Source organism: Macrotis lagotis, chromosome 1, assembly GCF_037893015.1.
Source record: "Macrotis lagotis isolate mMagLag1 chromosome 1, bilby.v1.9.chrom.fasta, whole genome shotgun sequence".
Taxonomy (NCBI): domain Eukaryota; kingdom Metazoa; phylum Chordata; class Mammalia; order Peramelemorphia; family Peramelidae; genus Macrotis; species Macrotis lagotis.
This window is the reverse complement of record NC_133658.1, coordinates 458,363,707-458,491,076: the sequence shown is the minus strand read 5'-3', so window position 1 is coordinate 458,491,076 and position 127,370 is coordinate 458,363,707. Positions and strand designations below refer to the sequence as shown.

The following is a 127,370-nucleotide window of genomic DNA, read 5'->3' as shown; positions in this document are numbered from 1 at the left end:
CTCATTCCTGAAAAAACTCGAATCTCTCTCCCCTCCCCCCTCTCCCTTATCTATCCATACATCCATCTATCTATATCAATCGATTTTATTTTATTTTTAATTTATGAAATTAAGTAGCACAGTATTTTCATAACATAGTAGAATAAACAAAGATGAATACAAATTAAACTGCAAATCTATTATATACAGCTATTTCTCTCAATGCATCTCTCTAATGACATTAATATTTTTAACTTCTGTATCATAGACTGACTTACACTGAATCTGACCATTCAGTAAAACCTCCAGATCTTTTTCAGACAATCATTCATCCATAACCTTTTAATTAAGAAGTGGATTTTTTTAATCCAAGTGTTAAGATTTTACATTTATCCCTATTTCATTTCATCTTATTATCCTTATAATGCAGAGTGTCAAGATCTTTTTAGATTCTGAATTAATCAACCAGTGGGTCCATCATCACTCTCAGCTCTGGATCATCTTCAAAATTTAAGATTGTTCTATCTATTCATTTATCCACATCATGGATAAAACTGTTAAATGGAACAAAGTTAAATATAGGTCCCCAGAGTACTCTAATGGAGGTATTCTGCCAATTTGCTATTGAACCATTAACCATTACTCTGAGAGTGGTCATCTAAATATCTGGTCCATATCTCTCCACATTCTCCACAAAAAAAAAGCATGAGATATTTTATCATATGCTTTACCAAATTCTAGGTAAAGTATCTAAAGAATTACCCTTTTTAAACCAGTTTAATAACATGGTCAAAAAAAAGGGATTAAGTTTAGTCTGATATATGTCCTTCATGAAGTCATGTTGACTCTGTATTCACTGCTTCTCTTTTTAGATGCTTACAAACCAACTCTATGATGATCTATTCTAGAATTTTCTGAAGAATCAAAGTAAAGTCTATAGTTTGCATATATATAGTTTGCAGAACCTTCTCCAATCTTGTGGTTTATCTCTCATCTTCCCAAATGTTTCTGACAGTAGATTTCTAATAGTAAACAGATGAACCAGTTTGGGGTACTTAAGAATAGTTCATCTAGAAGATGAGTTCAATTAGATTTACTTTTTGTTGTTTAGTCATTTTTCAGTCATGTCTGACTTTTCATGACAACATTTAGAGTTTTTCTTGGCAAAGAGATTGACAAGATTTACAGATCTTTCTCAGGGTGACACAGCTAGCAAGTATCTGAAACCAGATTTGAACTCAAGATGAGTCTTCCTGAATCAAAGTCTGGCACTCTGTCCACTCTATAGGGTCATTTCTGTTACTCGTGTGAGTGAGTTCAGGAACACAAAAGGAAAAAAAAATATATATATATATATATATATATATATATATATATATATATAGGTCAATATTAACTAAAGAAAAGAGAGAAGTAATATTTTCATGGGACATAATGATTAATGATCAATGTTGATCTACATTGGTAAATGGAGTTTCTTCAGAAATGAAATCATTGGCCCAAAAAAGCAATATGACAGATTTCAGACAGAAGGAATCAGATAAGAAAATATATTACAATTTTGACAGAGTAGGTATAGCAGTGGAGAATTCAAACTATCTAGGATTCTGTTGGAGTTCTCTAAATGTCTTTGATCCAGTGACATTGGACTTCTGTTCTTTCATTAAATAAGATACTCATTTCTCAACATTAGGTAATTTTTTCCCTGGTTGTCCCCTAGGCCTGGTGCACTCTCCTTCAATTTTGCCTACCAACCTCCCTGATTTTGTGTAAGTCCCAACTGAAACCTATCTTTTACTGGGAGCCTTTGTCAACTCCTCTTAATTCTAGCACATTCCCTCTGTTAATTATTTCCTATTTATCCTGTATGTAACTTGCTTTATATGTATTAGTTTATGTGTTGTCTCTCTGATTACATTGTAAGCTTCTTGAGGACAAGGATTGTCTTTTTTTTTTTGCAAGGCAAACAGGGTTAAGTGGCTTTCCCAAGGCCACACAGCTAGGTAATTATTAAGTGTCTGAGCCTGGATTTGAACCCAGGTACTCCTGACTCCAGGGCCGGTGCTTTATCCACTATGCCACCTAGCTGCCTCCAAGGATTGTCTTTTGCTTCTTTTTGTATCCCCAGTACTGAGCACTGTATCTGGTAAATAATAGGCACTTAATTAATATCACAAAATGAGGCTTATTGATTGGTTGATTGAAATACAAAGAACAGTTGATTAATTATTTGCTTGCTTTAATGATGATTTCATACTTCATAGAAAAAAAGAAACTAATGGTTTGAGCCTGATTCTAATAGAAACAATTAAAAGCAGAAATAATGGAAATCATAGTGGAAAAATTCTATCATAGAGTTCATGATGGAAAAGGAGAAGAAAGTGATAAGTAGTTTGAAATTCATACCAGATTTTTAGAAAGTACCTGTCAACTCAAGATAAGTAGTAATCAACTGTCAATTATTATATAGGAAGCATCTGGCCCAGGTGAGATGGTTAAGTTCTCAAGAGTAAAATAATAAAGATACAAATATATTTCTAATGAGAAGAAAAAGAAGATACTACCTAAATGTGGATTCACTAAGATTTTTAAAAGACATGTATAAAAGATTCAGGCAGTAAGGGGTGTATCGGTAATATTTAACAACCAGGTCCTCTGTGGGGAAAATATACAGGACGAATTTTGAATTTTAATCTATATTATTAATTTTTTTATCACTTTCTTAAGTCTGAACGATCAACAAAACAATAAATCAAGCCCTGATTTGTAGCATTTGCTTTTGGCAATTGCCAAGTGTTAATGCTTACATTTTAACAATCTTCTTGAGAACCAGTTCAAGCTGGTCCCAAAAACACCTCCACAGGCAATGGAATATAACTGAGGATTAATAATAAGAATAGAAAAGCCCTGTGAAAATAGTATTAGAACTCTAAAACCTAGAAGCAGCTGAGCTCATCATAATGATAAAGCATAAAAGGATGTTTTTGAGTTGTTAGGCCATGAAGAGAATCAAAGGAGGAATAGGACCACTGGTCAAGGTGACTGAGATGGTAACAGAGTTTAAAATCCTCTACTGGAAAATATCTTAGAGGTCAACTAGTCCAAATTCTTCATAGGGAACCTAGGCCCCTGGAAATTAAGTGACTTGTGCAACATCACACAGGAAATAACATCAGAGGAAGGATTTGAATCTCAATCAACAGACTTCAGACTTTTACTATATCTGGATGAAAAGACTGAACGGAATTACTCAACTCAAACTTTGCTTTATTTTATATACCAAAGAGAATATTTTGTCTGATAAGAAAAGAACAAAAATAACATAGCAGATAAACAAGGTGGTAAGAGAATAACTAGTTGGCCAAATACTGATAAATTATACCAGAATATCAAAAATTAGTAGATATGATTGCTGAGTTTCTGATGGTGATCTTACAAAAAAGCATAGAGAAGTTTAAAAGAAAACTGAGAGACTAGCAATGTTATGGACCTAGAAAATCAAAATGTTCTTTTCCAAAAAAAATTCTTCAAGCTACTATTTCAGGCAAAATTATAGAAGACTTTTTTTAAACAAATAGTTTGTAAATATTTAAAAAGGGGGACAAGAATTAAGAGAAATTAGCATGGGTTCAAGAACTTGGTTTCCTTTTCTTCAGGATTACTAAACTAAATGTTACAAAAGATCACATATTTACAGTCATAGTTTGTTGTCAAAAATAATAATAAAATGAATCCCTAGAGCACAAAGTTCATACTCTGAGTGAGGAAATTATTTTTTTTAACTGTGAAGACTTATTAGAAAAAAAATATTTCACTAAGCAACAGGAAGAGTAACAATGTGAACTTTGGTGCTTGATACTTTTCCAAATGCTTTTAATATCCATTTTCTTGTTATTCATTAGATATCTCTAGGGTTCCACCTTGAGGGTCAAGAAGGAAGACTTCACTGAAAACTTTATGAAAGGATAGGGTGAACACTTCTCAGGGCCCCTACAGCTCTGAGGAATACATAGGGGCTGTTTTATCTGAAATTTAAAGACTCAGAGATTTATGTTACATCCAAAAAACAAAAATCATTGACATAGGATTAAAACTCCCATTGCCTGACTTCTGGTTCACTGTGTTTTCATCCAACAAGAATTTATTAAGCTATATACTACTATATGCTACTCATCTCTGCCTGCCCCAAAAAGAAAGTATCCCCACTCTCAAGAACCTTATCTCTTTTTTAGAGCAGAATCCCCTTCAAAAGGGACTTAGCCAGTTCCTGAAAGTTCATTTCATCAAAAGGCAGTCTGAAATCCAGACTTCTTATAATTGTGTCTGAACAAATATGTAATTAAGAAGCATAGGGCCATAGAGCTCTAAAAGAGCTTAGATATCATCTAACCTAGCCCCCTCCTCCATTTTACACATGAGAAAAAGGAGGCTCACAGAAGGGAAGGGATTTACTCAAAGGAACCTAGCTAATAGGTGACAAATGGAATATGAAATCACAATTCTACCAACTCCCACTCCAGTCTTTTTCTCTAGATCTAGGGAAAGGGGGAAGGGTAGAGGGGGGTCCAGAGACCCCATGGGTAAATTTCATCTGATTCATGAACATGGAGTAAAAATAAATTACATCTTTATTTGAACATTCTAAATCTTTTAATGTATTTTAAAATGTTGCTCTTAAAAATTTGTCTGGGACCCTTTGACCCAGCAATACCAATACTGGGTCTATACCCTGAAGAGATGAGGAAAAAGGGTAAAAACATTACTTGTACAAAAATATTATAGCAGCCCTGTTTGTGGTGGCAAAGAATTGGAAATCCAGTAAATGTCCTTCAATTGGGGAATCGCTTAGCAAACTGTGCTATATGTATGTCATGGAATACTATTGTTCTATTAGAAACCAGGAGAGATGGGATTTCAGGGAAACCTGGAGGGATTTGCATGAACTGATGCTGAGTGAGATAAGCAGAACCAGAAAAACACTGTACACCCTAACAGCAACATGGGAGTGATGTTCAACCTTGAAGGACTTGCTCATTCCATCAGGGCAACAATCGGGAAAAATTTGGGGCTGTCTGCAAAGGAGAGTACTATCTGTATCCAGATAAGGAGCTGTGGAGTTTGAACAAAGTACAAGGACTATTCCTTTTAATTTGGAAAAAAAAAAACCAGATATCTTATTGTCTGATCTTGTTACCTCTTAGACTTCTCTTTAAGGATATGATTTCTCTCTCATCACACCCAATTTGGATCAAGGTACAACATGGAAACAAAGTAAAGACTGACAGAGTGCTCTCTGTGGAGGGGAGTGGGGAGGGAAGCAAGATTGGGGGGAAAATGTAAAACTCAAATAACATCTTTAATAAAAATAAATTTAAATTAAAAAAAATTTGTCAGGGGTGGGGGGCAAAGCCAAGATGGCAACAAGAGAGGATACACTCTTAGGTGCTCTCTCTCAAAACTTATAAAATAAGGACGCTAACTAAATTTGCGAGAGACAGAACACACAGAGGGATCTAGTGAGGCAATTCTCCAGCCCAAGGTAACCTGGAAAAGAGAGGAAGGGCTCTGCACCATAGGGTTGGAGGGGTAGCCCAACAGAGTGAAGGAACTTCAGCTTCCCAAAGACAGCCCCAGGGTGCAGAGAGCCAGGCCCACAGCAGTGAGGGAAGTTTCCTGACCTACACCCCAGGGAGCATGAAGCACAACTTGAGGGATCAGTGGGGACCTCTACCAGGGTGAGCACATGAAGCCCAGCCCTCAGGGCACACAGCAAGCAGCATGGCATGGCAGCCCAGATCCAGGAACAGGAAGCAGAAGCCAGAGCCCCCAGGGCATAAGTGCTGAGCCCAGGGAGAGGAGTGGAGAGAGACTGCAGAGCTCTGTCCTCTGTCCCTGGAACAGGACTCTGGGGTTCTGAACACATTCAGATCCTGATTGCAGTCTAGGCCCCCATAGAACAGCAGGGCCCCCCTCACCTCAGGAGGTGGGCAGAGTGGTGCACTTGTGGCCATTCAGAGACCAGGAGGGAAGACAGAGTCTCACACATGGAGATCCTTGTGGGTGGTGTGTCTGACTAATACTCAAAAGCTCAGGAAGCACCACAAAATCAGACACAGGCTGGAGAAATGAGTAAGCAGAGAAAAAGGAGGAAATCCATTGAGAAATACTTCACCTGTGATCCCAAGAAGGATCAAAACACTCAATCCAAAGATGAGGAAATACAAGCTCCTAAATCTAAAGACTCCAAGAAAAATAGAAATTGGGCTCAGGCTATGACAGAGATCAAAAAAGACTTTGAAAATCAAGTGAGGGAGATAGAAGAAAAACTGGGAAAAGAAATGAGAGAAATACAGGAAAAACATGAAAATGAAGTCAGCAGCTTAGTCAAGGAGATCCAAAAAAAAAAATGCTGAAGAAAAAAAACTGTTAAAACCCAGCATAGGTCAAATGTATAAAAAGCAGAATTGGAGGGGCGGCTAGGTGGTGTAGTGGATGAAGCACCGGCCCTGGAGTGAGGAGTACCTGGGTTCAAGTCCAGTCTCAGACACTTAATAATTACCTAGCTGTGTGGCCTTGAGCAAACCACTTAACCCCATTTGCCTTGCAACCCCCCCCCCCAAAAAAAGTAGAATTGGCCAGATGGAAAAAGAGTTAAGAAAGCTCTCTGAGGAAAACAAATCCTTCGGACAAAGAATAGAACTCAGAGGGATTGATGAATTTATGAGAAATGAGGATACAATACTTCAAAACCAAAAGAATGAAAAATTAGAAGAAAATGTGAAACATCTCATTGAAAAAACAACTGATATGGAAAACAGATTTAGGAAAGATAATCTAAAAATTATTGGAATACCTGAAAGTCATGATCACGAAAAGAGCCTTGACATCATTTTCAAAAAATTACTACAGGAAAATTGCCCTGATGTCCTAGAAACAGAGGGCAAAATAGAAATGGAGAGAATCCACCAATATCCATGAGAAAGAGATCCAAAAAAAAAAATAACCCCCAAAAATATTATAGCCAAGTTCCAGAACTCCCAAGTCAAAGAGAAAATATTACAAGCAGCCAGGACACAATTCAAATATCGTGGAGCTGCAGTCAGGTTCACACAGGACTTAGCAGCAACTGCATTAAAAGTTCATAGGGCTTGGAATATAATATTCCGGAAGGCAAAAGAGCTTAGAATGTAACTGAGAATCTACTACCCAGCAAAACTGAACATCTTCTTCCAGGGGAAAAAGATGGACTTTCAATGAACCAGGGGAATTTCAAATGTTCCTGTTGGAATGATCAGAGCTAAACAGAAAGTGTGATCTTCAAATACAGGACTCAGGTGAAGCATAGACAATGGAGGAGAAAGGGAAAATATGAGGGACTTAATGATGATGAACTACACCTGTATAGAAAAATGATACTGAAAATACTCATATGAACCTTCTCATTTAATAGAGCAGGTAGAAGGAGCTTTTATAGATGAAGTACAGGAGAAAGCTGAATTTGAAGATAAAATATGGTGTAAAAATGGAGTCAATAGATAAAAGGGAAATGTAATGGGAGAAAGAAAAAGGAGAGGAGGAATAGGCTAAGATATTTCATATTACAATGAGCTATTGCAATGATATGGAAGGGGAGAAGGCAAGGGGAAATGAAGGAATCTTCACTCCCATCAAAGGTGGCTAGGAAAGGAAACAGCATATATATATATATATATACATATATATATATATATTCAATGGGGTATAGACATTGGGACTAAGAAGAAGAGAAGGGGGACAGGGGGAAGGGGGAAGGATGTGAGTGATGGAGGAGAAGATGCCCCATGGGGAGAGTGGTCAGATATAAGACATTTTCTTTTTTTACTTCTTTCAAGGGGCTGGGATTGGATGGCCTGTCCAGGACCATAGGGCCAGATGGATGTTGGGCCTAAGGGGTGGTATGTGGGCTCCGGGCCTCTTGGCCCCAGGGCCAGGGATATGTCTTCTGTGCCACTCAGCTACCCTACAGCAGAGACAAAGTGAAAGGAGAGAGAAAATATAGTACATGGTAGTGAAGTATGAATGGAGGGAGTTGTGATCAGCAATGGCAATGGTGGAAAAATATCGAAGTAATTTTTGTGATGAACTTATCATAAAGAATGTGATCCATTTGCATCAGAGCTGGTGGTGTTGGAACAAAGACTGAAGCACATTTATTATTATTATTATTATTATTATTATTATTATTATTATTATTATTATTATTAGGGGGGGGTTGCAGGGCAAATGGGCCTGGGAGACCTGCCTGGGGCCACACAGCTGGCTGATTGTTGGGTGTCTGAGGCCAGATTTGGACCTGGGTGCTTCTGGCTCAAGGGCCAGTGCTCTGTCCACCACCCAGCCACCCCTACTATTATTATTATTATTATTTTATTTTATTTTGGGTCTTTTTTTTTTTTTGGTTTTTACAGGGCAATGGGGTTGGGATGGCTTGCATGGGGTCACACAGCTGGGTGATTATTGGGTGTATGGGGCCAGATTTGGACTTAGGTACTCCGAGCTCCAGGGCCACTGCACCACCTGGCCATACCTACTATTATTATTATTATTATTATTATTATTATTATTATTATTATTATTATTATTAATCTTAATTTTAATTTTTTTCTCTCCCCTTTACTTTATCACTCATGCAGGTCTATATCTTTTCAGGGGGAGGGGTATTATATTTACTCTTAAACAAGAATATTTTAGTAATGTATAAAAAAACAATACTTGTACAAAATAAAAATAAATAAATAGGGGCAGCTAGGTGGCATAGTAGATAAAGCACCGGCCTTGGAGTCAGGAGTACCTGGGTTCAAATCTGGCCTCAGACACTTAATTTTTACCTAGCTGTGTGGCCTTGGGCAAGCCACTTAACCCCATTTGCCTTGCAAAAACCTTAAAAAAAAGAAAAGAAAAAAAGAATAAATAAATGGAAAAAAGGAAATAGAAAAAAAGTTTGTAGGCTTCACCAGACTGTTAAAGGGACACAAAAAAAATTCTCTTCAAGAACATAATGTACATATAGATATTAATACTTCAAAATATCTGTAATTTCATCAATTTGATGAGATGCATCAACACTGTTCACAACTTCTCTATACTTTGGTGGATGGTTTTATATACATACACATGTATCATTATGGATGGAAAAAAATCATCTTTTAATGAGTTTCTGGTGAAAGATGTATTATCACCAAGATAACAGACACACAGCATGTCACTCTGGTCTATAAGTAAAGAATTTCCAACTCAGCATAACCTTCAAGAGCTTTCTGTGGTGTCACATCAAAGGAAGGGTTTAATCTGGTGAACAGGTTTTTAGTATATAGTACCTTGCCTCTCTCACAGGTTTTGAATGAAAAAATCATAGTGAAATGTTGAATGTGGGAGCATGTTTGAGTGGATCTTTTCTCAAATGCATTTCTGGGGGGGGGGGGGTGGAACAAGGGTGATAGTCCAGGTATTCTCCAATGTGCATGCCACAGGGGCAGTCCTCAAGAGTGGCTAAAAGCACTCACAGAGCATGAGTGGCATTATACATTCTATGCCTTCTCTTGCATCAAAGGGTGTGACCAAAACGTCCAAAGTGGCTTAGGAAATAGAGATCCCAAAGAGCTAACACAGAATGGAGAACACCCCCACACACACAGTACAAAATAGTTTCAAAAAAAGTGTAACATCTCTCCATATCAGAGGTTCCCTACTTCATTACTGTACCAGATAACCCAAGAAAGTATTTAAGGAGAAAATATGCTACGCTTCCCTTTTAAAAAATTAAAATGGACTTCTGGCCAAGATGATGGAGAGAAGACAGGCAGTTCTAAAGTCTCCTGATCTTTCCCCATCTATCATATGAAACAAACCTCTTAACAGAAATATGACCCACAAAAACCAGAAAGAAAAGCCAGGAGACAGAACATCTACCTCAGGATTTGTCTCCCTCAGTGGCATTGTACGAATTTGGAAGGGTGAGTCTGGGCTAGGAGGGTGGATCAGCCCCAGATTAGCCAGACAGGCAGCTGAATTGGAGCCAGGGAGTGTGGGGGCCAGAGAGCCGGACCAGCTGGATCTGCAGTGGGGCTGGACAGCAGAGACTTGAGTCAACTAGGAAGCAGAGGCGCGCTGACCTTCTAGAGTGTGCCAACAAGGCTGGGGGCAGAGTTCTAGTGCAGGAGAGCTGTGGACACCATCCCTGGGCTCCTCTCGTCTGAGGAACTTTGAGTCCAAGCCTCCATTACTGCTGAGGCCTCTTCCCAAAGCAAACAATAGTAGACTACTTCTGGCTCAGGCACAGGTGCTTAAGCAGAAGAACCAGCCCAGTTGACAATAGGGAGAGGAATGACCTCACCCCAGGGCAAAGTCCACCATTGATGGAAGGCTAAAGGATTCATTAGCTCCAACTCCTCCCTTCAAGCTAACGGAGAAGGCCTCAATCCAAGTCACAGACACTCCAGAGAAAGCAAGCAGCACCTCCTACTGGCCAGCCAGAGAAATTGCAGTCAGTGAGTAAAGCCTCTAGTGATCCCAAGCCCCTGTGAACCAGCCCCCCCCAACTCAAGGTCTTAGCAAAATGAAGAGGGGTCAGTGGAAAGGTGGGTCCATAGAAAAATTCTTGGAAGGAAAAGACCCTAACTCAGAAAGACCTAGAACCTCTGAGGAGAATATGATCTGGTCTTCAGCACAGAAAGACTTCCTTGAAGAAATTAAAAGGAGTTTAAATATGAAGTGGAAAATTTGAGAGAGACAATTAAAACCTTGCAACAAAAAAACAAATCCTTAGAATGTACAACTGGATAAATACAAAATAAGAATAAATCTCTCAGATCATCAACTGGACAAAAATACAAAAAGAAAATAATTCTCTCAAAACCTCAATTGAGCAAATGGAAAGTTCTTTCAAAAGTAGAATTGACCAATTAGAAAAGGAGTTCCAAAAGGTTAATGAAGAAAACTCCTCTCTAAAAAAAAAGAATGGAGTCTGCAGAAACTAATGACTCCATAAGACAGCAAGAGCCAGTTAAACAAAACCAAAAAATAGAAAAAATAGAAGAAAATGTAAAATACCTCATCAGTAAAACCACTGACCTCAAGGATAGGTTGAGCAGGGGCAACCTAAAAATTATATGACTTCCTGAAAACAGTGAAGAGAAAAAAAAAATCCTGGACTTAATATTACAGGATCTAGTGATGGAAAACTGCCCTGATATCATGGAATCAGAGGGCAAAGTAGTTATTGAAAGAATACATCGATCCCCTCCAGAAAAACATCCTAAAATGAAAACATCAAGGAATGTTGTGGCCAAATTCCAGAACTATCATATAAGAGAAAATCCTGCAAGTAGCCAGAAAGAAACAATTTAAATATCAAGGAGCCACGGTAAGGATTATGCAGGACTTGGCTGTATCAATATTAGGCAATGGAAGGGCCTGGAAGGAGATATTTAAAAGAGCAAGGGAGCTTGGAATGCAGCCAAGAATCCACTATCCCACAAAGCTGAGCCTTTTCTTCCAGGAAAAAAGATGGACGTTTAAAGAAATGGAAGAATTCCAAAAATCCTGATGAAAAGACGAAAGCTAAATAGAGAATTTGGACATCAAACAGGAGGTTTAAGAGACACATGAAAAGGTAAAAAAAATAAAGGGGGTGGGAAGTAAAAGAAAAAATAACTGCTATCCAATAAGTTGAAACTGGCTATATCCCAGCATGGGGAAAAAGATTCTCATAAATCTTGAGAATTGTAACTCTAACAGAGAGAATGTACCTAGCCAGAAATGATGGACATTCATGACCTCTCCATGAGACTGCTATCTAATGGGATGTAACTGGCTTTAACCCCACTTGGGAGAAAGACTCTAATACTCTCAAGAATTTTAACTCTATTAGATAGAATGTACTTAGCTAGAAGAGACAGATACTCACAATTTTCTATGACTCAGATAGAATGTTCTAAAAAACACTACCTCCCCTTTAAAAAAAAGGTGGACAGGAAGGAGATGGAAGGAGGGAGGGGATTGAATGGGGTAAATCTCATTACACTAAGAGGTAAAAAAAAATACCTATGGTAATAGAGGGGAAGAAGGGAGGAGATGAGAAACACCTGAATCTTCTTCTCATCAGACTTGGCTTAAAGTCAACTGACACATACTTAGTTAACTTAAAAAACATCTAACCGATAACTAGGGCTTCCAGCCAAGATGGCAGAGAGAAGACAGGCACAGTTCTAAAGTCTCCTGATCTTTTCCATCTATCACATGAAACAAACCTCTTAAAAGAAATCCAACCCACAAAACCCAGAGAGAAAAGCCAGGAGAAAGAACATCTACATCAGGCTGAGTACCAGCAGGTGAGTCTGGGCTCAGAGGGAGGATCAGCCCCAGATCAGCCAGATTAAGAGCTGAATTGGATCAGGGAGTCTGACTGCTGGAGAGCTGGACATGCTGGATCAGCGGTGGGGCTAGATGGCAGGGGCTTGAGTCAACTAGGGAGCAGAGGCTCTGGTGTTGGTGCTGTCCCCCGGGAGCTTGTGGACAGGGCTGGGGGCAGAGTTCCAGAGGAGGAGAGCTGGGGACACCATCCTTGGGCCCCTCTGGACTGAGGAACTAAAGAGTCCCATTACAGTTCAGACTTCTTCCCAGAATAAACAAAAGCAAACTACTTCTGCCTCAGGCCCAGGTGTGTGAGCAGAAGAACCAGCCCAGCTGAGGAATGATCACAGGCCAGGGTAAAGCCCACCATTGATTGAAGGCAAAAGAATTCAATAGCTCCAACTCCCCCCTTCAAGCAAAGGGAGAAGGCCTCCATCAAGGTCACAGACACTCCAGAGAAAGCAACCAACAGCTCCTACTGGCCAGCCAGACAAACTGCACTCAGTGAATAAAGCCTTTAGCTATCCTAAGCCTCTGTGAACCAACCCCTCCCCAACTCAAGGTGTTAACAAAATGAAGAAGGGTCAGAGGAAAGGAGGATCCATAGAAAAATTGTTGGAAGGGAAAGACCCTAATTCAGAAAGAGCTGAAACCTCTGAGGACAATATAATCTGGTCTTCAGCACAGAAAGACTTCCTTGAAGAAATAAGAAAGGAGTTCAAAAATCAACTGGAAAATTTGGGGGGAGACAATTAATACTTGCAACAAGAAAACAAAACCTTAGAAAGTACAATTGGAGAAATACAAAAGGAGAATAAATCTCTCAGATCATCAATTGGACAAATACAAAATGAGAATCATTCTCTCAGATCATCAATTGGGCAAATACAAAAAGAAAATGATTCTCTCAAAACTTCAATTGGTCAAATAGAAAGCTCTTTCAAAAATAGAATCGACCAATTAGAAAAGGAGTTCCAAAAGGTTAATGAAGAAAACTCCTCTCTAAAAAAAAAGAATGGAGTCTACAGAATCTAATGACTCCATGAGACAGCAAGAGTCAGTTAAACAAAATAAAAAAATAGAAAAAAATAAAATAAAATGTAAAATACCTCATCAACAAAACCACCGACCTCGAAAATTGATCGAGAAGGGGCAACCTGAAAATTATAGGACTTACTCAAATCATTGAAGAGGAAAAAAACCTTGACTTAATATTACAGGATCTAGTGATGGAAAACTGCCCTGATATCATGGAATCAGAGGGCAAAGTAGTTGTTGAAAGAGTACATCAAACCCCACCAGAAAAAGATCCTAAAATGAAAACACCAAGGAATGTTGTGGCCAAATTCCAGAACTATCCAATAAAAGAGAAAATCCTGCTAGGAGCCAGAAAGAAACCATTTAAATATCAAGGAGACACAGTAAGGATCATGTAGGACCTGGCTGCATCAACATTAAGGGATCAGAGGGCCTGGAATGAGATATTTCGAAGAGCAAGGGAATTTGGAATGCAGTCAAGAATCTACTTTCCCGCAAAGCTGAGCCTTTTCTTTCAGGGAAAAAGATGGACATTTAAAGAAATGGAAGAATTCCAAAAATTTCTGATGAAAAGACCAGAGCTAAACAGAAAATTTGGACATCAAACAGGAGGTTCAAGAGACACATGAAAAGGCAAAAAAAAAAACCCCAAAAAAACAAGGGGGCAGTAAAAGGGGAAAAAATGCTATCAGGTAAATTGAAACTGGCTATATCCCAGAATGGGGGAAAAGATTCTCATAAATCTTGAGAATTGTAACTCTAACAGAGAGAATATACCTAGCCAGAAATGCAGTACATTCATGACCTATTCATGAGACTGCCATCTAAAGAGATGTAACTTGGGAGAAAGACTCTAACAACTCTCAGGAATTTTGACTCTATTCAATAGAATATACTGAACTAGAAGAGACAGACACTCAGAATTTTCTATGACAGATAGAATTATCTAAAAAACACTGCCTCCTTAAAAAGGGGGACAGGAAAGAGATGGGAGGATGGAGGGGATTGAATGGGCTAAATCTCATTACACTGAGAGGTACAAAAACCCTATGGTAATAGAGGGGAAGAAAGGAGCAGATGAGAAACACCTGAATCTTCTTCTCATCAGACTGGGCTTAAAGTCAACCTATACATACTCAGTTAACTTATAAAACATTTAACCTTTCAAGTATTAAAAGGGAAAAGGGGGAGGGGGATGGAGAAAGGGAAGAGGAGTGGGGGGGAAAGGGGAAATAACATAAGGAAGGGAAGGGAAAAGGGAAAAAGGGAAAGGGGAAAGAAACAGGAGGGTGTGATATAGGAGAGCAAACACACTGCAAGGGGTGGTATTCAGAAACAAAATACTGGGGAATAAAGGGGAGGAAAGGGGGGAAATACAAAGAGAGGGAAGATAGCATGGAGGGCAATAAAGAATTAGTAATCATAACTTTGAATGTGAATGGGATGAACTCTCCCTTAAAACATAAGCAAATAGCAGAGTGGATTAAAAATCAGAATCCTACAATACGCTGCTTACAAGAAACTCATCTGAAGCAGAGAGATACATATTGAGTAAAGGTAAAAGGTTGGAGCAAAATATATTTTGCTTCAGCTGAAGTAAAAAAAGCAGGGGTAACAATCCTTATCTCAGACAAAGCAGGAGCAAAAAAAGATAGCATTAAAACAGATAAGGAAGGAAACTTTATCCACCTAAAAGGTACCATAGACAATAAAGTCATTTCAATACTGAATATATATGCACCCAGTGGGACAGCACCCAAATTCTTAGAGGAGAAGCTGAAAGAACTACAGGAAGACATAGACAGCAAAACTCTACTAATGGGAGATCTCAACATCCCACTATCAGATCTAGATAAATCGAATCATAAAACAAGCAAGAAAGAAAATAGGGAGGTAAATAGATTGTTAGAAAAATTAGATATGGTAGACTTATGGAGGAAACTGAACGGGGATAGAAGGATAGAAGGGAATATACCTTTTTCTCTGCAGTACATGGAACTTATACAAAAATTGACCATGTACTAGGACATAAAAACCTAATAATCAACTGCAGAAAGGCAGAAATAGTGAATACATCTTTCTCAGATCACAATGCAATAAAAGGCATATTCAATATTGGGCCAAGGAAATATAGACCCAGAAAAAATTGGAAACTGAATAAACTCATTTTAAAAAAATGAGTGGACCAAAAAACAAATTATAGAAAGAATTAACCATTTTATCCTAGATAATGATAATAATGAAACAAAATACCAAAACTTATGGGATTCATTCAAAGCAACTCTCAGGGGATATATTATGTCTCTAAATGCTTACATGAATAAATTGGAGAAAGAGGAAATCAATGAACTAAACATGCAACATGCAACTAAAAATATTAGAGAAAGAACAAATCAAAAATCCCCAATTAAATACCAAATTAGAAATTCAAAAGTTAAAGGAGAAATCAATAAAAGCGAAAGCAAAAAAACTATTGAATTAATAAATAAAACCAAAAGTTGGTATTATGAAAAAAACCAATAAAATTGATAAACCACTGGTCAATTTGATTTAAAAAAAAGAAAGAAGAAAATCAAATTGCTAGTATCATAAATGAAAAAGGTGAACTCAACACCAATGAGGAGGAAATTAAAGTAATAATTCAAACTATTTCACCCAACTCTATGCCAATAAATTTAATAATCTAAGTGAAATGGATGAGTAGTTACAAAAATATAAATTGCCCAGGTTAAATAAAGAGGAGTTTAAATACCTAAACAACCCTATCTCAGAAAAAAGAAATTCAACAAGCCATCATTGAACTCCCTAAGAAAAAATCTCCAGGGCCTGATGGATTCACAAATGAATTCTACCAAACATTTAAGGAACAATTGGTTCCAATACTATATAAACTCTTTGGTAAAATGGAGAAAGATAGAACTCTGTCTAACTCTTTCTATGTAACCAATATGGTGCTGTTACCTAAACCAGGAAGAGTTACAACAGAGAAAGAAAATTATAGACCTATCTCCCTGATGAATATAGATGCAAAGATCTTAAATAAAATCTTAGCAAAATGATTACAACAAGTTATCCCTAGGATAATACATTATGATCAAGTAGGATTTATCCCAGAAATGCAGGGTTGGTTCAATATTAGGAAAACTGTTAGTATACTCAATTATATCAATAACAAACCTATCAGAAATTATGTGATCATATCAATAGATGCTGAAAAAGCAAAAAAAAAAAAAGATACAGCAGAAGAGCTAGAAAGAGAAAACCCATTCAAAGTAACCTCAGACAATATAAAATACCTGGGAGTCTATTTGCCAAGAAAGACTCAGAAACTTTTTTGAAAACAATTATAAAACACTTCCCACACAAATTAAATCAGATTTAAATAACTAGGCATATATCAACTGCTCATGGATAGGGAGAGCTAATATAATAAAAATGACAATTCTACCAAAACTAAAACTACCTGTCAAAAACTACCTACCAATCAAAATTCTAAAAACTTACTTTAATGAGTTAGAAAAATTGTAAATAAATTCATATGGAGAAATAAAAAGTCAAGAATTTCCAGGAACTTAATAAAAAAAGTGCAAAAAAAGGGGGCTTAGCCCTACCTCATCTAAAATTTTATTATAAAGCATCAGTCATCAAAACTGTTTAGTATGGGCTAAGAAAAGTGGTGGACCAGTGAAATAGACTAGGTGGAAAAGCAGGAGACGATTATAGTAATCTGATGTTTGATAAACCCAAAGACTCCAGCTATTGGGATAAAAACTCCCTCTGATAAAAACTGCTGGGATAATTGGAAGTTAGTATGGAAGAAACTAAGATTAGACCAACACCTCACACCCTTTACCAAGATAAGATCCAAATGGTTACAGGACTTAGACATAAAAAACAATACTTTAAGCAAATTAGAAGATGAAGGACTAGTTTACCTGTCAGATCTATGGAAAGGGGAGCAGTTTATGAGTAAGGAAGAGTTGGAAAACATCACCAAAAACCAACTAGATGATTTCTATTACAATAAATTAACAAGCTTTTGCACAGATAAAACCACTTTAACCAAGATCAAAAGAAATGTAGTAAATTGGGAAACAATCTTTACAACTAATGTTTCTGACAAAGGACTCATTTCTAAAATATACAGAGAACTGAGTCATATTTTTAAAACAAAAAGCCATTCCCCAAATGACAAATGGTCAAAGGATATGCAAAGGCAATTCACAGCAAAGCAATCCATAGCCATAAGAAAAATTGCTCTAAATCATTATTAGAGAAATGCAAATTAACATTTCTTTGAGGTACCATCTCACACCTCTCAGAATGGCCAATATGACCAGAAAGGATAATGATAATTGTTGGTATTCTTGTGGGAAATCTGGGACACTATTACACTGTTGGTGGAGCTGTGAACTCATTCAACCTTTCTGTAGAGAAATTTGGAACTACACCCAAAAGGCAACAAAAAATGACCCAGTAATACCACTACTGGGTCTATACCCTAAAGAGATGATGAAAAAAGGGTAAAAACATCACTTGTACTAAAATATTTATAGCAGCCCTATTTGTGGTGACAAAGAATTGGAAATCCAGTAAATGTCCTTCAATTGGGGAATGGCTTAGCAAACTGGTATATGTATGTCATGGAACACTATTGTTCTATTAGAAACCAGGAGGGACGGGAATTCAGGGAAGCCTGGAGGGATTTGCATCAACTGATGCTGAGTGAGATGAGCAGAACCAGAAAAACACTGTACACCCTAACAGCAACATGGGAGTGATGTTCAACCTTGAGGGACTCACTCATTCCATCAGTGCAACAATCAGGAACAATTTTGGGCTATCTGAAAAGGAGAGTGCTAGCTGTATTCAGATAAAGAGCCATGGAGTTTGAACAAAGTTCAAGGACTATTCCCTTTAATTTAGGGGAAAAAACATATATCTTATTGTCTGATCTTGTTACCTCTTAGACTTCTTGTGTCTTCCTTAAGGATATGATTTCTCTCTCATCACACTCAATTTGGATCAATGTACAACATGGAAAAAAAGTAAAGACTGACAGATTGCTTTCTGGGGGGGGGGGAGACGTAAGATCAGGGTGAAAATTGTAAAACTCAAATAATATCTTTAATCAAAAAAAGAAAAAATTAAAATGCTGCTATTTCAAATTGTATGGAATATTAGAGAGGAGAAAAAAGAAAAGAGAGGACTGAAGGCCTCTTGGAGTTTGGCCAGAAGTTTTTAACTCTTCTGGCTACTAAGTTATTCTAATATAGTACCAAGGTATCTCTTCTCTCACACAAGTACCCCAGAACAGCCAGTGCATAGTGAAGATATAACAGCCAGTACATAGTGAAGATATTCTGTGAGTTCATATTGTCTTAAAACCATAAGTCACAAAATTCTACCAATATTTGCTTTTTCTCTAATTATCCAGAAAGTAGAATTAATTCAAACAAAAAACATTTCATGAATTAACATAGTAAAGAAGTCACCACTGAGCATTCATCCCATAAACATGGGGTATATTCTCCCACAAATACTTTCACTCTCAGAGGACAAAGTGGGAATATTTAGAGATCACAAACTAAGCGCACACATTAGGGACTACTGCCCCAAATCCCACTCACAACAACAGGCCATTTTTTTTTTACTGTAGAGTGTGGTTGTTAAATATTTGCCAGCACACTCTTATATTAACTCATTAAACATTTCTTGAGTATAGCAAGAATGCAATAGAAAATTCAGGGAATAGAGACATCACAAAGCCAAAGGGCTGATAATTGTTGAAAAAGAATAGTAAGAATAATGGTGTTATTATTATTATTGATATAGTGCTTTAAGATTTGCAAAATGTCTTACATTCATTATCTCCTCTGAACTGCACAATTACTCTGGTCTGAACACCATTAGCCTTTAGAAAAGGTATTTCCTAAGAATGTATACTGAGAACAGTGGTTTCAAAAGCATTCCCAGGTGGCTAGGTGGCCCAGTGGATGGGCGGCTACATGGCACAGTGGATAGAGCACCAGCCCTGGAATCAGGAGTACCTGAGTTCAAATCTGGCCTCAGACACTTAATAATTACCTAGCTGTGTGGCCTTGGGCAAGCCACTTAACCCATTGCCTAGCAAAAAAAATAAAAAGCATTCCCCCATAACTAGGGGTTATACTCTTGCTTCACATACACAAGGTCTGGGGACCAAGTGTCCTAATAACTGAATTCTGAGTCCTGGAACTGCCCCTAATCTTCCAAACCTGGGTAAGTCACTTCCCTTTTCTGATTTGCAGTTTTCTCCTTTATGAAATCTCAGTATAGGGCCATTTGGGCCTAAGGAAGCAGGGAAAATGTTTAAAGATATTTAAAGGGAGGCAGACAAGGCAGCATAGTGACATGTCCATCCTAAAAGTGCCCTAGGTTAGGTGTCATTATAGTTGAATTCTAGTTCTGGAACTGCCACTAGCCTATCATGCAGCCTTGGGCAAGTGACTTCCCTTTTCTTAGCTTCAGTTTTCTCCTCAATGAAATCAAACAATAAACAAAACAGATCAAAGATTCTTCTAGCTCCATGACCCTCTGAGAACACAGAACTTCTGGGCAACATATTCTACAATGTGTTGTCTATTTTTTTCTTTTTGGTCTGTTCATTTCTGACCTACTCAGCCTGCTTAGAAATACTAACGAAAATAAATTGCTAAAGAAAACAGGCTTCTTTTCTCTGATTTAGGTGATTCTGTCTGACATCAGCAAATCTGGATTTTGAGACTTTTCAACATTCAGCACAGAGGGGAGGAGTAATCTGTCAGTTGTAGGCTAGACTTAAGAGTGTAATCATACTGCCCCCTCCTGGAAAATACATGGTAATAAAAACTAAAATTGAAACTATGACCTCAGAAGTCACATTTGTTTACTTTAAAGATCAGCTAAACCTACCATTTTATTTTTCAGAGGGAGAAAAACTGAGGATCAAAGAAGAGAAGCCACAGAGCAAGTAAGTAGCAGAGTTGAAACTAGAACTCTTACAGTGGGGTTTTTGTCATTACTGTTCAGTAATTTTTCGGATGTATCCTACTCTTCCTGATCCCATTTGGGATTTCTTGGCAAAGATACTGAAGTGATTTGTCATTTCCTTCTCCAGCTCATTTTATTGATGAGGAAACTGAAGTAAACAGGGTTAAGCTAACAAATCTGATTGAATTCAGGAAGATGAGTCTTCCTGATTCCAGGACACCTGCATCACCTAGTTGCCCCAGAGTGTATTTAGGATTTGATTTCAAAGAGTTACTATTATAATGACCTGTCATTTTACTGTTTTGGAGCATAATTTTCCTGTGTGTAAGATGAGTGGGGCATCTAGGTAGCTCAGTGGATAAAGTGCCAGGCCTGGAATCAGGAAGACTCTTCTAAATAAAGTTTAAATTAGGCCTCACACACTTAGCTGTGTGATTCTGGGCAAGTCACTTAACCGTATTTGCCTCAGTTCATTCATCTGTAAAATAAACTGAAGCAGGAAATGACAAACCAATCAAAATCTTTGCCACAAAAAACCCCCAAATGAATTCACAAAGAGTCAGAAACAACTGAAATAACTGAATATCAATGATAAAGTTCCCCTTTATATGTAGTTTGTAAGGAGTATTTGCCTTGGAATAGAATATTTGGCTTCAGATATCTCTGATGCTTAATGTTCACTAACTATATGAACTTGATTCTTTCGAAGGTCCCTTTTAGCTCTAAATCCTCTCGTCCTTTGTAGACTTCTATCCAATGCATTGTTCACTCTCCAATCTAAATCATGAAGGTGCTGATAATTTTTAAATTTTTTTTAATATTTTACTTATTTAAGGCAAGGGGGAGGTTAAGTGACTTTGCCCAAGGCACACAGCTAAGCAATTATTTGCCTGAGGCTGGATTTGAACTTAGGTCCTCCTAACTGCAGAACCATAACTCTATCCAATTTTAACTCATACTAGACACACATGCAAATTACTGTATGGAAAACATAGAAATTAGTCAGAGTCTTACAGTGGGAAAGCAACATGGTATGGTGAAGTATCTGTCCTAGAGTAGAGGACTTGGCTTCAACTCCTCCAATGTGCTCACACATCTCCTTGAACCCGTTTTCTCATCTATAAAATGAGGAGGTTGGTCTAGGTTTTCTGACCTAGATAGGTCAGATTACACTTTAGAAAAATCATTTCAACAACTGAATGGAAGATGGATTCAAAGGCTAAGATCTAAAGCTGAAAGACCAAATAGAAGTTTATTGCCAAAAAAAAAAATACTAAGATCCCTTCCAACTCCAAAACTAGATCTAAAGTACTTACTGTCTAATTGGGAATATAAGACTAGAACATGGAAAGTTTTTCCCAAACCAATTCAATCCCATGAACAGTTTGGGATTTTTTTTTTAGGTTTTTGCAAGGCAAATGGGGTTAAGTGGCTTGCCCAAGGCCACACAGCTAGGTAATTGTTAAGTGTCTGAGACTGGATTTGAACCCAGGTACTCCTGACTCCAGGGCCGGTGCTCTATCCACCATCCCACCTAGCCGCCCCCCATGAACAGTTCTTAATTAATTACTATACAGGGCAGCTGGGGATATAAAAACCATAATGGACCAATACTATGCTTTTGAAATTCCCTCAAACTATAGCACCCATGGTAGTGCATTTCTATCTCCTTTCTCCTAGTGGGTTCTCTCATGGGATGCTGAAGCCCTTTCGCATGGGCATGGGGAAATCTTCCTGTTGTCATTGGTCCTCTTCAAGAATGAAGGACAAACAACAATACTTACATTGTCTTTAAAAACATGGTAACTGGAGCAGCTAGGTGGTGCAGTAGATAGAGCACCGGCCCTGGAGTCAGGAGTACCTGGGTTCAAATCCAGTCTCAGACACTTAATAATTACCTAGCTGTGTGGCCTTGGGCAAGCCACTTAACCCCATTTGCCTTGCAAAAAAAAAAAACCAAACCTAAAAAAAACCATGTTAACTACAGGTATGTGTGTATGTGTATATTTAATGGAAATGTAGAAATGTAGTGGATGAATCCACTAAAAAGGAGAAAGAAAGATGTATTTTACACTGAGGTAGTTTGCCAGAGTTCTATCTCCGGTCCAGAGATCAATAAATAATATTTTGCTACAATTTTTCAAAGCAAAGAAAGATAATAATAGCAGTTAATCCATCTAGTAATGCATCAGTGGTAGGTTGAAAGACCAAATAGAAGTGGTTGAAAGACTTTGCTTCCCACCTTACACCACCACTACACCACTACTACTACACAAGGAAGCTATGCATTTCTGCCTATCTCTTGAGCGAAATATAAATTGACAGATTAAACCCAGTTTAATTTAGTACATGGCAGATAAAACAATGAATTTTCACAGCCTAGCCATTTTAATTTAATCAAGATAAAAAAAATTCAAGGACAAGGAGCTCTCAGAATAAATCATTTAACAAAACAATAAATCTGGTAATTAAAAAGTCAATCCACAATAATGATTTTGATGTTTTGAAAACTAATTATAAATGAAATCTCCTTCTAATGTTGTGGCAGATAGCTAGTTCTAAAATTCATCATGGAACAGAAATCATCAAGAAAAATTTTTAAAGTTCATTCATCTGATGTTATTAGTACATTACCTATTCAACTTTTTTTCACATGGTCACTCTCCACAGAACTCTCCTGTATATTGTGCTATTACTATGGAAAAGTAATTAAAAATTTCCTCTAAAACACATAGGGAAGACCTGAAATATGTTAGTAAGGTAGTTCGGAGGATAAGGAACACCTATGAGAGGTTAGAAGACTTGCTGTTGGTGAGCAACTGTGCTTTCTCCCAAAATGAATCTGGGACTTGCTTACTGAGGTAGGGAAGTAGGGAGAAAAGTTCCTTCTTCCTTCCTAAAGAGAGGAAACAAAAACAGTGTTTCACAATATTCATTAGCACAGTCAGATGTGGAATTTTCAAAGAAAAAAAAAAGAATGCTTGTTTTCCTTCCCTCCACCCCAAGCAATGTTATACCTCCAAGATTTTAAAAGTCAATCAATCAGTCAAATAGTATTTATTAAGTTCTGTGTTCCATTTACAAAAAAAGCAAAAACAGCCCCTAACTTCAAAGAATTCACCTTCTAATGGAAGGTAATCTCAAAGGGAAAGCCATAGGAGTTTAAGAGACAGCAAAAGTTGGGATTTGAAATATCTTAAAGGGGGGCAGCTAGGTGGCACAGTGGATGAAGCACCGGCCCTGGAGTCAGGAGTACCTGAGTTCAAATCTGATCTCAGACAGTTACTAATTACCTAGCTGTGTGGCCTTGGGCAAGCCACTTAACCCCATTTGCCTTACCAAAAAAAAAAAAAACCCTAAAAAAAAATATCTTAAAGGAAGCCAGAGAAACTAAATGACAAAGGCAAGTTGGCAAAGCATTCCAAATATGGAGGTTTACTACTACAAAGAGACAGCAATAGACAATGGAGTCTGTTGTTGGGCAGTGAGGCTGAGTGACTTCCCCAAAGTCACACAGCTAGAAAGTATTAAGTGTCTGAGGTCAAATTTGAACTTAGGCCCTCCTAACTTTGGGGCTGGTGCTCTATCCACTGCACCACCTAGCTGTCCCCTACAATGAAGTTTTGTAAGAGAGAAACAATGAGTAAGATTATAGAGTGCATGAAGGTGAATAAAGTGTAAAACACTGGAAAGGTAAGGAAAGGGTATGAAGATTATGAAGAACTCTGAATGCCAGGGAATTTTATATTTGATCCAGGAGTCAATAGAGAGTCACTGATTAGGAAAGTGAGAGGGCAGACTAAATTTTAGGGAAATCACTTGGTAAGTGAGTGAAGATGGAAATGGAGAGGAATGAGATTTGAGGCTGGAAGATCAAGCAGAAATTCATTGGAATAATGAAGATGAGAGGTAAGGAGGTCCTGAAAGAGAGCTATGATAGAGAAAAGAGGGCATATATGAAAGATGTTATAAAAGTAGAGATGACAAGATTTGGAAACATTGAATGCATGGTTAAGTTTGAGAAGTCAAAGATATCACTGAGGCTGTAAACCCCAGGGGCCTGGGATGATGGCAATGCCCTTTATAGCTAGGAAGAGTTTGTACATACTGAGTTTGAGATGCATTAAATTAAGATAAAATTAAGATGGGATATCCAATTGAAAACAATGTAGGACTGCAGTACAGAAAAGAACATAGCTATATACAATAAACAAATGGTTTATAAACAACTGGGAAGCATCTGCATGGAAATAATAATTGAATTCATGTGAGGTGTTGCAATCACCAAATGATGTAACATAAAGGAAAAAGAGAAGAGACTCCAGAGCAGAGGCTTGGAAGATACTCTTGGTTATCAAGATGAAGAACAAGCAAAAAAGACTAATATAGAGCAAAGAAGAGGAGAACCAGAGAGAGAGAGAGAGAAGGGTCATGAAAACCTAGAGGAGAGTAACCAGAAGATGTCAGTTGTATAAAATGCTGCAGAAAGGTCAAGGATTAGGATTAAGAAAATCAATTAAGAAATTCTATAGGTGGGGCAGAGCCAAGATGGCAGTGTGGAGGCAGGAATTCCCACAAGCTCTTCCCCAGAACACTCCAATTACCTTAAAATTATGACTCCAACCAAATTCTAGAGTGGTAGAATCCACAGAAAGAGTGAGCAAAACAATTTCCTGGCCCTAAACAACTTGGAATATTCACGCAAAGATCTATTCCACCAGGGTTGGAAAGAACTGCAGTGAAGCCCAGGTAAACTAGCTCCAGCCTTCTAGGAACAGCACATGGGACGCCTGGATCCCTGGGGGTGCCTGGGTCTGTGGCAGCAGAAGTGGTTTCCAAACGTCTTAGTGCAAGGATAGTCAAGAAGAACTTGGGAAGATCAGCAGGAAAACTCTGCTGTACCAGAGTGAGCTAGGAGCCCAGGTCAGTGTAGGCCTCAGCAACCCCTTCTTGGGAAGCGTGCACAGCCACCCAGAAGCTGCTTCCAGGACACTCAACCCACAGATGATAAGGAGGTGAGGAGAGACTGCAGAGGTCTCTCTGTTCTCCCTGGGGCAGTACTCTGCTGCTTTGCCCACACTCAGATCCAGGTTGCAGTCTGGGACCCCATACAGCCATAGTGGAGTAGGGACCCTCCTCATGGCTTCAGAACAAAGGGGAGGGCCTGTGGTCATCCATAGACCAGAGCACAGGCAGAGAGGAGTCAGTCTCTCATAAGATCCTGAAGGAATTGAGGTACCTTCAAAAGCTTTGGAAGTGGGGCGGCTAGGTGGCGCAGTGAATAAAGCACCGGCCCTGGAGTCAGGAGTACCTGGGTTCAAATCTGGTCTCAGACACTTAATAATTACCTAGCTGTGTGGGCTTGGGCAAGCCACTTAACCCCATTTGCCTTACAAAAACCTAAAAAAAAAAAAAAGCTTTGAAGTACATTAAAATCAGGTCATAGGCTAGGGAAATGAGCAAACAACAGAAGAAAAAGAATCTGACCACAGAAAATTACTTTGATCTTATAGAGGATCAAAACATATACTCAGAAGATGACAAAGGCTTGTATCCCAAGCCTCCAAGAAAAATAGGAATGGATCTCAGGCTATAGAAGAGCTCAAAAAAAAAAACTTTAAAAGACAAGTAAAGGAGTTAGAGGAAAAACTGATTAGAGAAATGAGAACACTGCAGGAAAATCATGAAAACCAAGTCAGCAGCTTGGTGAAGGAGATACAAAAATACTGAAGAAAATAACATGTCAAAAATTAGTTTAGGTCAAATGAAAAGGCAGTCCAGAAGGTCAATAAGGAGAAGAATACCTTTAAAAAGCCAAACTGGCCAGATGGAAAAGGAGATAAGAAAGCTCTCTAAGAAAATAATTCCTTCAAATGTAGAATGGAGCTAAGGGAAGCTGATGACGTTGTTGTGAGAAATCAAGAAACAATAAAACAAAACCAAAAGAATGAAAAACTGAAAGAAAATGTGAACTATCTCACTGGAAAAACAAGTGGCCTGGAAAACAGATCCAGGAGAGATAATTTTAAAATTATTGGTCAACATGAAAGTCATGACCAGGAAAATAGCCTAGACTTCATTTAAAAAAAAATTCTCGGGGCGGCTAGGTGGCACAGTGGATAGAGCACCGGCCCTGGAGTCAGGAGTACCTGGGTTCAAATCTGGCCTCAGACACTTAATAATTACCTAGCTGTATGGCTTTGGGCAAGCCACTTAACCCATTTGTCTTGCAAAATCCTAAAAAAAAAATTCTCCAGGAAAATTGTCATGATATCCTAGAAACAGAGGGTAAAACAGAAACTGAGGGACTCCACAAATCACCTCCTGAGATTCCAAAATAAAAACTCTCAGGAACATTACAGCCAAATTCCAGAACTGCCTCAAAGTCAAAGAGAAAATATTACAAGTAGCAGGAAAGAAACAATTCAATTATTGTGGCACTATAGTCAGGATTATACAGGATTTAGCAGCATCTACATTATGGGCTCATAGGGCTTGGAACATGATATTCCAGAAGGCAAAAGAGCTTGGATTGCAACCAAGAATCAACGACCCAACAAAACTGAATATCCTCTTTCAGGGGAAAAAGATATACATTCAATGAAATAAGGGACTTTTAAACTTTCCTGTTGAAACGATCAGAGCTGAACAGGACTCAGATGAAGTATAGAGAGGGTAGAAGAGAAGGGCAAGTTGTGAGGGATTTAATTCCTGCAAGGGAAGAAGATAGTGAGAACTCATATGAACCTCTTCATTTATTAGAGAAGTTAGAAAGAGCATGTCAATAAGGCACAGTAAGGAACTGAATATAAAGGTATAATATATTATAAAGATGGAGTCAATGGATGGAAAAGGAATGTACTGGGAAAAGGGGAAACAAGAGGAAGAATGGACTAAGATATTTCATATAAAAGAATCAAGAAAAGCTGTTAAAATGGAGTGGAAGGGGTGAAGGGGAGAGGAAATGAGTGAGCCTTCGTTCTCATCAGAAGTGGCTCAAAGAGGAAATAGCATACACACTCAGTTGAGTATAGAAATCTATCTTACCCTAGAAGATATAAGAGAGGAAAGGGATGGGAGAAAGATAACAGGGGGAGGGGAGGAGAGTTCAGGTGATAGAAGAGAGAGAGGATGATGGAAGAGAGTAGTCAGATACAACACACTTTTGAAGAGGGCCAGGATGAAAGAGAGAAGATAATAAATGGGATTGGGAAGGAACTGAAGGGAGGGAAATATAGTTAACAATAGCAACTTTGGGAAAAAATGTTGAAGCAACTTCTCTGATGGACTTAGGAAAAAAGAATGTGACCCATCCTAGAGACAGAGCCAATGGTGTCTGAACACAGAATGAAGTAACACTTTTTTTTCTCTCACTTTATTTCTCCTGATGTTTTTCCATTTTATGGGGGTGGGGAGGAGGGATTATGCTTACTTTTACAAGACTATTGTAATGTGAAAATAAATAAAAAATTTTTTAAAAAAGAAATTCCATAAACTGGCTCACATATAAACTAAAGTAGATCTAGGGACTGTTCTTAAATCAGTCAAACAAAAAAGCCCTTATATTATATAGAAAGTAGTGTACCTGGCATCAGTAAATCCTGAGCTCGCCCAAGTTAATGCATTCAGCTTTGGCATGACATCCAGGAGCTGAGCCAGGAGAATGTGGGTAACAACTAACTTTCCAAAAAGATATTCCAAACGTTCAATTCGTATGGTTAACGTTTTATCAATCACTTTCTTAAATTTAGCAATCAACAAAGAAATAAACCAAGCCCTAATATGTAGCACTTACAGATTTCTGAGATATAAATGCTTACATGGAAATTTAAAAATTGGATCTCTGGTTAGCTGGTTCCAGCACAATCTTGAACTAATTTATACTGAAAGTGAATTTAGGTGAGTGAATAAATGAATGAGTCAGTGAGTGAGTGATTATCTAACCCAACCATTCATTAAATCAATGAGGCCTAATACAGGCATCTTCCACCTGATTTGCCACTGAATACTTAGCTTTCTTTCATTCCCCCTCTAATTCCTACAACTTCTTAGTTTTTGAACAATGAAAATAAATGAGATTAAATTAAATCTCACTTCCAGCTCTGATCCTTGCCTACAAATAGCCTGCAAAAAAGAATACACCACACATGCCTTTTATATCTCCCTAATTGACTCACAAACTACACTCAACAAAGTGGTTTTTTTCACTTTTTCACCCCTCCTCAAATCCCCCACAGTTCTTCCTTCCAGCTGAAAATCTTGACCCATATTTCACTGAAATATATTGATGCCCTTTGCCTACAGCTCCCTCCTCATCTCAAATTACTAAAATGCCTTCTTGTACTTTTCTCCTGTCTTAAATGACTCTTCTTGACAAGACTAACCCCTCTGCATGTCCAAGTAATCCTATTTCATCCTGTCTTCTCCATTCACTGCATCCATTACCCCTACTCTATCTTTAATCTCTCCCAAATATGCCCATCTCTTTAACATCCTTAAAAACCCCTCAACTGGTCCATCCTTTGTTGCAATCATCCTGTACCTCTTCTCTCTTATGTTTAAACCTCTTGAAAAGTTGTCTGCAATTGATGATGCAATTTCCTTTCCTCTCATTCACTTTTTTTTTAACTGTGCAGTCTGGCTTCCAATGTCATCACTTAACTGAAACTGCTCTCTCCGGTTACCAATAATCCCTTAACTGTCAAATTTTTTCCTCCAAATAATTTTGTTAAGGTCAGCAGGTTATTAATAAAAGGATGGTCAGTTGGTCATCCCTCTTCGACCAAAGACCACTAATAGCAGGCAGGCTTGGGGAGGTATCACAGTTTATATGCCCTTTGAAGAGATCTGAGGGACACCTAATCATCTCTGATTGATTAACTAAATGGGAAGTGAGCTATCTTGGGATCCAAGCTTTAAGTCACTTAAATCTTGGTCAAAGAGACATCAATTTCCATTTTGCCTGTCTTGATAGTAAGGAAAATCAACATTTTTCCAGGATCTGGCTGAGCAAACACAATGAGCAGGAATATATACCAATTAGCCAAAATTTTGTAATTTCTTTTACTGCCTATTTAGATCTTGGCCTGGATATTTACGTGAGATTTCCCATACTAGTAGATTTTAGGATGAGGAAACAAGGGGAAAAACCTTGGTCCTAATACAATAATTACTTATTAAACATTAAAAATATTCATTTCTCACATTTCCCCATTTGATTCTATTTAAGAAACAAAATATCCTCAATGGGTAAGATGAGGGGATTGCCAAATCTAATGAACTCTTCAACTTTCTTGACCTGTCTGAAGGTTTTGACACTCCTGACCACCCTCTTCTCCTTGATATTTCCTTTCACTCTGGGTTTTTGTGACATAGTTCTCTCTTACTTTTCTTCCTGCCTAATTGCTCCTTCCTAGCTTTGCTGTATCATTGTCCAGGTCATCTCTGTTCCCCAGGGTTCTGTCCCAGATCCTATTATATTTTTTCCCTCCCTCCAGTGATCTTCACCCAGATGATTTACATCCTATGATCTTTAGCCTCCTTTTGATTCCTTAAAATCAGATTCATCACCTTGTTTTCAACTTCACCCTCTCCCTTAATCAGCATGTTCAGTTACTTTAAAAGTCTAGCCCTCTTTCATTATGTATTCAACTAAGTTACACTTTAGTTCAAGCACTTATCTTTCTCCTGGACATAATAGCCTGCTGGCTGTCCTAATTTCTTCTCTCTTCAATCTACCAGTGATTTTCATAAGGCACAAGTTACTTCCCTTCTTAAACCTGAGTGACTCACTTATTAAGTTTAGGATCAAATCCTATTTCCTCTTTATCTCATCCTCTTTAGATTTCTAATTTTTAATTGTATATGTTGCAATGCATGTTATTTAGTACATGCATTATAAATTTACATACCACTTTAATAGCATCCTGATAGAAAGATATGCTTGGGGAAGCTTCCTTTTCAGACAAAGATTTTTTATTAGATTTTTAAGCCTCATAGAAAATACTTTTTTAAAAATCAGCTGCTGTTCTGGAACCTAGAAATCATCTGGTCTTCACAAAAATCTTAGGGGATAGATGCTATTATCCCTATTTCACAGTTCAGGAAACTCAGGCAGAAATTATATGACTTTACATGGCTATTACCTAAGGCTGAATTTGATCACATGGCTATTATCTAAGGCTGAATTTGAACTCAGGACTTCTTGACTCCAGGGCTAGTGCTCTATTCATCTTGCTGTCTCTGTCCAAAATTTTCTTTTCAATTTCTTAACCAATTCACTTATTTAAATTGCTTCTCTTTTGAAGACTGCCTTTGATCAAAAGCAATGACGAAAAGAGTCTCATTCATACCCACATAAATTATCAGCAATGGGTCACAAAGTTTTAAGAGGTTTTCTGTAACCCCCTGGATATATAGCCCTGGAAGATACAAATTATTATCAGACTCACTGAAGCCCTTGACAATCTGCTATTCTATTGAATCTGCTCTCAAAGGTTGCCAAAGATCTTGTAGTCATTAAATCCTTATTTTCTACACTATTAAACACTGTACTTTTTATGTTCTCCTTTCATTTCCATTACACAACTCTGTGTGCATACATTTAAATCTTTGCAGGGTGAGATCCATCTTCCTCTGTTCTAAGTGTGAATGTCCTTCACTGTGCAAATCTTTTTTTCCCTTCCTTATATTCTCTCCTTTGGTGATATCATCTGTTTCCCTGGGTTAAATTATCACTTGTAAGCAGAAGATTCTCAGATTAATATATTTATTCTTTATTTTTACTTAAGGCAATGGAGTTTTTTAAGTGACCTGCCCAAGGTCACACAGCTAAGCAATTATTAAGTGTCTAAGGATGCATTTGAACTCAGGTCCTCCTGACTACAGGACCAGTACTTTCTCCACTATGCCACCTAGCTGCCCCTAATATACCCATTCTCAATCTTGAATTCACCTTGAATTTTCTATGCTTAACTGAACTCTTTATCTCCAGGAGCCTACTGAATAGATCACTCTGGATGTCCCTCCAGCAACTCAAATTGAAATGTCTCAAAATGATTCATCTCCCCTAAACCCCCATCTCCTAGTTTCCCATGTTTCCCAGTTTTTTTTTATTTTATTTTTTGATGCTACCATTACCCTCAGTCACCAAGATTCACATCACAGTCATCCTTTGGCTCTACTTTCTCCATCACCTCTTGGATACAATAAATTGCCTAAGCCTGTCACGTCGACTTCCATCAATTCACTTCCTTCTATTTATAATAGCACTACCCTAGTTCCTACCTCTGACTGTGTGAAGGTGGCTCAGTGGATAGGATTCCAAGCCTAAAAAGAAGATTCATCTTCCCGAGTTCAATTCTGGTCTCAGACATTTACATGCACATCATTTAACCCTATTTGTCTGTTTCCTCATCTATAAAATGAGCTGGAGAAGGAAATGGCAAATCACTCCAGTATCTTTTCCAAGAAAACCCCAAGTGGAATCACCAAAAGTTGGCCTTGACTGAAACAACTGAATGACAACAAAGTTCTTGCTCTACCGCTTACACTAAAATAGCATTTCCTGCCTCCAGTCCCTCCCAACCCCTATTCTAATCTATCCATTACACAGGTATCATGATCATCCTCCTTTAAGCCTTCAAGAGCTCATATTGCCTCCAGAATAACAAGCATAATGGGACTTTTAAGGCCCTCCATAAATCTATCTGCTTCCAACTTCTTTTCAGCTTTCTTCCACATTACTCCCTAAACTTCCACATTAGCATTTCCCTTTAGTCACAATACTTTCTCAACTCCCTGAAATCTCAAGGAATCTTTCTGTGGCTGAAAATCCACTCTTTCCCCAACCTTTCTGAATCCTCCTCTTTACAGTTTTGTTCATTTAATCTATCCTGCCATTCCACACATACTCTTCTACACTCCTCAAATCTTCCTAGAGTACTTTGTCTGCCTACCCTTTGTTCCCAATTGCTCCCTGACTTGCATTATACTATAGCAATAATGTAAAGGATGTTTTTAGTAGTAATATTCATCTTCCCAGCTTGAAACTGGAGAGGCAGTATTTCCAGCCTCTTCTAACCATTCGCACACTCCTCTCCCTCATACAGTTAGCTCATATTCTTCCAACCAGGGATTTCCTTCATTGGTCCTCTGGATCTAGAACCAAAATTGAACTGAGAAGCTAGCAATTTGCATCTTTTCCTAAAGAGATTTCAACATCCCTTAGTGAAACAATAGTTGCTTTCTTTTAAACTTGCTATCTGGACAAAGACTGTGCATCTCATATCTGAGCTAGGGATCATCTTGGTTTTAGGGATGGCTTCTTTTCTAATCATGTCCCAGCAAGGAACCAGGACAGTCTGAGTCCAGAGTAGTAAACAGAAGGAAGGCTGGGGGGGGGGGGGATGAGAACAGGAGGGGCCTGGAGTCAGATGAGTACTTTGAGGTCAAGAAGTAAAAAATTATTAAGGCAGAAGGCGGCAGAAAGTTGCAGTCTGGAGAAAGGGGGCAGCTTGAGGATTCAGGAGCCAAGTGGCAGTACTCTGAGGCTGGTAGGGCCCTGAACACAGGAGGCAAGTATGAGATAAGGATGGGGAGACTGAAATTGTGAAAGAAAAAAGAGCCATGGAGTCACCTAGCTTAAAACTTGTCACAGATGATTCCTAAAGGGGTTCATTAAATTAAGCAGAATACCAGCACAAGTACAAGAGTGCCTTTCCTGCTTTTATCCAAAGTCCACCTTCACATATCATGAAAAAATAGCAACACTGCCTGTACAGAAAGTTTAAAACCAATAATAATTGTCTTACTAAGGAATTTTGAAGTTTCTTTAGGAAACAATACAGATAATTCTCAACTTGTAACCAACCACCTTCTTTTGATCTATGATTAACTTTCCACAAAAAAGGGGAAGGGGGGAGATACAAAATACAAAATTGTAACAAAAATTAGAATTTTATTTGCACTGTTGATACATCATGCCTCTCAGCACCACTGTCTAATGATTTTCAGCACTTCCTCTGATATCTGCTTCACTTTCAGCTGGACAATTGTTTTTTTTTTTCCTTAGGTCTTCTTTGTAAGCCTTCTCAAGTAGGCACCTGGTCTGGGCCTGCAAATAAGGACAGAGGAGGAACTGGAAAGGGGAGGAATAATGACTTATATGGTCAAGACAGATATGAGTGTTCATTTCTATCTTAAGAACTGTCATTAATTTAGATAATATACAGAATAGACCAGAAGACTTATATACCACAATATATATAGTACATATTTTACTCCATGTAATGGTCTAGTAGAAATGCATATTTTTTGATTGCATCAACAACAAAGATTAATCAAGTAGCTGCAGAGTGCTTCTTTTCATGTTTCTCTATTCTTCCTTTCTTCCCATCTCACCCCACTTCAGGGATGCTTATTGACTATCTGGTACTGTTCATCTAGTGAAACTTGTAAATCCTGCTTAGAACTTTTTGCTTTCCCTTTAATTTATATTTGGCTCAGGTATCATATGTGTTCCTGGTTTGAAAGAAAGGAACCTGAGAAGTCAAGCAGGAATGGTCCCCTACTTAGTGCTAAAGAAAACTATTAAGTTGAGAAGCAGAAATTCCTACATTAATTTATAGCCACTTCCCTATATTCCATAAAGAACCAAATCAGAGTCTGAAGCAACAGCAACAAACTCATTTAGCAGGCAGAATACCTGTTATTATTAGAAAGAATAAAATACTCTCTAACATCCAGTCTGAAGCCAAATCACTGAGTTGTTCTTCAGATTATCTGAGACACTATGACTAATAATATTTATGAGTTTAACTTACTTGTTAGCACACTTTATAGTTTGGTTAACAGTAAAGTGTTCTATAAAGTTCTCTGATCTAGTTATGTGTAACTAAGCTTTTACTTCCTAACAGCAACTTAAAAATATGCTGAAATGCTACACATGATACAAGTTACTGTGACATCATATTTATAGTCTTACTATTTATTTAAAAAAATTCAAAATATTAAATGATTCAAATATGGTAAAAATTACTGCAAGAAAATAGTTCTGATATAATGACATTTGTGCTTCACTTTCTCAGTATTAAGAGAGTAAAGTGTTAAACTGAAGGAAATAAGCTGAACTATTTTATCTGAGTAGATAAGAAAGCCCATCTATTTGATTATTCCCACGCTTAACAAATTCAAATTATATCTGAGGACATCCTCCCTCCAAAAGAAAAAAAAAACAACATACGATTCTGTTGTCACCTTTAGTTCAAATCACTTCTCTATGAGGTGATCAATTTTGATCATTATTAAAAGGTGTGCAAAAAGAAAATCAGTCATTTGCTGTATCTGAACGAATAAGATAAAACACTAAAAAAAAAAGGGCAGTATACCCACAAAAATCTAATTGACTTAATTTAGGTATAAATTGAATATGGTGGATAGATGTAATCCAGTAATAGAGGCCTCAAAAATTCATCCCAACTACCTCCCATGTTAATTTTATTATAAAAAATAACCACAAAATGATTTCAACATTTTTCAGGGCAATCCCTTCCTTGCTGCTGAGCTAACAACCTTGGAACCCTAAAGAAGCCAATGAGTTTAATCATTTGGTAACCCATATATTTTATATTTGGCCCAAAACTTCTAATTCTAGATTTAATTCAATAACACAAAGGATAAATTACATTTCCTTAACACTTATAAAAAGAAATTACAATTATAAAGTCTGTGATGCCAGAAATTTCAATCTTGGTATATCATCAACTGGTAATATTGGCCTATTAAGAGTCCCAATGTCTAAGCATACTGCAGAAGTCCTCTAAGAAATATCTAAAGTACTTTTCTGAAGAAGAGTTCTATTTAAATGCAAAGCATTCTACCAATTATGTTCATTTATATTAGCTTGATAACACAAAGAAATTTGGGCTTAAAAACAAAAATATCAATTTGGCTACTAAGAGACTGCTACACTGAGGCCAGACTATTTAAAATTTATATAAATATTTTCAGGGACTTAAAAACTAGCTTCACTGACACTTTCAGAAGATACAAGATGAAGAAATCTGAAAAAAAAACAGGGTACAAAAAATATTTAGCTCTACATTTTCAGTATCAGATTAGAATTCAGCTGAATTCAGCTAATTCACCAACTATCTATAGCAAAGATCTGCATAATAGGATATAAAAAGTGAGACAAAGAAACTGACTAAATAAGTAACCTCAGATCACAGTACTTTCAAAAAATATAATCATTAGTAATCTTCAGAGAAGGCATTGCCTCATTAACATTCTGATCTAGTCGATGATATTCCACAGTTTTGGAGCAAAGACCATCACGCCATTTTCTGCTCTGAACCATTAGGAAGATCTGAAATAAAGCAAAATTGTTTGAATAAGCAGATGATTAAATAAATAGCAGAAAGTAGAGCTCTGAATTAACAAAAACTCTGTCCCCCAATAATATACTTTCAGTTTTTTTAAATATTAAAATATGTTATTTGATATTTAAATCTGACCTTAAAATTGTTTTTATAAATGAAAACATACTACACAGTAGTAAATAATCAGAAACAAAACTTGAAATCTTTCTGCTCTACAGCTAAAAAAATTATATTTTCTAAAACTATTTTAAATTTAAAAGTTAGTTCTTATTTTAACAAACTAAAACACTAATTACATGAAACATTCAGGAAAAAACAGGCATCATGGGCGGCTAGGTGGCACAGTGGATAGAACACCGGCCCTGGAGTCAGGAATACCTGAGTTCAAATCCAGCCTCAGACACTTAATAATTACCTAGATGTGTGGCCATGGGCAAGCCACACAACCCCTTGCAAAAACTAAAAAAACAAACAAACAAAAAAACAGACATCATTTGCCTTTCTTCAGTGCTTTCTTAATTAACTAGTACACTGGAAGTTGGGGAATTTTCTTTTGTCCTCTGTTCCTTTCATCTCACCCCCTAAACAGGTACAGTATGTAGGAATGAAAGGGGAAAAAAATAAAAAACAAAAAAAAAATATTTTAACTTTTATTAAAAATAAAACAAATTAGTATTTAAAAGACATGTTAGAGAAATTTCTTTTGCCCTCAAATACCCTAACATGTCTTTTAAAATATGGGAAAGTTCAGTTCAACATTTGATAAGTTTAAAAGCAAAAATTTTGGAAGATATCTCAGAGAAATTTCCCAAGTTTTCTCCATCAAACAATAAAAGTAAAAAGTCTCCAAACTTTCTTAAGAAGGTTAGTCACAAAGGGTAGGAGAGATGAGACATTCACTTTCAAAGATAGTTCGATCAAGTGAGCATTTCTTTAGGATAGGGAAGACACAGGGCTATTTGTAGGCAGCAAGGAAGCAGCAAAATGGGGATGGTAAAAGAGAAAATTTGCTTGGAGAAGACAGGATGTAATGGGATCATTTATGCATATTTGCCTTGGCATAAAAAAGGGCCACATCTTCATGTGAGACTGGGTTGAAATAGGAGATAGTAAGGAAAGGCAACTGATTTGAAGGCTAGGGAGGAGGATCTGGAGGCTCTAAATCAGGGATTAGCTACTACAAATGGGATCACAGGGCTTATAATTTACACTTTGAGGGAAAGTAGTTGGCTAGCCAAGAAGCATAGTTTGGAAATAGTTCAAAGAATGAATGACATGCTATTAAAGATGCAAGTAATAAGGCAATAGACAAAAAACAGGATTGGATTCCACAGACCAGGGTTATGGAACAGTTTCTTCTCTACCCTATTCCTCATCAAGAAATAACTAACTGGGGCAGCTAGGTGGTGCAGTGGATAAAGCCCCGGCCTTGGAGTCAGGAGTACCTGGGTTCAAATTTGGTCTCAGACACTTAATAATTACCTAGCTGTGTGGCCTTGGGCAAGCCACTTAACCCCATTTGCCTTGAAAAAAATAAAATAAAATAAAATAACGAATTCTATGTGTATCAAAAGAAAAATGTAAAAGAGAAGTAGAAGAGAAACAACCCTTCTTAGAAAAAGCCATTTGCAAAGTAAGTACACTAATGTGGAAAATACTGACAGATTTATCTGATCTAAAAAAGGGAAAGTTAAATACCCAAAAGAGAGGGTAAACCATAATATTAAAAATAAATAAATCTAAGGAGTTTAGGATTAGTTATTATAGGAGAGAGGCAAGTTAAAGGAGGGATATCCAATTAAGATTATTATAAATAAATGTTTAGTCTCTTTGCCTAACTGCTAACCTAAATTGCATGTATGTATGTATGTTGTGTATATTTATATAAATAATTCATTTTTAAATTTGCAAACTTAATCTATAATTATAACTATTAATGTTAAATTATAATTATTCATTTTCTGACTAAAATTAGTTTAGTCAGAAAATAGTTATAATTTCAAATCCTCTTTTATAGAGATGTACCAAAGTATTAAACAGGTGAACCAAAAGGGGAAATTTGTTCAAAAATAAAATTTTACATAGGCAACATGGGCCAAAATACATAATATTCAACATGTGAAAAGAAACTTGATTCTGATATGCAGTACTGGAGATGAAGAAAATTCTCAAACTCACCTTTCTTTTGTTGTGATATGTGATGTAAACAACAGCAATCAAAAGAGCAAAAATAATGAGATGAAAAAAGAAATGGCTGTCTTCCTCTTCGATATTTGATGACGGAGACTTAAAGGATTTTGTGCCTTGAAAACTGTTCAGATTAACAGGCTGGTCAAATCCTCCATAACCTGTATTTTCTTGCATTTGTTCTTCAGTATCATCTCTGGGAGTCCAATCATATTCTTGCTCTCCATAATCTCCATTGTCTGAAGCATACTTGGTTACAGTTGAAGAACTGCTCAGTGTAACAAGTTCCTCTTGCTCTTTTTTAGTAGGTTCAACCTCCATTTGGGGCACGGTAGTAGGTGATGGTGAGACTACAGATATGGTCACTTCACTTTTTTCTGAACTGGACAAAAGGGCTGGGGCACTGGTGGTGGAAATATTAGGTTTGGTAGAGTTACTTGTTAACTTATTTTTCATAGTGTCTGGTGATGTTTGATTCCCAAGAGCTGAAACAAATGAAAAGGAACATTAAAATGCAAAGTCTATTTTCATATGCCCAAGACTGAAAGCATTACTTATTTATATTTTTCATGGGGCTCTTGTTATATTATTCATTTTGCTAAACTATTCATTTTGCTAAACTACTATAGCTTTACCTGTCCAAATTCCACTAAAGTCCTATTCTGATGCCTCTTACTAACATGGAGGAAAGAGTCCATTAAATCACATAGCCTTGAAGTTGTAAAGTTAATTGACCATAACTAGTTAATAAGACTCTAAAGGGGGAGGGGGGCTGAGCCAAGATGGCGACAGGAGAGGATCTTCTCTCAGTTGCTCTGCAGCAAAACTTATAAACTAAGGACTCTAACTACATTTTGGAGAGAGAGAACCCACAGAAGGATCCAGTGAGGCAATTCTCGAACCCAAGGTAACCTGTAAAAGAGCAGAAAGGCTCGGCTCCATGGGGTCGGAGGGGTGGTCCATCAGAGGGGTGGCCCACCAGAGTGAAGGAACTTCAGCCTCCTGGAGGCAGCCCCAGAGAGCTGGGAGCCACTGCTCACAGCAGTGGGGGTAGTTTCCTGACCTATACCCCGGGGAGCACCAGACAGAACTTGGGGGAACGGGGGGGGGGGGGGGGGGGGGCCTCTGCCAGAGAGAAGACATGAAGCCCAGCCGAGCACAGTGGCCACAGCAGCCCAGATCCAGGAAACAGAAGCAGGCAGAGCCAGTAAACAGGAGCCCCCAGGGCATGAGCCCATTGAACCTAGGGAGGGGAGTGAAGAGAGACTGCAGAGCTCTGTCCTCTGTCCCTGCAACAGGACTCTGGGGCTCTGACCACATTCAGATACTGAGCACAGTCTAGGCCCCACCACAGAACAGCAGCTCCCCCCACCTCAGCCCCATGGCAAAGGGGGGGGGGGGCGATTATGGTCATTCACAGACCATGAGGGAGGACAGAGCCTCACACATGGAGATACTTATAGGAGTGTCCCAAAAGCTCAGGAAGCACCCCAAAACCACGCTCAGGCTGGGAAAATGAGTAAGCAGAGAAAAAAGAGAAATACCATTAACAAATACTTTACCTGAGATCCCAAGAAGGATCAAAACACTCAATCTGAAGATGAGGAAGCACAAGCTCTTGTATCTAAAGACTCCAAGAAAAACAGAAATTGGGCTCAGGCCATGACAGAACTCAAAAAAGACTTTGAAAATCAAGTGAAGAAGATAGAAGAAAAATTGGGAAAAGAAATGAGATGCAGGAAAAACATGAAAATGAAGTCAGCAGCTTAGTCAAGGAGATCCAAAAAAATGCTGAAGAAAATAACATTTTAAAAACGAGCATAGGTCAAATGGATAAAACAGTTCAAAAAGTTATTGAGGAGAAGAATGCTTTAAAAAGCAGAATTGGCCAGATGGAAAAGGAGATAAGAAAGCTCTCTAAGGAAAACAAATCCTTCAGACAAAGAATAGAACTCAGGGAGATTGCTGATTTTACAAGAAATCAGGACTCAATACTTCGAAACCAAAAGAATGAAAAAGTAGAAGAAAATGTGAAACATCTCATTGAAAAAACAACTGATATGGAAAACAGCCTTAGGAAAGATAATTTAAAAATTATTGGAATACCTGAAAGTCATGATCAGGAAAAGAGCCTTGACATCATTTTCAAAGAATTATTACAGGAAAAATGCCCTGATATCCTAGAAGCAGAGGGCAAAATAGAAACATAGAGAATCCAACCATCTCCCCAAGAAAGAGATCAAAAAAAAAAGAAACAAACAACCCCCAGGAATATTACAGCCAAGTTCCAGAACTCCCAAGTCAAAGAGAAACTATTACAAGCAGCCAGGAAGACACAATTCAAATATCATGGAGCTGCAGTCAGGATCACACAGGACTTAGCAGTAACTACATTAAGGGCTCATAGGGCTTGGAATATAATATACCGGAGGGCAAAAGAGCTTAGAATGCAACCAAGAATCAACTACCCAGCAAAACTGAACGTCCTCTTCCAGGGAAAAAGATGGACTTTCAAAGAACCAGGGGAATTTCAAATGTTCCTGTAGGAATGGCCAGAGCTGAACAGGAGGTCTGATCTTCAAATACAGGACTCAGGTGAAGCATAGAGAATGGAGGAGAAGGGGAAAATATGAGGGACTTAATGATGATGAACTACACGTATTCCTGTATAGAAAAACAATACTGATAATACTCATATGAACCTTCTCATTTAATAGAGCAGGTAGAAGGAGCTTTTATAGATGAAGCACAGGAGAAAGCTGAATTGAAGATATAATACATTGTAAAAATGGAGTCAATGGCTAAAAGGGAAATGTAATGACAGAAAGAAAAAAGGAGTGGAAGAACAAGCTAAGATATTTCATATAATAAGATTTTTCTTTATTACAATGAGCTATTGCAATGATATGGAAGGGGGGAAGTCAAGGGGGAATGAGGCAATCTTTGCCCTCATCAGAGGTGGATAGGAGAGGAAACAGCATATATACTCAATGGGGTATAGGCATCTGGAGTAAGAAGGGGGGGGGGCAGCAGGGGGAAGGGGTGGGGATGTGAATAAAGGAGGAGAGGATGGACCATGGGGGGAGAGTAGTCAGATATAATGCATTTTCTTTTTTACTTCTTGCAAGGGCCTTGGATTTCATGGCGTATCTGGGACCATAGGGCCAGGTGGATGCTGGGTAAGGGGTGGTATGTGGGCTCGGGGCTTCTTGGCCCCAGGGCCAGGGATCTGTCTGCTGCACCACTCAACTACCCTAACAGCAGAGACAGAGTGAAAGGAGAGAGAAAATATAGTTCATGGTAGTAGAGAAGTATGAATGGAGGGAGTTGTGATCAGCAATGGCAATGGTGGAAAAATATGGAAGTAACTTTTATGACGAACTTATAAAGAATATGATCCACCCGCGTCAGAGCTGGTGGTGTTGGAACACAGACTGAAGCACATTTTTTATTATTATTATTATTTTCAGGGGATGTTGCAGGGCAAATGGGACTGTGTGGCCTGCCTAGAGCTGCACAGCTGGGTGATTGTTGGGTGTCTGAGGCTGGATTTGGACCTGAGTGCTCCTGACTCAAGGGCTACTGATCTGTCTGCCACCCAGCCGCTCTACTATTATTATTACTATTTTATTTTATTTTGGGTCTTTTTTTTAAGTTTTTGTAGGGCAATGGGGTTGGGGTGGCTTGCATGGGGTTACACAGCTGGGTGATTGTTGGGTGCCTGGGGCCGGATTTGGGCTCGGGTGCTCCTGGCCCCAGGGCTGGTGTTCCATCCATTGCGCCACCTTGCCATACCTACAATTATTATTTTTTACTTTAATTTTAATTTTTTCTCACCCCTTTACTTTATCACTTATGCAGGTCTATGTTTTCTTGGGGGAAGGGGGTATTATGTTTACTCTTAAACAAGAATATTTTAGTAATGTATAAAAAACATTATTTGTCCAAAATAAGAATTAATTAATTAAAATGAAAAAAGAACAGAAACTGAACAGGTTAAAAAAAGACTAAAGATTCTTTGAACAGCCAACAGTAAGGTAATTTTTTTTTTGTTATACTGCTTTTTTTTACATCATTGTTATTTTCTAGTAGTTTACCTCCTCCCCCAAAATAAAAATATTTTGTAACAAGGAAATAAAGGAAAATAAATTAACAAATTGAACATGGCCTGACAAAAATGACTAACTCTAACTGCTGTAATCTACCACTTCTCCTATCAAGAAGATAGACGTATGTTGTTTTTGTTTTGCTTTGTTTTATTACCAGTCCTCAATAGTCAAGAATAATCTTTATACTAGATTAGTCAATCTTTTTACTATTATTTTCCTTTATATTATTACTACATTCTTTTAAATTACATCTTTCCTTTAAATTGTTCACACACATTTCACTAAAATCTTCATTTTCATCATTTCTTACAGAACAATATTCCATGACATTTACAAACCACAATTTTTTTTAGTTTTTTTTTTTTTGCAAGGCAAATGGGGTTAAATGGCTTGCCCAAAGCCACACAGCTAGGTAATTATTAAGTGTCTGAGGCCAGATTTGAATTCTGGTACTCCTGACTCCAGAGTCGGTGCTTTATCCACTGCACCACCTAGCCATCCCCACGTACCAATATTATGCACCCAAATTTGTCTGCAGTTTCCTATTACCATAAAATGTTTATGTAAATTTGTAAGAAACTATCATCCAAAGTATGATTGCTTTGTCAGGTATCAATGCACTGTATTAGTGGTATCTAAGAAAGAAATCTCCAAAGATCTAGGAAAGGATGACCCCACAATGCCCTGCCATCTATAAATACAGTAAAAGACATTTTCCTTCAGGCAAAATGGGAGGAAGGAAAGAGGGCTCAATTAAAATCTGATAGAACTTTTAAAAGGAGATTAATATCTATTCTAGAGCAATGATATCCTAGTTTTCCATTTAAGAGGACCCCTTCTAAACAAAATTTCACAGACACACAGAATAGGTATGAAATTAACTATCTCTTGGGGGCAGCTATGTGATGCAGTGAATAGCCCTGGAGTCAGGAGGAGCTGAGTTCAAATTCGGCCTCAGGCACTTAATAATTTACCTAACTATGTGACCTTGGGCAAGTCACTTAATATTCTTTTTTTGTTGTTAGCAAGGCAATGAGATTAAGTATCTTGACTAAGAAAATAAGCTACTATCAATCTGGTTAGTGGGTGAATCACAACAAAAATTATAATTATACACACACACACATTTTTCTAAGGAGATATTTGGACTAAAAGATATGTTTGCCTACCTATTCCACTGAGTCATTTTAAAGGGATGTCTGGCATTATTTTGCAGTTTTCATAGATAAGACATCTAATTAAAGCAATGAATATTTTAAATTTATATCTGGTTCCACATATGGATTTATATATCCCCTTGAAAGTTCTAAAGTCAATGATAGCAGAGAGAAGATAGGCACAGTTCTAAAGTCTCCTGATCCTTCCCCATCTATCACATGAAACAAACCTCTTCAAAGAAATCCAACCCACAAAACCCAGAAAGAAAAGCCAAGAGAAAGAACATCTACCTCAGGATTTGTCTCCCCCAGCAGCACTGGACGAATTCCGGCAGGTGAGTCTGGGCTCAGAGGGAGGATCAGCCCTGGATCAACCAGATTAACAGCTTAATTGGAACCGGGAGACTGAGGGCCCAAAAGCCAGACATGCTGGATCAGCGGTGGGGCTACACGGCAGGGTCTTAAGTCAACTAGGGAGCAGAGGCATTGATGTTGGTGCTGTCCCTCTGGAGCTTGCTGACAGAGCTGGGGGGAGAGTTCCGGTGCAGGAGAGCTGCTGACATCATCCCTGGGCTCCTATGGTCTGAAGAACTCATAGAGTCCTCCAATACAGCTCAGACCTCTTCCCAGAACAAACAATTGCAAACTAATTCTGCCTCAGGCACAGCTATGTGAGCAGAAGAACCAGCCCAGCTGAGGAATGACCTGAGGCCAGGGTAAAGAGCACCACTGATTAAAAGCAAAACAATTCAATAGCTCCAACTCCACCCATCAAGCAAAGGGAGAAGGCCTCAATCAAGGTCACAGACACTCCAGAGAAAGCAACCAGCACCTCTTACTGGCAGCCAGAGAAATTGCAGAAAATGAGTAAAGCTTTTAGAGATCCCAAGCCCCTCCCCAAATCAAGGCTTTAGCAAAATGAAGAAGGGTCAGTGGAAAGGTGGATCCATAGAAAAATTCTTGGAAGGGAAAGACCCTAAGTCAGAAAGACCTAAAACCTCTGAGGAGAATACGATCTGGTCTTCAGCACAGAAAGACTTCCTTGAAGAAATAAGGAAGGAGCTTAAAAATTTGGGAGAGACAATTAATACCTTGCAACAAGAAAACAAATCCTTAGAAAGTACAACTGGACAAATACAAAAAGGAGAATAAATCTCTCAGATCCTCAATTGGACAATTACAAAATGAGAAGAAATCTTTCAGATCATCAATTGGACAGTTAAAAAAAGAGAATAAATCTCTCACATCATCAACTGGACAAATGCAAAATGAGAATAAATCTCTCAGATCCTCAATTGGGCAAATGAAAAAGAAAATAATTCTCTCAAAACCTCAATTGGTCAAATGGAAAGCTCTTTCAAATGTACAATTGACCAAATGGAAAAGGAGTTGCAACATGGGAGTGATGTTCAACCTTGAAGGACTTGCTCATTCCATCAGTGCAACAATCAGGAACAATTTTGGGCTGTCTGCAAGGGAGAGTGCCATCTGTATCCAGATAAGGAGCTGTGGAGTATGAACAAAGTTCAAGGACTATTCCCTTTAATTTAGAAAAAAACAGATATCTTATTGTCTGATCTTGTCACCTCTTAGACTTCTCTTCTCTTCTTTAAGGATATGATTTCACTCTCATCACACCCAATTTGGATCAAGGTACAACATGAAAATAAAGTAAAGACTGACAGAGTGCTTTCTGTGGGGGGTGAGGGGAGGGAAGCAAGATGGGTGGAAAATTATAAAACTCAAATAATATCTTTAATAAAAATTAATTTAAAGAAAAAGTAGAACTGACCAACTGGAAAAGGAGTTGCAAAAGGTTAATGAAGAAAATTGCTCCCCCCCCAAAAAAAGAATGGAGTCTACAGAAACTAATGACTCCGTGAGACAGCAAGAGTCAGTTAAACAAAAGCAAAAAACAGAAAAAATAGAAGAAAATGTAAAATACCTTATCAACAAAACCATTGACCTGGAGAACAGATCGAGAAGGGGCAACCTGAAAATTATATGACTTCCTGAAAACATTGAAGAGGAAAAAAAGCCTGGACTTAATATTACAGGATGTAGTGATGGAAAACTGCCCTGATATCATGGAATCAGAGGGCAATGTAGTTATTGAAAGTATACATCGATTCCTTTGAGAAAATGATCCTAAAATGAAAACACCAAGGAATGTTGTAGCCAAATTGCAGAACTATCAGGTAAAAGAGAAAACCCTACAAGCAGCCAGAAAGAAACAGCTTAAATATCAAGGAGCCACAGTAAGGATCACGCAGGACCTGGCTATATCAACATTAAGGGATTGAAGGGCCTGGAACGAGATATTTCAAAGAGCAAGGGAGCTTGGAATGCAGCCAAGAATCTACTTTCCCACAAAGCTGAGCCTTCTCTTCCAGGGAAAAACATGGACATTTAACAAAATGGAAGAATCCCAAAAATTCCTGATGAAAAGACCAGAGCTAAATGGAACATTTGGACATCAAACAGGAGGTTCAAGAGAAACATGAAAAGGTAAAAAAAAAAAAAAAAAATGGGGCTGTAAAAGGAAAAAAACTGGTATCCAGTAAGTTGAAACTGGCTAAATCCCAGCAAGGAGAAAAAGATTCTCATAAATATTGAGAACTGTAACTCTAACAGAGAGAATATACCTAGTCAGAAGTGATGGACATTCATGATCTATCCACAAGACTGCAATCTAAAGAGATGCAACTGCCTTTAACCCCATGTGGGAGAAAGACTCTAATAACTCTCAAGAATTTTAACTTAATTCTATAGAATATACTGAACTAGAAATGACAGACACTCAGAATTTTCTTAGAATGATCTAAAAAACACTACCTCCTTAAAAAGGGAGACAGGAAAGAGACAGGAGGAGGGAGGGGATTGAATGGGGTAAATCTCATTACACCAAGAGGTACAAAAAACCTATGGTAATAGAGGGGAAGAAGGGAGCAGAGGAGAAACACCTGAATCTTCTTCTCATCAGACTTGGCTTAAAGTCAACCTACACATACTCAGCTAACTTAAAAAACATCCAACCTTTCAAGTATTAAAAGAAGAAAAGGAGAGGGGGGATGGAGGAAGGGAAGGGAAGTGGGGGGGAGGGGCAATAACAAAAGGAAGGGAAGGGAAAAGGGAAAAAGGGAAAGGGGAAAGAAAGAGGAGGGGTGATATAGGAGGGTAAACACACTGAAGGGAGGGGTATTCATAAACAAAATACTGGGGACTATGGATAAAAGGGGGAAGGGAAAAATACAAACAGAGGGAAGATAGCACAAAGGGCAATAAAGAATTAGTAATCATAACTTTGAAATGTGAATGGGATGAACTCTCCCTTAAAACGTAAGCAAATAGCAGAGTGGCTTAAAAACCAGAATCTTACAATATGCCGCTTACAAAAAACTCATTTGAAGCACAGAGATACATATAGAGTAAAGGCAAAAGGGTGGAACAAAATATATTTTGCTTCAGCTGAAGTAAAAAAAAAGAGGGGTAGCGATCCTTATCTCAGACAAAGGAGCAGCAAAAAATAGATAGCATTAAAACAAAAAACTACTGGAAACAATTAGCAATTTTAGCTAAGTTACAGGTTATAAAATAATCCCTCATAAATCCTCAACTTTTCTATATATGTCTAGTAAAACACAGCAGGAAGAGCTAGAAAGAGAAATCCCATTTAAGGTAACCTCCACAATATAAAATACTTGGGAGTCTATTTGCCAGGACAGACTCAGAATCTTTCTGCAAACAATTATAAAACACTTCTCAAACAAATTAAATCAGATTGAAATAACAGGGCAAATATCAAATGCTTATGGCTAGGTAGAGCTAATATAATAAAAGTGACAATTCTACCAAAACTAAACTGTTTAGTGCCCTACCAATCAAAATTCCAAAAAATTACTTTAATGAGTTAGAAAAAAATTATAAGTAAATTCATATGGAGAAATAAAAAGTCAAGAATTACCAGGAGCTTAATAAAAAAAAAAGTGCAAAAGAAGGTGGTTTAGCCCTGCCTGATCTAAAATTATATTATAAAGCATCAGTAATCAAAACTGTTTGGTACTGGCTAAGAAATAGAGTGGTGGACCAGTGGAATAGACTAGGTGTAAAAGCAGGAGAGGATTATAGTAATCAGCTGTTTGATAAACCCAAAGAGTCCAGCTATTGGGATAAAAACTCCCTCTTTGATAAAAACTGCTGGGATAATTGGAAGTTAGTATGGGAAGAAACTTAGATTAGACCAACACCTCACACCCTTTACCAAGATAAGATCCCAATGGTTGCAGGACAAAGACATAAAAAACAATACTATAAGCAAATTAGAAGATCAAGGACTAGTTAACCTGTCAAATCTATAGAAAGGGGAGCAGTTTATGACTAAGGAAGAGTTGGAGAACATCACCAAAAACCAATTAGATGATTTCAATTACATTAAATTAAAAAGCTTTTGTACAGATAAAACCACTGTAACCAAGATCAAAAGAAATGTAGTAAATTGGGAAACAATCTTTACAACTAATGATTCTGACAAAGGACTCATTTCTAAAATATACAGAGAACTGAGTCATATTTTTAAAACAAAAAGCCATTCCCCAATTGACAAATGGTCAAAGGATATGCAAAGGAAATTTACAGATGAAGAGATCAAAGCAATCCATAGCCATATGAAAAAATGCTCTAAATCATTAATTGAGAAATGCAAATTAAAGCTTCTCTGAGGTACCACCTCACACCACTCAGATTGGCCAATATGACCAGAAAGGATAATGATCATTGTTGGAAGGGTTGTGGGAAATATGGGACACTATTACACTGTTGGTGGAGCTGTGAACTCATCCAACCCTTCTGGAGAGCTATTTGGAACTATGCCCAAAGGGCAACAAAAATGTGCATACCCTTTGACCCAGCAATACCACTATTGGGTCTATATCCTAAAGAGATGATGAAAAAGGGTAAAAACATTACTTGTACAAAAATATTTATAGCAGCTCTGTTTGTTGTGGCAAAGAACTGGAAATCAAATAAATGTCCTTCAATTGGGGAATGGCTTAGCAAACTGCTGTATATGTATGTCATGGAACACTAATGTTCTATTAGAAATCAGGAGGGACGGGATTTCAGGGAAGCCTGGAGGGATTTGCATGAACTGATGCTGAGTGAAATGAGAAGAAACAGGAAAACACTGTATACCCTAACAGCAACATGGGAGTGATGATCAACCTTGAAGGACTTGCTCAGTCCATCAGTGCAACAATTGGGAACAATTTTGGGCTGTCTGCAAGGGAGAGTGCCATCTGTATCCAGATAAGGAGCTGTGGAGTTTGAACAAAGTTCAAGGACGTTTCCCTTTAATTAGGAAAAAACATATCTTATTGTCTGATCTTGTTACTTCTTAGACTTCTTGTCTCTTCTCTGAGGATATGATTTCTCTCTCATCACACCCAGTTTGGATCAAGGTACAACATGGAAACAAAGTAAAGACTGACAGATTGCTTTCTGTGGGGGCGTGGGGGGAGGGAATTAAGATTGGGGGGAAAATTGTAAAACTCAAATAATATCTTTAATAAAAATAAATTTTTAAAAAATGTTCTAAATTAGTGGTGCCAAACTCAAATAGAAATGGATCTGTATGGACCACATACTTGCAAAGAAAACTACAAATTAATATTATCCACTTTGTATTTTTATTTATTATTATATATTTCCCAATTACATTTTAATTTTGTTGCTTGCAGTCTCTAGAGTAGTGGCTGTTCTAAATTTCTATTTTAAATCACTGATACTTAGGAGAAATGCAAATTAAAGCAACTTTGAGGTTCTAGTTCATACTCATCAAAGTGACCAGGTTGAAAAAAAAAATTAAGGATTACAAATATTGGAGAAGCTTAGAGAAAACAGGCATATTATTAATGTTGGTGTGATTTTGCATTGCTATTCTGGAAAGTAGTTTGGAATTATGCCCAAAATGTTACTAAACTGAGTCTAACCTTTGATATCACTACTAGGCCTATACCCCCAAAGCAAATAATGAAAAAAAGCTTTATTAGTGGCATCTAAGAAAGAAAACATCAAATCTCCAGAACTCCAAGACCCCACCATCCTGCCCTGCCATCTATAAATACAGTAAAAGACATTTTCCTTCTGCCAAAAAGGGAGGAAAGAAAGGGAGTTCAAATAAATCCTGACACAACTTTTAGTACATCAATACCTATTTACAGCAGATATTTTGTGGTGACAAAGAAGTGCAAAGTAAGAAGGTACCCAGCAATTGTTCAGCAATGGCTGAATATATTACAGTATATGAATGTAATGGAATATTATTGTACAGAAAGAAATGATTAAAGAAATTATTTCAGAGAAACTTGGGAATATTTGTATAAATTGATGCAGAATAAGTGAGAATGAATTTTGCAAACTTATAAAGTGAGCAGTAGCAGAACAATTTACACAATAACAAGTAAAGACAATCAATCTTTGAAAAACTAAAGAACTCTGATCACTGCATTAACCAACCATGATTCCAACAGATGATAGACTCAGGGTACAGTATGAGGAAATATAGATTTTAAATATATATGTAATACACATACATATATACATGTATCTGTTTTTCTATACATACAATGTGAGGACTTGCTTTTGTGTATAAATATATCTCTGAGAAAGAGGCAGGAGTGTACCGGGGTCAGTTCAGACTGATTTGTGGACTAAAATTTTCAGTGTAAGCATTTACTCAGGCAATCTCTAAAAATCACATAATTATTTTGTTGACGACTTAACTTACAAAAGTTAATGTCTATTAAACTTAAAGTGTATATGCCTATACATTCCCCCTCCACAAAGAAAAACAATGACAAACACACTCCAGCAAAGAGAAGACTGCTAAAGCAAGGGAGCAAAGTCCAATAAACAAAACAAACTCCAAATGAAAAACAAGTTACATTATTGAAAGTATAATGTTTGTAATATACTATACCTTTTTATCAGATAAATCATTTACCTCAGAATTTTTCACCTTAAGTAAAATGGGGAATTTATTCCAATGTACTTTACAAAAAAACCATGCCAGATTTAGAAATCATAAACATGAAGTCTGTTAACATAAAGTGAAGCAATCAAAAGTTACATCACTTAAGGTTTACTCAAGCAGTGTTAATGAGATTAAGATTATAGAGTACATTGTAGATCATTAGATTTGAGAGGGACCTTAATAATCATCTAGTATAACCTTTTATCCCCCATATTTTATTCCACATTATCTACCATAACTTTCTGTTGTCTCAAAAATGAGTGCATTAGTTCCAAGAGTTTCTGAGAAAGGAAAATGCAAATGTGAATGGCAGAACAGTAATCTATATTTACTACTGGATAAAAAAATTAAAGTCTATGTTTAAGTGACAATAGTTCAGTAATATCCTAAGCCAAAAATATTACCTGACCCTTTTAGACTTTGTATTATTGCATTTTGTTTATAAACAGATGAAACTTTCCAAGGTTGCATATTGTTGTTATCTATGTATACACATTTGCAACTAGACATTAATCCCCGTGAGAGGTTAAACTTTATGTCTCCTCTGACACCTAGATGTGTATACTGTTTAAAAAGTGGCATTTAATATGGCAGATGAATGTTATTGAGGGGGGGGGGGGGAAACCATGTAATTAACCTCCTGTTATTTCCCCAGAAGAGGCCAAAGTGACAAAAGGACAATTATGTTACGATCAACCACAATTACATTCTGAGGCAATTACTATCAAAGGAACTACACGTAAGTACTACAATTTTTATTTGATGCAGAATAAGTGAGAATGAATTTTGCAAACTTATAAAGTGAGCAGAAGCAGAAGGTTTTTTCCTCTATTCTTATTATATGTCAACTCTATAAGATACTAAAAAGGGGGCAGCTAGGTGGCAGAGTGGATAGAGCACCTAGAGTCAGAAGGACCCAAGATCAAATCCAGCTTCAACCACTTAATAATTGCCTGGCTGTGTGACCTTGGGCAAGTCGCTTAATCCCATTGCCTTAAATAAAAAAAATTTAAAAAGATATTAAAATAAGACAATGAGAAAAAAAATAAAGTCACAATATATACCATATTTGCACATACTACCCTTCTTTTACCAGTATACCATCTTGGATAGGCAATAGATTGATGGGGTGGCTGTGGTAGGGTCACAAAGAGGTTTGCAAATAAGGGGGAGTCAAAATTGTATGGCTTTACTTTTTACACTGTAGCACGAAGTCTATCCAGTGAAATTAACCAGTCAAGCATGAATCCTGACAAGTCATACTACAGTAGAAAATCTTTTCGTATGAACAAAGGAAAAACTGTGCTTATTACACAATGACTAGCTTAACCAAGTGAGTTCACTACTAAAGGGCTCTCTATCAAGTTATAGTAGAGTCAAGAAACCATAAGGATGGGCTATAGCCTGCACTGTGATAGAAGCTACTGAAAAAATCAGATATTTAAAATGCATGCTATACCTTTATTATCTTTTTTTTTTTAGGTTTTTACAAGGCAATGGGGTCAAGTGGCTTGCCCAAGGCCACACAGCTAGGTAATTATTAAGTGTCTGAGGCCAGATTTGAACTCACGTACTACTTACTCCAGGGCCAGTGCTCTATCTACTGTGCCACCTAACCACCCCTATTATTATCTTTCAAGGTAGGCACATTTAAAATGCTGATCTGTAATTTTTATTATTATATGCTACAAGTATATAAGTCTACCATCACTTTTTAGTGGTCCTGGAAAAAGTAAACAGATTTAGGTACGCATCCTCACCTAAGGTCCAGAATAAACTTATAATTCCCCATAGAACTTAAGTTTGCTGAAAGCAAAGTTTGTTCCATTTTCTTCTTTTTGCCTTTGCATAGCCAAACCCTTGCGTATGCCAAGTACACAGGAAGTGCTCAGTGAGTTTTTTTTAATTGACTTGTCATGTTAGTTCCAGTCATAGTTCCTGTCATAGCTTATCCTTCATTATAGTGACAACGCAATTTGAGCCAAAATATCCATTAGTTCCCTATAGTGTCACAAGTATGGCATCTTTACAAAATACTTATCTTCTACCCAAAAGCCTGCCCCAAAACTCAGGGGGCAACACCATCAAATATATAAAAAAACTTTCCTGTAGCAGGGTTTGTTTGACCCAGAAGGCAGAACCAGAAACAGTGATTGGAGGTTGCTGAGTCAAATACAGGTCAAATGTCAGGGAACACTTTTTTTTAAAGATTTTATTTGAGTTTTGAGTTTTACAATTTTTCTCCCAATCTTACTTCCCTCCCCCCCCATGGAAAGCAATCTGTCAGTCTTTATTTTTGTTTCTATGTTGTACATTGATCCAAATTCAGTGTGATGAGAGAGAAATCATATCCTTAAGGAAGAGACAAAAAGTCTTAAGAGATAACAAGTTCAGGCAATAAGATATCTGGGTTTTTTTCCCCCTAAATTAAAGGGAATAGTCCTTGCAATCTGTTCAAACTCCACGGCTCTTTATCTGGATACAGATGGTATCCTCCATTACAGATAGCCCAAAATTGTCCCTGGTTGTTGCACTGATGGAACAAGCAAGTCCATCAAGGCTGAACATCACCCCCATGTTGCTGTTAGGGTGTAGTGTTTTTCTAGTTCTGCTCATCTCACTCAGCATCAGTTCACGCAAATCCCTCCAGGTTTCCCTGAAATCCCATCCCTCCTGGTTTCTAATAGAACAATAGTGTTCCATGACATACATATACCACAGTTTGCTAAGCCATTCCCCAATTGAAAGACATTTACTTGATTTCCAATTCTTTGCCACCACAAACAGGGCTGCTATGAATATTTTTGTACAAGTGATGTTTTTGCCTTTTTTCATCATCTCTTCAGGGTATAGACCCAGTAGTGGTAATGCTGGATCAAAGGGTAAGCTCATTTTTGTTGCCTTTTGGGGGTAGTTCCAAATTTCTCTCCAGAAAGGTTGGATGAGTTCACAGCTCCACCAACAGTGTAATAGTGTCCCAGATTTCCCACAACCCTTCCAACAATGATCATTATCCTTTCTGGTCATATTGGCAGGGAACACTTTTTTTTTTAGGTTTTTGCAAGGTAAATGGGGTTAAGTGGCTTGCCCAAGGCCACACAGCTAGGTAATCATTAAGTGTCTGAGACTGGATTTGAACCCAGGTACTCCTGACTCCAGGGCTGGTGCTTTATCCACTGCCACCTAGACGCCTGTCAGGGAACACTTTCTAACAATTACAATTAACTAGTAAGTAGAATGGGCTGGCATCAGAAGTTGGTAGGTTCCTCTTCTCTTAAAAAAAAAAAAAGCTAAAGTTCTATTTATTCATGTAAGGTTTTACCTAAGATACAATCATATACATATATAAAATTTGTGTTCAAATTTTCAAGTTATTAATTTGCAGTTTATTATAGGAATCACTGGAATTCTATATTTCAAAGTTATGAATTCTGCAACTCAAAATCAGGAAATTAAATATCCAACTAAATATTTATACTAATTTGCTTTATGCTTCAAGGATATAAAATTTCATTGATGTGAAAACTCACCCCCCCATCAATACAGATCTGAAATCTTCTATGACTTCAGTAAACAGTTCAAAAAGTTGCTGAAACCAGAAAGTTCAAGCTAATGATGTGCCTCTCTTAATTAGTCTGGTCTAGCAAAACAAACATTTAGCCTTTTGCCAATCTCATGTTCAAAGTGTGTTCAACTGTGTGTTCAGTGGGAGTTGCCAGGATCCACTAAATTACTGTAAAGTAATAAATCAGATATAATATTGAATCAAGTCATTCACAGAGCTTCACTTAAGTTTATGTGTTACACTTAGGTAAAAATCTGCTTCAGGTATAAAAAGACAAAGCCCAGGCCTCAATTGCATTGAAAAATATGGAGTTGTTGAGTAAAGATATTTATATTAAAATTGTTTAAAATGTTCACTGCTGGGTAGACTTAAGATGATGAAGAAAAAGCAGGGACTCACCTGAGCTCTTCCCAAACCCCTCCAAACACCTTTAAATACTGCCTCAAAACAAATTCTGGAGCAGCAGAACCCACAAAAGGACAGGGTGAAACAATTTTCCACAAGACAACTTAGAAGGTTAGTTAAAAAGGTCTACTGCATTATATTGAGAATGAAATGTAGTCCAGCACAGGACACATCCCAGAAAACCAACAGAGGGTGTTGGAAATGACTTAATCAGTGATGGCAGTGACAGTTTCCAGACTTCCCATCCATAGATGGAAAAGGGGTCAGACAACTAGTCAGAAGATTACAGGGATCCCTTTGTGAGTAATATGAGCAGGACACTGTTGTTTTGCTCTTACTTGCATCTGGGTTGTAGTTCTGATCTCAGTCCCAGGATGAGGAGAAGCACCAGTACAACAGCCTTTGTGATCAACAGGAGAGGAGGAACCCTGGTCATAGTTCCAGGGTGGAAAGGAGTGCCTGGGGTCAAACAAAGACCATAGCACAGATCAGTAGAGTTGTAAATACAGCTCTCCCTAGATCATATCATGGATCCACAGTCAGGATGCAAAAGATTTAGCAGTTTCTATATTAGAGGGGTTGGAATATGACATTCCAAAAGACAATCAAAAATCACCAAACTGAGTGTAAGCCTTCAGGGGGGAAAGGAATATTCAATGTAATAGGGGACTTTCTAGCATTTCTAAAGAAAACACCAAAGCTGAATAGAAAATCTGGCTTTCAAATACAAGACTCAAGAGAAGCTTAAAAAACTAAACAGGAAAGAGAAATCACAAAGGATTCAATAAGGTAAATTGTTTACATTCCTACATGGAAAGAAAATATTTGCAATTCCTAAAAACTTTCTCATTATCAGGAAATTAGGAATATACCTAGACAAAGGGCATGGGTATGACTTGAATATATTGGGATTAACTTTAAAAAAATAAAATAAAACAAGAGGAGAGAAGCACTGAGGAAAAGGGAAAGGGTAGAATGGGGGTAACAAACTCTTAAAAGAGGAACAACAGCTTTTGCAGTGGAGGGAAAGATGGGAAAGGTAAGGGAACAAGTGACTTGTTCTCATTGGAATAGGCTCAAAGAAGGAGTAATATACATTGTCTGTTAGGTATAGAAATCTATCTTAGCCTTTGGGAATGCAGGAGGGGAAGGGGATGAGAAGGCCAGGGGGAAGCTGGGAGAACAGGGCGTGGAAGCGAAGCTAAACGAGGTAAAAGTCAAAAGCAAAACACTTTTGAGAATAGATAGAACGAAAGGAGAGAGTAGGATAAACAAGAGGAAAATAGGATAGAGAGAAATACACAATAATAATAGCTGCGGAAAAAAAAATTCACAGCAAGTTTCTCTGATAAAGAGCTCATTTCTCAAATATAATGAGAAATGAATCAGATTCATAGAAATAAAAGCCATTCCTCAGTTAATAAAATGGGCAGAAGATATGAACAGGCAGTTTTCAGATGATATCAAAGTTTTCTCTGGTCAATATGGAAAAATGTTCTAATTCACTATTAATTAAAGAAATACACATTCTAACAACTCTGAGCTACTACCTCACACCTATCGGATTGGCTATTACAGAAAAAGAAAATGACAAATGTTGGAGGGGAAGACTGAGAGTGAAGTTGTATATTCATTCAACCATTCTCTAGGGCAATTTGGAATTATGCCCAAAGGGCATAAATCTATGCTTATCCTTTCACCAAGCAATACCACTATTAAATCTATATCCCAAAGAGATACCAATACAAAAACAAAAAGAATCCATATGTACAAAAATATTTATAGCAGTTCTTTCAGTGGTGGCAGAGAATTGGAAATTGAGGAGCTGTCCACCAAGTGGGGAATGGCACCAGAGTTTGGTGTTGTGTGTGATTGTAATAGAATATAAGTTGTTGTATACGATTGTAATAAAATACAATTATACTGTAAGAAATGATGAGCAGGATACTCTCAGAAAACCTGGACTTGGGGGGGCAGCTAGGTGGGGCAGTGGATAGAGCACCAGCCCTGGAGTCAGGAGGATCTGAGTTCAAATCCAGCCTATTGTGCAAATCACTTAATCCCATTGCTTTAAATAAATTTTTAAAAAATAACCCAGACTTACATGAACTGATGCAAAATAAAATGAGCAGCTTCAGAATACTGCATAAAGTAACAGCAATATTGTATGATGATCAACTGTGAATGATTTATTCTCAGCACTACAATGATCCAAGATAATTCTGAAAGATTTATGATGAAAAATGCTATACATCTTCAGATAAAGAACTGATGGAGTCTGAATGCAAATCAAAATATGCATTTATTTTTCTTGGAGTTTTTTACTGTTTTTTTTTCATAACATGACAACATGGAAATGTCTTGCATGGCTGTACATATATAGTCTATATCAAATTGCTTGATTCAAAAATTTTATAAAATGAATGTTAAAAAATATTTTTACATGTTAATTGGGGGGAAAATAATTTAAAAGCTTTCCATAATCATTAAGGAAAAATGTTCTAAATCATTACTGATTAAAGAAATACACATTCTAACAACTCTGAGCTACCACCCCACAGCTATCAAATTGGCTAATATTACAGAAAAAAAAATGACAAATGTTGGAGGGGAAGACTGAGATAACTATAGTATGCACTGTTTCAGTACATTTCAGAATCCTAATTTCTTTTCAAGTTCAGCTTAAATATCACCTAATATTCCTCCTAGAGGCTAAGGACTTCACTCACAAAACTGCCCTGGATTTATACTGGATATAATTTTATATGTACATGTCCCTTGGTTAGACTATCTGAGGATGGGATGAATTAATATTTTGTCTATGGGAGCAGTGCCTGGCACTCAGCAGAAATTCAGTAATGTTTGTTCAATATTTGATTATCTAAACAGAGGAAATGCTAAACTCAATTTATACCGAAAAGTTAGGAAACCTAGTATTGGCCTTTCTACTACCTAGCAGTAAATCTTCAAAAGTCACTTTCCTCCTCTGGACTTCAGTTTCACCATTTGTAAAATGAGTTATGCACTAGATATTGTTTAAAAGTTCCTTCTAGTGTGGGCAGCTAGATGGCGCAGTGGATAAAACATCAGCCTGGAGTCAGGAGTACCTGAGTTCAAAACCACCCTCAGACATTGAATAGTTACCTAGCTGTGTGGCCTTGGGCAAGCCACTTAACCATAAATACACAAATGAATGAATAAACGAATAAATGAATGAACAAATAAATAGTTCCTTCTAGCTCTAATATTCTAAAATATCATAAACCTGCCTAAATATTACTCAACTGAAACTGCAGCTACCAATTCAGACCTTGACAGTAGAAATCAGAGAAATGGCTCCCATACAGATGGGTAGCATATCTTGATAAGTAGAGACCAAGCCCCAAAGCTGGGGAAGTCTGGGTTCAATCTTCTTCTCTAAGACATACATCCTGAGCCTGGGCAAGTCACTTAGAGAATGAGTGTTCTTATAAGACTCTCTCTCTCTCTCTCTCTCTAAGAGAAGACACAAGGTACTGATCTGCATTGGCAGAGGGAATTTCCTGATCAAGGATTTCTCTGTACCAGTGAAACCATAGGTCCAATTATTATTCCTTATTCCTCAAATCAGGGAGCTGGGTGGCACAGTGGACAGAGTAACTGCCCAGGAGTCAGGAGGACCCAAGTGCAAATCTGATCTCAGAAACTTATTACTTGTGTGACCATGGGCAAGGTACTTAACCCTGTTTGCTTCAGGTCTTTCATCTGTAACATGAGCTAGAGAAGGAAATGGCAAATCATTCCTGTATTGTTGCCAGAAGACGCCCCCACCCAAATATAGCCACAGAGAGTCAGACATGACTAAAATGACTCAACAACAAATCCTTCAGGTCATCTTTCTTGCCTTTCCTCATTTCCATTTCTAATATTATAAGTTATCAATGCTTTGATACAACTTTCCATATTTGCTTAATGACTCAATCTTTACATGAAACTGCCTTTCTTTATAAAATGTACTTGTCCATATTTGGGGTATCTTTCCCAATGAATGAGCTCACTTATTTTGAGGTTCCTACAAAATAAACTATGAAAGGGGCACTTAACACCAAAGGGAACCCAGGAAAATTTCTACTACTTGGTTAGAAAACTGAGTTTCTCTTTCCCACAGAAAACACACATTTAGTTTTTCTCAGACAATTTCAGTAACCCAAAAGTATAATCTGAACGGCATCACTTGGGAAATGGGGATGGAAAAATTTCAATTGTAAACATTATACATTGCACAAGTGAGGAGTATAACCTATGAACTCTGCCCATTGGGCTTAATTTTAGGAAAGGTCTATACCTTGCATATTTTGCCACATATGTGGTAGGTGCTTAAATAGTTGCTTATTAAACTGAACTGAGATTCTAGTTTCAGGGTCAGGGAAAAAATCCCTCCAGGTCTATGCCCTGGCAGAGCTACAGGGTGAGTAAGTGACTATCTACTGACAGCAGTGAGCAGGTATAGCGGTTCTGACCCCTTTGTTTTTCCTAATTGATAACACCAAAAGGCTTGAGAAGTACAAGTAAAATCATTCTTCAGAAATTCCATCTTGTCCTAGAAGGAAAGATTTTATTCACTTTCACAAATGATTGTTTGGCTGATTTGTTTTTCCCCCAAAAGCCCATGCCATAATCTGCAGATTTTTAGGGACTTTTCTCCATATAGAATTTACATCCATAACTTGTGCTCCATCTACAAGGATATATTTTCATTATTTATTAGAAGAATGTTCCTTAATCAAGTTTGACAATAGGGTAAAGACAAGAGATAAAGGTTAAGGAAAGACAACTGTACCTTCAAAAGCAGAGGGTCAGGTAGCAGCAATTAGACTCTTTGTTCTCTTAGTCATTAAAACATTTCACCTTTGAAATTTTTGTGAAGTAACTTTTCCTATACTTAGCAAGTTTGCTCATATCCAAATCACCCTCCCAATATTGTTAAGGCCCTCTCTAACACAGAAATCTTTCTAATTTTCTCTCCATCTAAAACAGCCTCTGCTCTTTAGCAACACTAACCATGAGTAACTGAGGACTTCATCTCTTCAAACAACCAGTCCTGAATCTATTCTACTCCCTGCCAACAGTCATTCTTCAGTCCCTCCCCAAGAGTGATTCCTAATATTCAGTCCCAGACCTCTAACTTCAATTGCCCAACCATCAAGCTCATACTCTCCCTACTGAATCCCAACCATCCTTCAGTCTTCTGTCAGTCATTCTTCAGTTCCAATAAGAACTCAAGGTATTCATTCCTGTACTCCAAAATTTAGGAAGAACATTGATAAGCTGGACCTTATGGGTGACCCTCTCTAAAGTAAAGTGCTAATTATTATAACTGCCTGTTATTTGGGCTTAGGGCAGAACTAGAAGTTCCAAAGAAAGCAAATTTATTTAAGCTTAATCTAAGGAAAAGAATTGTCCCAAAGTGACACTTCTCTATCTGTACTTCTTGGTTCTCTTTAGTGATATGAATTCCCTTCCATTCCTAATACCCTACACTTCTTAGTTCCCCCCTTTTCAGCTGTCAGCAAGTCTCAAACCCAACTTTTCAATGCCCCCAGGCAGCCCCCAGTCTCCAGCTCTTCAGTGCACTCCATAAATGAATCCTCTTCAGTTCTATTTTCTGTGGTCCCAGTGAATTCTAGTACCCCACAACAGTTCCCTCCAACCTCACCCCATTCTTGTGTCCTTCACGTTGGCACCTAGAGAGCGAGGGCTCCACTACTCACATGTACACACTCTGGGGCTGGCTGTCCCCGCCCCCATAGCTACCACAAATCGCAAGCATCAGAGCCCCTTCCTCTCCATGCAGCAGTACTCTCGACCCTATTAGATTCAGAATTACAGAACCATTATCGAGTCCAACCCACACCCAAAAGGAATCCGCACAGTTGGGCCCCACCTGACAAGCCTCCCCCAGCCCGGCTGGAAGGCATCTAAGGAGGGCCTCTCCAGCCCAGCGCGGCACATTTCCAGTGGACAGCTCTTTTCCTCACTTTAAGCCTAAATACATTTGCTTCTTCGCAGCTTCTACCCAGGGTTCCTAGTTCTTCCCTGTGGCCGAGGGCCGCAACCTTCCTCCCCCGGCCCCGTCTCTTCTCCAAGTTCCGGTTTGTTCCTGGACTCCGGCGCCAGGGATGGGGTCACCTCCTCCCGTGCCCTGCGGGCGCCTGGGCGGGCAGGAGCGGGAGGGGGCGCGGCTCCTCCTCCCTGGGACAAAGCCCTCAGCGCCCCGAGTTTCCGTTACTCCTGGACCTGTCTCCTCGTCCTGAACCCCTTTCTCCCCCAAAAAACCTTTGCACGCGCGCGCACGCGCGCGCCCTCCTCCCTTCCGGCCCGACCCCACGGTCCAAGGTCCGCCTCAGTCCTTCCGCTGGGCCCGGCCCCTCCCGTCTCCCCCCACGCCGTCCCTCCGGACTCCGCCCGGACCCCACCTCGCAGGGCCCTCCCCCAGCCCCCTCCGGCTCTTTCCTGACTCCTCCCCTCGGGCCGGTGACCCTCGACCCCTGACCCCCGCAGGCCCCGGCCGCCGCGCGCCCCGGCACCCTCCGGGCTCGGTCGGCCGCCGGCCGGGCCTCGGTTCCCCAGGCCCCCGCCTTGAGCTCAGCAGCCCCTCACCGCCGGGCAGCTCCGGGAAGACGAGCAGCAGCAGCAGGAGCAGAGGCGCGGAGCGGGCGGAGAGGTCGGGGCGGCGGCGCGGCCGCCTCTCCGGCAGGGACACCTCCATGGTCCCGCGGGCGGGAAGGGAAGCCATGGCCGGGACGGGCGGAGTCGACCTGCGCGCCGGTTGCTAAGAATTGCGTCTCCTACGTGATGGCGTCATCGCCAGGACTCGAGGGCGAGGCCGGGAGGAGGCTGCCAGACTGGAAACTGAGGACCCGAGGAGGGGGAGACCTGGCCGGGGCCCCTGCGCGGGGAGCGGGCCTGCGCCTTCCCTGGCGCCTCGAAGCGCCCAGAGCGGGGCGGCGGGGCGGCGGGGCGGCGGGGCGGCGGGGCGGCGGGGCGGCGGGGCGGCGGGGCGGCGGGGCGGCGGGGCGGCGGCGGGGCGGCGGCGGGGCGGCGGCGGGGCGGCGGCGGGGCGGCGGCGGGGCGGCGGCGGGGCGGCGGCGGGGCGGCGGCGGGGCGGCGGCGGGGCGGCGGCGGGGCGGCGGGGCGGCGGCGGGGCGGCGGGGCGGCGGCGGGGCGGCGGGGCGGCGGCGGGGCGGCGGCGGGGCGGCGGGGCGGCGGCCGGGCGGCGGGGCCGCAACCCTGCCTCAGCATTCTCGCCGTTTTATTTTCATTTTCTTTTGTTCGATTTTTTTCCCAATGATATTTTGACCCGGTAGCCGCGGTGCGACCTGGATGAAGAGATTAACGGAAATTGCCAGGATCCGAGTCAGGAAACGTACAAAGCCGAACTAGAACGGGACTCTGTGCCTCCTTGGTCTGAAGAAGAGGCCTCCGGGGCATCCCGATGGCCTCCCAGGCCCTGGGCGAGAACATGCCGTGGTCCCTCCGATTCCTGGTCTGGAGCGCCTTGATGAGAGTGTGGAGAGGAAGGGACCTGGGGGAGAGCCACTAGGGAAGAGCTTCCCTTATGCCCCAGTTTTACAATTGATTAGTGATTAGAAGGGTTTTTTTTGTTTTATCAAAGTTACCTTGCTAAGAGGGCACATAATTCATTCGAATTGGTTTACAACGAGCAGGTTTGCTTCCAAGATGAACTGTGACTGAGAATCAGAGACATTCCATTTTTTTTTGAAAGCAGCCCCTCCTTCCCTAGATTATAGAAATCAAGATATGAGACCAATTCAGGAAACCCATTTACTTTCAGAACTTCCTCTTTAACTTTTCAACTTCTTTTAGAGTTTAGCAGGCAGGAAAATCAAGATTACTCTCTTCCCAGAGCAGTTTAGAATAGCTATATTATAGTGTTTTAAAATTTGTAAAGCACTTCTAATATATTATCTCATTTATGTCTCAGAACAGTAGGTACTATTATTAATCCCCTTTCACAGATAAGGAAAGTGAGACCAGTTAATGCCCACCAATACACATTCAGACAACTGTTAAGTGCCCAAGACTAGATTTGAACTCCAGTCCTACCTGACTTGAGGGCCAATGCTCTGGTCACTGTACCACCCAGTTGTCTGTAAGCTACTGGTAGCAGAACCTGGCAGAGGTAAACATGTTCATGTTCAGCCCCAGTGGGTAGTTCATGGACAACATGAACTGGAATTTTCTCAGTAGAGTAGGGGGACTTTTTCATACCTTAGGCAGCAATGAAAATTGCAGGAGTGATGGGGGGGGGGGGGGAGATGGGGGAGAAACTTTGTGAGAAGTGGACCAGGAATAACTAGGGGGATGGAGACTGTGAGGAGGGAGCCAGGTTTGACCATAGGACCAGCTGAATTTGTGTGGGAGCCATTTGTGTTCATGAGTTTGAGCATTTAGCACTAGTCTCCTGCAGGAGACTTCTTTAAGAGTGTGTTTCTGCAAGGCAAATCACAAACATAGAGTACCCTGTTATTAAAATCATATAAAATATAAAAGATCAGTTCCTTGCAAACTCCATTACTAATTCTTCTGTAACTCTGATAGTACAGGCCCATATGAAGGTGATTGCCTGTTCAGAAGCCTCATCCCACAAAGTGTATTTACTTTTGGGGTGGAATATTAGAATGCTTGCTGTATTTCTATATCTGTTCATGACCTTGTTTGTCCTTTATCTTATGCATGCACATATGGTATGAAATACCCCACCCAGTGAGCCTATATGGAAGCCTAAGAGTCTAAAAGAGAAACTGATTTTTTGGGGGTTAAACTTCCAAACCTAGACCCAGTCTATATTGTGTGTTCAAAGGGTCCATAGGGGCCCCTGGGCCACAAGTTGCTAAAAAGTCTGTGTGTGTGTGTGTGTGTGTGTGTGTGTGTGTGTGTGTGTGTAGAGAGAGAAATGCCAAATTTAAAAAACTATGTAGTGGGAATGAAGGCAGTGATTTGCATTCATAAATAATACATTTCTATTCCATATCTATATATTCAAAAGAGGATACAATTTTCAAAACACCATTTCTTGGTGCAATTTTTTTGGAGTCCACACATTGTGTAAAGTGAAGCAGAATTGTACACATCCTCTTCCCTGTTCATTGCTGTGAAAGTTCTTGACTCCATGATCTTCACCCCAACTCTAAACATAACTTTACATGGAGAAGGTTTAATGGTCTATCCCCACATCTAATTATATGAGCTTTTTCTGGCTGCCTTGAGGTACCAGGAATATATAGATCCAATGATGTCAAAGACTGAGGTCTTATTCATCCCTTATCCCACATACTGCCAGAAAATGATGAATGCCCTCTTTATTGCAAGGTTTCTTGGCTATCCATTATATGAAATCTCATATAGAATTTCTTTCCTGTGTCATTTGTCTCATATGTACAGAGAAAGCACTGTACTCCAGTTGGAACAAATATTCCAGGATTCATTCCTATCATGTTTTCTTAAAGATTCCACAGGGTTTGGATTGTTCAATTCACCTTCCAGAGCCCCACTTTATAGACTGTACAGTCAATTCTATCCTTTCCTCCAGACCACCCTTCATGTGGTATAGTAAAAGGAGTGGACTTAGATGAAAACCTACATTCAAATCATGTTACTACCTGTGTGATATTCTTTTTATTTATTCCACAGCAATTTATTATGTGCCTAATTTGTATCAAATACCATGAAAAGGAGGAACTGTATTCCTATGGGGGATGGAAATACTATGTACACAGCCAAGCAAATTCAAAAATAGGCTTCATGTAGAAGGTGGCATGAGGAGATGCTTAAAAAAAACCTAGGGATTCAAAGAGGTGGAGGAGAAAGGGCAAAAAGAACGGAGATGGAAGGTGGAATAACAAGTTCAGGACCAGTTTAGCATAACATAAAGGAAAATGACAAGCATTAGAGGAAAGTTAGATTGGAAACTAGACTGAAAAGTTTTACAGGCCAACAGAAGAATGTTTATTTTATCCTAAAAGGGAACCACAGGAAGTTTCAGAGCAGAGGAGTTAAGTAGTCAATCCTATAATTTAGGAATATCAATTTGACAGTTATGTGATTGAAGGGAGTCACTTGATTTAGGAATCTACTAACTGTCCGGGTGAAAGTTACTGAGGGCTCGTAGAAAGATATGAATGGAATTAAGGGTGAGAAAATGTCAGGAAAAAAGTTCAGTTTTGCAATATGTGTGTCAAAGATGGAGGTATCTTTAACTAGAAAAAAGAAAGTCAGACTATGGGAAGGACTTGGGGAGAAGGGAAAAATGGAGAAGAGTTCCATTTGGGGACATGTTGAGTTTGAGATGCCCATGAAGTATATAGTGTATCATGCTCAAACAGCAACTGGTGATTTAAGACTGAAGTCCAAGAGAATAGGGCTGAAGATATAGATAGATAGATAGACAGACAGACAGAGGAAGCATCTGTTTGCTGAACAAATCATTTATTAAGCATCTTTTTTGTTCCCAATACTGAACTAGTTCCCAGGATACAAATGTAAAAAGTGTCTGCCTCCCCCATCCCCCAAAGAATTTACATCGTATTTGGAAAAATGATGTATATTTGAGGATTGATGGACTGAGAAGAGTGGTAAAATATATGTTCATTTGTATATGTACTATACGTGTGACTTACGTGATATCAGAAATGATGGCAAGATGCCTGCATTAAGTGGGCCCTGAGGTACAAGATGGCAGCTAGATATGGGATGAAGAGTTGTCTGGAGTTGAGTCAACTAGATAACAGGGCTCTGATTAGCATGGTACTGACCCCCCATGCTGCTTCACTGCAGGGTTGATCTCAAAGTGTGTACTAACTCATCAGGAATATGACTTATCATCAGAAGTCTGATTCAGAGGGTTCCCATTGTGGAGAAATGAATGGCAGGGCAGGCAGTGAGATGCCCACACTAAGTCATAGTGACAAGGTAAATGGTAAGATGGTATGAAGCCTGCCCTGAGGAGATACTGAATCCAAGAGAGGTCCCAAGACAGAGTGCTGAGAAATAACCACTCTTTAAAAAAAAAGAGAAAGTATGCATGGATGATGGTCTCAGCAAGAGATGGAGCAGATAGAGTGAGATGAGCAGAACCAGAAAAACACTGTACACCCTAACAGCAACATGGGAGTGATGATCAACCTTGAAGGACTCACTCATTCCATCAGTGCAACAATCGGGAGCAATTTTGGACTGTCTGCAAAGGAGAGTGTCATCTGTATCCAGATAAGGAGCTGTGGAGTTTGAACAAAGTTCAAGGACTATTCCCTTTAATTTAGGAAAAAACATATCTTATTGTCTGATCTTGTCACCTCTTAGATTTCTTGTCTCTTCTCTAAGGATATGATTTCTTTCTCATCACACCCAATTTAGATCAAGGTACAACATGGAAACAAATTAAAGACTGACAGAGTGCTTTCCGTGGGGGGATGGAGGGAGGGAAGTAAGATTGAGGGGGAAATTGTAAAACTCGAAAATATCTTTAATAAAAATTAATTTAAAAAAGAGAGGTGGAGCAGATAGGCAAAAGAACCCAAGAGACAAAGCTATCAGGAAAATCCAAGGAGAAGGGAGTAATCAACCAGTTCTCTCAAGGTTATAGCAGAGGCTAACTACCCTCTCCTCCAGAATACTTTCTTCTCACCCCATAACAATTCAGGCAGGAGAAAGTATTCAGAAGAAGGGAGTTAGTCAAATATCAATCTGCAGAAAAGCGAAGAAGGCTGAAGATTGAGGAAAAGCCAAGATTTAGCAATCTCTTGATTGCTTCTGAGTGTAAACAATGAAGGTAGGCAGCTTTTTCTAGGAAACTGACTGAAAGAGGATATGTAGAATAAATTTGAATAATGGTAAAGTCAAGTAAAGGGTCTGGGTGAGAAGGGCAGGAATGGGGAGTCATTTCTGGCTTTTTTTGTAAAACGAGAATACCTCAACATGTTTGTTGGAAGCAAGGAAGGAACAAATAGTTTGAATATTAGAAGAGAAGGATTGTAAGGATAGTCACAGGAGGTGGGATGAATAGCACAAAGGGTTGGTCTTGGAAAAAAGCTAACTACATTAGATACTGGGGCAGGAGTGACCTTTAAGTGAATCGTTTTCTTTCTGAGCCTCCATGTCCTTATATGTTAAATGAAGTGATCAGACTAAATGGTTTCTAAGATCCCTTCAACCTCTGAGTCCTATGAATTGCAATAATCTGAGTTCATTCTTTCTTGAGTTAATAATTAGTGTTAATTATTGAAAGGGCTGCTAGATGGCACAGTGGACAGAGGATTGAGCCTGAAGTCAGAAGACTCCTCTTCATCCCAAGTTTAACTCTGACTTCAGATAGTAGCTATATGTACATGTACAAATCACTTAAGTGTTTGCCTCGGTTTCCTCATCTGTAAAATGTGCTGGAGAAGGGAAAAGACAAACCACTCCAGAGTCATATACAATTGGGTGGACTCAACAAAAATTACTGAAAGGAAACAATATGGTGCAGTGTGTGAGAATTAGAATAGAGAAGACCCATGATTGAAATCCTGATTTTTCACTTTCTGTCAACTGGGTTAAGTCACTTCACTTTAAACATCAATTGTGTTTGGAGGGAAGACAGTGACTGTACAAGGGAAAAGTAAGATGGGAGCGAGTGCATTCCAAGCATGAGAAAAAGAGGGAATGCTGTGTGCAGGATCCTGCTTCTAAATCATTTGGACAAGAACATAGAATTTATAAAAGAAATAGGAAATGGGGAGTGGCTAGGTGGCGCAGTGGATAAAGCACCGGCCCTGGAGTCAGGAGTACCTGGGTTCAAATCCGGTCTCAAACACTGAATAATTAGCTAGCTGTGTGGTCTTGGGCAAGCCACTTAACCCCATTTGCCTTGCAAAAAAAAAGACAAGAAATAGGAAATGGACTGGAAAAGTAGGAAGGAGTCAGATTGTGGGGCCTTTAAATCTAACCTAGAGGTAACGGGAACCTTTGAAGATTTTCCAGGAAAGGTGTGTGCCATGTAATCTGTTAAGGAGAATGGTCTCAAATAATTTTGGTATATGATATTTATAAGCACTTTCAAGTTTCCAAAATGTTTTTTGCATATATAATCTCATTTGATCTTCATAACAGGAGATATGAATTACAAGTATTAAAAGAAATTGAGGCACACTGGTATTAGTAAATAGCATAGCTGAAATCTAAACCCATGCCTTTCATCCCCAAGATTGGTTTTCTACTACAATGTTGTAACTCGGGCAACAGACAGTAACTAGGATATCCTAGCACAACCTGACCCACTGATTGTCTAGTTGGGCAAAGTTTGAGGATGTGTGGGTGCTACTAAGCATTTAAACTCACAACCCACAAAGTGCTGTGCTGAGCAGAGCAGAATCGCTGAGGCAGATGCCCAAATCTATAGACATCTCGGCATTTAAATGTGCAGACTATTTGTGCCTTATCTATGGTAGAACCTTAAGAAATCCTCCTAGACTGATCAGCCAGTCATATACATTGTACCTTGACCCCAACATTTTGTTAGCAGTTCTGTTCAAGTACAAAGGATGAACTAGAGCAATTTACTAGACTGGTCTGTGCTATTCATAATACCAGTTCTGGTCAACCACAAACTCAGCAAGAGCTCAAGTCTGGCCAAATGGCCTAGACTCAATCCCTAGGTAGTTTAGAACAGGAAGCAAAGAAATGGGTTTTTTGCAGTTTTGAATATAAAACTATTTTAAAATGGGAAAAAAAAAATCATCCTTAGCTTGAAAGCCATATAAAAGAGGAAGTTGATACCTGGCCTAGAATTCCTCCAAATATATTTATGGCTACACAGTCATGGAAGATTCTTGAGTTCCCTTAATATACTCTAGCAAGTAAGCATATTCTTCTCCACTCGATACTCAGCCTACTAAATCAATACTGGTTGGACAATGGGTTTGGACAAAGAAACCATTCTTTCCCTAAGAAAAATTAGCTTAGAGGAGGAAACTGAAGTCAGAGGGGAAGAAACAGAAATGGTCTCACTTTCCTCCAAGTATATACTTATCTATTTCTCATCTATATCCTTGCAATAGAATTTAAGCTCCTTAATGCTGGGACTGTTTTTATCATCTTATCATGTGCACAGGGTTTGGATACAAGTGGCACTTAAATGCTTGTTTCAATTAGTTCAATTATGTCCAGACATATAAAGCTAGATTAGGATGCTAAGAGGTTATTCACATGAAATCATCTTATTTTACAGATAAGAAAACACACCCAGAAATGTAAAATAATTTACCTAAGTTCATATGGGTAATAATTACAAGAATCAGCATTTTAATCCAAATGCACTGACTTAAGAGACTATTCATCCTTCAAATGCAATATTTCAAATTTACCAAATTGCATTCAAGAATACATTCCGGGGGCAGAGCCAAGATGGCCACAAGAACAGATCCTGTCATGGGCGCTCTCTCATAAAACTTCTAAACTAAGGTCTCTAACTAAATTTTCGAGAGACAAAACCCACAGAGGGACCCAATGAGACAGTTATCTTACTCAAGGTAGCCTGGAAAAGAGCAGAAAGGCTCTGCTCCCTGGGTTGGAGGGGTGGCCTGCCAGAGCAAAAAAACTTAAAAGCCTCCTGGAGGCAGTCCCAGGGCACTGGGAGCCGAGCTCACAGCAGTGGGGGACTTTGCTGACTTATGGCCCGGGGAGCACCAGGCACAAATTGGGGGAACAGTGGGGGGAGACCTCTGCCAGAGCAAGCACGTGAAGCCCAGCCCTCAGAGCACACAGCCCTGGTCTTATAGCAGCCCAGATGCAGGAAACAGAAGCAGGCAGAGCCAGTAAGCAGGAGGCCCCAGGGCATGAGCCCATTGAACCTAGGGAGGGAAGAGAGAGACTGCCTAGCTCTGTCCTCTGTCCCTGGAACAGGACACTAGGGTTCTGACCACATTCCGATCCTGATTGCAGTCTAGGCCCCCCCATAGAACAGCCGGGCACCCCCCACCTCAGCCGCATGGCAGAGGGAGGCATTTATGGTCATTCACAGACCAGGAGGGAGGACAGAGCCTCACACACTGAGACCCTTGTGGGAGTGTCCCAAAAGCTCAGGAAGCACCCCAACAGACTTAGGCTGGGAAAATGAGCAAGCAGAGAAAAAAGGAACACCATTGAGAAATATTTTGCCTGTGAACCCAAAGAGGATCAAAACACTCAGTCTGAAGATAAGGAAGCACAAGTTCCTGCATCTAAAGACTCCAAGAAAAACAGAAATTGGGCTCAGGCTATGACAGAGCTCAAAAAAGAAAGGCTTTGAAAATCAAATGAGGGAGATAGAAGAAAAACTGGGAAAAGAAATGAGAGAGATGCAGGAAAAACATGAAAATTAAGTCAGCAGCTTAGTCAAGAAAATCCAAAAAAATGTTGAAGAAAATAGCATGCTAAAAACCAGCTTAGGTCAAATGGATAAAACAGTTCAAAAAGTTATTGAGGAGAATGCTTTAAAAAGCAGAATTGGCCAGATGGAAAAAAGAGATAAGGAAAGCTCTCTGAGGAAAACAAATCCTTCAGACAAAGAATACAACTCAGGGGGATTGATGAATTCATGAGAAATCAGGACTCAATACTTCAAAACCAAAAGAATGAAAAATTAGAAGAAAATGTGAAACATCTCATTGAAAAAACAACTGATATGGAAAACAGATTTAGTAAAGATAATCTAAAAATTATTGGAATACCTGAAAGACATGATCAGGAAAAGAGCCTTGACATCATTTTCAAAGAATTACTACAGGAAAATTGCCCTGATATTCTAGAAGCAGAGGGCAAAATAGAAATGGAGGGAATCCACTGATCTTCCTGAGAAAGAGATCCCAAAAAACCAACGCCCAGGAATATTATAGCCAAGTTCCAGAACTCCCAAGTCAAAGAGAAAATATTACAAGCAGCCAGAAGGACACAGTTCAAATACCGTGGAGCTGCAATCAGGATCTCACAGGACTTAGCAGCAACTACATTAAAAGCTCACAGGGCTTGGAATATAATATACCAGAAGGCAAAAGAGCTTAGAATGCAGCCAAGAATCAACTACCCAGCAAAACTGAATGTCCTCTTCCAGGGAAATAGATGGGACTTTCAATGAACCAGGGGAATTTCAAATGTTGCTGTTGGAATGGCCAGAGCTGAACAGAAGGTTTGATTTTCAAATACAGGACTCAGGTGAAGCATAGAGAGTGGAGAAGGGGAAAATATGAGGGACTTGATGAACTGCATGTATTCCTGCATAGAAAAATGACACTGATAATACTCCTATGAACCTCAATTAATAGAACAGGTGGAAGGAGCTTTTATAGATGAAGCACAGGAGAAAGCTGAATTCGAAGATAAAATATGGTGTAAAAATGGAGTCAATAGAAAAAAGGGGAAATGTAATGGGAGAAAGAAAAAGGAGAGGGGGAATAGGCCAAGATATTTCATATAAGATTTTTCTTTATTACAATGAGCTATTGCAATGATATGGAAGGGGGGAAGGCAAGGGAGAATGAGGGAATCTTTGCTCTCATCAGAGTTGGCTAGGAGAGGAAACAGCATATATACTCAATGGGGTGTAGACATCTGGAGCAAGCAAAGTGGGGAGACAGGGGGAAGAGGTGGGGATGTGAATGAAGGAGGAGAGGATGGACCATGGGGGAGAGTGGTCAGACATAACACGTTTTCTTTTTTACTTCTTGCAAGGAGCTGGGATTGGATGGCCTGTCCAGGACCATAGGGCCAGGTGGATGCTGGGCCCAAGGGGTGGTATGGGGGCTCAGGGCCTCTTGGTCCCAGGGCCAGGGATCTGTCTGCTGCAGCCACTCAGCTACCCTACAGCAGAGTCAGTGAAAAGAGAGAGAAAAATATAGTACATGGTAGTGGAGAAATGCGATCAGCAATGGCAATGGTGGAAAAATATGGAAGTAACTTTTGTGATGGACTTATCATAAAGAATGTGATACACCCGCGACAGAGTTGGTGGTGTTGGAACACAGACTGGAACATACACATATTTTTTATTATTATTATCATTTGGGGGGGTGCAGGGCAAATGGGGCTGGGTGGCCTGCCTGGGGCCGCATATCGGGGTGACTGTTGAGTGTGAGGCCGGATTCAGACCCAGGTGCTCCTGGCTCAAGGGCCAGTGCTCTGTCCCCCACCCAACCACCCCTACTATTATTATTATTTTATTTTAGGTCTTTTTTTTCTTTTTTTGGTTTATGCAGGGCAGTGGGGTTGGGGTGGCTTGCATGGCACACAGCTGGGTGATTGTTGGGTGTATGGGGCCAGATATGGGCTCAGGTGCTCCTGGCTCCAGGGCTGGTGCTCCGTCCACTGCACCACCCGGCCATACCTACAATTGTTACTATTTTTTTTTAATTTTAATTTTTTTTCTCTCCCCTTTATCACTCAAGTGAGTCTATATTTTTTGGAGGGAGGGGGTATTCTGTTTACTTTTTTATTTTTAGGCTTTTGCAAGGCAAATGGGGTTAAGTGGCTTGCCCAAGGCCACACAGCTAGGTAATTATTAAGTGTCTGAGACCGGATTTGAACCCAGGTACTTCTGACTCCAAGGCCAGTGCTTTATCCACGCCACCTAGCCACCCTTTTGTTTACTCTTAAACAAGAATATTTTATTAATGTATAAAAAAATTGTACAAAATGAGAATAAATATTAAATTAGAAAATATAAATATAAAAAAGAATACATTCAATTCAACTCAAAAAATGTTAATTAAATATTTTGTATGTGTAAGGTGCTAGGTTAGCCCCCAGGGATACAAAACTAAAAACAGAGTAGTTTTAATGTACGGATCAGTGACATTCTTTCCAAAGACTTCATGTTTATTAACTCATTTGATTCTACTGAGAGCTAGCATAATGAAACCTGACATGGTATAAAGGGGGAAAAAAACCCACTTTGTAAGTACAACCTTAGATAAAGTGAGACAAAGATAAACCTAACACATACTTACCTAGGTCGTTTTTGTGGTTTGGGGGCAAGATGTACATTAGAAACAAAAGAGCAATAGTCTTTCTTCCTGAAAGTCATTCCAAAAATATGTGCTCTTTGTTTTTATTTAACCTGTCTAAATAAGGCATACTTATGGAAAGAACATGTTTCTAAACCCATATGCATTTTTATTTCTATTGACAGCTGCTAAGATTTGTTAAATAATAAAAACAAGGCAGGGAATGCAGAGGCTTCAATATTTTATTCAAGTTGTATTTTTAAGTGGTGGTAAGTACAGTATTTGGAGGGGAAGGCATCTAATTCCACACAATATGGAAGACTAAAATGTATCCATTAATTGCTTTAAAAAATTAGTGTGAGAATACAACAGAAGTCCAATTTTGATTCCAAGTGATGTCACTATGTGAGCACAGTTATACAGACTCTTCTTCCCTGCTTATGATTCTTGTCCTAGCAGCCTCTTTGTATGTAACTCAGCCAAAGTGAATGGAACCACAATGAGACTGGGAATTAAGTACTACATTACTGGCTTCATCACATCAAACTGGCTCCACAACAAAATGGTACAAAGTGGACACCTAAAGGACTCTGCAGACAACTTTTGGCAGAAGTAACTAATCAAGACTGGAATAATTCATAAGGATTTGACTTTAAAAAAAAAAAGAGTCCCCTTTTCAGACAAGTTTTCACTCCATCAAGGAATGAGCCTCTTTCTACCCACTCAGGATAGATATGTAGCCAAGTTGACTGCAATGGACCATGAATTCTCAAAGTCAAAATTTCATTCATGTAATCAGTTGACACATACTAAGTTTCTACATGTCATTGCCTTCCACTAGCAGCTATCTCTAGATAAAAAAGGTGGCTCAATGCACACCCCCTTTCAATCCTTGGAGAATTTTGAAAGCTGTTGTGAGAATCATCACATATCCCCTCAAAGCCTGGAACTGAAAGGATCTTTTTTTCTGAATCGGGTTTCTTCCGTATCTCTGAAAGGATAACACTTTAAAGCTGCGTCATCTTTAACCTGGAGGTCTAACGTGATTGATACATAGCAATACTTGCGTCCCAGACATACAACATGAAAAGGTACACTAATTTCTGAAGGTAGCTATCCTGCAAAATATTTTAAAGTTATGTGATTGTACAACTTCTTTTATGCTTGAAATTCCAGTCCTAGACCAAGCTTGTGGCCACCAGCATTGACATTCTTGCCGTCCAGCAAAGCTGATAATGTCAGTTTGATACCTGCAGTGAAAATATTTAGGATAAAAAGAAAGATTTCATAAATGGAAGATTAAAGTACTTTGCACAAACCATAAAAAATTCAGAACCTCCCATTAGAAGTATAGGTTCCGTGAACGCAGAGTATCTTTATCTTTTAGGAAGGACCTCAAGCACTTCCCCTATAAAGTTACACAAATATTTTCTTGTTGACTGAGAATATATGAAGACTATTATATAATGATATTAGAAAGAAAAAAAGTCTGAATTTATTGAAAACACTATGAGATAGGACCTACACATTAATTTCTTTGGCATAAGACAAGGGTTCTCAAAGTGTGATCCATGAACTCCTAGGGATCACCAAGATTCAAGAGTTCTAACATGTTATTTGCCTACTAAAATGTTCCTCCCTTTTCCAACTACATTTCTGTGTGAGGAAATATTTTCTTTACATAGTTCTACCAAAACATCACAATAGATGAACTAGAGAAACAATTATAAGAATTTAGCTATCATCTATTAAACTAGTCATTAATGAAATTTGGAAACATGTAAAATAATGACTTAATTTTTTATTTTGGAAAACAGTTGATTTTTCATAAAAATTATGTTAATTGCATTAACATGTAATGGGTTTATTATTTTTAATGAATTAAATATTTAAGAAATATATACATTTTTATTTCTCATGTGGTAAATATCAGCAGATAAAACCTACATAAATAAAACCTCTTCAGGGTTCTAAAAAATTTCTGAGAGAGAAAAGAGAGCTCAACAAAAAAATTTTGAGAATTCTCTAAAATAAACTCTTGAGATGATAAAATTCCCTTCAACCAATGCAGTTCAGTATTCTTTCTGTAATTTAAGTCTTAGATAACTGTCTATAACACTGAAAGGTTAATTAACTTGCCTTTGGTCACAAAGTCAGTGTATAGTCGAGATCAGACTTGAATCCAGGTTTTCCTGGATTACCTAAATCCAAATGGCTTAGCAGATCACTCCAAGGGCAGTCAGAAGATTTAAGAGTTGTACATAGGTCAAAGGAATAGAGTTAAGATGTCACTTCCATTTCTGGTCCATAATACTTTAGACTGGTGGTGAGAATCAAAATTTGAAGGGTAGAGATCTGGAAAGGACCTTGGAAGTCATATATACAACCTGATTTTACAGATGAGGAAATTGAAACCCTGTAGCTTGCACAGGGTCACACAGATAGTATCAGAGCCAGGATTCAAACCCAATTCTCTGCTTCCAAATTCAGTGTATTTTCAATCGCTCTCCCCAGCCTCTCAAATGATATCATTTAACCACTTCATAATACTAAAGGTGAAACTGAGACTCAAAATTGGGAAACTATTTGTCTTTAAGTCTCACCGTGAGTCAAGACAGTGCTAGAGCCTGGTTCCCTTGACACCCATTCTAAGGATCTTTCAAACCAAACTCTAATATTAAACATTATAGAAAAAATTCTATTGGAAATAAAATAAATGTCCTTCAATTGGGGAATGGCTTAGCAAACTGTGGTATACATATGTCGTGGAACACTATTGTTCTATTAGAAACCAGGAGGAATGGGAATTCAGGGAAGACTGGAGGGATTTGCATCAACTGATGCTGAGTGAGATGAGCAGAACCAGAAAAACACTGTACACCCTAACAGCAACACAGGGGTGATGTTCAACCTTGATGGACTCGCTCATTCCATCAGTGCAACATTCAGGGACAATTTTGGGCTGTCTGCAATAGAGAGTGCCATCTGTATCCAGATAAAGAGCTGTAGAGTTTGAACAAAGTTCAAGGACTATTCCCCTGAATTTAGGAAAAAAAATATCTTATTGTCTGATCTTGTTATCTCTAAGACTTTTTGTTCCTTCCTTAAGGGTATGATTTCTTTCTCATCACACTCAAATTTGGATCAATGTACAACATGGAAACAGAGTAAAGACTGACAGATTGCTTTTCGTTGGGGGGGGTAAGATTGGGGGGAAAATTTTAAAACTCAACAACTCAAATAAAATCTTTAATAAAAAAAGAAAAATTCTACAACCAACAATATGCAATATAAAACATAACATTCTGTAATTTTACTGTTGAGACAAGAAATAAATTTTATCCACAAGTAACCCTTACCTGGTTTTAGAGTCTGGGTGTAACCTAAGCCTATCAGGCTGGAGTTGTTCACCTTAGCCTAGTTAGAGGGGGAAGAAAAGGGGAAGTATTAGAAGTCATGGAATTATGCAATAAGCTCTTAGAGGGTAATGTAAAATAAGTATGGAAATGTCAGGTTTAAATCAATATATATAGCAAACCTTGAAGTCATTTCAAGGAAAAAGTCATGTATTTCTTGACTGTTTCTAAGAATATAATTTTTGACAGTCACCCCATGAAAAATTAACTGTTTAAATTCCTGAGACCGTTTTAAAAGGTACAATTTCTTTTTTAAAATTTCTGGTGAAAAAAAAAACTTCTGGTGAAGTATAAAGTCAGACTTCACTAGAGGGTATCAGTACTGAAGGTAGAAAAGACACAGAAAACAATGACATCTGGTTTCCTTCTCATATCTCCCTACCTCCTGCTACCCTAGAGTATGTGGCTGAGATCGTATCTACTAAGTCTAAGGATGAGAGTTGCAAAAGAATAAGAACTGTTAATATAATATATGTAGTAAGATGAGACATTATACTAATGGCAATAAGTGGTTGCCTGTAAGGCTATCCACCAAAGGAGAAGGTTTTTAAAATACTTAATGAGTACTGGTCACTCTATTGGTTGATTTTGCTTAATTTTTCTCCTTTGTTACTACAGAAGGCTCATGAGAAATAGAGGAAGGGGTAAATCAAAGAATGACTGTGATCTAAAACCAAAAGTAATTAAAAATCACTTGAAAATATAAAAATTGGGGCAGAGCCAAGATGGAGACATGAAGGGATCAAGTCTTAGGAGCTCTCTGATAAAAACTCATAAACTAAGGACTCAAACTAAACTTTCGAGAGACAGAACCCACAAAGGGAACCAGTGAGGCAATTCTCCTACTCAAGGTAACCTGGAAAAGAGCAGAAAGGCTCTGCTCCCCAGGGTCGGAGGGGCAGCCCGATGAAGGGGTGGCCAGCCAGAGCCAAAGAACTTCAGCCTCCCGGAGGCAGCCCCAGGGTCCTGGGAGCCTCAGCTCACAGCAGTGGGGGAGTCCCCTGAGCTGCACCCCAGGGAGTACCAGGCACAAAGTGGGGGAACAGCAGGGGACCTCTGCCAGAGCAAGCACGTGGAGCCCAGCCCTCAGGGCACACAGCAAGCAACTTGGTCTTTCCCCAGCCCAGATCCAGGAAACAGAAGGGAAGCAGGAGCCTCCAGGGCATGAGCCCATTGAGCTGAGGGAGGGGAGTGTAGAGAGACTGCAGAGCTCTGTCCTCTGCCTCTGGAACAGGACTCTGGGGCTCTGACCACATTCAGATCCTGATCGCAGTCTAGGCCCCCCTATAGAACAGCAGCGGCCCCCCCACCTCAGCCCCATGGCAGGGGGGGGGTGCATATGGTCATTCACAGACCAGGAGGGAGGACAGAGCCTCACACACTGAGACCCTTGTGGGAGTGCCCCAAAAGCTCAGGAAGCACCCCAAAACCAGGCCCAGGTTAGGAATATGAGCAAGCAGAGAAACAAAAGGAAGACTATTGAAAAGTATTTTGCAAATGAGCCCAAGAAGGATCAAAATACTCAGTCTGAAGATGAGGAAGCACAAGCTCCTGCATCTAAAGACTCCAAGAAAAACAGAAATTGGGCTCAGACTATGACAGAGCTCAAAAAAGGCTTTGAAACTCAAATGAGGGAGTTGGAAGAAAAACTGGGAAAAGAAAGGAGAGAAATGCAGGAAAAACATGAAAATGAAGTCAGCAGCTTAGTCAAGGAAATCCAAAAAAATGCTGAAGAAAATAGCATGCTAAAAACGAGCTTAGGTCAAATGGATAAAACAGTTCAAAAAGTTATTGAGAAGAATGCTTTAAAAAGCAGAATTGGCCAGATGGAAAAAGAGATAAGAAAACTCTCTGAGGAGAACAAATCCTTCAGACAAAGAATAGAATTCAGGGAGATTGATGAATTTACTAGAAATCAGGAATCAATACTTCAAAACCAAAAAAAATGAAAAATTAGAAGAAAATGTGAAATATCTCGTTGAAAAAACAACTGATATGGAAAACAGACTTAGGAAAGATAATTTAAAAATTATTGGAATACCTGAAAGTCATGATCAGGAAAAGAGCCTTGACATCATTTTCAAAGAATTACTACAGGAAAATTGCCCTGATATTCTAGAAGCAGAGGGCAAAATAGAAATGGAGAGAATCCACCGATCCCCCCGAGAAAGAGATCCCAAAAAACCAACCCCTAGGAATATTATAGCCAAGTTCCAGAACTCCCAAGTCAAAGAGAAAATATCACAAGCAGCCAGAAGGACACAGTTCAAATATCGTGGAGTTGCAGTCAGGATCACACAGGACCTAGCAGCAACTACATGGGAAGCTCGTAGGGTTTGGAATACAATATACCGGAAGGCAAAAGAGCATAGAATGCAGCCAAGAATGAAATACCCAGCAAGGCTGAATGTCCTCTTCCAGGGAAAAAGATGGACTTTCAATGAACCAGGGGAATTTCAAAGGTTCCTTTTGGAATGGCCAGAGCTGAACAGAAGGTTTGATCTTCAGATACAGGACTCAGGTGAAGCATGGAGATTGGAGGAGAGGGGGGAAATATGAGGGACTTAATGAGGATGAACTGCATGTCTAGAAAAATGATACTGATAATATTCACATGAACCTTCTCAGTTAATAGAGCAGGTAGAGGGAGCTTTTATAGTTGAAGCACAGGAGAAAGCTGAATTCGAAGATAAAATATGGTGTAAAAATGGAGTCAATAGAAAAAAAGGGAAATGGAATGGGAGAAAGAAAAAGGAGAGGGGGAATAGTCCAAGATATTTCACATAATAAGATTTTTTTTTATTACAATGAGCTATTGCAATGATATGGAAGGGGGGAGGCAAGGGGGAATGAGGGAACCTTTGCTCTCATCAGAGATGGCTAGGAGAGGAAGCAGCAAATATACTCAATGGGGTATAGACATCTGGAGTAAAAAGGAGGGGGGAGCAGGGGGAAGGGGTGGGGATGTGAATAAAGGAGGAGAGGATGGACCATGGGGGGAGAGTGGTCAGATATAACACATTTTCTTTCTTACTTCTTGCAAGGGGCTGGGATTGGAAGGCCTGTCCAGAACCATGGGGCCAGGTGGATTCTGGGCCTAAGGGGTGGTATGGGGGCTCAGGGCTTCTTGGCCCCAGGACCAGGGATCTGTCTGCTGTGCCACTCAGCGACCCTACAGCAGAGTCAGAGTGAAAGGAGAGAGAAAATAGAGTACATGGTAGTGGAGAAATAAGAAAGGAGGGAGCTGCGATCAGCAATGGTAACGCTGGAAAAATATGGAAGTAACTTTTGTGATGGACTTATCATAAGAATGTGATCCACCCGTGACAGAGTTGTTGGTGTTGGAACAAAGACTGAAGCACATTTTTTGTTATTATTATTTGCGGGAGGGTGCAGGGCAAGTAGGGCTGGGTGGCCTGCCTGGGGTCACATAGCAGGGTGATCTTTGGGTGTCTGGGGCCGGATTTAGACCCAGGTGCTCCTGGCTCAAGGGCCAATGCTCTGTCTGCCACCCAGCCACCCCTACTATTATTACTATTTTATTTTGGGTCTTTTTTTTTCTTCTTTGTGGTTTTTGCAGGGCAGTGGGGAATCGGGTGGCTTGCATGTCACATGGCTGGGTGATTGTTGGGTCTACGGGGCTGGATGTGGGCTCGGGTGCTCATGGCTCCAGGGCCGGTGCTTCGTCCATTGCGCCACTTGGCCATACCTACAATTATTACTATTATTTTTTTGAATTTTAATTTTTTTCTCTCCCCTTTACTTTTTTCACCCAAGCAAGTCTATCTATATTAATGGGGGGAGGGGTATTTTGTTTACTTGTAAACAAGAATATTTTATTAATGTAAAAAAAATTTGTACAAAATGAGAATAGAAAATAAATAAAAAGACATCAGTTCAAAAAAAAGAAAATATAAAAATTTAGGCTTATATTAATCCTTAATATATATTACAAGCTCATTAAGAGATAAGTGATAAGGACACTGAAACCAAAGCCCAGCATTCTGTCAGCCCACAACTGAATTTAATAACTGCAAATAGTTCCATTCAAGATTGTGAAGACACATGTACTCACAGAGAAAGAGGCATCAGGATCAATCTGATATTTGGCTGCTATTCCAAAACGAGTGTTGCTATTTCCAGCTGTCCAGGCTAGATTGACAGCAGTTTCCAATTTCTTGTTCACCTTCTGATAAATAGAGCCCCCAAACTCTGTACCATCATTCCTGTAACCAAACACAGAAAACAAATAGCAAAATGTCATTGATAGACAATCCCATAAAATGTAGAAGGCACTTAAAAAAATATATGGAATTGTGCTGAATTTAAATAGCTTATCAGAGAATTTTTAATAGGCTAAACTAGTCATAGGAATTTTGAATAACATAGTCTTTATCAAACTTCTCCAAGAATGCATGTAATGAAATACTGCCAAAAACTGCACAGAAATGCAAGGAATATTACTTCAGTCACATGAGGGTTGCTAGAGGCCAGCCTAAGTTTCTATAATGAAGCCAAATAGTCATATGAATCAAAGTTAATATCTAAAATGGTAAACAGGGGCAGCTAGGTGGCACAGTGGATACAGCACCGGCCCTGGAGTCAGGAGTACCTGAGTTCAAATCCTGCCTCAGACACTTAATAATTACCTAGCTGTATGGCCTTGGGCAAGCCACTTAACCCCACTGCCTAGCAAAAAACAAAAACAAAAAAAAAAACTAAAAATGGTAAACAGTACAGGAGTAGATAGTGCAGATGGTGTGACAAAGGAGACACAGGAATTCCATCTTGGCTATAGCTGACATTCTGAGCTACTGCTCTCAGCTGTAGAAACTTCTGAGCAGTTTTTAATATTAGCTACATGTCATAATCGCCAGAATGGACAGCTGCAATGTGTTATGAAGAGTGGCAATGAAGTTTATTTGGGGCTGGCATTCTTACTCTAAATTGTCACCACTTAGGCACAATGAAAACTTAGGGTTGTGAAAATCCAATCAAGATTTTCCATTTAAATATACTCCCTAAGCGTCGAAATTCCTGTACTTCTAGAATTTTTTGCATTGTAATTATTTTTTGCTCTGTAAAAAACAAATGAAACAGACTACTGATTTGAAATGTCCTCCATAATGCAATCCTTTATCTCCTACTGCTTCTAGAACATGTCTCAAACTGCTTTTCTCATTGTCCTCATAACATGTTGGATTCATTTCTACATGTTTTTCTTTATTCATGTCACTAAAAACCCACCTGCAAGATTTGCCATTCCCCATTATTAATATTCAGTTTTTAAAAATTTCCAATATTAATTTTTGTAATGTTTTAAGTTCCACATCATTAATGTGATTCTTAAAAACATACTTCTATAAATTTCAAAAAGTTCAAATTTCCAAATCCCTACTACATTTCTAATTTGTTCAATATTATTTTGTTCTTTATGATTCTTGTTAGTGTTGCCACTCCCACAAAACTATAGCCTCCACAAGGAAATTCATGTTCCATACTCCAAAGTATCCTTAGCACAGAATTAGACATACATTACAGGATCACAGACATGGACCTGGAAGGGATTTTGCAAGTCAGACAATCTTGGAAGTTACATTTTAAAGATGAGAAATGTAAAAATTTGAATGATTTTGCCCCCCCAAAATTACCCAGGTTGTAAAATATGGCATAAGGATCAAACCCAGGTCTCCTGACTTCAATCTTTCTTTCCATTGCTGCCAACTAGGGATTATAGAAACCAATTACCTGCCTGATGGATTTCCTAGGCCTAAACCTGTCCACATCTTGCAACCTAGCAGAGATATCTGAGTTACCTCTTATTACCCAGTTGATTTTGTTTTTGATGAAAGTGGGAAGAATTTCAAGGGGGAATGGAGAATTTCCTGCTTTAAAAACCAAATTGAATATTTCGTCTTTCCAAGATACCCAGGAGATGGGGGTGAGGGAAGAACTCTTCAGAGATTAGAAAACCTTAACATCTTCACTTCCAAACCCCCATGAGTTTCTCAGTGTTGATCTTCTCTTTTTTTATTTTTAGGGTCAAGGGCCAATCCAGTCACTTAACAGGCACCTATGAACTCCAACAGCTCTTTATTCCATTCTGGAAGAGAAAAGGAATGTCTGACACGGTACTGTCAAATGGCAAAGCTGGAAGGACCTCAAAATTCATGGCTGTACTTGACCTCATTTTGCAAAAGTGGAAGCTTGAGGTCCAGTTAATACTCAATAAATGCTTATTGATTAACTTATTTCTGAGGAAGAAGAACCAAGCCTATAAAAGAATAATTTGCTTCCTCTCTTTTTTTGCTACCAAAAATATAAACAATTCCCCAAACTGACCCTTGAATACTTACATAAATTTCACTGCTACAATTCATTATTCTGACAGCATACAAATGTCTGACAACTTGTCTGGCTAAAGTTTAGGCTAACTATTGTCCAGCCACTTTGGTGGATAAAACATATTTGTAATCCAGAAAATCTACATTCAAATCCCACTTCCAAAACTTTGTGATGCTGGTCAAGTCACAATCTCTGTGAAATTCAGGTTCATCAGCTACAATAAAGTGTTAATAATATATGCAGTATCTATTTTAGAAATTGTGATAGTCAAATGAGATAATTTAGATGCTCTGCAAACATTAAATGCCATGAAAATATTAATTATTATTATTTCTTAACTGTTTTATCTTTTATTACAAAATCCTGGTTGCAATCTCAAAAGTTAAAAACCCTCTGTCACTACTACTCAATCACCAATATGGCTGATAAAAACTCCCTTTAGAATTCTAAAGTCGATGAAATTTGGTAAACTGATATTCTGTCACACAGACAAACTGGGTTCACTGGATCAGGAGCTAGCTTAGAACTTCCAAAACACTGACACATCCCCAGATATTTATTATTTGAAAAGTACTGAGAGCTCAACCCAGGGTCATTTAAGGCAAATTGGGCAGGAGAAAGGAGTAGCAAGAGAGACCACCAATTGATGCACCTTTTTGAGGTCTAATAGTCATCTATTTTCTATAGATTTTCTATAGCACAGGTGGGTTTGTCTCATATGTCACTGGAAAGCTAAAACATTTCACAAGTTCTATCTACAAATTTTTAATTCTGATTTTAAAAACACTCAGAAGGAATTGGAAAACCCTTCAAAAATAATGTGGTTTTTTTTTTTTGGTACTGAGAATGAAGGAAAAAAGCTATGAAGAACCAGAAACACATAAGCAAATAGGCCCCAAACATAATGAAAAGTTTAACTTCTAGTGACCTCTACTGGAAAGGGAAAAAAAGTTTGAGTTTACCTCAATATATCTATTTAGATCCTTATTACTACTTTCAATCAATTGAACTTTTGTAACTACATGTTTCTCTGCCACTTCATCTTTCTCTACCCCAACTTTGAACTCAGGATCTCTTGACTCCAGGACGAGTGCTCTATCCACTGTGCCACCTAGTTGCCCCCCATCCAACTTCTTTCTCAAGAATAATCTCTAACTATTACCTGGGTCCTGTTCCTAATTTAAAATCTGTCTGTCATTTTGTGCTTACAAAGTTTATATTTGTTTTTCTTATCTTCACAAAAAAATAAAATGGACTAATCCTGAGACAAAAGGACAAATATTTTGCCAGTAAGTCATTTCCAACAGTCATCTTCTTCCTGCTACAATACCAGGAATGGGAAAGAAAAGGACTAAAGCATCTTGTCCTTTCTAACTCACACATTGGTGTGCAGCTGGAATTCATCAGTCTTGTAACCAACAGCAAAGTTGCTCTGGGTTACCCGAGATTTAGAAGTTTCAAAATTCATCTGGTAGCCTGCCAACCAGCCCTCATAGCCAAGTACCACAGCTCCTCGTATCGAAGGTCCAGATATATCGAAATCCATGTCACAGCCAAGATTGATATGTTCCCGCTTATATCCTGACTTAATCTTAGCACTTTTTTTCCTAAAGGAAAAGAAAACACGGTCATCTTCACAATCAGCATAACAGTTATACCAAAAATGCATATTTCATTAGATATATATTACCTTACAACTAGTACGCCTAGAAATCCAGTAATATTTAAGTTTTTAGCATTAGGAAAAAGGAAAACAGCAGATAGTACTGGACTCAAATTACTGGACCCAGCAAAACCTAGGTCTCTATCCAACCTCCATGACTCTAGTATTTTATTATTAACAACTACTGCCCAGGGTTGTTGGAAGCACTCTGTCAACCATAAAGCTGACTCAATGGCCTAGAGTCAGGAAAAGCTGAGTTCAAATGTAGTCTCAGACACTTATTACTTATGACCCTGGACAAGTCACTTAATCTCTGTTTGCCTTCTACAAAGTGACTGGAAAGGACTGAGGGCTCTTAGCTCATCTCATTAAATGTCCACCAATCAAGGTTGAGTTTTACTGGTCAGGGGATTTCTCTGTCAGAAGGAACACACCTGGCATGTTTTATTACTAAAATTACTAAATTACTCCAGAATCTTTGTCAAATGAGAAATTAATTTTAGTACTATATCATTTAATTATTAACAATTTTTAATATTCCCTTCTCTGTCAAAAGGCTAGCTTAAAGAGAAGCCCTTCCCCAACTAAAGAATGCCATTGTTGGTGGAGCTGTGAATTCATCCAACCTTTCTGGAGAAAAATTTGGAATTATGCCCAAAAGACAACAAAAATGTGAATACCCTTTGATCTAGCAATACCACTACTGGGTCTATTACCCTGAAGAGATGAAAAAGGGTAAAAACTTCACCTGTACAAAAATGTTCATAGCAGCTCTGTTTGTGGTGGCAAAGAAATAGAAACTGAGGGAATGTTCATCAATTGGGGAATAGCTTAACAAACTTGTGGTATATGTATGTGATGGAACACTACTGTTCTAGTAAGAACCAGGAGGTATGGGAATTCAGGGAAGCCTGGAAGGATTTGCAGAAACTGATGCCGAGTGAGATCAGCAGAACCAGAAGAACACTGTACACCCCAACAGCAACACAGGAGTGATGATCAACCTTAATGGATTTGCTCATACCAACAGGGCAACAATCAGGCACAATTTTGGGATATCTGCAATGGAGAATGCTATCTGTATCTTGAGAAAGAATTGTGGAGTTTGAACAAAGACCAAAGACCTTTAATTTTAAAAAAATTGTCTTACTATGTAATTCTGCTTTATCTCATACTATATGTTTCTTCCTTAAGGATATGATTTCTCTCTCATCACATTCAACTTAGATCAATGCCTACTATGGGAATGATGTAAAGACTAACAAACTGCCTTCTGTGGAGGGGTGGGGAAGGGGGGAGGGAACAAGATTGGGGGAAAATTATAAAACTCAAAATAAATGAAACCCTTCTAAAATTAAAAAAAAAAGAATGTCACAAAGAGTTCAGCTCTTCTCAAGGTGCCTGGTGTGGCCAATCCAACTGGGGAATCTGATTTCTATATTGGGCATAAATTGGATCTAGTTTAAGTTAGCTGGAGGGAAAGAGCTTCTGTCCTTGTTTCCCTTCATTACAATTTAGAACCCAGTTCATCAAAAGAGAAACCAAACTAGAGGTAACTTGATCAGGGTGCCCAGATTGCTGAAGGGGACTCATTCTTCATGGTCAGGTAACATTCTTAGATGACTTCCACAAAGTGACTGGGAAGGGACTGAGGGCTCTCAGCTCATCTCATTAAATGTCCACCAATCAAGGTTGAGTTTTACTTGTCAGGGGATTTCTCTATCAGAAGGAACGCACCTGGCATGTTTGATTACTAAAATCACTTACCGTTAATTTATTGATCAGCCAGCCTAATTAACAAATTTATTTTTATTACCAGAACTTTGCATCAGAATTTTTACTTGCAACCCAAGAAAACCTCACAAACAGCATTGGTGCATCACAAAGAGTCAGACATATAAGATCAAAATGGTTACAGGACATAGACATAAAAAACAATACTATAAGCAAATTAGAAGATCAAGGACTAGTCTACCTGTCAGATCTATGGAAAGGGGAACAGTTTATGACTAAGGAAGAGTTGGAGAACATCACTAAAAACCAATTAGATGTTTTCGATTACATTAAATTAAAAAGCTTTTGCACAGATAAAACCAATGTAATCAAGATCAAAAGTAAAGTAGTAAATTGGGAAACAATCTTTACAACTAATGATTCTGACAAAAGACTCATTTCTAAAATATATAGAGAACTGAGTCATATTTTTAAAACAAAAAGCCATTCCCCAATTGACAAATGGTCAAAGGATATGCAAAGGCAATTTATAGATGAGATCACAGTAATCCATAGCCATATGAAAAAATGCTCTAAATCATTAATTATTAGAGAAATGCAAATTAAAGCTTCTCTGAGGTACCACCTCACACCTCTCAAATTGGCCAGTATGACTAGGAAGGATAATGATCATTGTTGGAAGGGATATGGGAAATCTGGGACACTATTACACTGCTGGTGGAGCTGTGAACTCATCCAACCCTTCTGGAGAGCTATTTGGAGCTATGCCCAAAGGGCAACAAAAATGTGCATACCCTTTGACACCCAGCAATACCACTACTGGGTATATACCCTGAAGAGATGAGGAAAAAGGGTAAAAACATTACTTGTACAAAAATATTTATAGCCACCCTGTTTGTGGTGGCAAAGAATTGGAAATCCAGTAAATGTCCTTCAATTGGGGAATGGCTTAGCAAATTGTGGTATATGTATGTCATGGAACACTATTGTTCTATTAGAAACCAGGAAGGACGGGATTTCAGGGAATCCTGGAGGGATTTGCATGAACTGATGCTGAGTGAGATGAGCAGAACCAGAAAAACACTGTACACCCTAACAGCAACATGGGAGTGATGTTCAACCCTGAAGGACTTGCTCATTCCATCAAGTGCAACAATTGGGAACAATTTTGGGCTGTCTGCAAAGGAGAGTACCATCTGTATCCAGATAAGGAGCTGTGGAGTTTGAACAAAGTACAAGGACTATTCCCTTTAATTTGGGGGAAAAAAAACAGATATCTTATTGTCTGGTTACCTCTGAGAATTCTGTTCTCTTTAAGGATATGATTTCTCTCTCATCACACCCAATTTGGATCAAGGTACAACATGGAAACAAAGTAAAGACTGACAGAGTGCTATCTGTGGGGTGGGGGTGGGGGGAGGGAAGCAAGATTAGGGGAAAATTGTAAAACTCAAATAATATCTTTAATAAAAAAAAAAGTCAGACATGACTGAACGACTGAATAACAACTATAAGCCTTAAAGTTCTATATAAATGCTTGTTATTAAAGTTATTGTTTTTAATTGCTAGTTCTGTGAGCATAAAGTCCCTTAACCCTTCTCAACCTCAGTTTCCTCTCAAGTCTAAAATGGGAATGTTGCCCTGTAGAAACATCCTCATGGGACTAGGGTTGTGTGGTTCAAATAAGATCACATGAAAAGTGCACACAATAAAAAATGTCAGCTGTAAATCACAAAGAAAATATGCTGAGAGTCCTTAAAATCAATAAAGTAAAAAACAATAAAGTAAAAAAATAATAGAAATCATTATTTCAATATCTTTTAGATTTGCTGAAGTCAGCCAAGAACTCAATCTCAATGATGATCGTTTTCCTAACTTGTGAAAATGAACACACCCTAGTGATGTAAACAGAGTATCTTAGAACTAGAATGAAACTAAGTTAGACAAAAGCAGAGATGCAATAGCATAATAGCAACACTGTCTCTGACAGTAATGTAACCCTTAATTCCTTGCACACGATAAGGAATTTTCTAACATTGTTCATATTCAATCCACTATTCTAAATAGTAACTCAGGCACTTAACATCTGTATTTATTCTGCTTGTGGGACTGGGAAACAATATAATTAATATTACTTTAAAACACATCCCACTGAGTCACATGAAACTTTATTGTGGAACATACACACTTTTGTCTGTGGACCCTTTGGAAACTTCAACAGCTAATAGTTCTATGAACTCCCTGAAGGGGTACATGCCTTTCAACAATGTGGATCACAACTAATTCATGCATATCCTGTTTGCATAACTCTTGTTCATGTCTCTCAATAAGTTCACCACAGTGGGTCAATCAAGCATTCTGAAGTCAGTCTTCAATTAAGTTTGATATTGTAAGAATACCTGTGAAATACATCTTGATATAAGACCAAATAACCTTTTTTTATGCATGTGTCTTTTTTGTATACTTTGTTCATCCATTTATTCCCCAATTGTTAGAATAATCTTAGTTTTCAATTCTTTGTTAAAGAAAAAGCTCTTGGGGTGGCTAGGTGGCCTAGTGGATAGAGCACCGGCCCTGCAATCAGAAGTACCTGAGTTCAAATCCGGCCTCAGACACTTAATAATTACCTAGCTGTGTGGCTTTGGGCAAGCCATTTAACCCCATTGCCCTGCAAAAACCTAACAAAAAAAAAAAAGCTCCTTGGATTTATGAAATACTCTTTGGATCTTGGGATCTAATCTATTTAAATTCATCAATTTTTCTATTTTTTAACCAATTACAAACAGTTTGGATAATTACTGCTTTGTAAACTAGTTTTGAAAGCTGGGACTGATATGGCCCCTTCTTTCCTTCTTTTTTCATTATTTCCCTTTGGACTACTGACATTCTGCTTCTTAAGATGAATTTTATTTCTTAATTAGCTATATAAAATAAGTCTTTGATAGTTTTATGGGTATGGCATCTTATAAATTCCTTTTGGTAATACTGCCATTTTTATTATATTACCACTGCATTATATTACCACTGCAACCTTGAGCAATTAACAACTCTCTAATTATGTAGGTCAGCCTTTATTTTTGTAGGGGTTTTTTTGCTTTGTTTTTTAGGTTTTTTGCAAGGCAAATGGGGTTAAGTGGCTTGCCCAAGGCCACACAGCTAGGTAATTATTAAGTGTCTGAGGCCGGATTTGAACCCAGGTACTCCTGACTCCAGGGCAGGTGCTTTATCCACTAAGCCACCTAGCCACCCCTATTTTTGTAGTTTTTTTTATGGTTGCATTTATATAATTTCTTTGTAATCCTTTATGGGTAAACTCCCAAAGATAATACACTTTCTACAGTAATTTTGAATGAAATTTCACTATCTCTTTCTGCTAGACTACATGGATAAAAAAAAATCAATGGCCTTAAGATGGGGAAGAGGGAGATAACTGGAAAGTTGAGGGTGATATTTTTAGTAATTTACAAATAAAGTACAGTAGAAGTTCAGTTATTCATTGGACACAAAATCCAAGAAGGAAGTCAATGATAAAACACAGGGCTGAATAAACTGACATATATAAATGTAATAGGCATATTATTTTGCAATAAGAATTGAAGCAGGAAAATATTTGTATAAAGTGATGAGTTTCCTTTCCCACCAAGAAAAGGAAAGAATTAGCCCTCCTCCAAAGGTCTATAAAATGCGCTAGATCATATACTGATTGGGAATTTTTTTTTTGGTTTTTGCAAGGCAATAGGGTTAAGTGACTTGCCCAAGGTCACACAGCTAGGTAATTATTAAGTACTTGAGGCCAGACCTGAACTCAGGTTTTCCTGACTACAGCACCCATGCTCTAACCACTGTGCCACTTAACTCACCCTTAATTGGGAAATTTTTTTAAAAATCAGAGTGAGTCACATTTCCAGGGGAGTGTTGAGGAATCAGATTGGGGATGCAGTCAGGTCAGGGGGTGACTGAACATTTCAGTGCACATAGAGGTTGGACACTAGTCTAAATCCAGCAAGGGCCCAACTTTATGTAGGGTACAGGAACAAGGGTCAACTGGTAGCTCTATCACTCACTACTCAATTCTAGAAGGAGGTATGATAATAGGTGACATTCCAAGGTGAGGAGCAGCCATGAAGCCTAAGCTGTGCACCTAGCTCTGTATGGGTCAGATCCCAAGAGTAGAGTGCAATCTGAATTCTAGCTTCTAGTCAATCTTAAGCCTACAGAGTAATAACCATGGAAGAAATTCCAACACAAAGAAAAGTCTGTGGTTCTGCTCTCTGAACCAGTTGGCTGATAGAGGCTGAGCCCAAAAGTAGCAAGTCTACTGAAACTCAAGAAGTGATAAGTCCACCCAGAACCAAGGTCAGGAACTTGCAAAGCTCTGACTAGGGTGGGGCAGTAATAAGATGTTGCCTAGGGTCAGGTCCCCAGCCAGAGCTTTCTCTGAGTTCCTGGAATACATAATCTCAAAAAAACAGCAGCAGCAGGACCAGCTTAGACATTCTTTTCAGAAGTACACAGGGCCTGGTCATAACATTAAATTCAACTAGAATTCATAGAAGAAATGAAGAGGGTTTTTTTAAAAGTTTAAAAATAAATGAGAGAACTCTTTATTGCAAGACATCCTTTTGTTAACAACTTGTTTCTTTTTTGATATTTTACTTAAAATTTGACTTGCTTACAAGATGGTTTTGCCTCTTTACTACTTTATTTAACACTGTAGAAATGCACTACTAATAATAAATGATGCTCACTACACCAAAAAAAATTTAAAAAAACAAACAAATGAGAGCTAGGGGGCAGCTAGGTGGCACAGTGGATAGAGCACCAGCCCTGGAGTCAGGAGTCCCTGAGTTCAAATCCGACCTCAGACACTTAATAATTACCTAGCTGTGTGGCCTTGGGCAAGCCACTTAATCCCATTGCCTTGCAATAAAAAAAACCTAAAAAAATAAAATAAATGAGAGCTAAAGAAAATAGGGGGGCAGTTAGGTGGTGCAGTACATAAGGCACCAGCCCTGAAGTCAGGAGTACCTGAGTTCAAATCTGGCCTCAGACACTTAATAATTACCTAGCTGTGTGGCCTTGGCAAGCCACTTAACCCCATTGCCTTGCAAAAACCTTAAAAAAAGAGAGAGAAAAAAAATGGTTCATTTAAAAAAATAGGAAGTGAAATGACAGTTATAGAAGAACTGGAAAGGGAATTAAAAATGTGGTGTAAGACATGCAAAACATTACTCAAGCAACAAGCTCTGAAAAGGGGTTGTTCCTAAACCAAAAAAAAAAAAAATCTAAGAGTTATAAAAAATATTTATAGTTCTTTTTGTGAAAACAAAGAATTGGAAACTGAGGGATATCCCTTAATTGGGCAATGATTGTACAAGTTATGGTATATAAATATGATGGAATACTATCATACTACAAGGAATGGTTAAAGGGATGGTTTCAGTGAACTCTAGGAAGACTTCTATGAACTGATGCAGAGTGAAGTGAAGAACAAAAACTATAATGACAACAACTACCTCACCTTCATGCTATTACATCTAGACAAAATGAATTGTTGCAATATCCATGAATCTTTCTAGATCTGCTCTCTAGGACCAAGCAAAACACATATAATTCCTTTTCTACCTTAGAGTCCTTCAAATATTTGGATACAACTTAGCAATATCTCCAACTTCCTTGATTAATTATTCTCTTCCCAAATCAGATATGCTCAATTTCTTCAGCTAAGGAAATGGAAGTTCAGAGAGATATGATTTGCCCATGGTAATGCAGTTCATTAATATACAGATAAAGAAATTGAGACTTTACTCTTATACCCATACCACAAAACCAGTCTAGTCTGCTTTAGTCTAGTTGGTTTATCTTCCAAAGTAATTGCTGAGCTACTTAAGTCTTTGGAATTAACAAGTATATGGTAATAGAATGTATCTTTTTTTTTTGCTTTGTTTTTGCAAGGTAATAGGGTTGATTGTCATGTTGAAGATCACACAGCTAAATAATTATTAAGCATCTGGGACCGGATATGAACTCAGGTTCTCCTGATTCCAGGGTCAGTGCTCTATCCTCTGCACCACCTAGCTACCCCAATAATAGGAATCTGAATACTCGAAATTTTGGATATCAACTTCATGTTATACAGTAGATTTAGCTTTCATAAAGAGTAACAAAATAATGACAATGACAAAAATAGTAGCTTTCACAGATGGCACTTAGATCTAAAAGCTATTTTTTAGGGACATATATGTATACTTACATAGAGAGGTAACATCAGAACATATACCTTATCATATTGCACAAAAACAGAATTAAATACAAAACAGATCCATATAGTAAAAGTCTTTCAAAACATAGAATCTTATACTCACCTTCTCCCCCAGTGTCTGGTCTACTTCAGACATAATCACAAAACAACCTTGTTACTCAATTCAACTAACTTAATTCTTACCCAGTGTTAGGCGAGAAGGATGAATCAAAGGTCAACTTCAATCCCCGTGCAAGCTAAACAGAAAAGAAATTCACAAGTTGCATTTGTAATTGCAAGGAAGGCTAAGATTCACAAAATAATAAAACGATGCCTCTTCAGAGACATGGTTACCTGATCCTCAACAGTAATTTCAGTGCCCAGTGTATTGTCTGTGTTCCATTTTTCTATGAATGTCAAGCCATATTCAGACCATTTATATTTTGTTTCCAAACTGCCTGAAACTTTGCTGGTCTCAGTGTTTGCTGAACCTGAACTTGTAAATTCCTTTAAAAAAAAGAAAAAAGAAAGAAATTAAGTTGAGGTAAGATACAAAAATGGCATGCTTAAAACTTAAAATGGAGACGAATGACTATTGATTACCCAAAATACTCAATACCTGGTACAATAAGTATCTCTGAAAGTCTTCATGATGTAATAGAAAGAATACTAGATTTTAAGTCAAGAGATTAAGGTTAAGTCTTGGATCTATCTAATACTGACCATAGGACTTCTAGCAAGTTACTTGACTTCTCTAAAGCTTACTCTTCTCATCTGTCAAATGGGGTGATACTAGTTCTATTGTGACTGAAGTGCTTTGTAAACCAAAAATGTGAGCAGCTACTGTTATTAGCTATAAAATTCTCATTAACTGTGTTCAAATGAAGACTTTTCACACTTAATATCATCAGGAAAACTCACAATTCTAAGGAATTATGCAAAGAATTACTCTGAAAGTCAAAGAATATCTTCACTTCAATTTATTTGCTTGAGAACTTCCAGTTTTCCTAAGGGGAATATGGGAACACACATTTATTAAGTACCCAATGTATGCCAGCCACTGTACTTTGCAAACACTCCATACACATTTTAGCTAAACCTGTCTCCTTATTTTAGACAGACTGGCATGAAACAAGTCACATCTTGATATAAACTGCCTTAAAACTAACTGTGTAAGGAAGACCAACTGAATCTGTCCTTTCAGTACTACAACTTGGGAAATTCTACTTCAACTCTGCTAATTTCAGAGAATCATAGATTTATATCAGAAAGGGATCACAGAGGCCATCTGAACCAACACTTTCATTTCACAGATGAGGAAATTGATGCTCAGAAAGGGTAGCTTCCTAAAGGAAGACAGGTAGTAAGTCAAAGACAGAATTCAAACCTAGGTTCTCCACATTACCATGCTGCCTTCTACATTCCAAAAGCTAATAGTTTCTGTCAACAGATTCATTGAGAGAGACACATGACAATTTCAATTACATACATTCAATATTTTAAAATATTTAAGAATCTTGATAGAATGGGATATCCTTGTATCTTATCAATGATATGGTTAGCCCATCCATGCCCTCCCAATTTCAGGATTCCTTTCCACAGGCCTGCCATAAATCCTGAACAGCAAATCTGCTTGTCAAGACAGCTACTCTCTTCCTCCCTGCCCAAACTTGCATGGATACCAATGAAGCAAACAGGCTATACACTGGGTATACCTTACATCTCTTGGGAAGAAATGAAAAAGAAACATAGGTTTTTGCAAAATATATTCTGGAGCAATGGAGAGATTCACATTCTCACAACTGACAAAAAATAAGTCTCCATTGTTGGTTTTTGGCTACATGTCAAAAATCATACAAGATTGCTTGAGAGATATAAAAGAGATTAATTTTGGTTAATAAGTAACTGGTTCTCAAAATTAGGCAAGTCATACACCTGACAAAAGTGACCGTTGACATCAATCAATCAATCAACAAACATTAATTAAGCCCTTATAATGTGCTAGGCAGGCTGCTAAACACTGGGGATTAAATAAAAGGAAAAAAAAAGAAAAAATACTGTCTCTGTCCTCAAAGAATTCACTAGGCCAATGTTAGAATATATAAATAAATTAGGTTTTGTAATTTAAAGAAGAATCAAGAAAAGTCAAAACTGAAAAGTTCATTTTTAGTAAACATCAATTAGCATCTAATATGAAATACATTAATTAGTACAGACCACCCTTGAAGATCCTTCAATCACAAGGGACACATGATGTACAACTGAAGCAGTAGTTATGCCAAAAATCATTTTGGCTTGGCTTTGGAATGTATAATGTGAGGTTTGCTTGTTTTGCAGGGTTCAAAACCTCTTTTGGTTTTAAATCATTAGTGTTTTATGTTTCCTGGGCAAATATCAGTCAATGGGGAAGGAAAGTGACACAGAAATATGGTAGAGAGGCTGGGGAAGGCAATCTAGAATAGAAATTTTTCTGCAAATAAATAAAAAATAGATGAGACTTTATTTTTCTTATTTTTCTTTTGCAAGAAAAATGGCTTATTTCTATGGCTTATTTGGAAATATGTTTTGAATGATTTCACATATGTATTGGTATCATATTGCTTCATTTTTAAATATTAAAAAGAAAAAAAGGACCTGAAAATTTATTCTTTTAGTATATTTTCTTGCCTACTCCATCATGCCATGCAAATGAGCCAAGAATTTCTAAAATATTATTTCTTCCAGCCTTTAACAAAACTGTTATGTTTGAAAAAAATACTTCCAAAAATAAAATCATCCCAAATAATCCCCTACTGGAAAAACCCTTGCCTCTAAGTCAGTTTTGGTGACAGAACAAAGAACAGAAGAGAAATGTTAGCCGACCTTCCCCTAGAGGACTGGAAAATGTTCTTTCTTGTGGCCTGGCCAGAGCCTCATGGGGAGCAAGTACAGTGACCTGGGAGGATGTGGAAAGAACAACTTGTACTGGAGTCAGAGGACCTAGGTTCAAAATCTACCTTTGGCACTTGTCTTTATAACCTTTGGAAGTCACTTAACCTTTATGAGTCTCAGTTTCTTTAACTGGATTAATGGTCTCTTGAGATCAAAGATTCTGTGTTCTTATGATTATAGGGAAGGTGCTTTGTTTTGCACATGGCTTTCAGATAAAGAAGGGCCAGAGGCCCAGAACTCAGAGTCAAGCCTCCCCAAATGGTTATCATTAAGAATCCTCACAATGGAAAAATCTGCTAGAACTTGAAAATATATAATATTTCCTCCTATTAAAGTTGGCTTCTAATGCTACAGTGTTCCCTCTTCATCATTCATAGAGGAGGCAGAATTCCTCAGTGCTTGATACTTGACAATGTCTCAGTTCCAAAGAATAAATGAACCAGTTTTAGGCCCAATCATTCAAAAGTTCTGCCCACCTTCTTCTTATGTCACCCCCCCCACCTCATTCATTATTCAAAATGAAGACACAATGTTTTACAACTTGGATATTATAAAGTATATACTGAAAGAAAATGAAAAACCAGTGGGAATATGTTTTAAATTGACTGATAGTTATCAGTTCTTGTTTTGTAAATGCCTGGATTTTTTTCTACTTTTCCCTAAAGTTAAGAGAAAGTTATATCTACAAACTAATTGTTATCACTTGTGAAAATGTAAATTGTTTGAATTTATTGTTATAATGTTGAAACATAAAGGTCAAAGAGTATAACCCACTGCAGGATAGATGGGTGGGCTAGCAGGGACAATAAACCTAGTTCCCGTCTCTGGGGGCCCTGTCAATTCAGTATGGACAGGGTCAACTAGCACCAAGAAATAAGCCTACTTTAGTCAGGCAATTTCTAAGCAAAGAACCTGGTTGGCTGCCGATCTGTAAGTCCCTATCTAATACAGAAACGATTTCTAATGATTCTGTCTTTACACAAGGACAAATTTAAACTTGAGAAGAAACGAAAATCAAGGGAAGAATGCTATGAAATCTTTTAAGTATATTTGAATACGGGTAAACTTTTATTGCTTATTACAAACCATGAAAGAAGAATTGATACAAACTAATACTGCAGGCTACTCAGATAGGCTCGAAATTGTGACTAACTGCAGCAATTCAGCATTTGGGGGAGGTGAGTCAGAGAACAACTGAAATTACTGTCTTTACTTATAGATCATTTCTAAGGTGCCACTTTTGATAAGAGGATTATGTTAAAAAAAATCTTCAAAATCAAATTTATAGGGCCTGAAAGACTTACCAGTCCATTCTCAGATTTTGTTTTCAGATCCAGTTTTATTAAGCCAAATCCTAAAGGAAAAAAAATAGGCATTAATAGGGAAGTGTTAACTGGAAAGAATAATTCCTTTAGTGACTTCTGAGAGTTCCTTTTAAAATAAAAATCAGCTTTTCAACACTGTATGCACTAAACTTCTACTCTATAATTATTCAGGCCATCACTGCAAGTGGGCTGTTGGTTAAGAACACCAGCCTAGGGAGGGAGGTCTCTTGCCCTACCCCCTTGAAAGTTGGTACTTCTGTGCAGCAGTCATTAGGCCCAGTGCTCATAGGTCTAATGACAAGCTAAACGCAAAAGAAAAAAAAATCTTTCTCTGGCACTGCCTTCAAAGCAAAGACAGATCTTGCTTTTTTCCTCCAATTGAGTTCCAGCTGCCAACTTCAAAAGTTTGGTCACAGGTGAATGAGGGGCAGCTAGGTGGCACAGTGGATAGAGCACCAGCCCTGGAGTCAGGAGTACCTGGGTTAAAATCCGGTCTCAGACACTTAATAATTACCTAGCTGTGTGGCCTTGGGCAAGCCACTTAACCCCATTGCCTTGCAAAAAAAAAAAAAGGTGAATGAAGATAGGGTGAACAATGCCAAATACTTAAAAGGAATGCTTCTCTCAGGTAGATGAAACCAGTGAATTTCTTATCATCCATCAAATTCAATTTTTATTTTAACAGTATATTAACCATCACTAATGTACCCAATATTCAGGGTGTTTAGACACACTGTTTCCAGAACAACATAGCATAGGAATAATAGAGGATGTGGAGAAACAGAAAAAACAATTCATCAGTCATGTATGAAAACATTAGATAGACAACACAAGTGCTTTCTTCTCATGGATGAACTTCTAAGAACAGAAAAAAGCTGCCAGTGCAATAGCAGAGCCTCTATTCAAGAAACATGGAAAGACATGGTCAAGAAATGCTCAGGAAGACATGGAAAGGTGGCAAATTGTACTAGCACAAGAAGTTCCTACATTAATGAACACATGGATCCATAGGGCAACTCTAGAAGTCTTTATATTTTCACTCAGGAAAAAAAAAAGTTGGATTAGGAAAATAATTCTCAACTCTTTGAGCAGTTGTCATGTGTCTCATAGACCAAGGTAAATAAAAATTTACATAGAAAAAAGCCCAAGTGTCAGAACCCAATGACAGAAATGGCAGGGTTTCCAGAGGGAACTCACCATAGCCCTTGGTAAACACATCCCTGGCAGATTTTCCAAGGTCAGCATAAGTAGGTGGCACAGCCATTTTCTGCAGGAACAAAATCATCAGAATGTGAATGTTTTCTAACTGTAGAAATCTATTTTGTTAATGGAAAACATAATTAAAATTAATAAAATGAAATGTTCTTCTAAATGTTTCATAAAAATATCTTTTCTAGTTCTGCCACTAGTTAACTGTATCAGCAAATCACTTCCCTCTATACTTCATTATAAGGAGAATACCATAGATTTAGAGCTGAAGGGATTTCAGGAATCCACTGAGTTCATAAGTGAGTTCATAAGAACAATGAGTTCATAAGAAGCTTAAGCAGAAAAGATGGGGAAGAAGAAAGGTAATCAATTAATGAGGAATAAAAGAATTTCTTGTTGCAAGAGGGTGCCCCAGATGAAGCTGAACAACATGAACTTATATTTTTCCCAGACAGCACACATCTGTAACTTCCAACAGTTCCCTTATTTAGCAGCCCTCAAATAGAAGCATGGGAGGCAGATGGTGGGAGTAATCCAGGGATGAGTGATAAAAGGACAAGGGGGCAAGGGATCAGAGAGTAACCAGCAATGCATCAACATTCTGCACAAAATTATCATGTATATCTTTCTCTTGCTATGACTTGAAAAACACGCTCCTTAAAGTACCTAACCAGTTACAACTGGATATTCCCACTTGTAACTTTTTCCTGCCCTTCCAAGATGCAGTTGGTGGCACAGAGGTCTAACATAAATCTGGACTCAAACATTTACTTGCTGTGTGACCCTGGGCAAGGCACTTGAGCTCTATTTGCCTCAGTTTCCTTTACTCAAAAATGAGAATAACAATAATAACAAAAATAATAGCATCTATCTTGCAGTGATGCTGAGTCTCAAATTAGATATTTACAAAAGTACTTTGCCTAGCACCTGGTACATATAGGCACTAAATAAATGCTTATACTCTCTGCCTCCAAGTCCTACTTTTGTCTTGTCAGGTCTGATCCTAGACAGTTACATGGGAGGGGAGGAAAGGGGTTGGTGGACTATACTAATAACCCTTCTTCTGCTGCCCTTGCCTTCCCCTGAGTACTTCCTTAGGTGTCTCTAGTTAAGAAATTAAATGTGGACATTCCTTAAATGCCCTCATCTCACTGCCTCTGGTCAGCCTATTTCTTTTCCCAATATCTCGAGTCCTGGTCACAGACCCAAACCCCTTGAAAGAATGTTGCTTAGGGCAAAGTTTTCAATGAATCAATATCTCTTATTAGTCCTGTGCTGCAGCTCTGGGAGTCTATTGCATAACTACAGTGTTGGGGGCTGGAGTTATGCCCCTTCACTAAATGGCTCCATTAAATGTTATGACTTTATCATATATTGTCTGCTTTGGTACCTTTCTCTCTCTCTGACTTTCATAATGATGTAAAGAGATATTCCCTTACACAAAAACCTCCAACAATTCCCCTGATCTCTACAAAATAAAAAATATATGTCTCTGGTATTAAAAGTAGGCACAGGGGCGGCTAGGTGGTGCAGTGGATAGAGCACCGACCTTGGAGTCAGGAGTACCTGGGTTCAAATGTGACCTCAGACACTTAATAATTACCTAGCCATGTGGCCTTGGGCAAGCCACTTAACCCCACTGCCTTGCAAAATCTAAAAAAAAAAAAAGTAGGCACAAACTGGCTTTTATTTATTTTTATTATTTTTTTAAATTTCATTTATTTATTTAAGGCAAGTGACTTGCTCAAAATCACACAGCTAGGCAATTATTAAGTGACTGAGTCCACATCTGAATTCAGGTCCTCCTGACTCCTGGGCTAGTACTCTATCCACTGCACCTCCTAGATGCCCCCTTATTATATTTATTTCTACAAGTATTTATTATCTCTCCTTCCTACTGTCCCCTCCAATTAAACAAGGAAAAAAGAAAAATAATAAAAATATTCAGTTTAGCAAAACAAATTCCTTCATTAGCCAACATTTCTTATAGCAAAATAAAATTCCATTACATTTGTATGCCATAATTTGCTTAGCCATTTCCAAGGAGAACATTCCTTCCCCCTTAGTTTATAGATTTTGGCAACTAAAAAAAGAGTTGCTATAAACATTTATATAAACTTTTTTGCACATTTGTACATTAATTTATTTCTTTGAGCTGTACCTAGAAGTGTTATGGTTGGATGAAAGTTTAATAATTTTGGAGGCATAGTTCAAAAGGTTTTCTTGAATAGCTGAACCAATTCAATGCTCCATCAATAGTAGATTACTGGGGGGGGGGGGGGTGGCTAGGTGGCGCAGTGGATAAAGCACTGGCCCTGGAGTCAGGAGTACCTGGGTTCAAATCCAGTCTCAGACACTTAATAATTATCTAGCTGTGTGGCCTTAGGCAAGCCACTTAACCCCGTTTGCCTTACAAAAAAAAAACCTAAAAAAATAGATTACTGGGGCAGCTAGGTAGTGCAGTGGATAGAGCCCCAGCCCTGGAGTCAGGAGTACCTAACAGGAGTTCAAATCCAGCCTCAGACACTTAAATTACCTAGCTATGTGGCCTTGGGCAAGCCACTTAACCCCATTTGCCTTGCAAAAAAAAACCCAGTAGATTACTACACTTGTCTTCCCACAAACCCTTCAATCTAATAGCTGTGAGATGGAAACCGCAGTTTTAATTTGTATTTCTCAAATTAATCATGATTTAGAATACTTCTTCATATGAGAGTCAATAGCTTGGACTTCTTCCTCTTCCTTTGTAATCTACCTGTTTTCTAAGAGGGAATGGTTTAGTCTTTGAATTTGGAGTTTTATCTTAATATATAGTCTGTACCTAATTTCAGTCAGACCGCTATGCACCACCTAGCTGCCCCTGTGCCTACTTTTAATACCAGAGATTTTTAATACCCAAAAGTTTTGTCAAAGAGTCAAATAATGAGGACTTCAGGCAGTAACTGGGGTCTTTGGGGGATATTGAAACTATGCTAGTGTTTTGTTTGTTTCTGTATAATTACATATATATATATATATATATATATATATACACACACACACACATATATATAATTATATATTCAAAGTATTCTAATGATCAGTAATTTTGTCACATAATTTGAAATCCAGAACTAATAGGCCCTCTTCCATCTTGATTTTTTTCATTATTATCCTTAACATTCTTGAACTTTTGTTTTTCCATATGGAATTTCATTATTATTTTTTCTAGCTCTAAAAAATAATCTGTTGGTACTTTGGTATAACCTGAAAAAATAAGTTATTTCTGGTCATATTGTCATTTTTATTATATTGACTTAACCTGCCCATAATCAATTAATTTGTCTTTAATTACTTAGGTGTCTCTTTATCTCTGCAAACACTATTTAATAGTAGGATTCATATACTTCCCAAACAAATCTTAGTAAATACACTCCCAAATATACTGAGTTTCCTGTATTTATTTTAAGTGGAATTTCTCTTTTCAGCTCTTTATGCTAGGTTTTTTTGGAAAATACATAGAAATAGTAACATTTTAAGTATTTATTTTATAAACTACAAATTTGCTGAAATTATTTCAATTTTTTTTGTTTCACTCCTTTAGATCTTCTAAAGTAAATCTCATCTTTGGCCAAAAAAAGTGAATTTTGTTTCTTCTTTGTCTTTAAACATTCCCTTCATTTCTCCTCCTTGTCTCTTTCCTATTGCTACCATTTGGAGGACTACATTAAATTGTAATCCCATGGAACTTTTCAGTTTTATTTCAGACAATTCAGCTACATACTGTATTTTTCAGTCAAATTAGACCACTAATTCTTCTCCTTCTTATCCTATCTTCTACCTGTATGCATTCATAAAAGAATGAAATGATTTCCTTCTATCACTTGCATGGACTTTTCCTAATGCTCCCCAGTTGCTAGCATTTTCCTTCTCAGCAACACCTTATACAATTTGTATATATCTTGTTGCTGTTGAGTTGTTTTGATCTTGACTGACTCTTCATGACACTGTTTGGGTTTTCTGGGCAAAGATACTGGAGTAATTTGCCATTTTCTTCTCAGCTCATTTAACAGATGAGGAAACTCAAGCAAATAGGGTTAAGTTGCTTGCTAATAAGTGGTATATGAGGTCACATTTGAACTCAGGTCTTCCTGACTCCAAACCAGTGCTGTATCCACTGAATTACCTAGTATATACCTATAAATGTACACTTTGTATGTACATTGTATTACCTATAAATTCCCACTTTGGAATGTAAACTCTTTGAGGGCCATTTTACTCTTGCCTTTGTATCCCCAGAATTTAATAGAATGTCTGAGATATTTTAGAAATTTGTGTTGATTGATAGGTCACCCTTGTGCTTGTAATAAAAGAACTCTTTCTGTCTCTTCAATTCAACACTTAGTAATTATTAACGGCCAATTGTGAACAGAGTATTATGCTAAGACCCAAAATGAAACAATCCCTTTGCTCAAGGAATTTATATTCTTCTGTGGGAGATACAATTATGGACCCCAATAAATAAACACAAAGTATGTGCATGTAAGAGAGATAATTCAATGAAAAATAACTAACAACTGGGAGATATTCCTCTGATTGTTGTTTTGAAGGAAGCTAAAGGCTGATACAAAGCATAGTCTAGACTTGTGGGGATCACCTGGGAATGCATGAAGGCAGAAGATGGACTGTCATGGAAAGGAAAACAGCAAAGCAGTATGTCTAGAATAAAAGTGGGAGAAGAGAAATAATAGGAAAGAAGACTGGAATGCTATGTGGGAGTCAGATTGTGAAGAGCTTTAAATGTCAGGCTAAGAGTGTTCTCTTTTGCCTTAGAGGTAATTAGTAATCTTTGGAGATTTTAGCAAGGAAGTTATAGTTGGATCTCTTTTAAAGAATCTAACATGAGAGGGAAGAATAGATTCAAAAGAAGATCAATTAGGTGATAAATAAATTAGTTCAATAAAAAAATAAGGGTCTGAACTAGAACATAGTATAGGCAGAGGAAGCGGCACAATTGCAGAATACCTAGAAATGTATTGAAGGGATGGTGGGATTGAGTGAGGAAATGGGAAGAGGTGAATCCTTCAAGGGCTACCTCATAGGTTACATCCTTCATGAAGATTTTTGGGATCCATACCCTGACCTACAACTGACAGTGTCCTTCTTTTCTTTTTTTAATGGTTTAATTTGTATCTTAGGTCATACTCCCCTATAAGATTATAAACTCCTTAAAACCAGGAGCATCTTCCATTGTTATGTATTTAGATGCTTAACACAACTTAAACTGAATAATCTAACTGTAGAGTCAAAGGATATAGACTGGGAAAGGATCTTCCTTAGAGCTCATCTAGTCTACTTTACAGATGGGAAAACTAAGACCCAGAGGCAGGAAACCTAAGTTCCAAAAAATAGCAAATAACAAACCCAGATTCATTCTGGCTCTAAATCTTATTTGCTTTCTACTGCATTATGCTGCATTCCTGTGCAAACACCTTGTATTAGAACTGCAGAATCCTGGAATGTTAGAGCTGCCAGAGGGGTTGGAGGTCATCTGGTCCAACCCTCTCATTTTAGAGAAAGAAACTAAGACCCAGAGAGTGCCAAGTAATGCCTAAGATTACACCCAAGTCTCTTGATTCCTACTGTTGAGCTTTTCCCATGGAATCAATAATCTGCTCTCCTTGAACAAAATGGGTGTCTACTTTGGATATGATGTTCCTTCAATACAAAAAAAGTCTATAGAGGTTTATTTAGCTTGATGCAAGGCAAGATCAAGTAGATTTTTAACAATCACTTTAAATCTATAAGAAAACAAGCAATGATCCAGATAGGAAGTACACAGATATCTTTGTTCTCTTCATAACTTTTATTGGTTTCCCAAGGAAAGGGATAGAATCTGAGTGAACTTGTTTCAGGAAGACATTGGTATTATGAGTGCAAAGGGAAGGAAAAGGATAGCATCAGTCAGGGGAGTGGTCAAGGCAAACATAATTATTTTCTGTTTCAAGGCATTTCCCTGCACAGCAGCATGTTGCTAGTGACCCAAAATGAGTCACATAATCGCCATCTGCTGGCTCAAAAGTGGTATACAAAATGGCATCATCACATTCCAAATTAAGCTTAAAGGAGGGAGACATTGTAGCACCTGGCCTGCTAATTAAACTTATATAACCTACAAATTAAACCACCCCTGCTAATCTTACTGTGATCTAGTATAACCTCCCACAAATTGGGAGCTCATAAACCCCCTATATAATGAAATTAACCTTCTTGGAGTCTTTCATAGCATTCCAGACAAGTTCCTCAACTCAGAAAACCTATTCCAAAAATGTCAGTACAAGTCCTTCCTACTTCTACCATTCAATGAAATAAAGTTAAATTTAAAATGTATTTAAATACAAAAATTCTCTGTAAGCATAAGAATCTGACATTCACTGAGCAAGTTGTTCTCATATTCTGCTACCTCTCTCCTACACCCAAAACACTACTGTACAAGCTACTCCTCAAAATGGAAAGCTTCTGCAACTCTGAACGAGACACTAACTAATAAGAGACCACAAGGGTATAGGTGCCTCTCAGTTTATAAAATACTTATGTTCCTCCCAACATTTAGGCATATTAGTAGGGATTTAATATTTTCTTTCAATTGTTTTTCAGTCTTGTCTTACTCCAACTCTTCATGATTCCATTTGAGGTTTTCTTGACAAAGATAGTAGACTGGTTTGTCATTTCTTCTCCAGCTCATTTTACAGATGAGCAAACTGAGGCCAATTGAGTTAAGTGATATGTCACATTGATAATAAGTATCTAAAGCCAGATTGAACTCAGAAGGTCTTCCTGACTCCAGGCCAGTGTTATCTACACTATCTACACAGCTTATCTATACCAGCTGTATGCTAAACTGAATTACTCTAAGTTTTTTGCAAATTGAATCCAATATTAAAGTTCATAATTTACAGGAACCCTGCAACAATGCCATTTGTAAAGAAAACAATGATTTTGTAAAGATAAATTATTCCCCCTAATGGATTAATATCCAACGTGCTCTACTTGTGCCCAAGTAATATCAATGTCTAGACTAGAGGTATCAAAAATGCTGCTAGCACCATGTTTGGATTTGGAATCAAAGAGCCTCAGCTAGCTCTAGGTAAATCATTAAACTTTTCAGGGTCAGTCTACTCATCTTAAAATGAAGATAGTGAAAGTACCTACTTCAGATATTATTGACAGAATCAAATGAGATAATGTATGTTAAGTGCTCTGCAAACCTTAAAGTGCTAAATAAATGCTATCATCATCATCATCATCATCATCATCATCATCATCATCATCATCATCATCATTGTTAAAAGTGACTATTTTATCTACAGATTCTCCTTAAGTAAGATATTAGGTAAGAAAGAGGCAACCTCTTCGGAGTTGAGAATACTGAATCTGTCTTCTTGCATCAATATTTCAAAATACCTCATTTCATAAATGTGCATCTTCCCTCCATCACAAATATTGCTAATATTAAGGATTATGACAGTCATTTTACAGGTGACTACTCTCTGGGGTTGTCACCAAAAAAGTTTGTTTAATTTTAAATTTCATTACCCTAAGTTTTCTTGAAGTAGAGTCTTCCATGATCTCAAGGGGCCTCACCAAGGCATAAAAAAATAGCCAGCATCTCACCTACACAGCTGTAGAGGCAGCTGAGGTTTCCTGGAAAGAACACTAGATTCAGAGTCAGAGGATATGAGTTCATGTCAAAGTTCATACTCTCTCATTACAGATGTATGATCTTACTTTTCAATGACCTCATCTGAAAAATAAGAAACACTTACACAATCCACCTAAAAAGGTAGTTATTAGGAGCATGAATGAAAAATGATTTGCAAACATAAAGTCACATGACACCACAGAAAGAGCACTGCACTTGGAGTCAGAGATCTGGGAGTTCCCTCCATTTGGCTGTCTACTTATATACCAAGTGCCACTTACTGTTGCTCTCTGAGACTTACTATCTTAGTTACCATAGGCAAGTAACCTCTCTGAGTTTCAGTTTCCTCATCTGTTGGACTCAATGACCTCTAAGTTTCCTCCTAGTTCTATATCTATGGTCTTATGACATATGCTATTATTAACAAGTGATATACATGTGTCCAAAACACATGAGGGATAGTGTCAAAGACTGTGGACAAAAACATTATTTAAAAACCTAGGAGAATAGGTGTGGAAATTTCATTTCACTTCAACAAACATAAAACTGTTTTCTGTATACAGAATATTGTGTTAGGAAATAGAATATGAACCAAATTTAAATACAACAGGATTTCTGCCTTCACTAAGTTCAGTAAGAAACTTCTATCCAAATCCCATTCATTAGAAAGGTTAATGGACAATTTAATGTATCAATAGGGATACAAAGTTTTTCCTTTGGCAGTCCCTAGTCTACAAAAGGATAGAACAATAGTGTCATGTCTAGGCTTGCCCCAGGTTACAAATATCTTTCCTTTAAGGAATACATTCTTTCCTTCTCTATCTCTGGGCAAAGTCTCTCAGGGCAAAAGACTTTGGGCTTATTGGACAGTACTTAATTAGTTGTATGTTTATTACTGGATGTTACAGCCTACAATTCAGATACAAATAAATAAACTAGGATTTTAGAGATTGAAGTTGTTTCTTCATTTAAAAAAAAGTTGTCTGACCTTGAGCTCAGAAAATAAATTGCTCAAAGGATTTTTAAAAAAAGATAATACTGAAGTGTGCTTGATGGAAGTAGCACTGGCTTTACAATTCAATTAGTTGTGAACTAGAGGAACAAGATTTAATCTTCAGAAATGATTCTGCTACTTCCTACCTGTGTGACTTCCCCCTCAATATGAAGGGGTCTGATTCAATGATTTCTAAAGTGTCTTTTTAAGTTACAAATACTATGAATACCCTAAATTTATTAAGCACCTGCTAATCCATAATAACTCATCTACTTTTGACAAGCCTTAAAATAATTCGTTTTCCTTGATAACGGAGCACCATTCAAAACCTTTAAACCTTAGCTTCTACCCATGTGGAGGAAGGCACTATAGAGGACAAAATATCCAAAATATCTTTTAGATTACCCAAGGAACTCCTGGGCATATGGGAGGACGCCACACCTAATGATTCATCTCAGTTATGTGGGCTGTACTTCCAGGGCAGTGGGGAGATGGCTCTGAAGCTTTTGTCAAAATATAGCTGTAATTACATATATGCATGCATGTATGTATTATGTGTGTATGTGTGTGTTCAAAATGCTCGGTTAACACCCAAATGGATTTACAATTACCAAACAGCCCAGGCTGCTCAAATCTGGGGGGGGGGGGGGGGCCTGGTGTGTGGGTGTGGGTATGTGTGGGTGGTTATGTCTCCCCTCCCTGAGTCAACTTAATTTAAAATAAAGGCTAAGAGTCTTGCTTGATAACTACTACCATATTCCAAGAAAGGTAGCTGGGATCCACCTCACCATAAAAGGCTTTCTCACATGCATGCTGGGGATCAGGCTGCAGGGAACAGCATCTTCCCATTGCAGACTTTTACACAAGCCACAGAGGAAATCCAATCTGGCAACCGTAGGTCTCCTGTCATTTAAGTTCAGCACCGCTAATACCACCTTTACAGAAACTCTTTGACCTAATCTTTCAAGCAGGTCAAGCTCGGGAAAGCCAGAGGGAGGGGAGGAAGCAAGATATACTAAAGGCTATAAATTTATAAGACTACAAGCAACTCCCCAGGACATGCCCACAATTGACCTCATGGTTCCAAAAGACATAGATAAAGCTGCCAGGAACCACCATCTTTTCCACATGAGCAATGAATAATTTTGGAGAAGTTACTTCTATCTTAAAACAGTTCTGGAACAGATAGGTAGCACAGTGGATAGAGCACCAGCCCTGGAGTCAGGAAGATGTGAATTCAACTCCGCCCCAGACACTTAATACTTAGCTAAGTGACCTTGGGCAAGTCACTTAAGCCCATAGCCTTTTTAAAAAGCAACTCTGAAACCAAGAAGTTCTAGAGAAAGTCCAATTTATACCAGTTGGGCAAATAATTGTCCTCAATTCTACAGAATTAGACAATAAGATACCGGACTTTTAAAGGCTGAAAAGGAACTGCATCTTAGTTGAATATTCAAGTCACTCTACCATTCCAGCTATTTGAACAAATCCTAATCCTTCTAGTGTCTTAATACAAAGAAAAACTAATTTGCCTATCCAATCACATAATCTTTCACCTATAAAGATATCTACCTAAGTTAAAATATAACACCTCCAGTCTGGCACCTTAAGCCCTCTGCACTACAGCTCCTCCCCAACTTTCCAGTCTTAATATATTACTCCTTTTCACCTACTCTCTTCCTGTCAAACTGGTCTGATAGCTGTTCCCTGTAAATGATATTCCATCTCTGGCCTTATCCACTTTGTGCAGGTGTTTCCTCATCCTCCCCCACCCCTACCATGTCTGGAGTTCACCTTTCTTTAAGGAATCCCCAAATTTCTTTCAAGATACAGTTCATGTGCTCTCCCTCACAATGGCTCTTTCCTAATTACCTGGTTGTTAAGTCTTCTCTCCTTCCTCGATGTATTCTATATGCATATATCTATGTCTATCTGGACACTTGTATTCCCTCAAGCAGAATGTAAATTTTGCCTAACTAACAAAATTGTGGGCCTTTGCTTGAAAACTCATAGATTATTATGACCAGGGCAAGAGTCTAGTCCAGAAGTCTCCAAACTATTAGTCAAGGGCCAAAGGTTCCTGAAGGACTACCTATTTTTTCTAAGGCCAACAAGCTAAGAATGGGCTTTGCATTTTTAAATACAATTTTATAATGTGAAAACTATTCCTAGCCCACAGCTGTACAAAGAGTCATGGACCATAGTTTATAGTATCCTGCACTGCTCTGTGGATTTTTAAGCTGGAATCTATTTTTAAAAACTTGGATAATTGTTATTTCAGCATAACTGGTTCTTTTTGTAATTTGATGTATTTTATTTCATGAATTTAAAAATATTTTGAAAAGGGACCCCCAGACTTCACAAACTGCCTGGGGTCCAGATATAGAAAAATAAAGAATCCATGTGGTCTCCACTTTAGTGCCAACATTTTACAAAGATAAAAACTAAAGCTTAGAAATGGCAATGATCTAGCCAAATTCAAAATGTGAGTTATGGACAGTTCTGTTAGTATGAAGGTCTGACTAGCTCCAACCTTATTTCTTCACCTAAAAAATATGGACAATCAAGCATTTTGGTCAAAAATGTGGACCAGGTCAATGCTAAACTCACATTTTTCATGAAAACCCAGAAGTCAAGTTGGTCAATCATTCAAATGTCTGATTCTCCCATTCATTAGTTTGCTCACATATAAAAGCCCACATAGGAAGAAACTTTTATGAAAATATACCTTTCTTGCCTCCAAGCAGAACTGCCTATAAAGAGATGATCAGGGGGAATTTCAATTATCTAATGATTCACTGGTTTGTTATTTCCTATTCTGATATGTCACTCTGATCTAGAACCACTGGAAGAATACATAGAGGATGATGATGATGAAGCATCTTCCCCAATGGTCACAAAGAGTAAAATGAGATTTTGTTGGTTCTATCAAAATTACAGGATTAAAACATTCAAGTTCACTTCTGATTAGAAGTTGACAGCATTCTCATTAGAGTTTTAAGTTAGTTAACACAGTAAGGCAAAAAAATGCATTAAACTGGTACTCAGGCAATCCATGTCCTAGTCCTGGCTCTGGTGCAAATTTGCTGTGAGATGTTGGGCAAATTACTTACCTTCTGTGTGCAGAGGGACAATAATACTATTCTATGTGGTAGGATTAAAGAAAGAGTGAAATGGAAAAAAGAAAATATAGGCAAAGGAACTTTAAAAACTTGGGAGCTTGATTTTAGGATAATTTAACTGAATCAGGGATGCTAGGCCATTCAAGGTGGTTGAATGGTTTCCAGGTGTATAAGAAAAATGAGACAATACAAAACCCAAACTCCTTAGTCTCTTCCAAATTGCCCATTGTGGCTGGGGCCTGGGAAAATTAGGGAAATCAATGTTTCACTTTGTTTAGAGCCTATGTCAAGATGGGGGGGGGAATGCAATTTATTCTTAAAAGGAATTTTGGGTTCTTGGTATCTTGTTCAGTATACACTTAATTGGCTATAGAATTATCCTTTTGAAATTAAGGAAGATGCCTCTAGACCAATAGTTTAGGAATTTACCAATTCACAACTAAAGGCTCATTGGAAAGAAACTGGCAAATCATGGATCCTTGTGAAGTCCTCAAAAACTGTGAAGAGGGGTGTGTGGCCTAAGATAACCAACACTTCAATCTGAAGAGATATTCATAGAATCATGGGGTGCCAGAGCAGAGGGGGATCTTAAATATCACAGTCCAATGCCCTTGGCTGAGGTTCATTCAGAGAGGGGACTTACTCTCAAGGTCATAAAATGAGCTAGGGACAGAGCCCAGGCTAATTTAAGGAAGGTAGATTTTCTTTCAATGTTTCTACCGTACCTACCAATATGTACATGACTCTGAATAAGCAATAATTCATTTTCAATTTTCCAATGTAGCTATTTGGGATAAAGATGTCAGAAGTATTTTTTAAAGTGCAAAAGACACTCATACACATACACACACACACACACACACACACACACACACACACACACACACAAACACAAACCCTTCTCCTTTGCAATTATCTTTTTCTTTCTTGCATTAGTTATTTGTAAAAACCTTTTTCTCCCCTTAGATTGTAACAATATTGGCAGTTTTACATCTGCCTTTATATCCCCATGTCAAGCATAGGATCTTTTATATGTGTGTGTGTGTATATAATATATATAATCTACATGCATATTTCATATATAATACGCATGCATACAAATTATATGTACATGCATATTATTTATACACATATAAACATTTACACACATACTAAACACATATTAAAGCACTAAGAGAAGAAAGCAGACATGGTTGAAATTTCCTCATGGAAACACCAAAAGATGTTTTTAAAATGTCTTTCCAAGGACTTTTTTTGGACTTTTAGCAATTCTAACAGCTGCTTGAGCTTTTTCTCTTGGCAAATTACCTATCTTATAGGTTAGCCTCATTAAACTGGGGGGGGGTGTTAAGGGGGAAAAGTGGTGGCCTTAAGGAGGTTGAATAGAGCCATTTCCCCTAGAACATTTCTCCCTTCTCTAATTATTCACTTCAGTGAACTGGTGTGGTGCTTTAGCCACAAAGTGACTAATTCACAAATCTAGAATATTTAGATGAGCAAATCTTCCCCATAATTCTTTGTTTCACATAAGAAAAATCACATCTGGCACACAAGGAGAACAAGATTTCAATAATGTAAATAGCCCTGCACAGGGAGCCAAGAGCCCCAGTCAGGAAACTTGGTCTTGCTGAGAACGGAATGACCTTGGGCCAATCTATTTTCTTTCTTGGGTCTGTTTCATTATCCGGGACCAAAGAGGTTAAAACCGATTATCTCTGGATCCCGTCCCTCCCTGATATAGCATATTTTCCAACCTAAGTAAGCTATTCCTCTTTCCACAGAGGTAGGACGCGCAGCCGCCTAGGCCATGTGGCCTGCAGTTGGGGTTGTAGTGGCTGGGCCGCTGTCATGTGCTGCCACCGCCGCTGCCCAGGAACAGCCTCGGGGAAAGCCGGTAGATCTTACGCCAATTAAGCCTGGGGCATATTCCAATCGAAGAAGAGGACCAAGGAGGGAGCAGAGGTGCAGTCACGGAGGGGGTGCGGGGACTTGGTGTTCGGGGTGCTCCGAGTAACGGACTATGTGCTCCAAGAGGCCCAGATGGAGCCCAAGCGCGGGTGGGCTCGGGGTGCGCGGGAAGGGGGAGTGCGGAGGCCTGGGGTAACGGGGGGAGGGGGGCAGAGTGGCCGGCACACGCGGCCTTCAGCTCCTGGGTGGGAAGGTCACGTCCCCAGCGGCGCGGCGCAGCGCGCCCCACGGCCTGCCAGCCTCCCCCCACGCTGTGGGCCCCACTCTGGGCAGCCCCAAGCTGCATTTCTCGGGGCACGCGTGGGGCACCGACCGGGCCAAAACACGGGAAGGCGGCACGGACCCCTCCCCAGCCCGCCAGGCAGGGCCCTGGGAGGCCCAAGGGACGGACAGCGGGGTCATCCCCCGGCCCCGGGAGGCTTGAGCTGAGCCCGCTCTGCCTGGGGGGGGGGGGGTGGATGGGGGGGTTGGGGGGGTTCCCTACCTTCCTCTCCCAGTGGACGCAGCGGGAGCAGCAGCGGGCGGCGGACTCAGAGGCAGAGGGGCGGCAGAGGATGCGGGGAGCGGGGCGGGGCGCGGACCACGGCGGCGGCGCGGGCCCGCCCCCGGTTGCGGGCTCCTCCGGGCTCCGGCTCAGGCTCCACCCCCTCTACCACTTTTCCTTTCCCGCCTCCCTCCCCTCCTCTTGACCCCACCCTTTGCTTCCCTTCCCCCTCGCCCTTCCCCTTCCCCTCCCAGTTTCCTTTCTCCATCTGTCCCCTGCGTCTTTGGCCTCTAGGAATGGCCGTTTTCGCTATGTGCGCACTCGTCTGTCTGTCCTTGTACACATGTGCTCTTCTGCTCTATTTCCAATTCCACGGCATATTGCACAAACCCCAGGTGGTAGAAAAGCGGAATTATTATCCTCCATTTTATAAATTAAGTTCAGAGAAGTTAAATGTCTTGCCCAAGGTTTCAAAGCCAGTGAGTTGGCAGAACCGTTTTTGCAAACCAGTTTTCAGATCTAGCATCCTGCAGTCCAAAAGTTCTTTCTACCCCAATAAATTGCTTCTGTTATTCAGCACCGAACATTATCCTATATGGAAAATTAAGATCTAAATGAAATCAATCACCCTGAATGGAGGAAAAGAAGTGGGCTAAAAGTCACTATTAAACAACAAACTGTTATTTGATTACCTGTATGACCTTTATTTTGTTGTCGTTTTTGCAAGGCAATGGTGTTAAGTGATTTGCCCAAGGTCACACAGGTAATTATTAAGTGTCTGAGGTCAAATTTGAACTTGGGTCCTCCTGACTCCAGGGTTGGTACTCCACCTACTGCATCCTTTTTATTATTTTTCCTTACCTGTATGTTCTTTTTTTTAAGGTCTTTGCAAGGCAAATGGGGTTAAGTGGCTTGCCCAAGACCACACAGCTAGGTAATTATTAAGTGTCTGAGGTAGGATTTGAACTCAGGTACTCCTGACTCCAGGGCCTGTGCTCTATCCACTGCATCGCATAACCACCCCTTACCTGTATGTTCTTGAACAAATCACACAACCTCACTGGGCCTCAGGTTCAACTTTGACCTAGATGACCCTTAAGGTGCTTTCAGGTTCTAAATCTGCAAAGAAGGACCTCAGTTTTTCAAGAAAACCCTCAAAATCCTGAGCCACAAGCCCAATTCTTGATCTCTTCTCTATGGTTTGTTCTTTGACATGCTGTGTTTCCCCTTCAGAAATCAAATTAAATTGTGCTAGGGTTGGTGAATCTGAGAACTGACAAAGTAATCACAATTGTGACCAGTCTATTATATCCTGCAGCATACACTTTTGCCCTGTGATTCACTAAAGGGCTAATTGAGTTTCTTAACCTATAGAACTTTCAAGAATTAGACTTTTCAAAACACAAATGGGTTAGGGTTGTTGAATCATGACTCAGATTGAGCCAGAAACTACTGCTCTGCCTTTGGGCTCCAATTGGGCAATCCTTCTTTCTCCAGTGAAGACATTTTTAGGGCTGCAAGTTCTAAACCAGGAGTTCAGATACATATGTAGAAAGTAAAGGGAATAACAATAATAACTAACTTTTTATATTTCTTTAAGGAACTGGGGGGAGGGGGAGGAGAAACAACTCTAGGACAATAACATACTAAACAAAGATTAAATAAACAAAAATAAAATAAGATAGTTCAGGCCTTCCAGGAGTCACAATTACAGATAAATCTAAATATCCATTTTATCTTACAGAATTAGTCAGAGAATATCTCTACAATGTATCATCTATCAATAGAGGCAGAAATAGTATCTCTTCTTTGCTACTACAAAGATTAATTTATAATGTTTCCTGTTTCTAATCTAACTCCCTATTGTCAGGCAACCTGATTCAGGCAAAGGCAATATGGGGCATTATAGATTATTTAGTTCATCTTTCTCATTTGATGATGAGAAAACTGAGGGGAGAGATACCCTAAAACAGTGAGAGTTAGTTGGGACTAGTTCACAGATCTCTTATTTCCTACATGCAGTCTCTCTCTCTCTCTCTCTCTCTCTCTCTCTCTCTCTCTCTCTCTCCCTCTGGAAGTAGTATTTTATTTTTTCCCAATTACACACAAAGATAATTTTCAACCTTCATTTTTCTAAGATTTTTGAATTCCAAATCTTCCCCCCCCTCTCTTTCATCCCCTCTCCAAAACTGCAAGCAACCTGTAATGGAGGTGGACAGGATAGTCATTTCCAGTACATACCAAAGATAAGAAAGATTTTTTTTTAAAAAATTGTCATGGACTCCTTGTCAATAGCTTCTTTCAATTACCCAGACTGACTCCAGCCCAAATTAGTGACCTTGGGCAAGACCCTTCCTCTCTGGGGAATTCTCATTATCTTAGGATCTTAGAGATTAGGCTTGGCTAATAAGCATGTATATAAAAATCATTTGGAAACTAAATAACAATCTAAAAGAATGAGTAAATTAAAGAATGTCATAGAAGCAATAAATAATTATATTAAAAATAATGATAATAATAAAAGAACATATCAAAACCTATGGAATGGAGATAGGGTGGGCAGAGCCAAGATGGAGGAGGAAAAAACAGGGACTCCCCTGAGCTCTTCTCCAAATCCCTTGGAACAACTTTAAATAATGCATCAAAACAAAATCTGCAGTGGTAGAACCCACAAAAGTACAGGGTGAAACAATTTGCCAGCCCAAGACAACTTAGAATGTCAGTAAGAAAGGTATGTTTGTTGAATGGAACACAGTCCTGGGTAGATTGTGCCAGGAACAAGTTGTGGGCTTTGAGAGCACTGAATCAGTTCCAGAAGTTCTCAGTCCTCAGATAATAAGTGTATGGAACAACTAGTCAGAAGGAGATTACAGGGGTCTTTTTGCTGGAACTAGGGACAAGACTCTACTGCATTGCCCATACTTGGATCCAAGGCACAGACCCAGGTGGCAGTCCTGGGTGAGGAGGGACACTAGAACATCAGACAGGCTACAGTTGAGCTGGGACCCACGTCACAGTTCTAAGACAGAAAAGAGTATTTGTGGTCACTCACAGACCAGAGCACAGACCATGAGACTAGTAAACATACTTCTCCTTAGACTATACTACCTTGAAAGAACTGAAAATTTACAAGTCTCTAGAAGTATCTCTGAAAAAAGCTGTATAAACCTCTGAAGTCTGGGACAATATGTCCTCTACCCTAGAAACAGTCCTATAAGCAGAGTAAATAAGTAGACTTGGAAAATGAGCAATCAACAGGAAAAAAATCTGACCATAGAAAGTTATTATAATGACAAGGAAGATCAAAACACAAACTCAAAAGAAGACAATAACCTCAAAACTCCTACCTCTAAAATTTTAAAGAAAAATATGAATTGGTTTCAAATCATGGAAGAACTCAAAAAGAATTTTGAAAATCAAGTAAGAGAGGTAAAGGAAAAATTGGGAAGAGAAATAAAAGTAATACAAAAGAATACTGAAAAACAGTCAGCAACTTGATAAAGGAGGCACATACACACACACACACACACACACACACACACACACACAATTCTGAAGAAAATAACTCCTAAAAAAAAGAGTAGGCCAAATGATAAAAAAAAAAAAACCCACAAAGATTCCCTGAAGAAAAGAACTTAAGGGGGTAGCTAGGTAGTGCAGTGTTGAGAGCACCAGCCCTGGAGTCAGGAAGACCTGAGTTCAAATCCCAACTCAGACACTTAATTACCTAGCTGTGTGACCTTGGGCAAGTCACTTAACCTCATAAAAAACAGAATTAACAAAATAGAAAAGGAGGTACAAAAACTCACTGAAAAAAATTCCTTAAAAATTAGAATTGGATAAATGGAAGCTAATGATTTTTTGAGACAACAAGAAACAAAAATGAATGAAAAAAGAATGAAAAAATGGAAGAAAATATCTCATTGGAAAAGCAACTGACCTGGAAAATAGATCCAGAAAAGGTGTTAAAGATTTTTGGTCTACCTGAAAGCCAAAACCAAAAGAAAAAAAAAAAAGACTGGACATCTTTCAAGAAATTATCAAGGAAAACTGTTGGGAACCATTGTGTAGTGTAAATATCTTCACCTGGTGCCTTTGAGCATCAGAATCTTATCTTACTAAATGCCACAGGAGTGGGAGTGGATTAGAGACTGGAAAGGTATTTTAGATACTGGTGTTTTGGTGAATTAACACTTGGAGATCTTGATGTAGTATTTGTCTTCTTTGTCATCCTTGTCTCCTGCCCCTCCAAAGCTCACCTGAGAAAGATAAGGGAGTCCAGAAGTGGGACTCAACAGAAAACTACCCTGCTATCTTAGAAGCAGCAGGAAAAACAGAAATTGAAAGAATTCACCAATCACCACCTGAAAAAGATGCCAAAATGAAAACTCTCAGGAACATCACAGGCAAATTTCAGAGTTCCCAGGTCAAGGGGAAAGTATTTCAAGTAGTCAAAAAAAAAATTCAAACATCGTGGAGCCATAGTCAAGATGACACAGGATTTATCAGCTTCTACATTAAAGGACTGGAGGGTTTGAAATATGATATTCTGAAGGGCAAAGGAGTTAAATTACAATCAAGTATCATCTATCCAGCAAAACTGAGTATAATCCTTCAGGGGAAAAGTGAATGAAATAAAAGATTTTCTAGCATTCCTGATGAAAAGACCAGAAAAGAATAGAAAATCTGTCTTTCAAAAACAAGACTTAAAAGAAACATAAAGGGGTATACAGGAAAGGGAAATCATAAGGGATTCAATAAGGTTAAACTCTTTACATTCCTACATGGGAAGATGATACTTCTAATTCATAAGGACTTTCTCATTATTAGAGCAATGGAGAGGAAGATGGGGAGGAGTGGGGAACAGGAAAATGATTGAACCTTTCACTGAAATTGGCTCAAAAGAGGGAATAACATAGACTTTCAATTTTACATGGATGTAAAAGGGGAAGGGTCTAAAAGAAGGGGCATAGAAGAGAGGGCAGATTGGAGAAATAACTGAAAAATATTTTGAAGCAAATTTCTCTGATAAAGGCCTCATTTCTCAAATATAATAGAGAACTGAGTCAAATTTATTAAAAATTAAATATTATTAATAACAATATCAATACTAATGAAATAATAATGAATTGTTAAATAATAAAGTATTAATTATTGATGGTATTTATTAATTAATAAATGGTAAAAAAGGTATGAACAGTCAGCTTTCAGATGAGGTCATCAAAACTGTCTATAGACATGAAAAAATACTCTAAATCACTATTGATTAAAGAAATGCGAATTTAAAAAAATTCTGAGGTACTAATAGAAAAGGAAAATGACAAATGTTGGAGGGGATTTAGGAAAATTGGGACACTAATGCATTGTTGGTGGAGCTGAAAAATGGATTCGAACCTTCTGAGTACAATTTGGAACTATGCACAAAGGGCTATAAAAACAATGTGGGGTGACTAGGTAGCACAGTGGATAGAGCATAGGCCCAGAGTCAGGAGTACCTGGGTTCAAATCCTGTCTCAGACACTTAATAATTACCTAGCTGTGTGGCCTTGGGCAAGCCACTTTACCCCACTTGCCTTGCAAAAAACCTAAAAAAAAAAAAGAACCATGCAAACATTTTACAAAAATATTTATAATCATTCTTTATATGGTGGCAAAGAATTGCAAATTAAGGAGATACCCTTCATTTGGGAAAATGGATGAACAAGTAATTGAATGTGATATTTGGTAGAATACTATTATGCTATAAGGAATCATAAGCAGAATGTTCTGAGAAAAACCTGAAAAAACTTCTATGAACCTGATGCAAAGTGAAAGGAATAGAACAAGAATATTATATACAGTAACAGCAATATTGTAAGATGATACACTGTGAACTCTGGAAGACATGATGAAAAATGTTATCCATTCCCAGAGAAGGAACTGATGGAGTCTGAATACAGACTGAAGCACATTTAGTTTTTTTACTTTATGTTTCTTGGTGTTTTGGGGAGAGGAGGATGGTGTGAGGGTCTATGTTTCATTTTACAACATAACTAATATAGACTACATATGTATAACCTATATTAAATTGCTTGCCTTTTCAGGGGGTTATAGGGTGAGAATTTGGCATTCAAAATTTTAAAAACAAATTTTAACAATTGTTTTTTCACTTAATTGGGGGAAAATAAAATACTAAATAAATTAAAAAAGATCCATAAAAAACATCTGTGGAATGCAGCAAAAGCAATAATCATAAGAAAACAAAAATCTCTAAATGCTTTTATCAATAAAATAGAAAAAGAGTAGAACAATGAATTGGACAGAGAATTAGAAAAACTAGAAAAATAATAAATTAAAAATTCCCAATTAAACACAAATTAGAAATCTGAAAAATTATACATGAGATTAATAAAATTGAATGTAAGAAAACATTTGAATTAATAAGTAGAAGGTTTTTTGTGAGGAAATCATTGGTCAGTAAAACTTTTTAAAAAGAGAAAAGAACCTAATTGCTAGTATCAACAATGAAAATGAATGTATCACTAATAAAGATGAAATCAAAACAATGATTAGGAATTATTTTGCTCAATTATCTGCCTATAAATTTAACAATTTAAGTGAAATTGGAAAATATTTACAAGGATATGAAGAGGAAATAGAATATCTAAATGAATTTGTTTTAGAAAAGGTCATAATTGGGGCAGCTAGGTGGTGCAGTGGATAAAGCACCAGCCCTGGAGTCAGGAGTACCTGGGTTCAAATCCTGTCTCAGACACTTAATAATTACCTAGCTGTGTGGCCTTGGGCAAGCCACTTAACCCCATTTGCCTTACAAAAACCTAAAAAAAAAAATGTAGTCCAAAAAGCTCAAAACTAAACAATCTCATTGGTAAGTTTGAAAAACATGTATCTTCTGTTTTGCAAGTCCATCACTTATCTTAGCATGCTTCTGCATCAGTCCTTTGGAATCATGGTTGGTCATTGTTTATCTTTGCAATATTGCTTTTATTATATAAATTATTCTTCTGATTCTGCTCAATTAAATTTACATCATTTCATATGACTTCCCAAGTTTCTCTAAAAATATCCCTTTCTTAATTATTTATGGCACAAGTTTTTCATTGTATTCACAGACTTAGATATTTTTAATTTTATTATATTACTTAAAAATAATAAGCATTTATTTTCTCTCTTCTCTGTCAATCCCAAATAAACAAAAGAGAAAAAGAAAAAAAGAAAAGCCTTTATAACAAATAGTCAGAAAAACAAATTCTCATGTTGGCTATGTTCAAAAGTTTAATTCTCATTTAGTATTCTGAATGCATTTCTATTGGTAGGTAGATAACATGCTTCTTCATTCTTCTGTAATTGTTTTTGGTTATTTCATTGATTAGAGGTTTTGAATCTTTCAAATTTGTTTTTTTCTTATGAAACTATTGCATAAATTGCTGTTCTGTTCTGTTCTTTTCACTCCGTAGCAATTCAGACATATATTCCCAGATTTCCTCCAAACCATCCTCCGTATTACATTCATATGCCAAAATTTGTTTAGACATTCTCTAAAAGATAGAACCTATTTAGTTTCCAGTTCTTTGCTATTTGAAAATAAAAAACCGGGGCAGCTAGGTGGCGCAGTGGATAGAGCACAGGCCCTGGAGTCAAGAGTACCTGAGTTCAAATCCTACCTCAAACAATAATTACCTAGCTGCGTAGCCTTGAGCAAGCCACTTAACCCCATTGCCTTGCAAAAACCTAAAAAGTAAAAACATAAAAAACCAATCATCCTGTCCTAGCAATAGATACAGCTCTACCATCACTGCCCCCACCCAGCTTTCTAGTTTTCTTTTGAATATTTTCTTTGCCAATTATAGTATAATCTCATTGAGGTTAAAACCCATCTGACCACTTGTCTTTGTATTACTAGTGCTTGTACAGTCCTTATGCTTGCTGAAATGTCTTAGTATAATAGTATGTCCAGAATGCACTGGTAATTACCAATTCTTCAAGATCTTTGAACAATTCTCTCTATAAGGTTTCTTCACAAAAATATCAGTTGGGTTCTAGTCAGAAGGAATTTTCTACCACATGTTAATAGATCAAAGCTAACAACATACACTCTTCCTGTGTAATTCATGCCTTCAGGGCCGCATAGTCATTGATGTCTTCTTTTTATGTCATCATATTATTCCTATGGACGTTGATGGCCCTGATGGATGCCACTTGATTAGTATCTCCACTATTATTCCACTGGATGTATGGTCTCCACTTGATATTGTTTTGCAAGACACTGGTGCTCAAGCTTTTGATTCATGTAAAATTTTTGATGATATCAACTGCAAGGTAAGAACATTTCTTTTTTCAGAGTAAAGCCCATAAACATTTAAAAAACGACTATAACTCTTTTTTGGAAAAGAAAGAAACAAAGAAGAAATATGGAGGTGTGGGAGATGCAAGGCTCCATGACTTAAGACCAAAAAAGGAAAGGGGAAAATGGACTGGCTAGTTCATTAAATAGGGTCAATGTTACTGCCCAGATGGGCACAGACAGAAGCTGAGAATTTGTGAAAGTTTCTACAATATAGGAAAAAAAGTTTTTAAAGTGAAACAGCAAGTTTAGCCACCATCCTTGACCCTAACCCTGTGCAAGTACTCAACTCGAGAAGGATGGTCAAGCCAGGGGATGGGAACACATTAGTGTGATGCTAAAAGCTTGGTTCACAGTTAGTTATCCTATACCTTCCTAATAAGAAATTTGCTGAGACTTTCAGGAAGGAGAATATTAGAAAGGAGGAGGACAGGTAGAACTTTATTTTATGAGATAATTTTGATGTGCTGTGGTAGCCTGCTGAGAAATACTTGAATTAAGTGAATGATTGAGAGAAGGATGCATGCTAAGCATCACATTCAGCACCAGATGGAGATGATGGAGGATCCAAGGATAAAAAAGCAAGAGAGGTTTGGTGTTAACTGCAGTTAAAAATACATGACATTGTTCTATGGTCTAGAAATTATATTACTCCTTTTTCATGTAGACCTCAGAGAGGGTAGTATTTCAAGACCATGAACACTTATTAGGTGTGTGATCCTGAGCAAGTCACTAAACCTCTGTTGTCTCAGTTTCTTCAGTTATAAAATGGGGATAATAATAGGGTCTATCTCCCATAGTAACAAATGAAGTGATATTTGTAAAATGCTTAGCACTGCTATAGTGCCTGATAAATAGTAGGAGCTATATAATTGCTAGTTATTATTATTATTTAGATTATGAGTTTACTATACCTAGATTATCTGGAGGCCCTTTTTATTTTAATTATCCCAGGGAAATCCCTAAAGTCTCAGTATTTGAAAAGGAATGCTAGCTTCCCAAATTCTTTCCCTACCTGAACCATTAGAATAATTGAAGGTCATGGCATAAAAAAATCTTAAATGGAAGAATTTATAATATCACTGCTCTCTTCTGGTATTCTGGTCACTTGATCCACCTTAGTAATTCTAACAATATGATTTATCTCAAGATGTATGTCACATTCACATAGCTGAAGTTCATGATTTCTTTTATTACTGGGCTCTCTCCCTGATTTGTATTTTTATTTTTTGTTATAAAATTTTTTTCTATAATAACCTGGTGCATTGTATGCACAGATATCCAGAAAACCAGGAAAACCCAGGTTCATGTCACACCTCTGACAATGCTAGGTAAGTCATTTAACTGCTCAATGCACTAGAATATTCTTTTAAGACTACCTAAGTTGGAAAGAAGGTGATGATGATTGTGCTAATAGAAAGAAGTTACTCACCTGGAAGTTTTTCATACAGATGAAATCATAGACTCAAGTCCAATTTCATCCTATAATTCAAATAGGTTGGCATATGTGTTCCTTAATCCAAAACACATGCAACAATTTATTTACAAGCTCTGTAAAATACCTCCAGCTTAGATTAGTTTATTTTAATGTTGTATACTTTGCTATGTGCTAAAAGAAGCAGTAAATGGGCTATGAAGTGATGAATGGCAACATTTAACCATAACTGCACCAAAATAGACAAACAAAAGATATTTGAGTTTGAATTTTGTGTGAAAATAAAGGTGTCAGGGGGCAGCTAGGTAGGGCAGTGGATAGCACACTGGCTCTGGAGTCAGGAGGATCTGAGTTCAAATCTGTCCTCAGACACTTAATAATTGCCTAGTGGTGTGATCTTGGGCAAGTCACTTGACCCCATTGCCTTGCCAAAAAAAAAAAGAAAAGAAAGGTGTCCTTGTGTATATCTTGAATACCATGCACATTCCATTCAACTTTCGTCTCCATTCAGATTCTTTATGTAGTTTGAATCAGGTTTTTATTAGGATCCAAGATGACTGGATTTAATATCTTCCCAACCAAATGAAATCAGGCATCATTCTACCTGTTCTCTGGCTGATGAATTATGGGAAGAAAACAATCTATATGTATAGGGATATTTATAGCAGCTTTCTTCTGTTGGTGGGGAGTTGGAAATTGAGGGGATACCCAGTAGTTGGGGAATGGCTGAACAAATTGTGCTATGTGATTGAGATGAAATGCTGTTCTGTTATTTGACATGATGAACAGGATGTTCTCAGTAAAAAACTTACACAAAGCAGATGCAATGGGAAAATACAAAGTAACAGCAATATTGCAGGATGATCAACTGTGAATGATATACCTTTTCTTAGCAATGCTGTGACCCAAGAGAACTCTAAAGAACTTATGACAAAGAATGCTATCCATCCCAAAGACAGAGCTGAAGGTGACTGAATACAGACTGAAACATATTTTTTTTACTTTGTTTTTCTTGAGGTTTCTCTTTCTTTGTGTGGGGATGGGGGTGGGTTATGTTTATTTTTACAACATGACTATTGTAGTATTCTTTTTCATGGCTACACATTTTTAACTTATACCAATTAACTTGCTTTTTTCAGTGAGGAGGAGTGGGGTAGGGGGAAGGGAGACAATTTGGAACTCAAGATCTTAGAAGTAAATTTTGAAACTTGTTTGTGCATGTAGCTGGGGGAAAAATTTTTTTTAAATTACTTATTGGTCATATGGAAAAATAAAAAGTCAAGAATTGCCAGGAGCTTAATGAAAAAAAGTGCAAAAGAAGGTGGCTTAGCCCTACCCGATCTAAAATTATATTATAAAGCATCAGTCATCAAAACTGTTTGGTATTGGCTAAGAAATAGAGTGGTGGACCAGTGGAATACACTAGGTGTAAAAGCAGGAAAGGATTATAGTAATCTGCTGTTTGATAAACCCAAAGAGTCTGGCCATTGGGATAAAAACTCCCTCTTTGATAAAAATTGCTGGGAAAATTGGAAGTTAGTATGGAAGAAACTTAGATTAGACCAACACCTCACACCCTTTACCAAGATAAGATCCAAATGGTTGCAGGACATAGACATAAAAAACAATACTATAAGCAAATTAGAAGATCAAGGACTAGTCTACCTGTCAGATCTATGGAAAGGGGAACAGTTTATGACTAAGGAAGAGTTGGAGAACATCACCAAAAACCAATTAGATGATTTCAATTACATTAAATTAAAAAGTTTTTGCACAGATAAAACCAATGTAACCAAGATCAAAAGAAATGTAGTAAATTGGGAAAGAATCTTTACAATTAATGATTCTGACAAAGGACTCATTTCTAAAATATACAGAGAACTGAGTCATAGTTTTAAAACAAAAAGCCATTCCCCAATTGACAAATGGTCAAAGGATATGCAAAGGCAATTTACAGATGGGGAGAACAAAGTAATCTATAGCCATATGAAAAAAATGCTCCTAATCATTAATTATTAGAGAAATGCAAATTAAAGCTTCTCTGAGGTACCACCTCACACCTCTCAGATTGGCCAATATGACCAGGAAGGATAATGATCATTGTTGGAAGGGATGTGGGAAATCTGGGACACTATTACACTGCTGGTGGAGCTGTGAACTCATCCAACCTTTCTGGAGAGCTATTTGGAACTATGCCCAAAGGGCAACAAAAATGTGCATACCCTTTGACCCAGCAATACCACTACTGAGTCTATACCCCGAAGAGATGAGGAAAAAGGGTAAAAACATTACTTGTACAAAAATATTTATAGCAGCCCTGTTTGTGGTGGCAAAGAACTGGAAATTCAGTAAATGTCCTTCAGTTGGGGAATGGCTTAGCAAACTGTGGTATATGTATGCCATGGAATACTATTGTTCTATTAGAAACCAGGAGGGATGGGATTTCAGGGAAACCTGGAGGGATTTGCATGAACTGATGCTGAGTGAGATGAGCAGAACCAGAAAAACACTGTACACCCTAACAGCAACATGGGAGTAATGTTCAACCTTGAAGGACTTACTCATTCCATCAGTGCAACTATCGGGAACAATTTTGGGCTGTCTGCAAGGGAGAGTACCATCTGTATCCAGATAAGGAGCTGTGGAGTTTGAACAAAGTGCACGGACTATTCCCTTTAATTTAGAAAAAAACAGATAGCTTATTATCTGATCTTGTTACCTCTTAGACTTCTCTTTAAGGATATGATTTCTCTCTCATCACACCCAATTTGGATCAAGGTACAACATGGAAACAAAATAAAGACTGACAGAGTGCTTTCTGTGGGGGTGGGGGGGAAGCAAGACTGGGGGAAAATGTAAAACTCAAATAATATTTTTAATAATAAAAATAAATTTAAATTAAAAAAAAAAAAGAAAGTGAATGGAACAGAGGGCAGCTAGGTGGCGTAGTAGATAAAGCACCGGCCCTGGAATCAGGAGTACCTGGTTTCAAATCCTGTCTCAGACACTTAATAATTCCCTAGCTGTGTGGCCTTGGGCAAGCCACTTATAACCCCGTTTGCCTTGCAAAAACCTAAAAAAGAAAAATGGAACAAGAATAAAGGAGGGTAGTATGCATGTTTTTGTAAACAAAAAAAATTACTTATAGGAGGAAGAGGAGACGGGAGCAACCCCCGGACCGGCCGCCACCGCCTCTGCAGCCCGCGCCAGACTCCGCCGCTCTCGCCCCTCCACGCCGCCGCCATGCCCAAGAGAAAGGCCGAAGGAGATGCTAAGGGGGACAAGACCAAGGTGAAGGACGAACCACAGAGGAGATCCACGTGGTTGTCCGCCAAACCTGCTCCTCCGAAGCCAGAGCCCAAACCCAAAAAGGCACCTGCAAAGAAGGGAGAGAAGTTACCCAAAGGGAAAAAGGGAAAGGCTGACTCCGGTAAGGATGGGAACAACCCTGCAGAAAATGGAGATGCCAAAACAGACCAGGCACAGAAAGCTGAAGGTGCTGGAGATGCCAAGTGAATTGTGTGAAGTTTTGATAACTGTGTACTTCTGGTGACTGTACAGTTTGAAATACTATTTTTTATCAAGTTTTATAAAAATGCAGAATTTTGTTTTACTTTTTTTTAAAGCTATGTTGTTAGCACACAGAACGCTTTGTTGTTGTTTTGAGGGGATGGGGCAGATGTTACAGATAGGATGTTTCAGAAGCTGGGTTGAAATAGGTGGGGTGTTTTTCCCCTCCTAGTTTTTGAGAGGACTTCTCTTGAATACCAAGAGGAGGTTCACACATACCCCAGATACATAGATAAGATCACTGATACCCTCAATGGATAACTTCAAAAATTTGTACTTCTTCCCTGTCTGCCATAAGCATCAACTTGACTCCTCTAAACCTAGGGTCCTATCAGGATCTGCCCCTTTTTCTCTCCTTTCCCTACCCCCAAATTAATTGTGTTTGATACCAGTCTTTCAGGTAATCTGGACTTGAATTATGGCCCCGAGGAGGCCTCCCCAAAAGAGCCAAAGTTCCTTTCACATTGGGGATCTTTTCCAATTAAGAATTCTGCAGTTTTCATTTCCTCAAAGTCAGGGTAGGCTCGTGAAAAGTTGTTAACATAGGCTCAATGTGAAAGTGTCCACCCTCACTCTAAACTTTCCCTGTTTAAAGTATAAAATAAAGACTCTTCATTGGGTTTTATAGTGACTTTATGTTTTGGCAGTCCATGGAGGAGAGGAGTTTGAAAGTTGTATACTGTTGCAGATCGTAGCCCATGTCCTGCCTGAATTACCATGATTGTTTATGAAAAGTATCTTTAATAAAGCTGGATACAGTTTGAAAAAAAATTACTTATTCTCTGGTTTTCTTGACCAGATATCTTCCAACTGAAAAGAATGTTTTATTTGAGGAGACAATCTGTCACAGTAGATAGTGCTGGGCTTTCAATCAGAAAGGTCTGAAGTAAAATCTAATATCAAATTTTGACGTACTATGTGATCCTAGGTTAGTCACTTAACTTCATATTCCTCATCAATAAAATGGGGGTAGTGATGGTACCTTCCTCATAGAGTTGTTGGGATGACCAAGAAAAATAATATACTTTTACACACACATGTATGTGCACACACATATACATACATGTGTAAACACATATATATATATGTTTTGTGTAATTTTGCAAACTTTAAAGTACTGTGTGATGGAGGAATTGACCAATAAAGGTCCAGTCCTTAGAGCTTGCAAAATATCTGCCAGATGTAAATCTATGTGAGGTTTGATGAGTCTGTTCCACAAATGATGTAGAACTTCTTTCTCTTGCTGGTTAAATATCATCTAGCATCTAATTTTTTTAGTTTTTTTGTTTTTGAAAGGCAATGGGGTTAAGTGACTTGCTCAAGGTCACATAGCTAGGTAATTTATTAAGTGTCTGAGGCCAGATTTGAATTCATGTCCTCCTCACTCCAGAGCTAGTTCTCTAACCACTGTACCACCCAGCTGCCCCATCATCTAGTATCTTCTTATATCATCTTGTCTTTATTGGCTTTGTGATGAAGTGACAAAGTGTCTTTAAATTGGATGCTGAGTTATAACTGAGTGTACCCAGGACCCTAAATCAAAAATCCTTAGGGAGAGCAGTATCCCCCAAACTATTAGAAATGCTTCCATGAAGACTCATAAGCAATAGTATCAGAGAAAGTTCTAATTCCTCAGCGGTCAACCACAAGGAAACAAGTAGCCAAGCTCTGGGGAACTCAAATTTTCAGTAGTTTGGGGTTGGGAGAATGATCCTTAGCCTAGGCAGTAGTTATATAATCTAGAAACTCATTAGCTATTCACTCTCCACAATAACTATTTACAAGGATCACTGACTCTAATGATTACAGAAATAACAGTCTCTTGTATTCCATAAGTTTTTTTTTAATTTTTTTTTTGCAAGACAATGGGGTTAGGTGGCTTGCCCAAGGCCACACAGCTAGATAATTACTAAGTGTCAGAGGATAGATTTGAACTCAGGTACTACTGACTCCAGGGCCAGTGCTCTATGCACTGCATCACCTAGCTGCCCCTCCATAAGAGTTTTGTGGTTGATTTTTTCCCAGAAGTATCTAGAATTTTTTCAGTGGTCCAAAAACCATTTTTGAAATATTAGTCATAAAATATTTCTTTCAATGACTAAAATATAGTATCTTTTAATGTCAGTAATATAGTTAAAAAAACATGAAAAGTTGGGGAAATGGAACTGTGTTTCTTAGAATACCTGCGAGTCTAATGTTCTTTCAAAGTATGCTATAGGAATGTGTTAAGTTGTACTCTGTTGCCCCAAGATTTGTGGATAAGCAATTTCATATTCAAATTATTTACTGGCTTGTATCTTTATTTTATCATAGTTAAATGCAAATAGCTTCCATTTTTTCCATTTGATTGCTTTTTTTTCTTACGTGACCCCTACAATCTTACAAAATGGGCTTGTATGTGAAGATTCTGTGAAGTGATAAGGTAGGATAATTTTAGCATATTCCTAGCTAAATAGAGTCATTTACTCCCTCTTTTTATTTACCTCTGATTTTCCTAATTCCCTAATCCCTAATCCCTAATCTCCTTTTGAAGTTTATAAAGATTGCTGAACTAATATGTAAGCTTGCTTCCCTCAGTGTTGCAGCAATATGGTAAATTCAATGAATGATTGATCTCTCTTTTGTCATGACATTATCAATACT

At 38.3% G+C, this 127,370-nt stretch overlaps 2 protein-coding genes and 1 pseudogene across 3 annotated transcripts; 1 reads left to right on the top strand and 2 right to left on the bottom strand.

Moving 5' to 3' along the window:
• Positions 1-33,356: 33,356 nt before the first annotated feature.
• Positions 33,357-61,058, bottom strand: C1H5orf15 (chromosome 1 C5orf15 homolog). 2 transcript variants are annotated; one of them, XM_074213566.1, is made up of 3 exons: positions 60,891-61,058; positions 37,977-38,470; positions 33,357-35,785 (listed from the first exon to the last, which is right to left on the bottom strand). In XM_074213566.1, exons 1-3 carry the CDS (start codon positions 61,024-61,026, stop codon positions 35,654-35,656), a joined length of 762 nt encoding a protein of 253 aa, XP_074069667.1. In that variant the 5' UTR covers positions 61,027-61,058; the 3' UTR covers positions 33,357-35,653. The 2 variants fall into 2 exon arrangements, with proteins under 2 accessions (XP_074069667.1, XP_074069668.1); XM_074213567.1 differs by lacking the exon at positions 60,891-61,058 and adding an exon at positions 60,175-60,512.
• Positions 61,059-72,470: 11,412 nt separating this feature from the next.
• Positions 72,471-111,483, bottom strand: VDAC1 (voltage dependent anion channel 1). Its single transcript, XM_074213565.1, has 9 exons — positions 111,379-111,483; positions 97,118-97,187; positions 95,900-95,949; positions 92,019-92,171; positions 91,869-91,921; positions 83,406-83,633; positions 79,757-79,907; positions 75,625-75,682; positions 72,471-73,515 (listed from the first exon to the last, which is right to left on the bottom strand). The coding sequence occupies exons 2-9, from the start codon at positions 97,182-97,184 to the stop codon at positions 73,424-73,426; spliced, it is 852 nt and encodes a 283-aa protein (XP_074069666.1). The 5' UTR covers positions 97,185-97,187; positions 111,379-111,483; the 3' UTR covers positions 72,471-73,423.
• A 12,877-nt stretch (positions 111,484-124,360) lies between these two features.
• On the top strand, positions 124,361-125,505 carry LOC141506630 (non-histone chromosomal protein HMG-17 pseudogene; annotated as a pseudogene).
• The last annotated feature ends 1,865 nt before the right edge of the window (positions 125,506-127,370 follow it).

Bases quoted from the DNA above. Each gene is read 5' to 3' on its own strand.
- C1H5orf15 (XM_074213566.1), bottom strand. From the start codon at position 61,026: ATGGCTTCCCTTCCCGCCCGCGGGACCATGGAGGTGTCCCTGCCGGAG. The intron at 38,471-60,890 runs GTGAGGGGCTGC...CATTTGTTTCAG, and splicing joins CTTCCCGGAGCTGCCCGGCG to CTCTTGGGAATCAAACATCA. The intron at 35,786-37,976 runs GTGAGTTTGAGA...GCTTTATTTCAG, and splicing joins CATATCACAACAAAAGAAAG to ATCTTCCTAATGGTTCAGAG.
- VDAC1 (XM_074213565.1), bottom strand. From the start codon at position 97,184: ATGGCTGTGCCACCTACTTATGCTGACCTTGGAAAATCTGCCAGGGAT. The intron at 75,683-79,756 runs GTGAGTACATGT...CCCTCTAACTAG, and splicing joins ATCCTGATGCCTCTTTCTCT to GCTAAGGTGAACAACTCCAG. The intron at 73,516-75,624 runs GTAAGGGTTACT...TTTTCACTGCAG, and splicing joins CACCCAGACTCTAAAACCAG to GTATCAAACTGACATTATCA.